Raw genomic sequence first — 144,179 nt, 5'->3', positions numbered from 1 at the left:
AAATATTATATATATATTTCAACTTTCAATGGTAAATTTTTATATTAATTTTCCTTTAAGTGAGGATACTCCAAAATTTTAAAATGGCAAAAAAATTTTTATGAGATAGTAATTTAGCACATATTTGCAAGACCATAGCATAGGACTTATAGGATAGTGGGGAACACAATATTTCAAAAAATAAATATCACTCAAACTAAATTGCAAATTAAGACAAACTTATTAAAGAGGGGCACTTTATATTATTAAATGAATGAACCAGTCCTGTTAAGATGTCAGGAAAGAATTCCCAAGAAAATAAATGGTGAGCTGACAATTGATAATTAAGAAGCATTGGCTGGGTGAAGGGTTGAACATGCACACAGGCTGAGTGGTTAAGGAACATTCCGGAAACAACATCAGTGACTAGTATAGCTGAAGCTACAGAATGAGCTACAAGAAGCTACAACATAGGCTATATCCTACTGTCTTGACCACATCCATCTTGGGCCAATAAGGAGGACTTTAAAACAGAGGAAATTCTTCAGTGCTTCAAGTGGGAAGCTGGAGTGGGTCATAACCCATTGTTATGCGATCTTGTTGAAGCCTGATTTCTCAGCCTGGTAAGGCTGTTCCCTTCAGTTCATGCTGTATCCCCAGAGCCTTCCTGATCAAACTTGGCTAAATTAGGATCTCACCTTGTATGCTACTCTTCATTCAAATGTGAAATATCCACCATTTTTTTTGTCTGCACTTAGAGACTCCCCTGTCCCTTCAATTTGTCTTTAAAATGTATTTATGTGTATGTGTACAGAGTAAAATTATGTATAGATATTAACATTTAAAAAATCTTTTATTAACTGGGCACAGTGTCACATACCTGTAAACCCAGCAGCTTGGGAGGCTGAGGCAGAAGGATCACAAATTCAAAGCCAGCCTCATCAAAAGCGAGGTGCTAAGCAACTCAGTGAGACCCTGTCTCTAAATAAAATACAAAATAGGGCTGGGGATGTGGCTCAGTGGTTGAGTGCCCCTTAGTTCAATCCCTGGTATCCTCACACACACACAAATTATTCTTTATTAGTACTTTATAGGTATACATAATAGTGGGATTTATTTTTATATCATCTTACATGTATGGAATGTAATTTGTAAAATTTCAGTCTCCACTTCTTCCTGTGTTCCTTTTCCCACCTATGTCCCCTTCCTTGTTCTACTGGTCTTCCTGGTATTGTATGTATGTATGTATTTATTTATTTTTAATTTGCGGCTTCACAGACATACATAAAGGTAGAAATCACTATTGTATTTCATATATGGACATAGTATAATTTGGTCATTCTCTTTGTCCACCCTTTTACCATTTCCCTTCCTCCCAGTCAATCCTCTTACTCTATGCTATTGACTTTCTATTTTTCATGGGATCTGTTTACCACCTCCATTATTCTGATCTAGCTTCTGCATATGTGAGAACACATTTGACCCTTGAATTTCTGAGTCTGGAATATTTCACTTAGCCTGATGTTCTCCAGTTCCATCCCTTTACCAGCAAATGCCATCATTTCATTCTTCTGAATGGCTGAGTAAAACTCCATTGTGTATTTATATCACTTTGTTTTTTTTTTTTTTATCCATTCATCTGTTGATGGGCCCCTGGCTGGTTCCTGAATTTAGCTAATCTAGATTATTTCATTAAAAACATTGATGTGCCTGTATGAATAGTGTCCTGATTTCAGTGCATTTGGATAAATACCAAGGAGTGGGATAACTGGTTCATGTGGTGATTTAATTCTGAGTCTTAAGAGGAATTTCTATTCTATTTTCCAAAGTGGATGTCATAAATTACAGTGTCACCAACAATGTATCAGTCTACTTGTTCCCCACATACTCACCAGCATTTATTTTATTAGTATTCTTGATGATTGCCATTCTAACTGGAGTGTAATGAAATCTCAATGTAGTTTTGATTTGTATCTCCCTTATTTTCTACGGATATTGAACGTTTTTTTTTTATATATTTGTTGGTCATTTATGTTTATTCTTTTGAGAGATAACTTTTGCCCATTTATTGATTGGTTTATTTGTGTTTTGGGTGTTAAGTTTTGTGAGTTCTTTATTTTTTCTAAATATTAATCCCCTGTCAGAGGAGTAGCTAGCAAATAACTCACCCCTCTTCATGTTCTTAATTGTTTTCTTTGCTATGCAGAAATTTAATTTGATGTCATACCACTTATTGATTCTTGGTTTTATTTCATGAGCTTTAGGGGTTTTGTTAAGGAAGTTGGTGCCTATGCCAATACGTGGCAGTGGTGATCCTATGTTCACTTCTAGTGGTTGCAAATTTTCTGGTTTAATTCCTATGTTCCTATGTTTTTGATACACTTTGAGTTGATTTTTGTGCAGTGTGAGAAACAGGGATCTAGTTTGCCCAGCACTATTTGTTAAAAATACCATCTTTTCTCAAAAATGTGGTTTTGTCACTTTTGTCAAGATGACTGTAACTATATGAGTTTGTCTCTTTGTCTTCTTTTCTATTCCATTGACCTTCATGTCTGTTTTGATGTCAATACCATCCTATATTAGATGTGAACTTTTTAAAGAAATATATTCTTCTTTTTTTTCTTAGTCCTTGTGACAAACCTCAAATTCAGGTCTGAGAAAACACAGTAAGTACTAACAATACAATGTTTCTGTTTTTTAAAGAGTGTGCTAAAATATCCTCATACTGTTTGAATCACATAAAATCAATCGTTATCTGTAATATTTCTTAGGTAGAGTATACTAATTGCTAAGATAAATGGAAAAAATAACAATTGGATGATGAACCTTTAATAACTCTTCAATTTATTTAAAAAATACACTTTGCCAAACTGCAATTCACTGCTTTTATGTTGCAAGTTTCTTTCTATCAGGATTTTTCTTCTTATCTTTATTTAGTGAAATATAGACGTATTTAGTGAAACGTGATTTTTCAAATGCATGATTGGTTGAATGATTTCCCTTTTATCGCTTTTGAAAGTAGCATTTGCTTCTGGATATTACATGCTTTGTGTATATTCCCAAGATAGAAATGTTTGATTTATATTTAAAGTTTTAGTATACTCCTGAAGAAATGTGGAGCAAACCTATACAGACCACCAAACTGAAAAATCATGTCAATTTGTGTTCCAGATTTCTGATTCTTATTTTATACACACTAAGCATATCCATGTCAATGCAGTTTAAATTTTCAGGAAAAATTTCTTGCAAATCTTTATTTCTATTTTATTCAGAGACCTTAAACAGTCCCAGAGTGTTTATATTTTCATCAATAATGATCTATTGCTGTAACATATTATTGAATTTTCTGAGATACGAAAGATTTGCTCTATTAATATCATCTTACTTTTTAATGAAACAGTTACATTAGTTATCTTTGTTATATAATAAAATATCACAAATTTGGTGACTTAAAACAATATCTAGATGCATTGCAGCAGAAGCTTAGGTATCTATTGACTGGATCCTCTGCTAAGGATCTTTTTTTCTTTTTTTTTTTTTTAAAGAGAGAGTGAGAGAGGAGAGAGAGAGAGAGAGAGAATGAGAGAATTTTTAATATTTATTTTTTAGTTCTCGGCGGACACAACATCTTTGTTGGTATGTGGTGCTGAGGATCCAACCCGGGCCGCACGCACACCAGGCGAGTGCGCCACCGCTCGAGCCACATCCCCAGCCCTGCTAAGGATCTTTAAGAGCTTTATTCAATTTGTTACCCAAGGCTGTGATCCCAACTGAAGCTCAGGGCCATCTTCGAAGTTCACTGATTATTGGAAATTCCCTGAGGTGGTTTATGAACCCTCCTAGTGCTCCTGCAGGCCACCTGTCACTCCCTGCCTGAAGACTATAGTCTTCTCCACCACATGGTAGTTTTCTGTTATAAGGCCAAGAGGAAGTCTGTTTCTACTTCCTATCTTCTAACTTTGTCCTTCTTGTACAGGACTCACTTGCTTAGGTGAGACCCATCAAAGATGATCTAATTGATTAATTCTAAGCCAACTTCTGCAATACCTTAATTGCATCTTCAAAATCTATTTATCTTTACCACGTAAAATAGGCTAGTCAAATAGAGATATGCCAATATATCCATAGGTCCTGTTTATTCTCAATGTGGGTGTGTGTGGGGGGGATACATAAGGCATTCATGCCAAGAGACAGAAATCTTGTGGAAACTTCAGAATCCTGCCTGCCCTGTGACTTTAAAGGACATATCTTAAACAATAACAATTATGATAACTGTTTCAAGAAGTTAAGTATACAAACAAGTATTTACTTCATGAAGGACTACACTATACTCTTCTACAATGTAGTTGTTGGTTAGAAATTGAATATTTTTCATGTGAACATATTATGTATACTTTCCAATAGCTCAAGTACATTTCAGGTTCAGGGAGGCAAAACAATATTAAATCAAATGTTGCTTTGTCACATGTTTTGACCCAGGGACAATTTTGAGAGGATTTTTAATATTCTATGAAAGGAAGAAGGCAATCATCAAATGAAACTAGAATTAAATGCAATTAGAAGAGATCTGATTTATAATGTTTGTAAATTCTCTTACATTATGGAAATATCTTATATTTGGAAGAAGAATACTGAATTATGTTTTTTGATGCATGAAGCACACTTGTTAGTCTCACGTTGTTTAAACATTATGTAGGGAGCAATATCCATTCTGCTTTTCATTACTTGTTTCTAAACTAAATAACCAGTAAATAATATGGTTCAGAGTTTTGTGATTTATCTTTGCCATTACCTAATTAAATTTTCATTGCATGATTGTACTTGGGTCTGTTTGATACCACTTTAGAATATGGTTATATCAGTTATAGCATTTATGTCTTAGAAAGTCTTGCATTACTTAAAATATTTACAAGATAACTATGGTGAAATTCAAAAATAAGGAAATTATTCTTAAAATCAAATTTTCAGCATTGTTTCCTTAAAATAAAGATTTTTTAGGAAGAAGATAAAGGAAAATAATGATATAAAACTTCTAATACTATTCACTTCTTTATCAGAGTTTATCTTGCTAAATAGCTTCTCACTAAATAAATAAAGTTTTTTGGGATATCTCTATAATTATAAGTTTCTTAATGTTAAATTTATTCAATATTTTTTGCAATTAGCTAGATGGAATTTTGTCTTCCAATATTTAAATGCATATTGTGCATACTGCTGTGTGAAACTTAAATCCTTCAGTTTTGCTTTACATGATTAAACATTTCACCCAGCTTAATTTGTATTTTTGATTTTAAACTTCTGGGATGGTCTGTGATGCATTTTTTTTTTAAATAAGCAAAATGGAAAAAAAAAGAAGAAGAAAAGAAACAACCAAACAAAAATAAAAACTCAGCCTCTGAGAAGATAGTTTGTTATGGTCTTACAACCAGAACTGATCCATCTGCTCTCAATTTCTTGCACTTTACAATTCACTAGTATATATGGATGCATTTGATTCATTCACATTTTGGCTTCTGGAACAAGCTTTGGTTATCTATCAAGCACAGTAAGAAATGCTATCAATTTATTCATCTGTTTCTTCATGTGGATGGTTGAGGAAACTGATGAATGTGACTATAAATTTATTAAAATTTCCTATACCTATGTTTAGAATAAAAAAGATCAAATAAGCATAAGATCAACCTAAAGTTGCCTTATTTTAGCAGTTAATGACTGTATTTAGCAGTTAATGACTGTATAATCCAAAATATGCATTTGCATTATTAGGTTAAAATTTCAATATACCTCAAAACTCTGTTTATCCTCTCATTAATTTTTTACCTCTTGATTTTTCAAATACAACACACTTTGAATTGCCAAATGTGCTATGCAAATTTTAAGCAAAAATAATCCTAATCTCACCCCCCCATTGTTGAGTCAGACTTATCTGTAAATTTTTTTGTTAACTTTTTATTAAGTTACCAAGTTACAGATCAATGTAATAGATCCAAACTTTTCATTCAGTTTTATCAGCAAGAATTATGCTATAAATATAATCACATAATAAATAGAATGACGTTCTCTAGCACCATCTAGCTTACTTTTTCAGCAATTCACTGCAACAAAATTTATCTCTTTATAACAATTGGATAATAATAATTTTAGATAGGATAACTATGAAGATAGGTCAAATTGACATAAAGTATTAATGTCACTTTAAAAATTTATTATATGCACACTGTTGCTTTCTCATATCATTAAAGAGTTGTCTTTTAGTGCTGTCACCATGTCTTAAGAAATTATTTTCTTTGTGCTAATTGCCAGAAATACTTCATTTAAAACAGGAAGAATATACCATTCATTTCCCTTCATGTGCTGATAATCTTTATCAATAAATATTAAGAGCACTCTATAAAAAATTCATTAACACTCACCATCTTTATATAATGAAATACAAGTCATTGACACTGTCCTGAATGAAAGAAGTCATACAGAAAATAAGGAATCCAAATCTATTATGTTAACCTGAATTTTGCTAAGTATAACTATCATACTGGGCTGGGGATGTGGCTCAAGCGGTAGCGTGCTCGCCTGGCATGCGTGCAGCCCGGGTTCGATCCTCAGCACCACATACCAACAAAGATGTTGTGTCTGCTGAGAACTAAGTATAACTATCATAGAAAAATAATATAAAATGTTTTTGCAATGAAATTCATGGAATCAATTTCTGTTTGTGACATACTAGGTCATTCTGATATTTTCTAGTAGTTTACATTTTTTAACTGCCATTAAATTTTGTTCTGTTTGTGGTTGCCATTTTCATTTTACTGCATAATATCTCTATGGTACTAATTAATCCATGTTTGTTTGTGGCACAGCAAATCTATTTAGGATCAATCATAGCACTCCAATAGATGCAAGATATGCAATGTGTCAGATAAGAACACATGATAAAAAATAACTTAAGAAATAAAAGCAATAAGGATTTTTAAAGTGAACTAAAGTTTTAAGAGCTAATAATATAGATCTATAAACAAATATTACAATATCTTTATAGATAGTTGACCCTCCATATCCTACATTCTGAAGCCTTGAGATTCAACCAAAGGTCTAAAATACTAAAAAAAAATTATGTCTATAACAAATATATTCAGATTTTTTCTTTTAACTTTTTATTAGATAATATAGTATACCAATAATTTATGTAGCTCTTAAAATGTATTAAGTATATAATTTAGGAATAATTTAAAGTACACAGGAGCTTGTATATAAGCTATATGTAATAACAATGCCATTTTAAATAAGGGACTGTATCATCCTAAGATTTTGGTTACTGTTAGGATTCTGTGACCAGTCCTCCATGAACATGATGGGAAAACTGTACTATATTTATATACATATAATTTTTACAACTTATTTAAGGTAAATTCAATAAAACATGCCTGAGATTAATTCACTATTATTAGCAGTTGTATAATATATGTTAATATTAATAAATTTCCCCAATGTTATTTTTGGAAAAAATAATCTATTTCCGATATGTTTGACTCAAATTCAAGTAGACATTTAATAAGATTGATTGGGTTACTTAAATTATAAAAAAAGTTTTTAAGTGTTAAAAAATCCTATTACTTTCATGTACTTATCAAATAAAAATTTATTGAGGGAAAATGATCCATTGATTAGTGTCCTACCAGAATTCCTGAGTACTTAATGCAATCAAAGTTCTCCATACAATGGGGAGTTTATAAATTCATAAGGAGTTAGAAATTGTGTGTGTGTATGTGTGTGTTGTATTCTATATGAGATGATACTAAGTGCTGTGTTGGATATTAAATAAGGTGATATGATAGTGATTTTTTCTCTTATTTCTTTGATTGGATAGGCAAAATGAGAAGACTTTAGGTGAAATTTGAAATTTAATAAATTTAATAGAGAAGAAGGGAACATGTATTGCAGGAAATAAAGAACATGTATTCCATAGAGATTTAAGGGGCTAAGGTGGGGTCATATTTAAATGTAAGTTCAGCACAGCAGGTAAGATGAGAGATGCATGTTTGAGGATTGAGCACTTAAGGCTTTCATAAGCAAAATAAGAATTTTCAGGGCTGGGGTTGTGGCCCAATGGTAGATCACCTGCCTAGCATTTGTGAGGCTCTGGGTTTGATTCTCAACACCACATATAAATAAATGAATAAAATAAAGGCCCATCAATGTCTAAAAATATATTTTAAAAAATAGGAAATTTCAATCTTCCTTCTTCCCTTCCTTTCCTCTTATTCCTACTTTCCTTTATTCTTTTCTTCTTACCCTCTTTGCTTCTTTCTTCTTTTTCTTTATCTGTCTTTTTTTTTTTTTTTTTTAATTTCCAAAATCCCAGTGAAAGATAGCAATGGCTGTTATTAGCTTGGTAATAATACATATGTGAAAATTTGAGTGACTATTTGGAGTCATGCCAATGTATTTTCTGATGAAATAAATTTTAGTGTGTGTGGCTGGAAAAAATGAAGTATCAAGGATAACAAAATAATTTTAGGTTTGAAATTTGGATACTAGTGTTTTCTTGAATAATTGGGTGTGAGTGTTACCTTTTGCAAAATTGAGAGACTGATGGAGTTGCAATAAAGTGACAACAGTAAAGATTTCTGTTTCAGCTTTTCCAGTTTTGTGATGTTTGTCTAATTAATGTATTTACTAAGTAATTATTGATATGACTCTAGTATTTGGATTATAGTCAGGATAGGAAATATAGCTGTTGCAAACATAAATAATAATTGAATCTATATCCTAAAAATGTATCTATAACCTTTCTAAAAATATTTTCAAATGTTGGTTTTACTTCAGATTAGAAAGGGAAAAATCTTAATTTTTGTTTGGTTTCCATTTGAAAACAGCATATGGATTATAGGAAACAAAGCAAAGTGGAAAAAAAATAATATTACTAACATGAATGGTCCCAATAATTAATAGTTTAGTAAATACAAATAGATTTTTTGTGCAGAAAAATTTAGAAAGATGTGAATATTCACTATATAACATCACAGTAAAAAAAAATAATCAATATTTTCTGTTGTGATTATTTAATTAGGAAGTTATTTTTCCTTAACACTTGTTCTATGAAAAAACACATCCTTACCCCAGTCATTATATCAAAAAAATATTTTTCCCATGTCACTTTCTTTACAATAATTCAGAATCAACAGCCCAATAGTTAATATAATCAGAAGTCAAATGTGGCTATAATGGATAAAATTTAGCTAGGTGTAGCATATAGGAAAAGAAGCATACAGTGCAAAATATCCAATTTCCTGCCCCCACCTAAATGTTTGGCATTTTGTCTCCCAGCCTGTTTTGCAAGATGCAGCTATTCTTCTGTACTTAATTTAATTTACAACATTTTGCTGATAACCAGGTTTCCATGTCTCCACACACTGTCATCTTAACGTCTGCCTTTTTCATTCCTCGATCATTGCCTATAAGATTAAAAAGTCTTTATTCTGGAGCAAAGCCTTGTTTTTTACCCCATGTTCTGCCAACATAGAAATAGCTCCAGAGCCTTAGCTCATATTTATGCAGAATGCCAAATCCTGTTCCCTTAATTGTCTCAGCTGGGGAGCCAAGAGTGCATAAAACAGCTGGTGGTGAGAGAGTGTACAGCAAATACATAGGGCAAACTTTCCTACAAAATGCAATGCTGTACTAAGAATCTTTTCAGTTAGGGGTTCTTCCCTCTGGAGGAAACCAACACAATTGGTTCTGTTAAAATTCATTTACTATACAAAACCACCTTCCAGATGGTAGCCTCTGACACCAGAAAGTGCCTGAGGCAGAGTTGTGGCTGTAAAGATGTACATGTGAAAGCGATAGGGTAAGGAATATCTTTTTTTAAAAATAAGCAACTGAAAAAGCATTTAGGAAACAGAGACTTTGTAATATAATAATACACTTCAGATTCGGTAGCAATGATGCTGTGCTTTGCACTTAACATAAAAACTGAGATGCTATTTTGTTCATTTGTACATATGCTAAGGATGTACTTTAAATCTTCATTGTTTTTCTATGAATGAGCAACATGCTTTTTAAGGCAAAATGCTATAAAATTTTGCATGTTTCATTCATAATGCAATCTTTCATTTTGAGGAAGATTCTATTTCTAATGCTATTTAGATAACTTTAAACATTAATGCTAGGAGAAGGTTATTTTTTGGTTTGTCTATTATTAGTTTTGTCCTGATACTGTACACTTGAAGAATAAAAAAAATATGAGCACATGCAGCCAACTAATTTTCAATAAGAACCACAAAAAGACAAAAAAAAACTGAATGGATAATCTCTTCAATACTTAGTGTTCAGAACACTAGATATTCTTATGCAAAAGAATGAATGAAAACAGACCCTTATTTTATACTATATGTAAAAATCACTTTAAGTTTAGGATTAAGGACCTGGGTTTAAGACCTGGAACTTCAAACCCTTAAGGAAACATCTTCTTAATATTCCCTTTGGTAATGATATTTTGAATATCTTATCAAACATTCAGACAAAAGAAAATTAAAAGTAGAATTACATTACACTGAAAATATACTGCACAAGAAAGGAAACAATCTACAGAATCAAAAGTAGTTTACATATTAAGAGAAAGTATTTTAAAATTGCATATCTTATAATCTAATATATTATCTGATAATTTGTATCCAAAATATAAAAGGGGAATAATTCAATATAAAAATGAGGAAAGGACCTGAATAGAAATTTTTTCAACACAGAAATGGTCAACAGGTATGAAAGGGACAAAAGACAACAAATATTGATGAGGATGAAAAAATAAAGAAAAGGAATGTAAATTGGTAGTTATAGAAAACAATGAAAAGTTTCCTCAAAAGATCAAAAACAGAGTTAACATACAAACCATCAATCCCTCTGCTGGGAATATACACATAGGAAAAGAAATCAACACTCTGTATTGATATCTGAGCTCTTGTATTCATTACGGCCTTATTTACGAGAGTCAAAATGTGGATACAATTAAGCACCCATTCACAGATGAATGAAAAAAGAAATTGTGTTTTGTGTGTGTGTGTGTCTGTGTGTGTATGTCTCTGTGTGTGTGTGCACACGGGCGCACAAGGGTGCACACATATATATTTGAATATTCCCTAGCCATTTACAAGGAGATGCTACTATTTACAACAACATAGAAGAACCAGGAGAACATTATGCTATGTGCACAACTCAGATATAAAATAGAAAAATCCTACATTATCTCACATACATACAAGGTCTTCAAAATAAATTGAATATATAGGGTAGAAAATGGTTTGCAAGGTCAGGAGAAGGGAGAAGTAGGTCAAAGGATATATTCTTGCATTTCCATAAGATGAATAAAGCTAGATGTCTGATGTATAGCATGTTTACTATAGTAAATAATATTGTATATTGAAAATTTGCTAAAAGAATAGGTTTTAGGTTCTCTAATCACACACAAAAAAAATTCAAATATTACTAAGGCAGGCAATTGGATATGTTAAATTTTGGACTTCAACAATGATTTCAATATATACTTATATGAAAACATCATGCTATACATCTTTAAAATATACAATAAAATAGCATAAAATCATGTTTACTATGCATTTATTTCTGCCCCTAAATTTTAACCACATTGTCTTATTGATATAAAAATTAGATTCAAACTTGGATGAGTCATATATGATATAAAAGGGGGGGTGAGTTAAAATGAATATTTTAATGTTGCATTCCACATTGCTACAAACTAAGTAGACCCAATACTTCAAATAACTGAAATCTTCTGATATTGTAGACTTTATTTGTTGTTTCTACAGGTTATTACATTTACTTTTATTTTTGTTTTTATTTATTTTGAAGTTTCTCTTTAATATACATGGATAAATTGGCATATTCAGTATGTGTGATATATTAATACTCTACATTGCTAAAGGGTAGACCAATAATAATCACATTTATTTAATTGAAACTTTTTTAATTGGATGATATTTCACTATTGTCTTTGTAAATTTAAGAGGAGTCCAAGGAAAGTAAGCTTCAAATTAAAAATTCATATGTAAAAAATGGTATAGCTATTTTGATTTTCTCTTAAGTATCTCCCTAATCCAGAAGAGAATAGGTTAAAACTTTTGAAGAATTTAAAATTATGACATTGGGGAAACTAAGTTGTGAGAAATGGTCTTATGGTGGATAATAACATTTTAAAAATACTTTGACTTTTGCTTCTGCTATATTAGATTGTTGATATCAAAACATCAAAATTTTTGACAGACAATAAAATACAGAAAATAAATTGTTATTTAACAATTAGCTATTTTTAGGATAACACCATTAATTCATTCATGTAAGTGTATTGATGGTTTACTACATATCAGACACAGTTAAAATTGCAGGTAAGGGGACTGGGGATGTGGCTCAAGCGATAGCACGCTCGCCTGGCATGTGCAGGACACTGGGTTCGATCCTTAGCACCACATACAAATAAAATAAAGATATTGTGTCCACTGAAAACTAAAAAAAATAAAAATTAAAAAAAATTCTCTCTTTCTCTCTCTCTCTTTAAAAAAAAAATGCATGTAAGATTTTTAGGCCATCAAGCAAATAGATAAAAATAAATAAGGCATGAATTTTCATCCCACATTATGTAAACAAAAAGGTGATTAAATGGCTAAAAATTAAAAATTAAAAAAGGTTACGTAACTTAACTTACACATAATGTATATAACAGGAAAACAAAACAACCAATTCTACAAAGAATTCTCTAAGAGATTCACTTTTAGGAAAGAGCAAAAACTTATCAATATGGTACAATACAAACAGAAATAAGTACGACCAAGTTCCTCCAATTCTCGGTGGCAAAGTCATTTGATTTTGAATTGGATGAACAGTATACATCCATCAATTTGCTTTTATTCAGAGACTTTTCTGAGTAGGATTTTGCTAGGTTGTTGTTCTGGAAATTAGTTTTCAGATTGCATGTGCCAGAATGGCATTCTCAGAATTTATTTTAAAGAGAATGCCTTTGAGATGTTAAAAAATGCACAATATATACAAACAGAAAGTTATTTTCAAATCAAATAATCAAAGGTGTTCTCATGTATATTTTATATTCCTACTTAATAGTAAAATAATTTATATTTTCCCCACATGTCTTTATTATATCAGTCAATACTTTTGTATTTCTCAAGTGACATCAGCCCATTTCATATACTACACCTTGGGGAAATAATACAGGAATGTGAAAAAGGAGAATTATAAGTTTGTGACAGTGGCTAGATAAAAGGATTGTAACTAGACTGTTACTCACATGTATTTTTAGAGGAAACAAGAGGATTTTAAAATTTTTTAATCATTTCTAGCCTGCAAAATATGTTCACTAATAGATAATTAAGGATGGAATAAAATTTTGTCACAGATTATAAACAGCATATGTGACAAAATATATGAATATAAATATATAGTAACATCATTATATTTACAAAAAAAAATAATGTGTCAAAGTTGTACATTTTATACATATATAAATTAATATTCAGATAAATGTATGCATATATATTTTATATGTATGTAAATTCATATTTGTGTAATATTTGTGCTTTTTAAAATATAAACACAGTCAACTCACTCATCCCTTAAAATAATTAAGTAATTCAAAGATTGAGTTTAGGGCAACCTAAGTAGAGCCAGTACTTAAAATAACTAAAATCTTCTGATATTGTATAGACTTTATTTGTTGGTCCTACACATTATTACATTGGCTTTTATTTTTTATGTATTTTAAAAGCTTCTCTTTAATATACATGGATAAATTGGCATATTCAATATGTGTAGTATATTAATAAAGTATAAGGCTGAAAGCAAAAATAAAATCACAAGTACAAGCAGCATTGTAATAAGCCTGAAAGTAATTTCCCTAGGCAAGCAAAATTTTTTTTCTAATATTAATTAGCATATTACCGGATAAAACTCAGAGATGCATTTGTCATACTTTGGACTTTTAAAAAAAGGACAAAATAAGATTGCAACTTTAAAATATTTATTTTTATATATTGAGGTACTACTGACTAATAGCCCTTTATTAATTGTTGGAAACACAAAATTGGACAAAACCTATGTCTCATGAAGCTCATTTGGTCTATTTGAAGATAACACAAGTTGGTTTTATGATTTTGTAAGGGAAAAGATTAAAACCAACTAAAAACAGTACCTTGTGCAAACTCATAGCACAGAAGCTTGTAGATAAGTGATAGAAAATCACCTTAACTAAAAGCACAAGGGACAAGACAGTGGGAGGATAGGAAGCATGAAGGAATAACGGTTGCCATTATTAGGTTGTGGTTCAGGAAAAGTAGAAAGAAAAAGATGGAAGGTCATCTGACAGTATCTATGGCCTTTACCTATGGCCTTTACTCTTCCAGCACAGAGTGAACCCAAAAGAAAGAAACTGATGAAAATGAATATCACAGCCTCACATTTCTCCTTTCCTCTGAGTTCCTGCTCGATTTCAGGTGTTACATACTGGCTTAAACCATTTGGATGCAAGTTTGCATTGGAATATCTTGAGGCACTGAGCAATACGTGGCATGAATGTATAATTATTGTAGACAGGCAAGCAAATAGCAAACAACCTTTGTCCATTTAAACCTCAGCATCTATGTCTTCTCTTTGTGCAGATGAAAATAGTGTTTTCTACATGGTAACTCATAATTATATAATTGTAGGTAATGTTAGTTTTATCATATGTCTCCATGAAACCTAAAATATTAACACCTTGTATTCTTCATATAAGGTAGTCTGACAAGATTGGTAAGGTTAAATAATTTATTAACATAAAGCATACTACATAGCCTATTTTTAAAATTTTCTTCATAAGGCCAAATTTTGCAATGATATTCACATTCTTGTTCAATGGTTCCTTTAAGTTCTGCCAGCATCTCATCTAGACAGGATTCTTTAGTGGAGGAACTCCAATCCCCACTCCCATATATTCTGAGTCCTGGGGGTTATCTTCACTGAATTGCTTGAGTGCTCCCACTGAGATTACTAGAGAGGAAGAATTAAAAAGCATCCCAGTGAGTCACTTTGGTAGAGAGGAATCTACATTTTTCCTATTTTCATGCAGCAAATCAATTCTTGGTGTAGTTAATACAGCAGCCTTCACCTGTACTGTGGTTTCAGTGGATAAGGACCCCCAAATATCCCAATGGCAATCTCTGCTGGTAATTAATCAGTCATGTGACTGTGCAGATGAAAATAGTGTTTTCTACATGGTAACTCATAATTACATAATTGTAGGTAATGTTAGTTTTATCATATGTCTCCATGAAACCTAAAATATTAACACCTCTCCAAGAACTATTTATCTCATGTGTACTAGAACCTCAAGTTGTAGGACGAAAAGCAAAATTTATTAGTGGTATGATCCACTTTAATCTCCATTTCTTGGTTTTCATTCATACTGTCTATGGCACATATACCAGCACAAAGACACTTTTGGTTTAAGGACTATACCCTGAGAAAGGAGATAGCTACACAGTTGTATAGGTTCCTCAAATGCACTTTTATCTGAATATTTCCCAATATTTGTTGCTTTTGAATAATGGAAAATAGAAAATTAGTGAATTCTGTGGGAATGACTCTCTTTTCTCTGGCAGAGCCCTTAAATTTGGTAAAGTTATATTTTTAAAACACAGATCTGATTAATTAAAACCTTCCTGATTTTAAACAGCCAGTAATTCTCATTCCCTCTAAAATAAAGCCTAAACTATTTAATAAGAAATATGGATTTAAGATCAAACTTTAATCTTTTTTTTATTTTTTTGTCTGTAAGCAACTTTCAGATTCTCAAATTATAGCTAGACCACTTGCTATTTACCTTTATTTTTTCAGATATTTGTAGCTCTAAATTTCTGAAAATGCCTTAACTCACATTTCTGTATAACCATCAATCTTTCAAATTCCATTCAAAGATGGACTCTTCTAAATGTGCTAGGCTCTGAGGACAATTTTAAAAGTTTTTCTTCTATTGTGCCTTGTTTTAATCTGCTGATATCTTGCTCAAAGCAGTCGTTATATATGCACAGTACCTCTATATAACTATGTGGCTCAATTATGGGTCTAAATGAGAGATCATATTTATCATTTTTTGAACCATTATAATGAGCCTAGTAGGTTGTCAATAGTTATATGTTGAATTCAAATGTGTGTAAATTCAAACAAGAGCATTATAAATACTAATGATAATAAACCACACTTTATTATTAAATGTCATAATTTGTTTTTCATATTTTTCAGGGACCTATGCCATAACCAGAGCACTTGAGTGGTCCTATTTGCATTCCTCATGTGTAATAATGCATATTTGATCATTCTCTGCTATCAACTTTTACAGAAGTGGCTGCTCCAAATAGAGAGGCAAAACATCTTCAAAGTCTCCTGCTGACTCAGTGAATGCTGTAAATACTTTTGAATAGGTTAGTGGGTAATTAGAACTTATTTGTTATCAATTATGATTAAATCAGCAAACATTTATTAAAATGTGGATAAACCTACACTTTAATAGGATAATAACATCTTACTGTAAGTGTGTGGGAATATTAGAACTTTCAGTGTTTTAAAGTATGTGTAACCAGTTGGTTGAATGATAAATTTTCCTATCAGTAAAGCATAACATGATCATAAATTTTTTTCATTTTTCCAATTAATCATTTCAATACATTCACTTGTTCAAAAAGTTCATTGTACCTATTTTCTCTAATTTTGTTACATTGCAAAACATTTACCAAATAGTTAACATTGCCATGAAAGTTGAAAGTTATGTTTTCTAAATACCTAGTGTAAATTCCCAATTGTTTCTGGTAGATAATAATTTGTTAGAAAATAATGCAAAATTGACTGGCTATTAATGTTTTTATTAGCAATAAATGAGACTGTAAAGTCCACAAATTAAGGATAAACTAAAAGATTCTTAGTTTGAATAATATTTTTTGAGTGAAAATTTTATTACATTTTGAACTCAACGTTCTTTATAATCATAACATGACAGTTTAGTATGGAGATATGTTGGGTCAAAGACTTGCTGTGAATTTTCAAAGAGTAAATAAGCAAAATTACTAGTATTTGTAAATGTGATAGAAATTAGGAAATTTGGTTCTCTCTTCATAAATGTGTGTATTTTGTTCATCATTTGCTTATTATCAATTCTTCATTTTTCCATTCACTCAAGAAACAACATATTCTGACTACTCAGCAGTATTTGAACAATACCTGAACACAATAATAAATAAAACAAACAGAAATATTGCCCATCACAATGCTTTATAGTAATGGAGAATCTAAATAAATGACTACAGATATATAATAGTCACCTAGATGGAAAAATGTAAAAACAGATTCCTTAACATGAAGGAAAACTAAGGACAAAATTGAGTATAACAGAAATACCTAATTCAGATTTGAGTGTCAGATTAGGTTAACAGGCAAATTTAAAGGCCAATGGAGATGGTCCAATGTAGAATACCAGAAGGGCATTCAAGTAAAGGGAAGTATGTTGGTTTTGGAGTGATGAATATTTCACTGTGTACAAGGAATTTAAAAAACATCCACAATAAGTAGAATTGGGATATGAAGGAAAAAAACTGGAAGCAAAATAAATTATTAATGTTACTGTGATGTCAACCTTATTGACTAAATATGGTAAGAAAAGAATTTCAATATTAACATTATTGATTCCTTTGTTTATATTCCAGGTAATGACATATATTATCTGGGGCTAGGGTTATGGCTCAGTGGTAGAGTGCTTACCTAGGACTGTTGAGGCCCTGGGTTCGATCCTCAGCACCACATAAAAACAAATAAATAGGCCGGGGGAGGGGCAAGCAGAAAAAAACAAAATGATAGAGTGCCGGGGATCTCAATAGGCAATTGTGCGACCCTGGAGATCCGGGCTGACTGATTCCCGCGGCCTGCCCCGCAGCTACAGAAGGCGGGACGCCACAGAGAAGCCATTAATTAGCAAGCAGGGAGGAAAGTGGCTGCCATTTGGCGGAACCCCGCCGGCCAAGCCCGCACTGACCCCCAGGCTGAGTACGGGATTTCAGACGGGGAAGGAAGCGATACAGTCCCGTCCCCCACAACGGAAACTCCACCAAGGCAATCAACGGCCACCATCTTGGAGAGCTGAAGTATCCACTGCCACTCTCCGACAGACTGCAACAATAAAACAGGTCTGTGTCACTCAGCCCATCCCCCATACATTGGGGAATCCGCATAAAACCTCTCCTAGGCTTTCCGGGGGAGGGAGTATCAGAGTGAGCCCGCATAAAGACTAGGGGAAAACTAGAGACACCTGACCTTCAACTTCCCCTCCCATCAACAGCCAAAACAAAACCTGTCTAGCCAGCGCTGGGGGAGGGGCAAGCAGAAAAAATCAAAATGATAGCGTGCCAGGGATCCCAATAGCCAATTGTGCGACCCCGGGGATCCGGGCTGACTGATTCGCCCGGACTTCCCTGCGGCTACAGAAGGCGGGGCGCCGCAGAGAAGTGATTAATTAGAAAGCAGGGAGAAAAGTGGCTGCAATTCTGTGGAATCCTGCTGGATGAGCCCGCACTGACCCCCGGGCTGAGTGCGGGATTTCAGAGGGGGAAGGAAGCGGTACAGTTCTATCCACCACAACGGAAACAAAACAATAGAGTGCCGGGATCCCCAATAGACACCCTCCACACCCAACAAACGGCAGGTCCAGAGTACAGTTTGAACTGCTGAGAGCCATCACTCAGGGGATATCTGATCTAGCAGGAGAAACTAGGGGACTAGAGGCCAGGCCCTCGCGACTGGGCGGCTGAAAACCGCAGGCCCGCCGGCGACAGTTCGCCCACTGCCCGCGTAACTGGGCGATAGGAGAACGCCTGCCCACCGACTACCGACCATTGGACTGGGTGCCTAGAGATCGCCCGCCCACCGGCGACAGCCGGCCCGCTGCCCGCGCGACTAGGCTGCCGGAGTCCACTCCCCCACCGCGACCGATCACCCGCCCGCTGCCTGAGATACTGGGCGGCTGGAGACTGCCCGCCTGCCTCGACGGGGAGCTGAAACCAAACAGAGACAGTCCAGTCACACAGCCCCATTAGGACACCCCAGCAAGGAGCCTGGGGCCCGTCATAGCAGAGTAGTGACATCACTGGAGCTCGGCCGTCAGAATTCCTTCCCAGCAGAATCCACGTTAGCAGGCACAGTTTAACAACACAAAGAAGAAACAACAGAGTAATACAGAACCAAAACAAATCTATAAAAGAGAGCAGAAAAAATGCAATCAAATAGAGCTAGAAAGTAACGTGGACAACAGGAGAAAACAAGGGAAAAAAAGAGTACAAACAACACAGGACAACTTAATTCTAAAGGAGGACATAGAAACATCAGAAGCAGGGATAGGGAAAGAACTCAAGGCATACCTAACTCAAATGGAAAGGAATATTAGGGAAGACATGAGACAGCAAGTCCAAGCAATAAAAGTATATTTTGAAAATGAATTAAACAAACAAATTCAAATGGCAAAAAACGAGCTCTACCAGGAGATAGAGATCTTAAAAAAAATCAAACAATAATCCTATAATTGCAGGGAAATATAAACCAAATTAAAAACTCAAACAAGAATATTACAAACAGACTTGATCAACTAGAAGTCAGAACATCAGATAATGAAGACAAGGTTTATCAACTTGAAAAGAATATAGTCAACACAGAAAAGATGCTTAAATCCCATGAGCAATCTATTCAAGAGATATGGGATGTCATAAAAAAACCAAATTTGAGGGTCATCGGGATAGAAGAAGGCACAGAGACTCAAACCAAAGGAATGGACAGCATATTAAATGAAATAATTCTAGAAAACTTCCCAGAGATGAAAGATGAAATGGATTGGCAAATCCTGGAAGCCTACAGGACCCCAAACATTCAAAACCATAATAGACCAACTCCAAGACATATAATTATGAAGATAGCCAACGTACAGAACAAGGAGAGAATATTAAAAGCTACAAGAGAAAGGAGGCAGATTACATTCAGTGGTAAACCAATTAGGTTAACGACTGATTTCTCATCACAGACTTTGAAAGCAAGAAGATCCTGGAACAATGTATTTCAAACGCTGAAAAATAATGGATTCCAACCAAGAATACTGTATCCAGCAAAATTAAGCTTCAGATTTGACAATGAAATTAAAATCTTTCATGATAGACAAAAGCTAAAAGAATTCACAGCAAGAAAACCAGCACTGCAAAGCATTTTGAGCAAAATTCTACAAGAAGAGGAATGGAAAAATAGTGCCCAAAACTAACAGCAGGAGGTATCTCAGTAAAGGGAGAGGAAAATAACCAAAAAGTAAAATCAGCCAAACTAAAATAAATAAATAAAGAAGCATAACTGGAATTACAAATCATATCTCAATTGTAACCTTAAATGTTAATGGCCTAAACTCACCAATCAAGAGACATAGGCTAGTAACCTGGATCAAAAAAATAAATCCAACAATATGCTGCCTTCAAGAGACTCATATGATAGGAAAAGACATACACAGGCTGAAGGTGAAAGGTTGGGAAAAATCATACCACTCACATGGCCCTCAGAAGCAAGCAGGAGTGGCCATACTCATATCGAATAAAATCAACTCTAAACCTAAGTTAATCAAGAAGGATAAAGAAGGACACTATATACTGTTAAAAGGAACCATCCACCAACAAGACATAACAATTATCAATTTGTATGCACCAAACAATGGAGCTGCAACATTCATAAAACAAACTCTTGGGCTGGGGATGTGGCTCAAGCGGTAGCGCGCTCGCCTCGCATGTGTGTGGCCTGGGTTCGATCCTCAGCACCACATACCAACAAAGATGTTGTCTCCGCCGAGAAGTAAAAATAAACAAATAAATATTAAAAATTCTCTCTCTCTCCCCTCTCTCTCCTCTCTCACTCTCTCTAAAAAAAAAAAAAAAAAAAAAAACTCTCCTCAAGTTCAAGAGTCAAATAGACCACAACACAATAATTATGGGTGACTTCAACACACCGCTCTCACCATTAGACAGATCCTCTAGACAAAAACTGAGTAAAGAAACTATAGAACTCAACAGCACAATCAATAACCTAGACTTAACTGACATATATAGAATATATCAACCATCATCAAGTGGATACACATTCTTCTCAGCAGCAGATGGATCCTACTCAAAGATAGACCATATATTATGCCACAAGGCAACTCTTAGTAAGTATAAAGGTGTGGAGATGATACCATGCACCATATCTGATCATAATGGAATGAAATTGGAAATCAATGATAAAAGAAGGAAGGAAAAAATCCTACATCACATGGAAAATGAACATATGTTACTGAATGATCAATGGGTTACAGAAGACATAAAGGAGGAGATGAAAAAATTCTGAGAGACAAATGATAATACAGACAAAACATACCGGAATCTATGGGACAAAATAAAAGCAGTTTTAAGAGGGAAATTCATTTCTTGGAGTTCTTTCCTCAAAAAAAGAAAAAAACAACAAATAAATGAACTCACACAACACCTCAAAAACCTAGAAAAGGAAGAGCAAAACAACAGCAAATGTAGTAGAAAACAAGAAATAATTAAAATTAGAGCAGAAATCAATGAAATTGAAACGAAAAAAAAACATTGAAAAATTGATAAAACTAAAAGTTGGTTCTTTGAAAAAATAAATAAGATAGACAGGCCCTTAGCCATGCTAACAAAGAGAAGAAGAGAGGGAACACAAATTACCAACATACAGGATAAAAAAGGCAATATCACAACAGATACTACAGAAATACAGAAGATAATTAGAAAGTATTTTGAAACCCTATATTCCAATAAAATAGAAGATAGTGAAGATATCAATAAATTTCTTAAGGCATATGATCTGTCCAGATTGAGATAGGAAGACACACACAATTTAAACAGACCAATAACAAAGGAAGAAATAGAAGAAGCTATCAAAAGACTACCAACCAAGAAAAGCCCTGGACCGGATGGGTATACAGCGGAGTTCTACAAAACCTTCAAAGAAGAATTAATACCAATACTTTTCAAGCTATTTCAAGAAATAGAAAAAGAGGGAGCTCTTCCAAATTCATTCTATGAGGCCAACATCACTCTGATCCCAAAACCAGAGAAAGACACTTCAAAGAAAGAAAACTACAGACCAATATCTCTAATGAACTTGGATGCAAAAATTCTCAATAAAATTCTGGCGAATTGAATACAAAAACATATGAAAAAACTTGTGCACCATGATCAAGTAGGATTCATCCCTGGGATGCAAGGATGGTTCAATATACGGAAATCAATAAATGCTATTCACCACATCAATAGACTTAAAGACAAGAACCATATGATCATCTCGATAGATGCAGAAAAAGCATTTGACAAAGTACAGCATCCCTTTATGTTCAAAACATTAGAAAAACTAGGGATAACAGGAACTTACCTCAACATTGTAAAAGCTATATATGCTAAACCTCAGGCTAGCATCATCCTAAATCGAGAAAAACTGAAGGCATTCCCGCTAAAATCTGGAACAAGACAGGGATGCCCTCTATCACCACTCCTATTCAATTTAGTTCTCGAAGTACTAGCCAGAGCAATTAGACAGACAAAAGAAATTAAAGGCATAAAAATACGAAAAGAAGAAATTAAATTATCGCTATTTCAGATGACATGATAATATACTTATCAGACCCAAAAGGGTCTACAAAGAAGCTTCTAGAGTTAATAAATGAATTAAGCAAAGTGGCAGGTTATAAAATCAACATGCATAAATCAAAGGCATTCCTGTTTATCAGCAACAAAACCTCTGAAATGGAAATAAGGAAAACCACTCCATTCACAGTATCCTCAAATAAAATAAGATACTTGGGAATCAACCTAACAAAAGAGGTGAAAGATTTATACAATGAAAACTACAGAACTCTAAAGAGAGAGATAGAAGATCTCAGAAGATGGAAAAATATACCCTGTTCATGGATAGGCAGAACTAACATCATCAAAATGGCGATATTACCCAAAGTTCTCTACAGGTTTAATGCGATGCCAATCAAAATCCCAATGGCATTTCTTGTAGAAATAGATAAATCAATCATGAAATTAATATGGAAAAACAAAAGACCCAGAATAACAAAAGCAATTCTAAGAAGGAAATGTGAATCTGGAGGTATAGCGATACCAGAGTTCAAACTGTACTACAAAGCAATAGTAACAAAAACAGCATGGTACTGGTACCAAAACAGGCAGGTGGACCAATGGTACAGAATAGAAGACACAGAGACTAATCCACAAAGTTACAACTATCTTATATTTGATAAAGGGGCTAAAAGCATGCAATGGAGGAAGGATAACATCTTCAACAAATGGTGCTGGGAAAATTGGAAATCCATATGCAACAAAATGAAATTGAATCCCTTTCTCTCGCCATCCACAAAAGTTAACTCAAAATGGATCAAGGAGCTAGATATCAAATCAGAGATGCTACGTCTGATAGAAGAAAAAGTTGGCTCCGATCTAAATATAGTGGGGTCGGGCTCCAAATTCCTTAAGAGGACGCCCATAGCCCAAGAGTTAATAACAAGAATAAACAAATGGGACTTACTTAAACTAAAAAGTTTTTTCTCAGCAAGGGAAACAATAAAAGAGGTAAATAGAGAGCCTACATCCTGGGAACAAATTTTTACCCCTCACACCTCAGATAGAGCCCTAATATCCAGAATGTACAAAGAACTCAAAAAATTAAACAATAAGATAGCAAATAACCCAATCAACAAATGGGCCAAGGACCTGAACAGACACTTCTCAGAGGAGGACATACAATCAATCAACAAGTACATGAAAAAATGCTCACCATCTCTAGCAATCAGAGAAATGCAAATCAAAACCACCCTAAGATACCATCTCACTCCAGTAAGATTGGCAGCCATTATGAAGTCAAACAACAATAAGTGTTGGTGGGGATGTGGGGAAAAGGGTACACTTGTACATTGCTGGTGGGACTGCAAAATGGTGAGGCCAATTTGGAAAGCAGTATGGAGATTCCTGGGAAATCTGGGAATGGATCCACCATTTGACCCAGCTATCGCCCTTCTTGGACTATTCCCTGAGGACCTTAAAAGAGTGCACTATAGAAATACGGCTGCATCAATGATTATAGCGACACAATTCACAATAGCTAGACTGTGGAACCAACCTAGATGCCCTTCAATAGATGAATGGATAAAAAAAAATGTGGCATCTATACACAATGGAGTATTATGCAGCACTAAGAAATGACAAAATCATAGAATTTGCAGGGAAATGGATGGAATTAGAGCATATTATGCTAAATGAAGCTAGCCAAGCCCAAAAAAACAATTGCCAAATGTCTTCTTTGATATAAAGAGAGCAAATAAGAACAGAACAGGAAGGAAGAGCATGAGGAAAAGACTAACAGTAAACAAAGATGAATGGGGGGAGAGAAAGGGAGAGAGAAGGGAAAGCATATGGAAATGGTAGGAGACCTTCAATGATACACAAAATTATAAGAGGTTATGAGGGGCAAGGGGGAGGGGGGAAAAGGGGAGAGAATTGAACAATAGCAGAGGAGATAGAGAGGGAAGATGGGAGGGGAGGGGAGGGGAGGGGGGATAGTAGGGGATAGGAAAGGTAGCAGAATACAACAGTCACTAATATGCCATTATGTAATAATGTGAGTATGTAACAGTTGTGATTCTGCAATCTGTATTTGGGGTAAAAATGGGAGTTCAAAACCCAATTGAGTCTAATGTATGAAAGATGATATATCATGAGCTCTGTAATTTTTTGAACAATCAATAAAAAAACAACAAATAAATAAAGGTTAAATTCTTTAAAAATAAAAAAGACATAAAATCTGCCTGCATGTATCATGGCTATTATTAAATTTTAGGAGTATTGGAAATATTAATGAGTTACATGGTATCCATAGATTTCAAAATAAAACTCTTAGAGACAAATAAAATTACATGTGATTTCTTATGAAATGAAATTGATCTATAGCATTAATTAAACTTAGAAATTGTTTATATTTAATCAGTTTTCACAGAGTGCACAATATTGTACAAAATTATTAAAGGGAAATTATATGAGTTGTTTCTAGTTATATAAGTATGGTGTAAAAATCTATTGACTTTTGAGGAACATATTTATTAAGAAATTAATACTAGTATTAAAGGCTTTTAGCAGGAAAACTTCTGAAATATAATGTAGAGTTATAAGATAAAATTCTTGGGAGCTAGAGGTATAGCACAGTGGTAGACTACATGCCTATTATGTGCAAGGCCCTTGGTTCAATTTCTAGAATTCTTAGCTATGTGTGTGCATACATACACACACATACACACACACACACACACACACACACAGATAAAATCTTGAATGATATTAGGAACAAAATAAAGAAAATAAATATTCATTTATCTACAACGATTCAAAGTTTTGGTTCAAATGCATTACTATTTACTACTAATTACTTGAATCAAAGCAAAATTAATCCCTGTTTCATCTGTAGTTAAAAACACCTGTGTAGCTTTTACAAATTCAAAGATAGAGATATATAGGATTCTGTTTCCTACCTACTCCATTTTTGCAAGATTCCCTAGAAAAGCTCCAGACTTACAAAAGCAGCTGCTTGTATTTAACGATAATCCTCTGTACTATTAGTTTTGTCTTTTGGGATAGGAAATTGATTACCTGACCTTAACATAGGGAAGACTTTGTGTGTGCCTTACTTTCTGCCTCAGAGAGTAAATCAGTTATGTAAACACTGAAAAATAATTAAGAGTACAGTGATGTTTTAGTTTGATCAGGAAAACTGACAGAAAATGAAAAAAATATTTTCTTTATTTTTATCTCCCCTAGAAAGTAATAATTTAAATTTCTGCTGTTTTAAGTTATGCATTCTATGGTGAGCTATGTTTTTTTTTTAATAAACACATTTATAAGCTTTTTAGCAGAGAGAGCTGGTGGGGGAAAGGGTAACACTGAGTAGAATTGCATAGCATGATGCTCATATTTCTATTCAATAGAAAAAAAAACACTTCTCAGCTTGGAAACTTGCAGGTTGTGACACTTTCCATTCATAACCTGAATAAAGCAGAGCAATTACAAACAAAGAGCTGAGGATTTTCTCTTCATCATACTTGATTAAAGTTTTTCACCAATCTGAAGAATTAAAAATTAGTGTCTATGTTCCTCTAAGTAGCAAATACTTCATAATGCCTGTAATTTTGCTTTAATTATTTGCAAAACAAAGTTAATATTGTTCTCAAATGTAGTCAATATTCAATCATAATCCATAACTCTTTTGTTTCTTGTCCTTACAATAATTTATTGGTGTCTCATAAAGTGTTATGGCATAATATATCAGACTCTTCTGAGAAAAATTGCATCATTCCAGAAAAGATAGGTATCTTTTTCCTCTAAGTGACCAGAGTCAGCCTGAACAATGACTTCATTTCCTGAATAATAAAAAAAAAAAAAAAAAATGAAAGTGCAGAGGTGAAGGCTTCAGGGAGGTAAGATTATGATTGTAAATTCTCAGGAGTGCATGTTGAAACGAGACCTGGGGACTAGTTCCTGAAACTGGTAACAACACTTACCACAACAACGCACATGTACAATATCAATTGTTTCAAAGTTATGTTAGTCAGCTTCGAATTGCTGTGACAGAAATTTTTGACAAGACCAATTTCAAGAATTAAAAGCTTATTTTGTGTTCATGGTTTCCGAGGTCTCAGTCCATTGTTGGCCAATGCTATTGTTGTAGGCCTCAGATGAGGCAGAACTTCAGGGGCTTACTAAGGCATTATAATCCTTCTGTACATTTCTTGGCCTTGAAGGTCTCCCTTTGAAATCTCAGTGGGAGTTTCTATGACCCTTAACACCAGCATCTTGCATTCCTACACAATAAGCACCACTTGTAGGGTGCCAATGTCTTTCACCAGCTCAAGTGGTATCTGAGTCTCCTTGAACCATGACTGCAGTAGCCTTTGAGTACCTGGACAGCTACGAACAGTGAACCAAATTCTGAGGAAACAACTTCCTACCAGCCCTGTGCAAGTGCTCTGCCCCCACGGTCTCTTCTCAAAGGAGTTTTCATTTTTGCACCTGTGAGACCACAATATGTATGGTATTCCTGATTCCTGAGATGTCCTCAAAGCCTCTATTGTCTCTTTACAAAGTACATCCATTTTTTTTAAAGTGGCAGCAATTTTCAACAGCCACAACTTCCCTGAACCCAATTTTACATTCTTCTCTTGCCAAACTGAAAAATTTTCAAATCTGTCCGCTCTGATTTCTGCTCCTGATTTTCTTCATAAATGTGGCTAAAAGCAGACAGCTATATTCATGGCAGTGCCTGAGTGTTCTGTAGTCTGCTATCACCAACTACCTGATAGAACAACTTAAAGAAGGAAATTTTATTTTGAGCTTGATTTTTACCTTTTCATATTTTATATTTGTTCAGTGAATTCAGTAAATTTCATTAATATGCATTCAGAGCTGTTAGACCATGGCTGTCTGACTCCATTGCTCTGGGCCCAAGGTGAGAAAGAACATCCTGGTAGGAGGGCTTTTGCTAGATTTTCTTTACTATGTATTATGTTTTGAATATGAGGTGTTCCCCCCACATACCAAATCTCTTTCTAATACAGAAATATTCAGAGGTGAAATGACTAAGTGAGTTGTAACCTAATTAATCTATCCCAGTTTTAAGGGAATATCTTGCTGGTTACTGTAGGCAGGTAGGATATGACTGGAGGAGGTGGATCACTGGGGTATGCCCTGGAAGGGTGAATCTTCCATGTGGCCCCTTTCCCTATCTCTCTATCTGCATCCTCACCAAGAGCTGAGCAGCTTCATTCTGCTGGGCCCTTTCCCCATAATGTGCTGCCTCACCCTGGGCATAAAGCAATATGGTCAGTCATCTATGTACCAACTGAGCCCTCTGAAACAATGAGGGCAAATAATTTTTTTCTTCTCAGAGTTGTTCTTCACAGGGTTTGGTCACATGATACAAACAGTAAAAAAATAAAAGTTAGAGAAGTTCCTTTTTGTTATCTGGAATGAATCCCTAAAACTCATGTTAAAGACTTGTTTTGGGGGGGGGGACATTGTGACTGGATCACGAGGTCTCTACTCTTATCAGTGCATTAATAATTTTAACACACTTCTGGGAGGAGGTAAAAACATTAGGGGGGTGGGGTATTTATTACAGGTTGTAAGTCATGGGGGTATCCCCTTGGGGACTATATATTGTCCCTGGTTCCTTCCCTTCTCTCTTTCTGTTTCCCGGCTGCCCTGGGTTAAGCAGCTTTATTACACCATGCCTTCTTTCAAGATGTTTACCTTACCTCGGGTTTAAGGCAATGATTCTTACAGACCTTAAATTAATAACTCTGAAGCCATGAGACACAATAATATTATCCTCTTTATGTGGGTCACAGCAATGAAAAGCTGACTAACAACATCTGTTTGTAGTTTTCTTAGGTTTATCTAAAAATTAAGTGTATATTTGAACTTTAGTTAATGTTTTATCACCTTGATTTTTACCTTTTCATCTTTTATATTTATTCAGTGAATTCAGTAAATTTTATCAATATACATTCGATTTTTTAACCATTCTTGACTTCTTGTGTAAAACACTACTGAATTTGATGTTGGTGAATTCTTCTTTTTTTTTTTAAGTCAAATTTCTTTTTTCTTTTTTCTTTTTTTTTATTAGTTGCTCAAGACAATACAATGATCTTGACATATCATACATTTGATTCAAATGGGGTATGAATTCTTATTTTTCCAAGTGTACAGATTGCAGGATCACATTGGTTAAACAGGCACGTTTATACATACGGCCATAATCGTGTCTGTTGTATTCTGCTGCCATTCCTATCCTCCCCTCCCCTCCCCTCCCATCACCTCTCTCTACCCAATCTACTGTGATGATGGTGAATTCTTAAAAGGCTAATAAATAATACCTCTTTTCTTTCATCTAAATAATTGAAAAAAAAAAGAAATTTTTATTGCCAGTCTAAAGATGCAGATCCAAAGAAATTATCATTTACTTCACTAATGAAAGCTGTGCACAATACAGTAGCTTACTTTTCTTATCATGTGTACTCGATTATTCTCCCGATAAAATTAGAGAAAATTTCTCTTGGGGTCATATATTCTATGGGAAAATTTCAATTGTTCCCATTAACATTCTGTTCTGTAATCTTAAAAATATGAAGGAACTACTACTTGAATTCCACTGTTCACTTTCTAGATTTTTTATTTACTTTCCTAGTTCTAATGTTGTATGGTTTACTTATATATTTACCTATCCTAAAATGAAAATAATAGTTTTTAATTTGTTCTTAATATAAATTAACTTTAACAGGTTTTGATATGTGATATTTAATTGAAATTCAGTACTAAGAGTTTAAAATCATTTTTGTACTTAATCTATGAATTTGCTTTGGGCGTTTTTATTTCTATTTTAACATATGGGTTTTTTTAAATCATAATTTTCTGTTCTGAATCTATATGCATGTAGGTCAGATTATTATGCCCTAATAGTTAACTACTTCTTAAAGTAAATACTCTAACTTATCTTGAGAAGAATAATTATTATTATTTGTCAGATACAAAATTTATCCATTCATTCAAATCCTTCTTTATATATTACCTGTTATGTGCCAGGTACTTTCCTAAGAAAAAAGAACCCAGATAAATCTCTAAATTGATGGATTTTAGGAGAGAAAATACACAAGGTAAAGAAATATGTATAAAATTATAATAAGTTTTCAGAAAATAAAATGTAGTAAGATGGAGGAAAGGAATAACAGTGTCAAGAACTATAAAGGATCTAAATGTTTACCCTACTTGAAAACCGATATTTTAGTTTGCTATAATACTTATATGTTCATTGAAAACATGAACCTCTTGGGTCAGAGGTAAACAATAGAATTACTGCAGTCACAGCAAGCAGAATGATCATTAACACATTTTTTCTCTGTTATGCTTGATCCCATGTTTTAGACGGATAATGCTATTAAGTTCAAAGAGATAACTATATACAGATTGCTACACTACATAAGAGGAACCCTGAGCCTTAAATTTTTAAAATTGATATTAAAGTTTTTTCCATTTGTTCTGAAGGAAATATGTGTATTTTCTTAGATGCTTCCTTATGTAAACATATTAGAAAACATAGTCCAAAACAAAAGACCATCGTTGTCTTTATTCACAAGAAATACAAGAGATAAATGTCTCCTAATAATATTCCCTCCTTATTCCTACATAATAATATTTTCTCACATATAAACTATACTGGGTTATTCTGAAAAATGTGATCAACAGAACCTGGGACCAATTTTCTTTCATTTGTCTTATAGAGTACTTAGTTACAGCTATCATCTGTTGAACTTTAAGCAGCCGGATAACTTCCTGAGTTTAGCTTTATTTTATAGAAATCATCCTGTTTATCTTAAGGCTACCTCATCTACTGGGAGATCTCCTCAAACATTTTCAAGTCTTTTATGACCACACCTAAGATTTGTGTCACCCTGATTTTAGGATGATAATTAGTTCTTAGATAAGAACCATGGTTATATGGACACATGGAAACCATAAAAAGAAAATAGTATATACAATTATTGGAGCACTAGAAGTTTTACACATGTATGCCAAGAAGCATAAAGTGATGGTGCCAGCCAACATGGCCTACCAAATGGATAGTAAATCCTGAAGTTTCCTTTTAATTGAATAATCGAGTCTAATTCTTATTTTTAGGGGAAATATTTGAGGGCAGTAATTCTAACCTGCAGAACAATGCCCATTTCACCAGCAAAATTGTATTCATTCAGACCATGGAAAGGCTGAGAAAGAATTTTGGGAATGGAAGTGTCAAGAAGACAGGCACTTGATTTCTGAAGATTCAGAAACTGGGCTCATATCTTTAAAATTAAAGGAAAATGGTGATTGAGATATAGCAGGTCATTTAGTAGGGGATGGCAGAAATAGAAGTAAATTCATTTTAAATGTTTGTAACTGTTTTTATGATTAAGTAAAACTTCATGAACAACCCTGAAGGTCAGAAGCACTAACGTTTCACCCTCTTTTGTACCTCCCAAAGTCTATGTAAGATGTGTGTGCCCAGATCCCAGGGCAATTTTTTTTTCAACTCTGACAAAATGTTTGTCTCATTCAAGTGCTATGTTATTACTTGCTTTTCCTAATATTTTCTTACTTACATACAAAAAAAAAATTGTTTAGTTAAGTCTAATCAAAGAGTTAAGTCTAATTAAAGCAAAGGAATTCTTTTAAAAAAATTGTACAGACAATATCCCTCACTATGTCCACAAATATAGGAACTCATTGACCAGATTACCAATAAAAGGTTATTATCTTTAACATCCTAGATCATGTTAGTTTAAAAAAGGTAACCCAATGGATTAAATTAAATTCAACTTGTAAATTCAATTTGTAGACCAGGCCAGCATGGGATTTCTATTGATGGGGGGCAATGAAAGTACCAAAAACTTAGATAGAAAAACATAATTTTCACAAAAGTGCTATATTACCCCTTTTGTCTTAAGGAGACTAACCAAAAAGTAGTAAATAGTAGATTAATTCTTAAAATATCTGCTTGCATTGGTCAAATTATGTTACTAAGATGTGTGTTCCTGGAGGAAATAAGGGTGGCAGTCAGAAATCTTTTTGAGTCAGTTTTTTTTTTTTCTTGGTAAGTCTTTATTTATTTATTTATTTATTTTTTAATTTTTTTATTGGTTGTTCACAACATTACAAAGCTCTTGACATATGATATTTCATACATTAGATTGAAGTGGGTTATGAACTCCCAATTTTACCCCAAATGCAGATTGCAGAATCACGTCGGTTACACATCCACAATTTTACATAATGCCCTATTAGTAATTGTTGTATTCTGCTACGTTTCCTATCCCCTACTATCCCCCCTCCCCTTCCCTCACATCTTCTCTCTCTACCCCATCTACTGTAATTCATTTCTCTCCTTCTTCATTTTCCCATTCCCTTCACAACCTCTTATATGTAATTTTGTATAGCAATGAGGGTCTCCCCTCATTTCCATGCAATTTCCCTTTTCTCTCCCTTTCCCTCCCATCTCATGTCTCTGTTTAAAGTTAATCTTTTCTTCCTGCTCTTCCTCCCTACTCTGTTCATAGTTGCTCTCATTATATCAAAGAAGACATTTGGTATTTGTTTTTTAGGGATTGGCTAGCTTCACTAAGCATAATCTGCTCTAGTGCCATACATTTCCCTGCAAATTCCATGATTTTGTCATTTTTTAGTGCTGCATAATATTCCATGGTGTATAAATGCCACATTTTTTTTATCCATTCATCTATTGAAGGGCATCTGGGTTGGTTCCACAGTCTAGCTATTGTGAATTGTGATGCTATGAACATCGATGTGGCAGTATCCCTGTAGCATGCTCTTTTAAGGTCTTCAGGGAATAGTCCGAGAAGGGCAATAGCAGGGTCAAATGGTGGTTCCATTCCCAGCTTTCCCAGGAATCTCCATACTGCTTTCCAAATTGGCCTCACCATTTTGCAGTCCCACCAGCAATGTAGAAGTGTACCCTTTTCTCCACATCCTCACCAGCACTTGTTGTTGTTTGACTTCATAGTGGCTGCCAATCTTACTGGAGAGAGATGGTATCTTAGGGTGGTTTTGATTTGCATTTCTCTGACTGCTAGAGATGGTGAGCATTTTTTCATGTACTTATTGATTGATTGTATGTCCTCCTCTGAGAAGTGTCTGTTCAGGTCCTTGGCCCATTTGTTGATTGGGTTATTTGTTATCTTATTGTCTAATTTTTTGAGTTCTTTGTATACTCTGGACATTAGGGCTCTATCTGAAGTGTGAGGAGTAAAAATTTGTTCCCAGGATGTAGGCTCCCTATTTACCTCTCTTATTGTTTCTCTTGCTGAGAAAAAAACTTTTTAGTTTAAGTAAGTCCCATTTGTTGATTCTTGTTATTAATTCTTGTGCTATGGGTGTCATATTAAGGAATTTGGAGCCTGACCCCACAATATGTAGATCGGAGCCAACATTTTCTTCTATTAGACGCAGAGTCTCTGATTTGATATCAAGCTCCTTGATCCATTTTGAGTTAACTTTTGTGCATGGCGAGAGAAAGGGATTCAGTTTCATTTTGTTGCATATGGATTTCCAGTTTTCCCAACACCATTTGTTGAAGATGCTATCCTTCCTCCATTGCATGCTTTTAGCCCCTTTATCAAATATAAGATAGTTGTAACTTTGTGGATTAGTCTCTGTGTCCTCTATTCTATACCATTGGTCCACCCGCCTGTTTTGGTACCAGTACCATGCTGTTTTTGTCACTATTGCTCTATAATATAGTTTGAAATCTGGTATCGCTATACCGCCTGATTCACACTTCCTGCTTAGAATTGCTTTTGCTATTCTGGGTCTTTTATTTTTCCATATGAATTTCATGATTGAGTCAGTTTTTAAGGAGATTCTTCTGATGCTCAACCATTCCAAGTAATTCTGAATGATAAATCTGAATGAAAGATCAAGGTAATCTCTTGACAATTCGGGTGGCTTATTAGTTAAATAGCAGTTAAAAAACAGTGTGGAGAGGCAAAAAAATCTAACAGAATTTAATGCCAACTCTGTGGGTGGAGTTGGGTTATAAAAATGGGGGAAAGAATATAGAACTTTGAAGTTTCCAGTCCTGGTGAGTTAGCCATTGATAGCCCTAAGAGGGAGTCAAATGTCTGAAGTAGTTAGTCTTCCATGAGGGAGCACAGGTTGTTTCCAAAGTGAAATGGATTCATAGTAGGAGATAGTAAAATTATATTTGGAAGAAACTACAAATTTACCTTGTATTGGTATCCTCTGCATCATACTTTCTTCTTAGAAACACAGATATTATGTAAAGAAATATACTCATGTATCACAAAATGAAATTTCAATCTATGATGCATATATGCCAGTGATCCATAAATTAATAATGGAGCTGAAAAATTCTCTATCATCTAGTGATGTTATAGGCATTGCAACATTAGGACACAATATGTTTCTCATGTGTTTGTAATGATGCTGATATACATAAATCTGCCAGGCTGCCAGCTGTACAAAATAATAAACAGGTATATAACATACATATTGCATAAAAATAAATGACTATGTTATGTATTTACTATACTAGATTTTTTCTTATTTTAGAGTGTACTCCTTCTACTTACATATATATAAAAAAAATGTCTGCTATAAAACTATAGTCCATGTAATGTCAGCAGCAGCCTCATACACCTTTTGTTTACCACATCATTGATTGCATCAGGAGGCCAAATTTTTTGACCTTAACTGTCAAAGTTTGTGTAAGTACAGTCTATAATGTTCACACAAGGCCAGAATTACCTAATAACACATAGCTCTGACTGTGTCATTAAGTGATGTATGACTGTAATTTAGAAACAACATCACAAGTTACTAGTAGAGCAAAGTAAGTTGAGAGGACTTTTTAGAAAAATAGAAGGGTACATACTAGAAAAACTACATGAACTATGAAAAAAATATTCACATTTTTCAGGGCAGAAAAAAATGTTAGGCTCAAGTGTGTGTGTGTGTGTGGGGGAGACATAAAGCCAGAATAGTATTATTGATCAGATCTGTCTCAAGATAAAGAGCATTACTGGAATTGTAAAAAGTAGATGGCAACATATATCATTCTTCAAATTATACCTCTTTAGAATGAGTTTCAATAATTATATTTACATTTATAAATAAGATGTTAAGACAATTTTCCTATAAAAGGAAATGAAACATAAAAATCCTACACTGTTTTAAGCATATCTATCTTAAGCCACCCAATCATGACCAAACTTTTGACACCAGATATTTTTGTACACTTAACTGAATAGTCCATTTCTTCTTCCACATTTTCTTGTGCTGAATATTGTTTTTTAAAATTACTTTTATTAGGAAATGCATACTTCATTTAATATTTAGGAATAAATGGATTTGACAACAACTATCTACTTGTATCATTTTTATAGCAAACTCACTGAGATCAAATCTAATTCCTGTTAATTTATATGCATTTGCTAGATTGCCAAACTGATATGAATATTATCAAGTTCTATTTTGGTTTAGAAGGAATGTAAAGCCTGAGTAAAGCAGAGTCAGCTAAAGTTGGTGATAGATAATTTAAATGTCTATAAATGCAAAACAAAAAAAAAAAAAGAGAGGCTAATAATAACAATAAAATCTTGCATATTTTACATGGCACTTTTTCCATGACTTTTTTGATGCTATGGATGAAACATAGGAGATTGCACATGCTAAGCATGCACTCTGCCACTGAGTGGCTCCCTGGGGATCTCATCACTTTTTATTTGGTTTTGATCTTCAGACTTTGTCTGAAATTGGTTTATATTTTTCAAATCCATTCACCTCAATCTCATCAAAATAATCTAAAGTAAAATGTACAAAGTCTGAAATAATGTATCTCATATGTACAAATTAATCAATTTTAAATATAATTATATGTATTGGGTTATCATATCTCCTATTCAAATTTTAGTTTTAAATAGACTTTTATGAAAACTTTACAAAATGAATTTCAAAAATATCAATTACCTATACTAAGAAAATAAATTATGGCGGTATTATTTTGTGTGGGGAAAATATAGTTTTATTTAAAAATAAAGATGAATCATTAGTATAATTAAAAGCCTTTAAAAAAGATTTTATGTCAGACTTAAGCTATACAAGAATAGAAAATGTATCAAGAGAGGAAATAATCTCACTCTATTATTTGATGGAAATAATTTATCTGAAAATGATTCAGATAAGTCCATTGTGTGCCCATTTTACTTCTTAATGCAGAGAACTTATTAACAATGTCAACTTCAAATGTAAGGAGATGAGAATGTTTTCATTGTGATATTAAAACCTTCACTATAGATCAGATGATTATAAATATCAACAGTTATGACCAGAATGAAGACGTGCTAAAAGTTTAAAACACTCTTCAAATAAATTAATGAGGATTTGCACTTTAAAACAAGCAAAATGAGGCTTATAGTTGTCTACCCGATATTTCAAAATGATTCCTGACCAATATGATTTTTTTTCTATTTTCTAAAACAACAATTCATGGAGCTATCTCTAATGATAGTTTGTACTTAAATGAAGGTAGATTGACCATGCCACTTGTTCATATTTCTTTTAAGCAACAGGTTCAGTAGAAGATATAAGGGGTCTGCAGGAGACAGTTACTTCTTTCAATAAAGTTACATCAATTCACCTTTGTTGAAATTATTTCAGTGCCTTTTTTGGTAAGTTAACCAGATAATCTTTATTATCTTTTCTAAACACAGTTTTTCTCAGCATGTGCGCACACACACACACACACAAACACACATACCCTATTTGTAACTAATAGGTTTTTGTGATACCTACTATATATTTCATTTAGAAAGTATACATAATTTTAGTTGTTGAGTGTTTTTTTCATCTGCAAGCATTTTCATTTTCCTTACTTTTACCTTGTCCTTTTAAGAGTATGTCAAATTTCATTTATATAGACTTTAGTCCATGTTTAAACTCCACAGGCATGGCTTAGACATTCTAAATTTCTTTATCACTTTACAAATTCTGTGGTGTGTTTGTTTTTCTATTTGTAGTTGATCTGGAGAGATATAGATAACATTTATGATCTTTACTTGCTCATATGAGAATTGCTGCTGTTAAAACACCCTGAAAACAGCATTTCAAATTAAGCCAAAAATGATTTGCCCCATGCTGTTGTCATCTTGTGTGAGACTTAAACAAGAAACAACTGTGAAATAAAAGCCACTGGTAATGCCCAGGAAACTGAAGTGAAACATAAAGAAACTCAACCATGACTGGATAGTACATTTTCTTTCCCCATGCTTCTCCTAAATGAAAAGAAGATGATAATGTGCGACATAAAACTCCTAAAGACGACAAAACAGATTTTAATTCTAAATATAATAAGAATTAATAAAATGGCTCATTTCTCTAGTATTTTGGTTTTTATATAATTGAGCAATGATGCATTATGGTGTATTAAAGGGTGATTCATTGAATGTGATTTTTTTTGAATGAAAAGAATTACTATAAAAATTGAAGTTCTTATGATCTATCAGTGTCAATGTTAGAAGAATTATTTCATATTTCTCGTTTCTTTCAAAATTACTGGACAATTATTTCTAGATCATGTACACTCATTTTTTTAAAGAGTGAGTGAGAGAGGGAGAGAGAGAGAATTTTAATATTTATTTTTTAGTTATCGACGGACACAACATCTTTGTTTTGTATGTGGTGCTGGGGATCGAACCCGGGCCGCATGCATGCCAGGGGAGCGCGCTACCACTTGAGCCACATCCCCAGCCCCTATGTACACTCATTTTTAAACAATATTTTTTCCAAATCTTTGCTGCAGTAGCATTCTCTTAACAAATTCTGCTCCATCATCCATGTTTTCAAATTCTGGCCCCTGGCGTAATGTTAATGAAGCACCTCATGGAGTAGCAAAAACTGAACATATCTCAAATTAACCTCTTCAATTCAGAGTTCTCTTAAGTTACATAAAGCATTATGAAAATCACTAATTGATATAAAATAATTGGTTTCATTTCCACCATAATCCTAATCAGAAGAATCAAACTATATTTACAACTAAAATGGTGCCATTAATAATAGGGTCATTTGTAGGGCTGCTTATTAACTACTAAAATGTTAAAAGATCTACTCTATTTGCTCTCACATCTAATCTCCTATGTGGGCATTTTGGGAAATGTAATTGTATTTGAAGCCATGTTCCAACTAAAAATTATTATCGTAATAATCGTGCTATAAAAGTATTTCCATGTAGTTCTATAAAAATCGATTCATAGTTAAATTCATATTTAATATTCACCATGTGATAGTTTTTAGTGGAGTCCTTGGGAAAACTGATAAATCTTGTGGTCTGCCTTAGGAAAACACAACTCTCTTTGCACTATTGACTTATTTTTTTTATATGAATCATGGATTTTTTTAAACATTAAGTATAATGCTTAATATCTTAATGTATAATAAACTGAAAATAAACATATTTTTGCTTGTTTAATTTTAGATATTTTTAGCATGTGATTTTGAACTACATTTAGGATTTTTTAACAATGTGATATGGCATAAAAACTATAATTTTCAAACTTATCATATGTTATTAAAACATATTTTATCAATATAATACCATATACATATATTTATTGAATTTGCTTCTCATAATGGCTTCATGAAATAAAGCTACATGTTTAGAGAGAAAGTGCACCAACGAACTTGCCTGAGACCTGACTGTTAGTAAGTGAAAAGATCAGAATTGTAAATAGGCTCATCTGGCTCCAAATGATATATTGTTTGCATTACTAGGGAATGTTTATCAAATGTTCTATTACTTTTTACAGTATTTAATCAACTAAATGTAAATTAGGTGGGCAATATACAAAACACTTACTAGGGGCAGTTAGACCAGTTGAAGAGGAAGACTGTGAAAGTTTTGAAAAATTTCATACATTTATAAACAACAGAAAAATTTCTCCTAATCTTTAAATAAATCTTAAAATTTCTTTTTTATTCCTGTTTGTGGTTTCACATTTAATCCAATACTACAACAGGTAGAGATTACCATAACTTTATTTCTGAATAGTGGCTACAAATAGACTGAAATAATTAGTAATTTTAATATATTTACATGCTCAAGTCTATGTGAATCCATATAATTCCTTCTAGAGAAATAAAAATGTTACTGCAATTTCAAGGTTAGAAGAATTCAAAGAAAAGTTTTCCATCTGTAGTTTTCACGTGATATCCATTGATCCACATCTGATACCTATAACAGACAGGTACTGTGGAGAACAAGTGCAATAAAGAAAGGGTTAGAACAAGGAAACAAATGGAAGACATTGACAATCAATCATGATGCTCTCTCTCATAAGCCTGGACAAGACCTCAAAATCCTTCTCAACAAGTGCTGCAGGCAGCCATTACCAATTGATCAGAGTTGGCATATAAGTTGAAAACCTATTTACTATATCCATGCCCTCAATTTCATTCTCGGTACTGTTGCCCGTCTTGTCTTTCTCACATTCCATTTCCCTATTAAAATCCTTCAGTGACTTGACAATGCCTTCAGGATGAAGAATAAACTCCTGAGTATATCATACAGTGCCTCTATCATTTCTGCCCATCTCTGTATCCTCAGTACAATCCTGCTCCCCAAAACACATGTCAATACAGTGACACGTACACAAACCCATCCCCACAATTGGGAAAACACACAAACATACCTGCCAAGACACACACAAAGGAAAACACAGACATATGCACTTATCTTAAAAAATAATAACAATAATAATTAGCAAGACTCTTCTGTAAATTTAACCATTGGCACATATTATTGCCACTTTATTTTCAAGATCCTGTGACCCTCCCTACTTTTCAAATTGTATAATTCTTACTTATCCTTTTTGACAGTTCTATTTCCTAATCACTTGAACTGTAGGCGACCAAGTGTCTTTTTTATATTGCTCTTTTATATTATTTTTTTTTTGAGAGAGAGAGGAGGAGCTTTGGAGGTTGAACTCAGGGCCATGCTACCACATCCCTATCCCTGTTTTGTATTTTATTTAGAGACAAGGTCTCACTGAGTTGCTTAGTGCCTCTCTTTTTTATAATACTTTTTAAAAACTGCTAGTCTTCTGTGGTATCATGCTATCTAGATTTATTTTCAGCATTGGCTTAATTATCTGTCTTTCCACATAGACTGAATATACTTTATTCTGTTCTATTCATAGTAGAACAACTTAAACATTAATCTTATCCAAAGATACCTTCACAGAAAGAGCCAGATTAATCTTTGACCAAAAATGTGTACACCATAGCCCAGTCATGCTGACACAAAAAATTTATCATCACATCCTCTTTTCTAACTACCTTAAGAAATGTGTTGACATATGAGACTGAATTTTCTCTACTTCTTATGTTTTCTTTGTCATCTTATTGTCATTAATAACACCAACATTATTAGTTTAAGTCAAGCATTAAATGAGATACAATACATTAAAACACCTAGGAAAGTCAACCTTAGTAGATACTATATAAATAGTAGTATTTATGAAAACAAGGCTGTTCCATGTCTCTTTCTCAAAATTCATTAAGTCTGAATATTCAAAATTTCAAAAGTGAAGCACTACTCATTAACTTGTTTGAATGATTATAAGCATTCAGAGTATACAGTTGATCCTTTCCTTATGCCTATAAAAGGAATAATGTTAGAAATAGTATTATAAATAAAAACTTTAATTTTAATAACATTTTCTAACTGAAATACCTCATTAATAAAAATTTAAGTTTCATGAACATATTAACTATCACAAAACATCTAAGAAGTGTTTAATGCAATGTTGCTTTCAATGTTCTAAATTGTGTTTTATTTGCTTAGTTTGTGGTGACTGATGCTGTTAGAAAAGAAACTATATATCAGAATCAATTCATTGTCTGCTATTTTACTCAGAATGTCCATTGCAAAAATGTTTGATAATTATCAACCAAAGAAATGTTAATTGATTTGTATTTACAGATTTATTCATTTTTAAGTCCTACTAGTAACATGAAATTGTCATAATATCAGATTATTTCCAATCTGGCAAGAATAACATTATAAATATTATAAATGTAATACAACTTCCAAGAAAATCTGTAACTGAGTATAAAACACTAAATTTATCTGTTTGATAGCATGGTTTATATAGAATTTATGTGGGTAAATTAAAAAACCAAGGCCATTAAAAATGTGACATAGGCATACAAAATTACTTTCATTTTATAAGAACGGATTGAGAATCATGATTTTATTAATTTTATTTATTTACTTATTTATTTATTGCTTCTTCATTTATGAGATTGGGTATATTGCCCATAGGAATGGAGACTAATAAAATTTGCTTATTTACAAATTATAATTAGTGCATAAATAGGGTTTATTGGCTCTCTACTTTTTCATGTTCTATTAATTAATCTACCTCAAAGTTATATCTCCTATGGCTCACTGTTGTGGAGCAGGTCAGTCAGATAACACACCAAGTCCCAGTTTTGTCCAAATTGAAGAGTCTTTATTTAGCTGGCTGGCCGAGGACTGCTCCCCACAGGGCCCATGACTCTCTCTCCAAGGAACAGCCCCAAGCCTGAGCATTTTAGGATATTTAAAGGCAAAAACCACATCTGGGTTGATGCAGCTGCAAGCAAGCAGGTACAGAAGGTGAATTGACAATGCAATGGGTATATTGGGATTTCCCACAGGACTTTCCAGGTTGGCATAGTAGCAAGCAAACAGAAGGGAAGTGGGTCAAAATACCCTAGTTCAGTACAAGTTTGAGAATGGTTACTAACATCTAGACAATCAATTTCTGACAAGGTACATTGCCCAAGAAAAACAGAAACCCCAAGGGAATAATTTATATTGTATAAGAATTGCTATTTTGTGTTGTCAAGTATGTTATCCTAGGTAACTATTAATGGGTACAGAGGCAGGCCTTTCCCATTATAGAAGCATTTCTTACATAATATGGAGTCTCATGGTAAAATGGAGTCTGTTTGGTCAGTGTCCATATAGCCTGGCCCATAACGCCATGAATACCTGCTGGTTGTTGGAATTATTGGATTTTTTAAGGAGATTATAGATACAGAATAGAATAGATAGTATATAATATATATAGAATATTTTATATTTACAACATAAACTTTATTTTGTCATGAATCAAGAGAGGGTTTTACTGCATTTACCTGCCTTTTCTTCCTGACCTCTGAAACAGGGATTTAGATGTGTTCCCATGTAAAGAATGAGAGAGCTGGCAAATCACATACCTGAAAGATGTTCAAAAATGAACTTCACTTAGACTTCCTAAGTCTACTCCTCCACAGAACTGATCCCCCAAAATGGATGAATAGGATGTCTTGTTTACTTGTAATAAAAATGTAAGCTTTAGAAGTATACAATTTCTGTATATCATTATTAGTGAGCCCAGATTCATATTAACTACTTATTCCTAATTCCTCACAAACTATTTCTTCTACAGATTTTCATGTCTCCTTTTTGTATTTTCTATCTCCATTTAGAGTCAGTTTCCATTATAAAATATCCCTCCTGTGCCTCAAATCTTCTCCAAACAGTTCTATTTTTTTTATCAAAGAGAAACTGACCATCCCTTGAGATCTCTGATTATTTCCCTTCAGTTTTCTCAGTAGTTTCTGTTTCCTCCACCTCTGGAAAAAAGGTACTGTAGGTAATCTATTGGCTTTCCTTATTTATTACTTCAAGATCATTCTTCTTTCTTCCATCTTGGAACTTCATAGCTAAGAATCTTGAATTTAATACTGATAAGCACAAGCTGTGCACAACCTGAATGTCATGCTTAATTCTCAATCTATCATCTCCCTTAGTTCTCTACTTGCTCTTTCCTAATAGCCTATGAAAGACATTAAATTCCACCTAACTAGCACTCCTCTCTGTAGGATATCCCCTTCCACTCTAACCTAGCTCAAACTTCATGGTGAGTCATTTTACTTACTCCATTCCCACAACTTGATACACTTGGACCCCTACTCCAATTTCTTAATCTCTTTCCTCAAGCAAAACTTTGAGTAATATACCTGACCCACTGAACATCATAGCTTAGCAATCAAGTACATTATCCCATACGGTTTTTCAGCTCTCATAACCAGATGGCTGAATGGGTTCACTGCTGCTGACCAACACAGAGAAAGTGTTATATTGTACATCACTAGCTCATGAAAAGATCAAAATTCAAATTTGAAAACAGTTCCAACTAAATGCATATGGCTGTTGCACCATCATAAATTTGAAAAATTGTACAATGAACCCATGGCTAAGTCAGGAACGTTTGTGTGTGTGTGTGTGTGTGTGTGTGTGTGTTAGATAATGTACCATTTTTTTTAAGAGAGAGTGAGAGAGGGAGAGAGAGAAAGAGAGAGAGAGAATTTTTCAACATTTATTTTTTTTAGTTATTGGCGGACACAACATCTTTGTTTGTATGTGGTGCTGAGAATCAAACCCGGGCCGCACTCATGCCAGGCGAGCGCGCTACCGCTTGAGCCACATCCTCAGCCCCGATAATGTAGCATTACTAAGCAATTTATTCATGCTGGAACCTTTTCCATTTCTATAATCTCTCAGAGACAATTGAACAACATTGTTGACACTGAGCAGATTCTTGAGTAGGAAGTTGAAATTTGTAGTACTTAGGAATTAAAACATTGCTTTTGTGTGTATGTGATATAATGAATATGCTGCATTCTGTCATAGTGAAAACAGTGTATTAGAGTTAAGAGTAATGTGTTTCTGGGCACCATTTACTCTTATTCTTTGTTATATTCAAAAGGATTTTACAAAAGCCCAAACTGAGATTTAACATGACATTTCATAACCCATTGTGTTTATTCTGTATTGCTGTGTAACAAATCACTCCAAAATTCATGATCTAAAAGCAAAGGCTCTCTATTACCTCAGAGTTTCTGTAAGGCAGGATATGAGAACAATTTAGTTGTTTAAATTTAACCAAGTATTCTTAATAGTACTGGAGTTGAGGTGTTTCATGGCACCACAGTCATTTCAAGGCTCATGTGGAGGGTGATCTGTTTGCAAGCATATGAATTTGGCTATGGTCAGATTTCATGTGTTCACTGGCTGTTGGCTGAAGAAAACAATTTCTTACTATGTTGCCCTCTGCATAGGGATGTCACACTATAACACCTTATTTATCCTGGGGAAAGTGTCTGAGAGAAATAAAGAGAGAGACAAGAGAGAGTCCCCAGCAGAGAAGATGTACATCCCATCATTTCTGCCATACTGTGTTCACTAGCAACTGGCAATATATTAAAGCCCAAATTCAAGTGTAGAGAATTACAAAATAAGAGCAGGAATACTAAGAAGTCAGGTCCACTGAGGGTTTTCCTGGAGCCTGCATAGTACAGTCTTCCTTTGGTTTCCAATGAATCATGTCTCTGCTATGCAAAATACACTCTAATGTACCTAGAAAATCTCATCCCATTATAGTATCAGTTCAAAGTTCACAATCTCACTGTATCAATTGTGTCCATAGCATCCCAAATAGAACTCCTAATGTATAGCACCTCAGGTGTAACTTTTACATATAAGTGCATCCATGAAAGTAGACAACATGTCTCCACATAATACCTCCAATAGATACTTAGCAGATAATATTGGCCTAGGCAGAGAAGAGACAGGTTTAGCATCAAGGACAGGCAAAATCACACTATAGCCATTCTTGTTCAAATAATAAAATTGTGGAGACAAAATTCATAAAAATTCTGTCATACAGCCAAGGAAATGTTGGTAGTTCTTTTATTATGACTCAAGCCTTAGAAGAAAAAAATTCTCCATGGTTTTATTCTCTAGGTTCTTCTTTTTCTTTTCTTCTTTTTCCCCCATGAAATAAGGCATGCATCTGAAACAGTCTGCCTGTTGCCTCCCAATAGAATAGAATTCTGAGGGCCCAAAGCTTTCTCATCATTTTGTACTGTCTCTAATTCTTCTAATACAAGCTGGTTTCTATAGCTCAAATTAATCTCTTAATTTTTTACTTTAAGAAAATGAAAGAAGAAGAAGAATATCAAAATAAACCTAAAGAAAGGAGGTTGGAAAGTATAATGAGATTAAAGTGGAAATTAATAAATGAGATGATAAAAAATAAAGAAAATCAAGAAAATGAAAAATTGGTTCTTTGAAAAGATAAACAAAATCAGCAAGACTTTAGATTGGCTAAGCAACAAAAAGAAAAGATAAAAACTACTAAAAAATCAGAAGCAAAAGTGGGGCTATTACTTAGGGAATTTTACACTGTATACTAATGAATTAAATAACTTTGATAAAATGGACAAATTTTAGAAAGATATAATCTATTCAAATTGACAAATATAGATTGCATATGTCTCCTCAGATTCACACCATGAAGCTAAATCCTCATGTTCTGTTATCAGGTCTTTGGGAGGTAATTAGATCATAAGGTAGAATCCCCATAAACGGGACATCTAATAAGAGACAGGAAAGAACCATTCTCTCTCTCTCTCATTCATTCTCTCTCTCTCTAATTCATTCATATTCTCTCTCTCTCTCTCTCTCTCTCTCTCTCTCTCTCTCTCTCTCTCTCATATGAGGGTACGGTAAGAAAATTACCTTCTGAAAACTAGGAATAGTGTCCTCACCAAACTCTGAATCTTCAAAGTCTTGATCTTAGACTTTCCAGGCTCCAGAATTGTGAGAAATAAATGTGCACTTCTTACAGATATACAGTCTATGATATTCTGTTATTAGCTATCAAAACTGACCAAGATGGTCAAGAAGAAGTGGAAAATCTGTATAGACTCATAACAAAAAAATGATACTAAAATAGTAATCTTCAAAGTCCCCATTCAGAAAAGCCAGCCCCAGTGGGTTTTACTGGTGGATTGTATCACTTGCTTAGAAAAGAAATCAGTACCATTTTTTGCACATACTTCCAAAAAATAAAATACACAGAACCATTTCCCAATCCATCTTATCAAATCAATATCACCTTGCTAAAAAATAAAAATGCATCACTTGCAAACAAATGAAGAAACAAAACAACTAGAAAAACTGAAATTTGATTTATATCTGTAAAGGTAATATTGATCATCATCATTTATTTGAAGATGCTTACCATTTTTTTTCTAATTACTCTGTAATATATTTAGAATGGTGAATCTCTATCAATAGGCATTAGGTGGTAAGCTTATTTGAATAAAAAGCATGACTTACACTTTCTGCCAATTTTGTTGATTAGTTTATTTATTGTGATATTCTACCCATAATTTAAAAGCTTAGAGAAAGTATTGCTTATATTGCGTTATAGTTTTTAGCAAGGGGACAAACCTTGCAGTCTGCCCATTAACATTAGCTCTCCTCTGTAAGTTTAGAGTTTTTAATAAAATGTCATGCCTTTTGAAATATGTGTTGTTTTATTGTACTATTTTGTTTCAGATAACCTATTATTCAAAACATACCCTATTAAGCATAATTCTTTGTATTTTCAGTTGGCTTTCATATGAAAGAATTCATTCATCCTACAAGAAATGATGTAGTACTTATTGCACGTTAGGCATTGTGTTAGATTCAACCAGCTGCTGGAAAAGACAAAGGCACTGCCCTGGGGTGAATGACCTTACCATGTAACAGGCTTCCTCTTTAAACTCTCTGTTCCTTTGAAAGAACTCAAAGTGTTTTATTCTAATTTTGACTGACAGTTTAGAAAAGGCCCTAAAAACATTATTAATAATAAAACAGTTTTGTCTTTATTCAGTTCTTATCAGGTGCTAGACATTAGACTAAATATTTCTCACTTATTGTGACAAAAAAAACATAATGCTAATAAGAATAATATGTGTTGGGTGCTAGCTTTTAACCACCATTTAAAGATAATTTACTAATGTTAATTTACAGTGTTGTGATATGTTCAGATTAAAGTTGGTTAGTGACTCCAAGCTTAAAAGCAACACCAGCATGGTCAGAAATCCAGACTCCTGAGCTATTATCCTGTCTTCTTGTGTTTGCCTGGAAGGTGCACCAGTTTATTGATTGTGTTTTAATACTAATGACCATTTATAATTATTTTTCACATTTATATACTACTTTAATATATTTTTCAAAATGAAGGATGCATGAATACAATAAAGTACATTTAATAATTTTTCAGAATTAGGAGCCAAATGAAACATTTCTCTCCTCTCCTCTCCTCTCCTCTCCTCTCCTCTCCTCTCCTCTCCTCTCCTCTCCTCTCCTCCTCCTCCTCCTCCTCCTCCTCCTCCTCTTCTTCTTCTTCTTCTCCTTCTTCTTCTTCTTTTCTCTCTCTCTGTCTCTCTCTCTCTCTCTCTCTTGTGTTTATTGATCTTTTATACTTTTGGCCCTGACTATCCTGGCATATATTTACCTGCAAAATATATAATTAAAACTTGTTAACTGTTATATTATTATTTACTTTAAACTACTGAAATAATTGTGGATCAATCCACTTTTTAAGTTCTCCATATATTGAATTAGCTTTTGCTAGACACTATATGTGATTTACAAAGATGCCCTCTCTCCATTTGTCCAGAATTTCTGTCTGAAAATCCCTCTTTATCATTGTGCTGTCAGCAAAACCCACTTATTTCTTTCAAAGAGGTGTGTGTTTTTTTATTGGTTTTCCAGGAATGTTCTTGTGGAATTTGAAGCCTGACTTTTAAACAAAAGGAAGTAGGTTACAAAAGAAACAAATATGGCTAAGAGGTAAAATATAAAAATATTTGCTCAGAAACGTAGTTAGTTTCAGCAACAAGTTTCCAATTACAGTGATAAAGGATGGATATCTTCTTTTAAAAATAATGATCTGTAATGTCCTTTGAAATGCAGGAAGGTAACATCACTGTACATGTTATTTTGTTTTATTTCTACTGGATTATGTTATATACTTGGGGAAATAATGTATTTTCTTTTAAGATTCCATTTCACTTTTTAATTATATGATACATTTTTCACTAGCTATTTAATGTATCTGAATAGCTACACTGGGGGTCTTAAAAAAAAACTAAATGAAAACCAAAAATCATCTTACTGAGGCTGCATAAGTAAGTAACTCATTGTTGGGACTCAAAAAGGCAGAAAAAGTTGCTGGTAAGTGTTTTATACTAATTATCAGAAGAACTGATGATTGGAAAGGGCTTTCTAAAATGTAGGGCATGGCAACCTCAATCTTTTCATGACAATAGTAGCTGACATAGCAAATAAATAAATTTAAAGAAAAGGATGCAGAGAAAAATAGGAAAGAATGGGAAGGTTAACATGTAAATTAGAACTGAAAAGGATGCATGATGTTAGCTTAAAGAGAAGTGAGGAATAATGACAGAGCAAGAGAAAATTGTGAGGTATTTATATTGTCATGGTTAAACAACCTTAGGAGGCATGGGAAGAATTGAGAAATGCTAGCAGATATGAGAAATTTATGGTGGTAATTGAGTAAAAATACAGGGTTTAAAAATCAATGTGAATATGGTTATTAGTGATGTTGATACTCTAGCAGAGAACATATAGAAAATAATATTTATAAAATAATGATCATATAAACTCATACAAATGTTTACCAATACCTTTCAGAATAAATAACAAATGTGGCAGAACTAAATGTCACATATAAAATCATTAAAATTATTGAAACTTGTAAATTCTAATTCAATATCAAAATTGTCTGATAAATTTTTGGTTGTTATGTACTATTATCATTTTATGGTTGGTTTTCTAAGTGATTGCAACTAAATTGAGATTGAAACGTTTTCTAAGAATTCACATGATTTAAAACACGTTTGTTCCTGTCATTTGTTTTGAAGTCATTCCTGGAAATCATTTGACTTGACAAGGAAAATATGCTTGACCCTTCAAGAAATAAGAACCTAATAATATACGTGTCAGATCAGGCTGGGCAGGCTACGACCAAAGGAGGCAGATTTAAAAGTGCTGCTGAACAGGCTTTATTGAGATATCACTCCCTGGCAGAACTCGATCAGACCCACAGAGGGGACAGGGGAAGGATCTGAGGAGAAACCCTGTGGAAGTTCGACCAGACTGGACTTTTATGGGGCTTACAGCAGGAAGGGAAGGGCTTGGGACAGGAAAAGGTGTTTCTAGGGTCCCTTACCCCCTTGAAGTTGGTCAGGGGAGTTGGCTGAACTCCAGGATTGGCCAGGGGTCCTGTTGATTGATTGACAGGCGTTAGTCAGGAGATCTGGCTGATTGACAGGCGATTCCGCCAGCATCTGATTGATGTTCTTTTCCGGTGCAGGCTGCTTTGTTCTAAGTTGCCACTAAGTCGCCACCAAGTCGCCGACATCGACCTAACAAGACTTTTTAAAACATCCAGCCACAGCACACCTCTAACAACACGTGGAAGAAGCAGAAGATAATTGCTGTTCTTTAATCCTTGTTTGCTCAAATTAATGATCTTTCCAATTGTTTTAATGTCCAAAATATATCTCAAAGCAGAAGACTGTTATTTTCTGAGTTGAAAATTGTGAAAGAGTTGGCTTGATCCTACTTAATGAAACACTGATACCACTCTTGTGAAGATATGGAACTGGGTTCTGTTCCCACCATTCTCTGCTCTTTGTTCCCTAACAACAATACAAATACCTCATGACAGATACCAGAAGTAATGACCAAATTAACAGGCGAAGAAAAAAAAAAGGAGGGAGATTTATGATTCTGCTGTGAAACCTCAGTTGTTCAGTGAGATTACATACTTACTATATCAGTAAATCATCCCACTTCTAACAATGCCATGAGAAAATTCATAGAGGAAGTACTATTATAGTATTTAAGGGTAACTTGTGCAGAATTATTTTAATTTCCTTTGACCACTCTCACAGTAAATGCAGGAGTCTGTGAAACCAAGCCATGATGAACTGAAATATAAACTTGGGTAGTGGAATTTCTTGGTACTCCCTAGCTCTGAGGCTGACACTTGATAGATCTTATGTACATTTCTGTCTGTACTTGGTTTACCATGAAAGTGAGAAGATAGAATTGAGTAGCAGTTTAGGAGTATACTTGTAAAAGTAAAGGAAACATGTTTTGAAAATGTTTTATCATGTTAAATTCTATAAAATAAAATGCTTGACAGTTTTATTCTTGTTTACACTCATTTCTCTATCACATGCATCAAAACCTCTTGTTTTTCATATCTCACTTAAAAATGATATCTTTTCTTATTTCATTTAATTAAAAATGGCAAAAAGAAAGTGGTAGTAGATTAAATCTTAAAGTGCAAATATTTGTTCTTTGAAATAACATTTTCTCCTATAAAGAGCATTCGCTGTTTTGATATATGAGTGTGATATTGCAAAGGAAGGCAATTCAGGGCCAAATTGACTTGCTAGAAAGACTGTTTTTGAGAATACTTAGCCACACTTGCTAAAATACATAGAACTTATATCTCATAATTTTCTATGCAGACAATAAGCATTTATTTAAAACCAAAACTTTCTCAATGATTATATACATTAAGTACTTAATGTGTCACTGAAATCATAATTATGATTATCCTCAATTCAGAATTAAGAATCAAGTATTTTTATGTTGTATTATCCCAAAGATTTCTTAAGAAAAATCTGTAAAAATCTGGACTGTTTACTTTAGCTCCTGCTATTTAATATATTGATTTCTATAAAACATATTCTAAAGTCAAATGGATATTTTGAAATTACCTCAGTGGAGAAGTGATGAGAACTATACTTGAGATCAATACATTTTGGACATCAGTTTCTTATTAAAACCCTATGATTCTCATTGATAGCTGCTGGTGTGTTCTCTCTATATATAGCTTATGGGTAGTGAACTTAATGTTATAGAGAAAAAGATTCCCAGGTTGAAAGTTAGCATTTACTGCTTCACTCAAGCATTTTTTTCCTTTTTCTCTCTTAACAAGCCATCTGTGTACTCTCATAATTATACCAATAGCAGTGACATCCCTTAAATTTTGATTACTCATGTTTTTGAAATATACTTAAACTAAAAGTGAAGAATGTAAAGTGCAGCTAGATAGAAAATATACTGTAAAAACAACTAATTGAAACATAAAACTAAAATTTAGGCATGAAATAGTAACAGTGACTAAAAGTAAATTGACAGCTGCAATTGAAAGTGTTTCACCATGAATTTAGATTACTCAACTCAAAATAATTTCATATAAACCTGGAATCCCCCTTGCTTTCCAACTACCACTGTAACTTTTTAACAAGACTCTGAGACTTCCACAGTATGATACTTTGTGACTAGTTCCATGAAATGGCACACTTATTAAGCCTCATTGTTACTTTCTCCATCTTAATATGAAGACATTAGACCTCCATGTCAGATTGGCAACATAGGCTGGTAGATATACATTTCATAGTAGATTCTCTGGGTTCACAGACTCATCCAGTATTTGGTATATGAGTCCTTGGTTCACTCCTAAACATACACATGTGACAAGCACACTTGGGAATTGTCAAAAAGTTCATACTGATTACTTGGTATTTGGAGTAAGAATTCTTGCAGAAGGAAAAGAAACACCCAAGTTTGTGATACTTATCTCACACAGGTAGGATACTAAAACCAAAATAAAATTCTAATCAGGATGAATGGCAGCAATTATTGCTATCATAGGACCCTCTAGGAAGCAGGGTTCAATTTCTGTTTCATGACCTCAGATATTTCTGCCTCCATCCCCAGTAAAGAAGATGGAAACTGGAAGGGATAGTGGACTTCAGAAATATCAAGTAATAGTACTAACTGCAGTTGCAGTGAAATGCTTTTTCTAGAAGAACATAACATGACCTTGTGTGAATGATAAAAGGACACATCAAACAAATGTGCCCTATAATATTTCATCAGGAAAAAAAGGCCAGAAGCAGTTTAAATTAAGAAAAGACAGATGACAGTATTTATTTTGGTTTTGCCCCAGGTTGGTGTTAACTGCTTCATCCTTAAAAAATAAAGTCTAAAGAGATGTGAACCATCTGGATATTCTCATGACTCCATGTTAATTGGCAGTGAGTAAAAGTAAAAAGTACATTGGTAGGCTTGTTTAAAAACTATGTTCTGGGCTGGGGATGTGGCTCAAGCGGTAGCGCGCTCGCCTGGCATGCGTTCGGCCCGGGTTCGATCCTCAGCACCACATACCAACAAAGATGTTGTGTCCGCCAAGAACTAAAAAATAAATATTAAAAATCTCTCTCTCACTCTCTCTCTCTCCTCTCTCACTCTCTCTTAAAAAAAAAAAAAAAAAAAAAAAAACTATGTTCTTGGGGCTGGGGTTGTGGCTCAGAGGTGGCCTAGCATGTGAGACATCCTGGGTTCAATACTAAGCACAACATATATATAAAATAAAGATATTGTGTCCACCTATAACTAAAAAATAAATATTAAAAAATATATGTTCTTAGACTGGATGTGTAGCTCAGTGGTAGAATGCTTGTTTTGCATATGCAAGGCCAGGTCAAATCACCAGTTAAATCACTGCTAAAAAAAATTTTTCTTATATGAATAATAGAGAAAAAATAATTCAGGATACTTCCATATCAATGCATATCCATGACAATTTAATGGTTAATGGTTAATGATTTAAGTCATGTCAAGCATTCACTTTCAGTGAAGAACAAGCAGGAGCACTGATTTCTGATGAAGATGTAAAAAAACTAGGAATATCTTACATTCCTGTGGGAATGCAATTGTTAAAGTGCTTTTAGAAATTAAGTGTTTTGTGTTTACTCATAAGACTCAGCAATCCTATTCCTGAGTATTTAAAGAAATAAAATAATACAATCACACAGAAACCTACAGCAAATGTATACTGCAGCTTTATTCATGACTATGAAAATACTCTGAAAACTTCCCAAATATTCTTCCATTGGTAAATAAACTATGGTATAGTCACACAATGGGAGTTTTCTTGACTATAAAATGGATGAACTATTGATGCATGCACCAACTTGTATTAATATTAAATGTGTATTCCTGAGTAAAATTAACCAGTTTCAAAAACTGTATACTCTATGATTCATTTCATATCAGATTCTCAAACAGATGAAACTGAATTGAGAGAGAGAGAGAGAGAATAGATAAGTGGTTGCTAGGGAGGGTGAAAGAGGAGAAAACTGTTGAATAGCAGTTTCTGTGACTGACAGAACTATTCTGTACCCTGGTTTTCATATTTGTTACACAAATACTACAATCATAGAAATATGCACCCAAATTTCAAAGTGATTATGTAAAATATCATATTTAAATAAAAAGTAACAAATTGTTGTACCTGGTGCTAATAATATAGAGCACCACTTAGAAGTCCTATTTTAGTTCTGAAGACAATGCATCCCACACATAGGAAAATAGTTCTGACTTATTTACAAAGTGACAAGCAAAGCTGCTAACCTGAAATGATATTTATTAGAAGAAGGAACACTAGAGTAAGTACATGTTGTGATACAAGCAAACATTCCACTTAGGGTTTAACTTGACACCTTTTAAGGTATTAATAGAAGATAATTTCTAGAATTCATGGTATGATACCTGTAGAATGTACCACAAGCCACAATTAAAAATATCACAGTTCAGATTCCTAGACTTGAAGAACAAGGTCATGTGACCATACTCTCTAAAGTAAGGGGTTAAAACAAAATAAAATTAAATACATCACCATCAGGATACTGGGTTCCTCCTGAACGTGAGGAACCTCACCAAAGAATGTCAAAAGTGAATGCATCCAGAATTGCCTGTGATGAACTGGACCCCTTAAGCTCCAAAGTCATAAATTTTGGATAGCTTAGCAGTACTCTGTAGGAAAATTAAGTTCTATATCCAGAAGCAGGGATGAGCTATAATTCTCCTGTGTAAGCTATGTAAGTAAGCACCCCAAACATTTAAAGTCATTCACCACTACTTCAAATGGAAGGATCAGCATGAGAAAGAGAGAGAAAAAAAAGAAAGAGAGAGACCATGCATATGTGTGTGTGTGGGGGGGGGGGGGGAGAGAGTTTTTTACTACTACCAAGAATAGAAGAGGTGATGGGGAAGTAAGAGGAAAAAAATCAAACAATTTTCTATAGTTCTTTTATTCCCATCTTCCTAAACACCCCAAATTAGGACAAATGTGTGAGAGGTAGGGGTAGACAGAGAGAGAGAGAGAAAAGACAAGAGAGAAGAGAAAGAGATGTGTTATGTGGCTTGGCTATTAGAATAATGCTGGCCTGATAACATAAACTAGAAAAGGTTACTTCTGTTTTCCAGTGTTTCTGGAGAAGTGGTAGTTTTTCTTCTTAAAAGTATTTTGTAGATTTGTAAACCAATTTTGGCTGAAAATATTCTTGTTTAGAAAAGCTGTTAACCACAAATTTCTGTAATAAATAAAGAGCAACTTAGATTATTTAACTACATTTGATTAAATTTTGTTAATTTGTGACACAGAAGAAAGGTATTCATTCATTCTATGTTGTAGAAGTCATCATTAAAGAGTTCACAATATTTCTCTAAATTACTTTTGGTATCTCTGGGACTGATGACAATAATGGTAATTTTGGTCTTCTATCTTTTCTTCTTGGTAGCTTGGCATTAGATTTATCATAATCATTTATGCTGTTATGTAACAACCTTTTTAGCTAGCCGTGGTGTTGCAAGCCTGTAATCCCAGCGGCTTGGGAAGCTGAGAGAGGAGGATTTTGAGTTCAAAGTCAGCCTCAGCAAAAGTGAGGCACTAAGTAACTCAGTGAGACCCTGTCTCTAAATAAAATACAAAATAGGGCTGGGAATGTGGCTCAGAGATCTAGTGCTCCTGAGTTCAATCACCAGCACCAAAGGGGGGGAAATGAAGTTTTTATGAAGTTTTTCAGGTAATTATGTTAAATTTGAACTATAATAGAGTCATCAATGATTTTCATTTTTTGATAATGGTAAAAACGTTTCACTGATATTATAGAGATTTTTTTCATCCTTTATGTGTATATAAACATAAATGTATGGAATACTTTTGTAAAGGTTGGGCGAATGTCAGAGGAAAAGACCACCAAGAGACTGTCTCATGCAACAGCAAAGGGTTTATTGGGGGTCCAGCATGCTGGGGCTCAGAGCTCACTTTAGAGGAGCAGAGAACAAAGAGCCCCGGGAACAACTTGAGCAGAGCTTATATACATTCTTTGGAGGGGGAAGGGACTTTACATACATCATAGCATCCTTTAGCAAATCATCACATACCGCGGGAAAATAAAATAACAACTCTAAAACACGATTAGCACATTCACTGGCAGGAACAGGTAGGGTGGGGGTGATAGGTCAGTACTAAGAAGGGTATACATTCAAACTGATTGGTTTAAGCCCTGAGATGTGTACGTGCTGGACTGCACGGTTTCTGGGAGGGGGTTGTTTTTGCAGAACAACTAGATTGTCAGGGGAGATTTCAACATACATTCCAGTGGCTTTTCCGGGAGTTGTTTTACAGCCACATGAATTTCAGGTTCCGAATGCAACTTAAAAATTTTTCAGGACAAACCTTATCCTTTACATTTCAATTTTTTTTTATCCTTTCACTTTTATGACTAGAGTTATCTGCTCCCTTGACTGTTTTCAGATTTTTATATATGGTTGTAATGTATACTGGGATGTTTCAATTTACTATACTATATGAATGACATGCCATTCTTATCCTATAAGCAAAACAGGTGCCTATTTTTCCATACATTCTGTGGTTAATGTAAAGAGTAAGTGATTCCATGACAAATCTCAACTCAGTTACTGATTATTTACACTAACGGGACTTCTGTAGCTTTGTATATGAAGTATGATGTCATTTGTCTAATATTTGCAGATTAGATTTCCACATGATTTTTATTTCTTCCTGTAAAATACTGTTTCTACAACAATATCATGAATTTTTGTCCTTCATCGAAATTACTGAATACTTGGATTCTGAGATTTGTGTCTCCTTTTTAACATCTGTCTATTTCATATCCCTGTGGCCATGCCCTTATTCAAACCTCTTCTTTCTAAATTGTATGCTAATGTAAACTGTATCAATCACCCTCTATTGTTCCCTTGGTGGCTGTGATTACATTTTCAGGTCATACCTGTACAACCACACTTTAATTATCAATTTAGTTGCTACTGGTCTGTCTTGTAAGACCTGTTTCTTCTGTGTTTAGTGCAAGGATTGACTGACAGCAAGATCAATGGGAAAGAGTAAATCAATTCTGTAGTCTTTGTAAGATGCCCTTAGTTAGTATTGAGAACATATTTTTTAGTGACACTCACAAACTGAAAGTATTACATTTTAAGAAAAGAGCACTAACCATGACTTTTCTAGTAGTTTGATTTTTGAACTTCATGAATGTAATTACAATAAGTTGCCATCTCCTCTATTCTGTCCTATCTCTTCCCCTTATCCCTCATAAAATGAGATGTATACATTTTTTTCTTTAAATAAAATGTAAAATGTATGATTGCAGTTATTAGCCCAGCAGTTCTATTCTACTTCAAATCAAAACTATTAATTCTTTCAATAATCTGAGAGAAAATACAATTTTCATGATAATTTTAAAAACACAAGCAATAAAAAGTAACTATGTTGTACTTAGACTAATTTTATATGGGCATTTTTCTAAAATGATAGTTTATAGAAATATTTAGCTGGCTAATGCTTGTACTAAAATCTAATTTAATAAAAATGAATGAACCACTTCTTAATATCCTATGAAATTCTAGGTTTAAAATTTCACAAAACTTTTGACTCAACTATTCACCACCAATGCTTTGGTGGAAAGAGAGGAAAGAATATTTTCCTCTCATAGAGAAATTAATAACCTATTTTTTGAACAAAGAAGATATGTGACATATTTAAGTCTTACAAATAAATTATGTTTATTTCATGTGTATAAAATAAACATGATTTGACTGGTTCATAACTTTTTTCCCCCTTCTTATTCTTCTGGTACTACAGAATTGAGCCTGAGGGTACTCTACCATTGAGCTACATTCCCACTACCCTTTTTTAAATTTTCATTTTGAGATAAGGTTTTACTAAATTGTCTAAACTGGCCTTGAATTTAGGATCTTCCTGCCTCAACCTCCCTAATTGCTGTGATTAAAATGTGCTCTGTCTTCTCCAGGAAACTTGTATTTCCATTAGCTTTCCTTTACCCTGCTGATAAAGCAGAGATTCTGCCCTAGTCTTTGGGAAGGTGGAAAATACACATGTCATTAGAGCTATATGGAAATTAAACTCTGGAACAGGAACAAGTGGAAGCTATATAGTATCTAGAAGTGATGTGATCCACAGTTCCCTCAGAAGGGTATCATTGACTTCTTTCAATAACTCAGCTAACATGGAGCTGGAACATGTATACAGCAATGAACAAGCCCAGTGTCTATGCCCATGATCAGTAGGGTTGTCTGCAAGAAATCCTCATCTGAAAGTGTGGAGGATGGGAGCTTGTACTTGGGTCATTCAAGGCTTTGGAGGTCTCATATGTGAAGGCAAAAGATAATACTGAATCATAATTTTTGGTATTGCATCATCACAACTAGCCATATAGATAATTAGACAAATAAATAGTCAAGAAAATATTTACTTTTTTACTGAAAATGTCACTTTTATTTGTATTTTAAAAATTATATCAATTGTCTCCTTAATTGGAAATTTAGGTAATAGTAAGGTTATATTTCTTGATTATTGCCAATAATATTTTTGTGTGCCTTTAGTTATGTCCATGTTGGTCTATCTATCCATCCATGTATTGTGTCTCATCACACCATTTAAAAATGATTATCATATTGTTTTCACTTATCTGAATCTTGTTTAATAATACCTTGGACAAATATCTGTTTTTTAACTGGCCTGACTCTAATCCATTTATTCAAAAAATAATGTATATCATTCCTTAGAATAAAATAAGTATATATATACACACACACATATATATGTATGTGTGTGTGTATATATATATATATATATATAATTTCCCTATTGATGCAAATTTATTCTCCTTTCAATTTTTGTAAACATCAATCATATTTATGCTTTTATTTACTTGTATGAGATCTACCCAAAGATCAATGTGTATAATGTCTTTGTGCTATAAATAGATGTTGTGTATGTTCCTTTCAAAATGCATGAAGTATAACATATGCACCAGTACGAAAACTTTCTCAGAGTATCTCCAAGGAAAGTTGTCTTTTTTTTTCCTGTCTCCTTCTAAGTAATTTTATTTCAGAGTAATTGGATACCCAGTAGTTGTCATACAGTGTTACTAAATAAGAAGTGTCTTTACAGGATAGAATATAGGAATTCTTCCTTTGTGGTTATAATATTTATCTATTATATAAATCACAACACACATTTTTTTTCACCACATCACTTGATTTGTCATTTATTTTGCCCATAGTTTGGGGCTGGGGTTCAAATTTGCCTGATGAACTTATGCAAAATAGGCCTTACTAATATTGTTGCACATGTGTCATTCCAGACTGCTACCAGGGAACAAGAAGTGATGGGAAAGCAAGAGAAAAAAATTCAAATGATTTTCCACAATTGTCTTTATTCACATCTTTCTTAGCATCCCAAATCAGAATAAAAATACTTCCTAAAATAATAAAACTCATTTAAAAATTTTTGGTGGTTAAGAGAAAAAGGTCAGCTTGTTTTTTAATGCAAATTCTATAGTAGCTGGAATTAAAGAAATGCTGTTTTATGACCTAGACATATGGCATAGATTAGAAAATGGATAGATATGAGTTCTCATTGGCTGGCTAATATTCTAATGAGATAGATTAATCAATGTAAACCACATAGCTCAGTTGAAACTGCCTTTCTAAATTGCCAATTTCATTTTCTTCCAGCAGAGAAAATGCCAATCTTTTCCTATGTAGTAAAATCTTCTTGTTATAACAACTAAGCAACTCCAGAGTTACTGTTATTGTGGAACATCTGGTAACTACAAGATGTGGCTCCTCAAAGATAACCACATCGATGCAAAATAAGAATGTCCTTAACCTAGCTGTATTTCATGTTTTGTTATACTCTGGAGCATGGCTGCCTCATAATACAGTAATCACTTTTCTTCGGCACCATAAATGAAACCACAGATGCTACAATTTGCTATAATTGGAGCAGCTTACCATAAATAAATAATCAAAATAACAATGTATGCATAAACTACGCATCTTATAAAAGTTGGGTTGAAAACATTACAGAACAATTACCTAAATCAGAGAGTCCATGCCCTTCACATTTACTCTTTAAGAAATAAGGAGATAATTGACTGGGTTTTCTTACTAATCTCATTTTTCCAAATTATATTATTTATTTCAAAAGTCAACCCAACAATGAAATTTCAAAGATTTAGAAACAACTAACTACTTTTTTTTTGGGGGGGGGGGAGTGGGACAGTACTGGGGATTGAATCCAGGGGCACTTAACCACTGAACTCCATTCACAAGTCCTTTTTATGTTTTATTTAGGACAGCATCTTGCTAAGTTGCTTCAAGCTATGCTAAATTGCTGTGGCTGAGATCCGCATGCATCAGCCGCCCTAGCCACTAGGATTACAGGTGTGTGCCACCAATCCTAGCTAACTAACTACTTTTATATAATGGTCAGAAATGATTTATAAATTACTTCAAATCACTCCAATTATTTTCTATGTTGCTACAGCTGATTATTATAGTCTGTTTCTGAAAGCATTTTATTTCATATTTTATATCATGCTTCTAATAGTTAATTAAATTTTATTTCATCAATTTCAAACTTCAGAGGAAAAATAAAGTTCATCTGTAATTTGCTAAATTATTATACAATTCAAAATAAATATTTTTGTGTGACCTTTAATTTATAAACTTGTCTATTTTTTAATAAACCTATGGACATTGAAAGTAAAGCAATAAGCATTTTGGATATTATATAAAAATATTGAGGTAATTCACTATGGTCTTAAGTAAACTCTGTGCAATAGTATTTAAATATATATTGCTTATATAGTAAATATTGCATATATGTTGTGTAGATAATATTTGACATGTTTATATTCAATAAAAACTTTTAATTAATAAATTTCAAGAATTGAAAAAGCTAAATAATGCATGAGAACATTTAAAAAATGTATTTATGTGGTAATATTGTACTTCTCACTATGTTCAGATTAACTTTACCCCTGAAATGAATGCATGAATAGCTTAAATACTATTCAATGAAGAAAAGTCCAAATAAAAGTTATATAGTAATTAAATGACAATAGAAATAATTTTTTTTTCTGAATTTCTACTTGGAACTGTTTTTTTATTTTTTTTAAGTGAGTGCTTGGTCTAGAAAATAATAAGTGTGAGGATGGTCTATGCATATAAGTGATGAAGATTTGGCACCAGTACTTTATTGACAATATGTTCCTTTGCATTGGAACTTCTAACCATATGTTGTTCTTATATACTTGACTAGTTTATCCTTTTCTTTTTTCTTTTTAAAGTAAATGGTTTTGAGAACTTAAGTCTTAGAGAGTTGTAAGGCTCATCTTCAATGAGCTTCCAAAGCCCTGAAAATGATCAGAACCACTGTGAATACAAAATAGTTTATCCAATTTGTCCCATGTCCTCTACTTATTTGTAATCTTGGCAGCATGCTCGGATGTTTATATAAAATTATATCTGAGAAATAAATCTTAACAGCTTTGAATTTTGGAAAAAAAGATTGTGCATTAACAATTTTATACTTTTCACCAGTCTAACTCTTACGCAGTTTCCAGATGTAGCACATCCCTAGTACTTCCTAATTTATTCCTTACTGAAATTTTTCTCTACTCTTAAGGGACAAATGACTATTTGCACATTGCAAATATTCCCAACTATATAGTTGTGTTAATATCTGTCTAGGTGATAGATAGCAAGTAGAAATTACATTTGATATGCTTTCCTGCATTTTTAGTGTACAGTAGCTAAATCGCATGGAAGAAGCAATATTCAAAATATATTGAACAGAAAAATGATGTAGTCCTTGATTATCTACACTTAAATCAGGAACACATTAATGTATTTAACTCAGTTTGGTTTTCCAATGATTTTGCCTTTTTTGTTTTGTATTCTTTTTTTTTTTTTAAGGCTAAGCTGTCTACTTAGACTCTTTCCACCAACTAAATTAATCCTTTCACTTCTTCAATAGAGATATATTTTTCAGAATATATAATAGAGTTTCAAGCTATTTTCCACTTAAACTTTGATGTCATTTGATAGTCATTTCAATTGAATATTTCTTAGCACATAGATTAGAAATCCACTTAGGTTTTGAGTCAAACGGAATAAAATAATGATTGACCATCGAGAGAGAGGAGGAAGGAAAGGAAAATATTCCTTCAAACATAACCCAAGTACAAACTGGACTAAATAGGCTGTGCTTAGACTAGAAAGACTGTAAGGTTTTTGAATTGACTGTAGGTCTTTGGAACCCTTGGGGTCAGTCCCACTCATGATTGCAATGGATCAGCTGGCCAATCACTGCAGTGCCTGCTTTCCCATCTGTAAATAGGGGTGATTCCATCATCTTCCCTCCCTAACACCTCCAGTCTTTTGGGAGTCATGAACAAGTGCTGCAGGAATTAACTTACCAAGTACCATTACTGAGCCCACTAACCTTTAGCAAGAAGCCCAGCAGAAGAATCAAGAACAATCATAGCAAAGAGAAGAGTGTAAGGGAAAAACATAAACTTTTTTAAAACTAGAACTTCAAATCCTTTTCACTAATCACAAGAGAAGGTTGTAATTCCACCTCTTATCTCTCCATCTTCTCTTTTCTACTCATGTTTTCCCCTCCTTCTTTCTTCTCCCATAACCTATTCCATACATGGCCATAGCCTCCTTTCTTTCTTTCTTTCTGGCCCTTTCCACGTTCCTTTGCTCATCTTCCATTGAAAAACTGAATTAGAACAAGAGTGGCAATGGTGGTCAGGATGAACTGGGGTGTGGAATGGTACGGAGGCCATTCAGAGTCTTCAGAAGTTACTTGTTTTGTATTCTTAGAATTATGTCTGATTTTCCTTAATCTAAATTAAATTCAAAAATTGAGGATCTATAAAATCTACCATGCCCTCTAATTCAGTTCCAATTAAAATAGTGTTTCTCTTTATGCATGGAAGGGAACAATGTGTTCATCTTAGTTAGTTATCTATTAAGATTTGGTTTGTATCATTAAGACTCCTTCAAAGTAAGAGTTGTAATTCTTCCAACTGATGAAGCAGATGCTGCATTAAAAGAATGTGAAATGTGTCTCATCATTTTATTGACTCAGAGCTCATGAAGATTCAGAGAGTTATTATCCTATTCACAAATGTCTTCTTCTTCAGTTATGACAGACATAAATTAGCAAGGCCAGGACAAAGTAGTGCAATTCATGATCATTTTAAATTAAAACATCCTAAATATTTCTGAACTGAAAAATTCCAAGTACAATCCAACAGAATGGTTTTGCAGTCCAATAGGTGACATCAGATTGTGCTGAGAATACAGATTATGTATTATGTGCTCTCTAGACTCAATCTGCCTTTTCTATCATCTGATTAGTATAGACAGGTATTCAAGGAGGTGAAAAATGTACAGTGAGCTTTATTTTAGTTTTAATAAAATCATTTTCTCCTTCTAGCAGTTTTCTATCATATTAGTAATGTTTCTTCATAATGCATGAATATTAAGTTTGTCTGATATAATACTAAATTATCTTATTAAGAACTCACATGTTATATAGTGGAAAGAGAAGTAATGGGATATAACACTAATTCAATTGATGAAAGTTACTGATACAGAAAAGCAGCTCATTTTCCTACAAGGATGTCAAAAATATTTATCATGCCTCATTTCAAAGAATTTCTCTCTTAAAACCAATATTATTTCTAGCTAATTATATGCAACATATTTAAAGATAGTAAAGAGAGACAAGCTGGTGTAGATATGAGTCTAATTGAGAGGGTAGCTGCTGAATGATTTAAGGAATATGCACAAGGAAGACACAACTGAAGAATAAAAAGTAACATTGAATACTATATGTAGGCTTCACAAAGGAAATGGGAAATATTTGAAAGTGGAAAATGTGCTACCTCAAAAAAAGAAAAAGGAAGAATGACACATAAGAATGGCAAAATTGTTTTTGTAATAACACTGGAGATTATTTTTTTAAAAAAAGTGAAAATCATGGCAATGTCTCTATTTCTATTACTAAAAGGATGCATATTTCTCATCTAGTCCCAATATTTTCTCTCTGTGATTACTTGGATTGCTTTATATAAAGAACTTGATACATGTCTTTTGTCCTGGAATGCTCATCATAACCTACACCATCATCTCTGTTAAATGAAAAGGTCTTATTTATCTCTTCACTAAACTAAATGTCTCACATTTTCAGTTCTGATGAAAATTGTATCCCTTAATCAAAATCAGATAGCTTTTCTAGTTTTCAAACAAGGGATCCAGGCAGTTTCTGTGTATATGGGGCTCTCAGTAAAGCAAAGGGAAGAGATTTATAGAACCTTATAATGAAAATATTGTCTACAATGATATGAAAGAAAATAATTTTAGAATTAAATATGTAATTATGTAATTTATTTCATGTGTCTCAACTACCACAATTCCAGGTATAATAAATCTGTTTTTTTAAGTTCCCTCTATTATACATATAAAAAATTTACTACTATATATTTCCCCAACTTCATCTCATATTGTTAAGTTCCTTTCATTCTTTTTGACTTGTACCTACAGGCTCAATATTGTCTTCTTAAAATATTTCAAAAACCTGAAATTGAATTATGTTCTTTATAAATCACTTTAAGAATTATGACTTTATATTATAGTTATTTGTTTATGATTGTTTCTCCTTCACTAGATTATAGTTCTGTGAGACAAGAAACATGTTTCCCATTCTCTGATCAAAAATATCTAGAAATAATATATATTTACTAATTGCTTTAATTTGAATTGTCCACAGGGTCTCAATGAGGATTATTTCACCAGAAAACTGTCATCTCTGACATATCCTTCACTATTTTACAGATTGACATATTATGCTAAAATAAAACTAAATATTCTTTTAAAGTGTCTTTCTCTGTCTTTTTGATGCTTCTGCATATCACATATAATCCCCTTTTAAAATTCATAATTGCTTTATACAAAACTTGCCTCTAAAGTAAATGGACCTAAAACCACTATTCCTATTTAATCTTACATTTCTGTGTGTCTTGCAAAAGACTTCGTGAAATGGCATGCATATGAGAGTGCTAATAAACACCTGCTTATTGAATAAAGGATCTTTCTATATTTGCTTATGGAAATTTGCATTTAATAAGCAATTTAAAGTAAAAAATATGCAAGAGCAACTGACATTTCAATTGTGTAGTTTAATATTTTATGTAAGGAAATACCATTACCATTTTGGTATCAAAGCAAAATTGATACGCACGTGTTAAATCACAACAAAAGAGATAACTTTTTTTTTCAAAACTGGATTTATGTTTGACTACTGGTCATCTGGTTCCTTGTTTTATTTTACAAGTTTAATATACTCTTCTTAATAGTGATGGAGAACTCAGTATTATACTGAGAAAAAGTGGATAAAGTAAACATTTCATAAATTAATTTATTCACAAAAAAATCCAGTGAGAAGCAGAAAAATTATGAAACATTTTCATAAATGTTGACATAAAGAGTTAGAAATGTGTATTTATTAGTAGTTTCCTAGTTTAAAAAAATGACTTAGATTCATTCTTAGTAGGAATTTTTTTTTTGAATTGCATTTTTCTTTTTTTATTTGAACATCTCTATCCAAATATTCTAAGAAGAAGAAATGAGTAAAATATTAAGGATCCTTAAGCTTTGAGGTAATGAAAAATGATTGGTTTTACCCAGATGATTTAAAAAAAATTAAATATGCTGGTTTTTACTAAGACATTCGAAAATCTAGGTAGGAAAAATCTCATTCAGTCTCTCAATGCTTCACCAGTTGAAGAACTTTCTATTATATTCAGTAATGCTCATCCTGGTCCCCAGACATTTTTCTTTGTATAGATAAAAGACAAGTTTTTAAAACTTAAGACTAAAGTACTATTTGTTTAAAATTCTAAGTTGATTATGATTTGGTCTTAACACCTAGACTTTCTCCTTTTTTATTTAGATTTCAAAAATATTTCTTAGTAAATCATGACTAAGCCATACTCTATAAAATAGAACATACATATATGCCTGTTTGTACCCTCAAACACTGATAATCTATTTAGTTAAAGGTCATACAAATATAGCATTTATATGAAATAAAATAAACACATAAAATATATAGAACTGCACAATTAAGAAAATTTAAAACACTTGTTATCTTTCATAGTTACATTGATACAGTTACAACTCTAAAGTGATAATATTCTATCTTAAATTACTTTTAAGGGTATGTTTCCTACAAACTCCTGTCTTCATTTATTCTAATCCCACCCATCATATCTTTTAGATTGAGAGCTTCATCTTAATTTTTTTTTGATTTGGCCCAGTTAATGAAATATTTTGAACAAGTTTATTGTTGATTATAATATGTATCATTTCCTTATATGTTTATTAGGGCCATTCATTACTTGTCTCCCAGAGCACAAGTGTACATTTTTTCTCTATTAGCTTCTGAGACATGATATTTTATTAGACTACATTAGCTTGTTTTCTATAAGAGTACTTAATTTGTATTCCCACCTAGAGTGTTAAGAGTACTTGTTACTTTTACTTAGTATTTTTCAACTTGAGTCAACCAGGTAGATGTTTTTATGTATATTGAGGATGACTGATAATATATAAATCATTTTTCTTCATTTAGTTAATTCTATGTTGTTTCATAAAGTTTTATGTTATTTTTCCACAAAGATCTTGTATTCCTGTGACCTTTAATCTAGTTTGGATTCAATCAAGAAAATTGTCCTCTATAATTAAAAAATGAATAGATATAACATAAGGAATTTAGATAATTAAAAAATGAATAGGTATAACATAAGGAATTAGATGCTTATAAAATTGTCCAATGGGCTAAAGGAGTAATAATCAAGAACAGATATCATTACAACTGTGGTTAGTATCAGGAGATAGCTGCTGACACTGTGTTTTAGTCAGCTTTTTTTCATTCCTGCAGCCAAAAGACCTGACAAGAACACTTGTAGAGAAGAGGTGAAGCAGAACATGCATCATGGCAGCGGAGTGTTGCAGGGGAAAGGAGCTCAGGACATTGTACCAGGAATAGAGAGAAGGACTACTCCATTCACAGGGACAAAACATATACCCCAACCGTACACCCTCAATGCCCAACACCTCCAGCCACACCCTACCTGCCTGCAGTTATCCCCAGAGGAATAATGCACTAATCAGGTCAAGGCTTTCTTTCCTAATCCAATCATTTCATCTATAAACTTTCTTGAATTGTGTCACAGGTTAGTTTTTGAAGGACACTTAATATATGAATCAAAACACACTGGTTTAAAAAAAAATCTATGCTGGAAGTTAAAGAAAGGCCTTATTCAAGAATTTTGCAAATACCAGAGAGACACTGAATTCAAATCCTTTGAAAGAAAAGGCAAGAAATTATTTAAATTTTAAGATGAGCTTTTACAGTTTGGATATAAAGTGTCCCCTAATATGATTAGATTTTGAGAGCTGTAACTTAATTGGTGGGTTACTCCATATATAATTTGAAGAGACTACTATCCTGGGTGATAACCACAGGTAGGCTTGGTATGGCAGGAGGAAGTTAGTCACTGAGAGGTGTGCCTTTGGGGTTTAATTTTTGCTCCAGGCTCTTCTTGAACTCAATTTCTGTTATCTGGCTACTACGAAATAAACAGCTTGTCTCATTCAGGCCCTTCTAAAAAGATACCCTTTTGTCTGACCTTGGGCCCAGAGGCATGGAATTGGTGAACTATGGACTGAATCCATGAAACCAAAATAAATTTTTCCTTTTCTAAGTTGTTTTTGTCAGGTATTTAGTAATAGCAACAAAAGCTGACTAACACCTAAACTTATGGCAAAAGACAGAGGGAGGCTGGTCAGTATAATTATGCCATTTGTGTTTGCTAATTTTTCCTTTTCCAAGTCAGTGTCCTACCTTCCCACAGAAGGTGACAGACAGTGGCTTATCATACTATTGATGACTGTACTTCAAAGGGATGGCTGTCAGGTCCTCAGAAATAAATTACTGGAATGTAGAAAATTTACATTTCAAAAGAGCAGAGTAAGTATTTGCAACTATATTTTTTTGTAAAGTATATGCTCTAAGAAAAGGGAATTGAGGATCCTAGGTTCTGGAATATACCACATTTGTAAAATCAAGTCCAGGGGATACAAAGTGGTCTTGACCTGGGTCTAGGTCAGGAAGCTTCAGAAAACGTTGTAGTTCAAAAGGGCTGATCTTCATAAAGGGTTGTAGCTCAAAAACAATGCTAAAGTAGATAATTTACAAAGGAGCAACTGAAGACTTCAGAAAACCACCAGTTTTGAGCAAACCAAAGGAACTTCTCATCACTACAGACAAAATAACATCCTCTAAGTACTTGTCTGTATTCCCTATAGTTTTGATTTATAAAAACTTTTTAAGTTCAAATAATTTGTATTTATATTATAGTTTCTTCTTTGATCCTGTGAGTTATCAAAATGAATCTTCTAGTTAAGGCTCTATAATTAATTTCTGGAAAACCTTTATTCTTAACAAAAACATATCAATTTTCACTTAAATATATTAACTTTCTTTGGTTAAAACATAAGTGTAAATCTATACTTGCATAATTGATAAATTTTGGTAAATTCTTAATGCACACATGAAAATAGAGTTTATTATGCTGTTTGGGAATACAGAGTTGTCTACATAGTCAAATAAAACAAATATTTTATTCCTTAATATCGATTATACAAATCATTTTTATTTTACTGACATTTTGTGTCTTTTTCTATCAATTACTAGGAAAGAATTGTATTAATATCTCTCATGCTGAAGACAGATATTTTTATTTCTTCCAGTAATTCTGTCAAGACTTGCTGTACATATCTTGAAATAATGCTATACACTTTAAATTGATTTCCATTTTATTTGAATATTTTATTATGTTATTATCTTTTTATAGCAATGCTTTATACTAGAAGCCTATTTTTAGAGTAACAGAGATATAGAACACTTTTGCTTAAAATTTTCTTGATATAATTTGATCTATTGCTTTGAATTCAAATTTTGTGTACCTCTGTTTTATTCTTACCTATTGCAAGTACATGGATTTGTAACAGTCTATTAGTTCTGTTCTCAATCTCAGGATTTTTGTAGCTCAGTTATAATTACCATAATTACTAATATATTAATTTATTTAATCTGCATTTTATTTTATATTATCTGTTGGTCGTACATATGTAAGATATATAAACATACATATATATAACTTTTTCTTCCACAATTATTATTTTTTTTTTTAGTTTTTCACTTTTTTTTTCAATTTTTTTTTTTATTTTATTGTTGGTTGTTCAAAACATTACATAGTTCTTAATAATCCATATTTCACAGATTGATTCAAGTGGGTTATGAACTCCCATTTTTACCCCGTATACAGATTGCTGTGTCACATCAGTTACATTTCCATTGATTTACAAATTGCCTTTCTAGTGACTGATGTATTCTGCTGTCTATCCCATTCTCCACTGTCCCCTCACCCCTCCCCTCCCCTCCCCTCCGCTTCTCTCTCTCCATCCCCTCTACTATAAATCGTTTCTTCCACATATATAATTTTTCTCCTACTCCTCCTTTCCTCTTATATGTAATTGTGTATAACCCTGAGGCTCACCTTCCAATTCCATGCAATTTCCCTTAACTCTCACTTTCCCTCCCGCCTATCATCCCTGTTTAATGTTAATCTTCTTCTCCAGCTCTTCGTCTCTACCCTGTCCTTGGTTACTCCCCTTATATCAAAGAAGACATTTGACATTTGTTTTTTTTTTTTTTTTTAAAGGAGAGAGAGAGAGAGAGAGAAAGAGAGAGAGAGAGAGAGAGAGAATTTTTAATATTTTTTTTTTTTTTTAGTTCTTGGCGGACACAACATCTTTGTTGGTATGTGGTGCTGAGGATCGAACCCGGGCCGCACGCATGCCAGGCGAGCGCGCTACCACTTGAGCCACATCCCCAGCCCTTGACATTTGTTTTTTAAGGATTGGCTAGCTTCACTTAGCATTATCTGCTCTAATGCCATCCATTTCCCTCCAAATTCTATGATTTTGTCATTTCTTATTGCAGAGTAATACTCCATTGTGTATAAATGCCACATTTTTTAATCCATTCATCTATTGAAGGGCTTCTAGGTTGGTTCCACAATCTTGCTATCGTGAATTGTGCTGCTATGAACATCGATATAGCAGTGTCCCTGTAGCATGCTCTTGTTAGGTCTTTAGGGAATAGACCGAGAAGGGGAATAGCTGGGTCAAATGGTGGTTCCATTCCCAGCTTTCCAAGAAATCTCCATACTGCTTTCCAAATTGGCTGCACCATTTTGCAGTCCCACCAACAATGAACAAGTGTACCCATTTCCCCGCATCCTCGCCAGCACTTGTTGTTGTTGGACTTCTTAATGGCTGCCAATCTTACTGGAGTGAGATGGTATCTTAGGGTGGTTTTGATTTGCATTTCTCTGACTGCTAGCGATGTTAAGCATTTTTTCATGTACTTGTTGATTGATTGTATGTCCTCCTCTGAGAAGTGTCTGTTCAGGTCCTTGGCCCATTTGTTGACTGGGTTATTTGTTATCTTATTATCTAATTTTTTGAGTTCTTTGTATACTCTGGATATTAGGGCTCTATCTGAAGTGTGTGGGGTAAAGATTTGTTCCCAGGATGTAGGCTCCCTGTTTATCTCTCTTATTGTTTCTTTTGTTGAGAGAAAACTTTTTAGTTTGAGTAAGTCCCATTTGTTGATTCTGGTTGTTAACTCTTGCGCTATGGGTGTCCTATTGAGGAATTTGGGGCCTGACCCCACAGTATGTAGATCATAGCCGACTTTTTCTTCTATCAGACGCCGTGTCTCTGATTTAATATCGAGCTCCTTGATCCATTTTGAGTTAACTTTTGTGCATGGCGAGAGAAAGGGATTCAGTTTCATTTTGATGCAAATGGATTTCCAGTTTTCCCAGCACCATTTGTTGAAGATGCTATCCTTCCTCCATTGCATGCTTTTAGCCCCTTTATCAAATATAAGATAGTTGTAGTTTTGCAGATTGGTTACTGTGTCTTCTATTCTGTACCATTGGTCCACTCGCCTGTTTTGGTACCAGTACCATGCTGTTTTTGTTACTATTGCTCTGTAGTATAGTTTGAAGTCTAGTATCGCTATACCGCCTGATTCACACTTCCTGCTTAGCATTGTTTTTGCTATTCTGGGTCTTTTATTATTCCATATGAATTTCCTGATTGTTTTATCTATTTCTATAAGAAATGCTGTTGGGATTTTGATTGGGATAGCATTGAACTTATAGAGAACTTTTGGTAATATCGCCATTTTGATGATGTTACTTCTGCCTATCCATGAGCAGGGTATATTTTTCCATCTTCTGAGGTCTTCTTCTATGTCTCTTTTTAGGGTTCTGTAGTTTTCATTGTATAGGTCTTTCACCTCTTTTGTTAGGTTGATTCCCAGGTATTTTATTTTTTGGGGGGATATTGTGAATGGAGTAGTTGTCCTCATTTCCGTTTCAGAGGATTTGTCGCTGATATACAGGAATGCATTTGATTTATGCGTGTTGATTTTATATCCCGCCACTTTGCTGAATTCATTTATTAACTCTAATAGTTTCTTTGTAGACCCTTTTGGGTCTGTTAGGTATAGAATCATATCGTCTGCAAATAGTGATAATTTAAGTTCTTCTTTTCCTATTTTTATGCCTTTAATTTCTTTCGTCTGTCTAATTGCTCTGGCCAGTGTTTCGAGGACTATGTTGAACAGAAGTGGTGAGAGAGGGCATGCCTGTCTTGTACCAGATTTTAAAGGGAATGCCTTCAATTTTTCTCCATTCAGAATGATGCTGGCCTGTGGCTTATCATAGATTGCTTTAACAATGTTGAGGTATGACCTGTTATCCCTAATTTTTCTAGAGTTTTGAACATAAAGGGATGCTGTACTTTGTCGAATGCCTTTTCTGCATCTATCGAGATGATCATATGGTTCTTATTTTAAGTCTATTGATGTGGTGAATAACATTTATTGATTTCCGTATATTGAACCAGCCTTGCATCCCAGGGATGAATCCTACTTGATCATGGTGTATAATTTTTTTGATATGTTTTTGAATCCGATTCGCCAGAATTTTATTGAGGATTTTTGCATCTAGGTTCATTAGAGATATTGGTCTGTAGTTTTCTTTCTTTGAAGTGTCTTTGTCTGGTTTAGGAATCAGGGTGATGTTGGCCTCGTACAATGTATTTGGAAGTTCTCCCTCTTTTTCTATTTCCTGAAATAACTTGAAAAGTATTGGTGTTAGTTCCTCTTTAAAGGTTTTGTAAAATTCTGCTGTATACCCATCCGGTCCTGGGCTTTTCTTAGTTGATAGTCTTTTGATGGTTTCTTCTATTTCCTCTACTGTTATTGGTCTGTTTAGGTTGTCTATATCTTCCTGACTCAATCTGGGCAGATCATATGACTTAAGAAATTTATCGCTGCCTTCACTATCTTCTATTTTATTGGAGTATAAGGATTCAAAGTAATTTCTGATTATCTTCTGTATTTCTGAAGTGTCTGTTGTGATATTGCCTTTTTCATCCCGTATGCTAGTAATTTGGGTTCTCTCTCTTCTTCTCTTCGTTAGCATGGCTAAGGGTCTGTCAATTTTATTTATTTTTTCAAAGAACCAACTTTTGGTTTTGTCAATTTTTTCAATTGTTTCTTTTGTTTCAATTTCATTAATTTCAGCTCTGATATTAATTATTTCTTGCCTTCTACTTCTTTTGCTGTTATTTTGCTCTTCTTTTTCTAGGATTTTGAGATGATATATGAGATCGTTTATTTGTTGTTTTTTTCTTTTTTTAAGGAATGCGCTCCAAGCAATGAATTTTCCTCTTAAAACTGCTTTCAATGTGTCCCATAGATTCCGATATGTTGTGTCAGTGTTTTCATTTATCTCTAAGAATTTTTTAATTTCCTCCTTGATGTGTTCTATGACCCATTGATCATTCAGTAACCTATTGTTCATTCTCCACATGATGCATGATTTTTCCTTCCTTAATGTTATCCCATATCTCTTGGATGTTCTGCTCATGGTTTCTTAGCAGTCTTGCTGAACTGTCTATGTTCTTCTCAAGTTGAAATACTTTGTCTTCATTGTCTGATGTTCTATCTTCTAAGTGATCTATTCTGCTGGTAGTATTGTCAATTGAGGTTTTAAGTTGGTTTATTGCTTCCTGCATTTCTAGGATTTCTATTTGTTTGTTCTTTATTACTTCTAGCTCCCTGTGAAATTGATCTTTTACTTCCTGGATTTGTTTCTGTAGTTCCTTGTCAATGTGATCTTTCATTGTCTGATTTTGCTGTCTCATGTCTTCCTTGAGAGTCCAGATCATCTGAAGCATGTATATCCTGAACTCTTTATCTGACATTCCATCTGTTGCAGCTATTACCTCTTCTAGGGTTGAGTTGACCTGCATTGCTTGTGGTCCTTTCTTTCCTTGTCTTTTCATGTTGCTTGCGTTTCTTTCTGCTTCGTGAAACTGTTGTGTTTTTGAAATTTTTCCCCCTGTTTATTTATGTTGCTCTTGTATATTTGGGATATCTCTCTTGTAGGGCAGGTAGTGGCTGTGATCCTCCTCTAATCAGGGTGATCTATCCACTACGCTGGTTGGTCGTAGGTCTGCCCGCCCTGCGAGCACGGGTGGCTGCTCTACTCTGCCCCCACTCCAATTGCGGTGACGTTCCTACCACATCCTCGGATCGTTGGTCCTGATCCGGACGTGGGCAGCAGCTCTTCTCCACCCCTACTCCAATTGATGTGACGTGTCTACCACGCTGGTCGGCCTCCAAGCCTGTTCCGCCGGTGGGTCTCAGATCTGCCCACCCTGCGGGCCTGGGCGGCAGTTCTGCTCAACCCCCACTCCCAGTGGGGGTACCTAACTGCCTCTCCAACGGGTCTCTGGGCTCCTTCCAGACGCTGGCGGCAGCTCTGTTCAACCCCCACTCCAACCAGTGTGACGTGACTGCCTCGATGCTACTCGTCCACCACACTGGCCGGCTGCCGAGCCTGTCCTGCCAGTGGGACGCAGGACTGCCTACCTTGCAGGGTCAGACGGCAGCTCTTCACGTCCTCCACTCCAAGTGGGTTGACTTGGCTACCCTGCCGTTGGGTCGCTGGTCCTGTTCAAGGCGTGGGCGGCTACTCTCCTCGGCCCCATCTGCAGTTGGGGTGTCGCGATACCACACCGGCAGGACCCTTAGCCTGCTCTGGGCACAGGAGGCAGCTCCACTCTGCCCTCCAGGCCCCCGCAGCACCCAGCAGGACCCAGACCAAGAAGCAGTCCCTGTAGGATCCCCAACCCTGAGCCAGAGCCGCTTCGGGAGCCAGGAGCCGGTCTCTCCGATCCCCGCCACTTTCTGCTAGGAGCAGGCTCCTCAGGGCTACCACCGCGGGTTCCCCAATCCCAGGCCAAAGCCGCCCCGGGAGCCCAAGCCTGGCCGCACCAGACTCTCCCTGCTCGGTGCCCAAGCCTGGCCGCACCAAACTCTCCCTGCTCGGTGCACGCTCCCCTGGGAGCAGACTCTAAGACGCACTTCTCGCGGGCTCCCCAGCTCCGGGTCAAAACTGTTCCAGGAGACAGAGTCCCGCTGCCCCTCGTCGCAAGTTTCACTTGTGGCTGGCCTCAGCTCGCGGTCCCCACAGGCTCCGCGGCCCTGTGCTCAAGCAGCCACGAGAGCCAGAACCCAGCCTCTCCGATCCCTGCCACACTCTGCTCGGAGCAGGCTCCACAGAGGTACCCCAGCCTCAGGCCCAGGCAGCCCCGGGAGCCCAAACCTGGCAGCTCCAACCTCTCCCAGCTCAGTGTACGCTCAGACAGGGGCAGGGTCAAAGACACAGTCGCCGCGGGTTCCCTAGCCCCAGGCCAAGAAGGATCTCCCGCCCTGGGCCAAAGCAACCCGGGGAACTAGAATCTGGCCGCTCAAAGCCCGGCGCCCGCCTTGCCAGGGGTGAGGCCTGAGAGTATTCTCCTCAGAGTTTCCAATCCCGAGCCTGAGCGATCTGTCTGCGCGACGCAGGCAAATACCAGCCTGGAATCACCTGTTCTGTAGTTGAATGAGCTGAGATCAGTAGAAAACAGGGATGATTGCATCAGCTCTCCATGATGGCGGCTGCAGTCCTACTCTGTGTTCCGACCGGTGTCAGGAATCGAACTGGACCGATTCTCTCCTCTATTTCAAAGCTGGAATTCAGCACTCAGCGCGGCCAGTGTGCCACTGGCAGGAGCCTGCAGAATCCGCTTCGCTGTAATCCCTCTCTGGTACCTCGCGGCTAATTAACTCGGGCGCGTCCCAGACTCCATCCACGGGGCGGTCCGCCGACCAAGTACTGCTTCCCTCCGTGCAGAGAAATCGCCCACGACCAAGCCCCTGCAGCCGAATCCCACGCGCTGGAATTCTGACCTCTAGATTCTGGAGCACCTCAATTTCACTGGGGATTCCCACCAAGGTAGCCTTCAGCCATTTCACCTTGTGTTTCTCCCACACAGTGGCGCAGCGTACTGGTGTGCTGCACTCCCTTGGCCGCCATCTTCAGGATCCCCCCCACAATTATTTTTAATAATTCAGTTATTTTTACCAATCTTGAAAGTTATGTTCTCTAATTCAATTTATGGAGTAGCTAGGTAAGTAATCATAGTCAATGTAATTAACTGCAGTATAATGTAAATTATTAACCTCCTAAAGAACAATTCAAGGACAGTGTTAGGATTCATCATTTTTCTGATGTATTCTGTTGTGATGTGCATTAATTTTATGTTAACTTTTATGTTAAGAACAAAAAGCTTACTAAAATACCTTTCTAACTCGATTTTATCCCATCTTTCATATTTCCATCTGTTTTTCCTCCAGTTGGATTATACTTAATTTCTCCAGATATAGTTTATTTTATTTCCCAGTTATTTGGCAATAAGTTGTACATAATGAATCTTATTTTAGTCAGCTTTTCATCTCTGTGACAAGACCTGACAAGAATAACTTAGAGGAGTAAAAGTCATTTTGGCTTAGGGTTTCAGAGCTTCAGTACATAGTTGGCCAACTCCACAGCTTCTGGGCCCCTGGTGAGGTAGAACAACATGAGGGATGTGCAAGAAGGAGGAAAGCAGCTCAGAGACATGACAATCAAGAAGCACAGAAAGATTTTTCCTCACTAGGGACAAAATATAAATCCCCAAAACACACCCCCAGTGACTTACTTCCTTGAGGAACATACTATCTACCTACAGTTACTACCCATTAAATTCATTCGAGTGAATTAATCCACCAGTTAGTTTTAAAGTTATCATAATCTAATCATTTCACCTCTGAACATTCTCATGCATTGTCTACACATGAGACTTTGGGAGAACTTATCTAAACTCTCACGGATCTATTCACAGAATTTTATATGAATCTATAATCTATTTCTTCTTGTATTTTCCTCCAGTTTTTATTTCAAATTGTGTTTCTCATCATTTCTAGTGTTTTGTTTCCTGTGAAATTGTGAAAACTGCTTCTTATTTTCTTAAATGCTTTAAATTTAATTGATTTTGTACTCTGTGTCTGCTAATTTAATTACTTGGAGTTAGCTGAGGTTTCTTTTCTCTGTTTTTTTTTTTTTCTGCTGGTTCTAAGTCACAATACCTTGTTTTTCTTTTGCATTCACTTGCTGTTTCCATGCACTGATAATTTCCCTGTGAATTTTATCCACCAAATCTTTAATACATGATAAATGTGGCATCTTGAGAGAAGTTTATTTCCACTCTGTCTTATACATTTTCCTGGGGTAATTTGCTATTCAGAGATCAATTCAAATTTCTACCAAAGTTTTGCCAAATGACTAAAAACTATACAATCAGGATATAGACTTAAAGTGAGCATCCCCATGTGTTCACTGCTAAATGCATATACATAGATTACTTCATAGTCCACTGATAATCTCAGTAGTGTTTATATTTACACTTTTATTGAGGGTATAACACTTTATATTCCAGTCTTTTGGGGACAAGACTATCTTATTGATTTGTATTTTAAATGAGATCTCAAACTTATATTCTTATACAATGATCCATGACGTCTTAATTTTAATGTCTATTTTTAGTAAGTTCAGCAGATATTTTCCTTGTGAAAACCTCCGGTATATTCCTATTACAAATGTACATTTAAGCTTTTTCTTAACCTGCAGACTGATCATTCATAACTTTCTTATAAGGTCATTGATTTTAATTTGATAAAATGCACTATATACAGTCTTTACTTTTTAAGCGGAAGAATAAATCCTATTTCCTAATGCACTACTTCACTGGAGAAAATGACATAGTTATTTTAAAATATAAATAACTAAAAATGGCCATTTTAAAGGGAGAGAATTAAATTACAGCAGATGGGATAGAGAGAGAAGATTGGAGGGGAGGGGAGGGGGGATAGTAGAGGATAGGAAAGGTAGCAGAATACAAGAGTTACTAATATGGCATTATGTAAAACTGTGGATGTGTAACCGATGTGATTCTGCAATCTGTATATGGGGTAAAAATGGGAGTTCATAACCCACTTGAATCTAAAGTATGAAATATGATATGTCAAGAGCTTTGTAATGTTGTGAACAACCAATAATAATAAAAAAAAGAGAAATAGAAGGTAAAATATTTCTTTCCATCTTGATGTCTTTGAGTCTTTCACACATGGTATTATTTAATTTTTATTTGTTTGAAAGACTAATATATGTCAGCTTCTTATTGGGAATCTAGGGATGAACAAATAGACTCATTTATTATCATTCCCATAAATTCAAGTACTGGAGAAAAGTCTAAAATAAAACAAGTAATTCTCAGTCTATGGTTGCATCAATAATTATAAACTGCTACATGTGCTTATGGGAAAAATAAATTTGTTGAAGAATATGAAGAAAAAATTACATACTTGTGAGGAATTACACAGTTTTTGCTGGAAACTAAAATATAAGTGTGTCTCAACCCTAAAATAAATGTGTCTAATGCCCAAAGAGGGGTATAATTCAAGTTGAGGGAAGAATAAACTACAATTTTCACAAAGGGAAGCACATTATACAAACATAGTTACCAAATGCTCTTTAAAGAATTTTTATAAAAATAAAAGTAGATCTTAAATTGTTTCCTAGACTATTTAAAAGGTAATAACACATAAACATTGTTTAATAGCATGTGCTTTTGTTAATCTTACAAGAAAAGAAACTATCCTAAACTGGTGATTTGCTGATCAAGCTCCTATGTAATACATTATATATGCTATAGAAAAGAAAGAGATATTTCCCAACAATTCAGGAATGCTAAAAATAAGATAAAATTTTAAGGGGAAATGAATCAAATCAAGATAGATTAGGTAAACTAGTATTTCTAGATCAAAGATAAAACAATTGGCCTCAAAAAATCTGAAGCTTCAATGAATATACAATGACATTCTACATTTACATAAATAAAAATTTATTTCAAATATAAATATTAAATATTTAATACACTGATTAAAATGAATGTTTTAGTCCAGGAAAACTTTAAAAAATTAATTAAGAACTAATAATTAGGTTTCTTGTACATAATGAGTTTCTTCCCAGAGCAAACATGTCTCATAAAAATTAAAAATGTCTCTACTGCCCTCAAAGTACCTGCCCTGATTCAAGGACTATAACCTTCTTGTTTACTGAAGGAAAAGTCAAGTATCCCTTTACTTCTTTACTTCTTTCCTGTTAACCTCCAAAGTCTATAGACATACTTAAAAATGCTTGTTCTCTATCTTCTTCCTGCTTCTCAGATTCAGTTCACTGCTTTCAGAGATGAAGCATAAATGTTATGACTAAAGTCAGAAAAAGCGTGTCCATAGGTGGAATAAAATCTGTTACCTGCATTACAACAACCACTAAAGTAGGAAAAGGCCACCAAGATGAGGATGTATCTCAATATATTACTTTGAAATTTGACAACATCAACTTATTCCTCATATTGTTAGAATTGCAACCACAATCTATTAAGCAAGGATTTTAATGGGAAATTTTCATTTCATTTATAATCTAGTTCAAGATTTAGTTCCTTAATTTTTTTTTAAATAGCCTTAGATTGCAAGTTTAGTTATTGAATAAAACAAGCACAATTTTTTTCTAAATCAAATAAAAAGTGAAAATTCCCCTAGAGTCAAAGATATTCTCATATAAAAACATTAAATTTATTTGTATTCACCCATATGTACTGTTTTTATCCATTAAATATTGTTATTATTCTCCTTATTTTTTGTCCAGAAAAAAATTAAAATGTATTTAAAATTTTCTGTAATTTCCTTTTTCCATTAACAATAAAATTATATGAAAATTTTTTTATATTGATATCTATATATATATATATATTGATTTCACTATTTCTAAAGCAATTTGGTACCTCATTTCTTAGATTTATTATGCATTGTGTTAACTAGTTCATTTTGAGGGACATTGTTGTCAAATACTATATTATTTTTGACAATGCTACAAATATCAGCCTTTTTCATGTACTTGTACTGTAAGAGTAAAAGAAATTGAAGTTAAAGTGTAAATGACCGGGCATTGTAAAGTTTCCAATCTGCAAGGCCTGAGTTAAAAAGTGAAGGACCAGGTATTGTTAAATTCCTCCGCTACCCCCAAAACCTGGAATTCCTGTAGCTGTTAGGACAATACCCAAACTGCCCAGTAAATATTCCTCCTGATCCTCTGGTTGTTTAATAACTTAGGACCCTGTGTAACCCGGCACGTAGGCATTCAAGGCCCAAAACCAATCAGTTTGAATGTGTACCCCACTTAGGAGTGACCAATCACCCCCGCCCAGCCTGTTCCCGCCAATGAATGTACTAATCAAGTCTAAGAATTATTGTTTGATTTTCCCAGTGGTGTATGGTGATTTGTTAAAGGAGACTATGATGTGTATAAAGTCCCCGCCCTCCCCAAAAAGTGTACTTAAGCACTGCTCAACCCTTGCCTGGGGCTCTGGGACTCTCTTCCTGAGTGGGCACGGAGCCCCAGCATGCTGGATCAATAAATCCCCTTCTGCCAATTGCATGAGTGGTCTCTTGGTGGTCTCTTTCTCCGACACTTTGCTGGTCCCTTACAGTACACCCTTTACAAATTCATTGTAATAAAGCCTTTTCCTAAATGAGAAATTATTCAGTCAAGTAGCAGAACAAAACATTCCATGTATATTCTGAGATGGTCCCAAATATAAACTTTTAAAAAGATAATTTAGAATTTGAAATACTGTCATTCAATTAATTTTTTAAAGAATCTTTTTAGCATTCCATGTAGCTATATTATTAATTTTTTTACTCATAATATTATTCTTTTTATGAATGTTGCATCTTTAAAATTCTTCTGAAAAGATAAATTAGATTTATTCAAAGTTTCTTAAGTTTTTCCATTTTTTGTAGTGTTTCTATTTTCTTCAGTAGTATCTTACTCTTTGTTTACTTTGATTCTTCTATTTTTATGCTAATGTTGTTTTTTTTTAAATACCTGTGAATCTTTAATAATCTATTGGCATTTGTCACTGGAAACTTAGGTTGATATAGAGAGCAGGATTTGACCTGCTCTGAGTTACTTCTGGATGGACAGAACAGTTGTTTTCAAGCTGTGTGCAATGTTGAGTCACTTCATTTTATAAAGGAGTACTTTGATGTTAGTTATTTCATTTTGAGTACAAGCACTGGCACTGGCGTTGATTGACACCATACTTGGTTTTTAAATAACAATCATCTGCTTAGCACAATCATAAGACACAAAATGATAAGTTAATTGTGCTAATAAAAATCCCCATATCAGAAAAAATAGGCCCATGAATTTGTGAAACACATCAGAACACCCAACCATGCAATTCCCTCACCTGAAACCTATCAAAGGAGGAGAAACTCTTAAGACTAAACAAGGAGACACACAGGCCCCATCACCTCCTCACACCTCCTGAGCCTTGATCAGGAAAATTGCAGCAGTGACAGACTCAGTTTCTGTCCCTGGGCTTTAGTCCAGCCCAATTTCTCTTGACTGTGAAGACCACACCCTCTCCTCTCTAAACTGATGTGCCAAGCTGACCCTGACAAACTACCAACCATCTAAACCTAGAAAAAATTCTTCACTTAAAGAGCTCTGTGCAAGAATCTCTTCTGATAGCTATAGTGACTGTTTTGTCCTAGTATCTTCTCTCTGCTTTTGCTCTCAGTCAGCCTCCTGAACCTTTGTGGCTGCCTCAACCCTCTGTTTTCCTTTCTGTTCTGATGTGTGTCTTGAATGTTACAGATATTAGTAGTTAAGATTAGAATAAAAGAAACTATGATTGTCTAAACTAGGTCTATTGGGTGATCCCTGAGTATTTGGAGAATTTTAGCTGGTGAAAGCAGAAAAGTTTATGAATTTATCATTATTTTATGAATTCGGACATTGTGGAAACATACAACATATGTTTGGTCTGCGTTAATAGTATAAATCACAGCAATTGATTTATTAAGATGACTTTTAAGAGGATCCACATGCAAGGTTATATTATAAAATTGCACTATGAAGGAAGTCAGGCAAGAGGTAGATTTTCACATTAGCAAGATTAGGGGAAACTTTTCACATCACTAAATTAGAATCCTTCTGTGTGCTTAATGTCTGATATGTATCTTTTGTCATTTCTTCTGGTTTCACTGTGAAGATCCAAAATTGCTTTCTACTTTACTCTTTTTTTGTTTTAATCCCTGGCCAAATATTCAAGCACCACTGTGGCATATTTAAATAATTTGTTAGAAATCTTTTCTTTCTTTCTCTCTCTCTCTCTCTCTCTCTCTCTCTCTCTCTCTCTCTTTCTTTCTTTCTTTCTTTCTTTTTTCTTTCTTTGTTTCTTTTTCTAACTTAAGAAATGATTTAACACCTTCACCACTTGCCACTCTTAAATGTAGAGAGAACTTCAATGTTCTATGGACACAAATTTTTCATAGGTTATTGATCAATTACTCATTCTTTTTCATATTGGATATTTAGTACTTAAGCTTTTCTGCATCTGTCTCCTCCAGTATTATTTCAGATTATAGCTTTTTCTAAAACATTTGTTCTTCAAGTTAAGTCTACTACTTTGTCTATTATATCACCACTTTAATAATGACTTGTTAACTAATATCCTCTGAAAAAATATGATGAAGCAACACGTATGTTTTTTGAAAAGCGATTATGGATTAGCATGGATTCTCCACTTTTCCAAATTTTAGTCAAACTTCTGAAAATCAGTGTACTTGTTTATAAAATTCAGTTTTAACAAAGAACACTGCTGCTAAGTCACCTTTAGTAAGCACTCTCATCCTTGACATCTGATCACTCTGGATATTGGATCAAGTTCTCCATCAGATGCTGAGAAACTGATGTGACTCCATTTTTGAGAAACCAGCCTCTACCTCAGAGCAAAGCCTGTCCAAGGTGGGGTTGACCCTTGTCATTGGAAAAACCCACAGAGTGTTCCTAGGCACATAGCCACCCAGTTCAGGTGTTTGTCTGTAAATAACAAGAGAGATCTGCAGCGCCAGGAGTCCCTGACTCAGTTACTCTAGGTGAGGTCCCATAGCAACCCCTTAGCAACCACCAATCAGCTTGAGACAGGGAAATACCTGGAATGCCAGGTGAATCTCCAGTAGTTTCAGTGATTGATAACATGTTAGGAAACCTTGTAGTTCAGCACTTAGCAAACCTTGTAGTTCAGCATGTACACCCTCATACACCCCTCTCATCTTAAACCAATCAGGGCAAATGTATCCACCTCTTGAACTCACCAATCACCCTTACCCAACTTGTTCCCTCCAGTGAGTGTGCTATTCAATGTTAAGAGTTGTTGTTTGATTTTCCCACGGTATGGAATGATTTGCTTTGTAATGCGTAGAGTATCCCCCAAAACCTATAAAATCTCACTGAGCAAAGGACCAGGACTCATTCTCAGGACTGCTGTGTTGGAAACAGTTGTGAGTCCCTTGCAATAAAGACTCTTGTGTGATTGTATTGGATTAGGCTCCTGGAGGTCTATTAGGGTCCCACAAATCTGGCATAATAATGCCATCCCTGCAGGCCTCCATTATCTGATCATCATTCACCTTCTTCTACTATGTGACAACCCTAGACTGTCACCACAGCAAGAGTTTCCTGAGGTCTGTTTAGTCAGATTCCCCCTTATCCATGATGTCTTCTTTTGCTAATTTGCCTTTCACTGACTTTCCCCAATCCTGCTCTTGGGCTATAAATCCATATTGTTCCATACTATTGAAGCCAGAATACACTGGCAGTCAGGGTAGATAGGTAAATCCAGTTAGGTCGGATCAAAGAGGCCAATTTTGAGTGAGTTTGGAAAGTTGAAGACTGTCCCCTGAGTGATTGAAATGTTAATTCCTTCAGAGCTCTTCCTCCACCCTTATCAAGAACCTGCCCCTGCTCTAACCTGTTGCCAAGGTAACTTGTCCCAGGAATTGCTCCCCCCTACAGGGAGCTATAAAGTTGTTAATTAATTTGTCCTGGGTGTCTCTAGCCTGCCCTTCCCCCTTCAGTTCACCTGTTTCCCACCGTTGGGCCATCCCATGAAGCATTTCTGGGCAGTCTTGTGGGCAGGAAGGTGTAAGATAAGGGGAAGAGAGCAAGAGAACAAAGGAAGCCTAGGACATATAAAAAAGGCAGAACACCTCGATTTTTGGGATACCTGGATACCAGCTATGGCCCCCTTCTCCCTCCCAGGAGAAGTCTATGTTACCTCTTTTTAAATAAGCCCTGCTTTATATGCTTGCCTCAGCTTGCTTCTCTAATGTTCAAACTTTACATGTGGGAAAGCAGGACTCATCACTGATAACTGGAGGTATCACTGTATTTTTTAAGGTGTGACAAAATTCTTCCCCCATTGCAAAATTCCATACTTCTGAAGCCAGATTTAAAGATAGGTAGTTAGTGTAGTTAGGTAAATAGGGTCTGATATCCAGTAAAATCGAAAATAAAGGCCTTGTTGAGAATAGAGCCCAGGAAGGCAAAGCAGCACTTGGGAAATTGAAATGTTAATGTTACCAAGGCCCAGAGTCCATCCCAAAGAAATGTTAATGAAACAGCTCCCAGCAAACAAGGAGATGCTAATCAACAGCAGCCCCAGGCCCTTCCTGTCCAGATTACTCCTCAGGCCCATCTGCCCCTCACCTTTTGGGTCTCGCACCTACATTTTATCACTGCAAGATAACAGAACAAAGGACAGGAATGCTGACAGAAATGCAGGAAAGCTGAATGCAGACTTAGCTATAAAAAGGGGAACACATTCGCCCTTCCATGGGTTCCACCTCTTGGGTCCCCTTATTCCTCCGGAGAAGTCTTTTCTGCTGTCCTTAATAAAGCTTTTACTTTCTACTTTAAACTTGCCTTGGCGTGCTTTTCTGGTGTTATACTTCAGCATTGGGGAAGCAAGGACTCGTCACCGGTAAACAGCAGTAACACTTCCGTCCCCATACATAGCACAATAGTCCTGAATAAAGTCCTCTTGTGTATTATAACTTATTTTTTTAACAGAATACGTGATTGATAATGGATAGATGAAGACAAAGATAATTTTTAAAATAGAGAATGACCCAAACCAACTGCATTACAGATATACAGATAGCTTTTAGAGAATATCTGTTTCTACATCTTACCTAATTTTTCTTCTTTCCTTTTTCTTTAGGTTTTTTCCCTTTTTAATTCCATTTTCTGGCCATCTTTTTCACAATCTCCTTATCTCCAAACCAAATGTGCTCAACATAGGAAGGTTTTTGTGATATTTCCTCCATGATTACAACTTTTTGATTCCAGATTTTATTTTAATGTTTACTAACTCTCCAAATTTAAGTGCTAATGAAGCCAGAATGAGACAGGCAGTCAATACAGATAGGTAAAACAAGTCAGATAAGATCCATTCTGGCCAATTTTGGATGAATCCTGGGAAGCTGGAGACTGTCCCCTGAGGGATTAAGATGTTAATTCCTTCCGAGCTCTTCCTCTACCCTCCAGGTTCTTACCTGCCCCTGCTCCAACTTGTAGCTAAGGTAACCTGTCCCAGGAATTGCCTCAGCCTTCAGGGAGCTATAAAGTTGTTAATTAATTTGTCCTGGGCAGCACCATCCTGCCCTCCCCCCTTCAGCCCACCTGTTTCCCTTCTTTGGACCATCCCACTGAGCATCTGTGGGCCTAGTCTCCCAGCCAGGAGGGTGAAAGATAAGGGGAAGAGAGCAAGAGAACAAAGGAAGCCCAGGACATATAAAAAAGACAGAATACATTTCTTCTTGGGATACCAGGATACCAGCTATGGCCCCCTTCTCCCTCCCAGAAGAAGTCTATGTTACCTCTTTTTAAATAAACCTTGCTTTATATGCTTGCCTCAGCTTGCTTCTCTAATGTTCAAACTTCAACATGTGAGGAAGCAAGACTGGTCACCCATAACTGGCAGTTCTTTATTTGAGAACATTAGGTTAAATAACACAAACATTGGACTACAAATTTATCATCATTAAAAAATATTTCAAAATATGTGACTTACTTATTAATGAATTATATATGTATTATATATGAATTACAATGAGCTAAATAGAGAACATATGTGTATGATTTTTGAATTGAGATGTAGAAGTTAGAATTTGAGAGCAAATCAATGACCACTATTTTCAGTGTTAAATTCAAAAGGACAATTATGTGAAAAACAAACCCTATTAAATTATTAAGTGTTTTTCTAGCATGCACAAGGCCCTGGGTTCAATTCCCAGCACCACACACACACACACACACACACACACACACACACCAAAAAAAAAAAAAAAAGCTGTAATCACTAAATTTTATTGACCTTAAAGAAAAAAACACATGCTTGCATTTATTTTATTGGCATATGTTTTGTGATTTGTGCATTATAAGTATGGATTATGAAAGGATATCTGGATAGTTTCTTTTAATTAGGTTTTAACAGATGTGCATATCAATATAGTAATTTTATTAAGAACACATCCTAACCATATACTGATATAAAAAAATCCTGATTAACTGAAATTTGTAGAATAGAGTAACACCTTCTCAAAAAAATTTCTTTTTTTTCCATTCTACTAAGCAAATGCTCACCTATAGATGATAAATTTTCAGTGGAGTTCAAGTCTGTTAACTTTAACAGGGGCTTATTGGAACAGTCATAGTGAATGATGTAAGAATTGTGCCACTGAGATTCAATTATGAGGTAGAATACTGCTCAATCTTGATGGTTACAGTGCTGCTGGGATTATGTTTCTCATCTTTCTTATTTGGTTCTATGTCTCAGGTTGGTATTTTCATCTAGGCACATAGATAAATTCAGTTATCTTTAACACATTTGAATTTAATCCATATTTCTATTTTATTTTATCCTTCTTTCCAAAATATAACATGAGCCTACTGTTTTCCTACTCAAACTTTTCTAGTACTTCATTATTATATGTTTGTGTGTATACATACATTCATAGTAGTAGGACAATTTCAAAGATGACTGAAAATCTATTGACATTTCAGTTACAATATGAAGTTATATTTGTCAGAGTATCTTTTTAGTAACTCTTGTTTAGTGGTGTTGTATTTCAGTCAGTAATGTGCTAAACCTTGTGTTTTAATAGTATTGTAACAATTCAGTATAAAAACAGATATAGGGGCTGGGGTTGTAGCTCAATAGTAGAGCACTTGTCTAACATGTGTGAGACACTGGGTTTGATTCTCAGTACCACATTAAAAAAATAAATAAATAAAAATGAAGGTATTGTGTCTATCTACAACGTAAAAAAAAAATTTAAAAAAATATAACCATGATAATAGAAGTATGTATTTTTTTCTATAGTATGCTCAAAAATAATCTTTCAGGAAAAGTGGATCATTATGAAACAGAAAACTAGGTAAAAAATTTTGAAAAACAAGGTTAGAAAATGAAGACAATGATTAGGTGTATAAATTGACATCAAATTTTTTGTTACTGAATTGCAAATAAAAATAACTGATCAAATGTGTCATAATGAAATATGATTGGAAATATTGGTGGTGGACATTGATTTTTGAGTAATGAAGAGTAAAACAGCAATTCAAGTTGGTGCAGTGGTAAAATTATGTAGATATTACATAGTCAGAAATATATTATTGCACATATTGAAGAGAGAAAGGGAGAAGATTGCCTTAGAAGATGTGACAGATAAGTTGGTTGAAAAACCCTCTATCATGCCTTAAAGTCCAAGGAAGACAGTGCGTTAGGGAAGAAATAATTAGTCATATTTTCTACAGAAGTCAAACAAAACTTTTTCTTTGTGTCTCAGTGGCATTGAATGGGAAAATAAGATTTCAAGAAGTTAATTCGTAAACTTGAGCCCAAGAAGAGTGACAAGGAATATGGGTTTTTCATATAAGAATGCTAATCATATGTATCTCAGGAATCTCTGGATATACCTGTTACCTGGGTTAATTTTAAGATATTTTTTTACTTTCAAGGTTGTTACAATAAAGTTTTGGTTCCAGATAAAATAGTAAGATAGTTATTATGCACTGTCCTGTGTCTGAGCATAGCTCTAAAATCTTCTAAGATTAAGCAGAACAACTACATGAGTACTCTGAAAAGTTATTAAAAAAAAAAAGTATTAACAGAGAAAGTGTTTAAATCTCCCATATTTTTCTTCATTTAACAAAATATTTCCATTCAAAAACCCCAATCCCCAATCATATGGCCAGCAGGAGCCTAAAAGTTCCAAGGAAAGAAAACTTTTGTCTACATTCCATGACATGCAATCTCCAGGAAGACAGGAAAGCAGAAAAAGAGATCTCTAGAAACCAGAAAGAAAGGAGAATGCAGACAGAGAGGACATTTTTTTAAAAAAGTATCCTATTCATTAATAAATTGTAATTTTTTGGTTGTTATCAACTATGGTAAGGAGTCTGGATTGAAGTAATCGTTTATTACCAGGGAATATTTAAAATAAAACCCTTTGTGAAGGCACAGTGGTACAAACCTATAGTTCCAATGACTTGGGAGGCTGACACAGAAAAACCTCTTAAACCCAGGAGTTTAAGATCAGCCTGGGCAACATAGAGAGGCTCTGTATCTAAAAAATAAAAACAATGTAAAAAGTGGGGGGAAAAAGGATTAAAAATAGAACTCTGTTTCAGTATCTTTGCAAAACTAAATCTCTACTATTTCTATGACTAAATAGTTCAGAAAAATCTCTCTTCTATCAGTTATGTGAAGCACACTAAATATTTTATTTCATAAAATTCAGTAATGACAATTTTGCATTCCCCAAAATATGAAAATTCTTCAAAAATTAAAATATAATATTTAAAGATATTGAGACATGACAAAATGTCTCACTGACCTTCAATTTAGCACTTTGTAATATATAATGCTATGTGTAATTACAGTAAAACTGATATTTATATAAAGCAAGTGTTAATCCATATAACAATCATATGATATATATATATAATTCTCTGAGGAAAACATCAATATAAATACATTTATTTTCCCAAAGTTCATGCCATGTGTCTGATGTCCAAGTTACAAGGACACTGTATTGAAAAAAGAACATGTATGAATTTATATTTAAGGCTTAAAGCAATGTGAAAAATATAAAATAAATCTAACATACAAAAGAAAAATATTAATTCAAATAATTAAACATTCTTTGTTATTAAGAGGAAATGATTCTGTATCTATTGGAATAGGGGAGAATGAAAAGAACCCACTAATGACATGACAGCACATTAAATAGCTACCAATTAGCAATAAAAAAAATGTTTAAACATTTAATTAAAATGGAGTTGAATAGAAACTATCAGAATATAGTCTGACAATTATTACAGAATTTATCATAGTGTTTTGAATTATCATTTTGAAACAAATAGTTTTAGTTGAATGAATTGTCCTTACATTTGGTAGAAAAGATGTAAATTATTATAATTTTCACAGGATTCCATGTAGCATCTTCAAAATAATATTATTTCAGAACACCTTAATCCACAAGATGAAGGATATTTATTATCTATAAAAGTAAATTAAGTAATACTATTTATGTAAATACAGGTATAATAAGCAGAAATAACCAAATTGATATATACCATGTCAACTAGTATGCTAATATGAGAATAAAATATGCTCGGTATGATGATAGCAAAATAATATTTCTATTGTTGTGATTATATCCATTCCTTAGAGTCCCTAGTTGCCTGAAAAAGGCATGGCCACATATTTTTAGGCATCATCAAGAAATGTTTGACTCTAGTGATACCAAAGATAAAAATGGCTGGTGCTCAAGATAAAAGCACAATTGTCCAAAGTGGAAGGCTAAATAATTTTTCACTTATGTACTATCACAACATAAAAGAAAGAAAAATCATGAATGATACTTGAATCTTCCATGATGACAATGACAAAATTAAATTTTAGTATTATTTACTTTGTTATACATTTACATTCTTACTGCAAACTAGACTTAGAATCAAGAATGAGCTTTGTGTGTTAAATAACAACATGGCAAAAAATTATGTTGAATGGAAATTTTCTCTATTTGAAAAACATGTTCTAAAATATGTATTAAAATTAATTCAGAATGCAGGTAAAGGGTAAGGGAACATCTCCATCTCTGGTTTGTGGAAAAGAAAAATTAAAATACAAGCAGTAGAAGGTGGCAGACAATAACATGAAGGCACAGAGGAACTGAGGCATGAGTAAGAATGTAAATCTGATATTCTGACAAAGATTCTGGCCACATGAAAATCTCACCTGGGTGTTATGGTTCAGTTTTTATACTTTTGATCAAAGGGTTATGACCGATGATAGGTATATAGAAGGATAGGACACACCAGACAAACAAATGGCGAGAACATCAAACATAATTCACACTTCATTCTCTTATGAATGTATTTGTTTTGAGTAACATCAAAAGCCATAAAGAAAAGAGCCAGGACCAAGGACATAAGAGAATAGCCAAAATTCGGCTATATTGATGGCCTCAGAAGTGATCGGGCCTCAGAAGTGATGGTTGCTTACTGGTTATGGGGCCCAGCAAGCAACCACAAAAGCTTGGCTAACAAAAGCTGAATGTGTAAAAGTCAATGCCATTGACCTCAGCAAAGTGCTTCAACAATAATGGGCTTTGAGCAGACATGGCCAGTCTACAGATTCAGGCTGCTAATCTTGAACCACGTAGATACAGTTTGGCTTAACATGGCAGATGAGGGTAAGGCTTACTGGAATCCTGTTAGGTATTGCTTGGAATACACAGTTGTTGCTTTCAGATGTCAATATTGCTGAATTTTCTAGGCTAAGGAAAAATAGGAAGTTTACTCTTGATTTTTTTTAATTGTGATTCTAGATAAGCATGATTGATCGTTCAAATTCCATTTTGTTTGAACATAGATGAACCTTACAAGGTTTATGGGCTCCATAGTCCTATCCTATACTCCCCACTTGGCTGTATTGCTTAGCAACATATTCAGCACAAAGCCTTCTTAACTTTAAACAAAAGCCAGAGAGAAGAGAGAGTAGCCATTATAAAAAGGAATAGCCTATATGTTTACATGTAAATATAGATGCTATAACATTATCTGAAATTTACGATTAAGAATTAGAAGTGAAAAATATGGAGTATAAAGAGGAAATCAAAATTCAGAAGATTTGAATATATCAGGGGAAAAAAAATCACTTAGACTGGATATGCTGGCAGAAGTTATCAGTGTTTTTTTGTTTTGTTTTGTTTTTTCATGATACTGGGAATTGAACCCAAGTGCCTTTTTTATTTTTTTCTTTTAAAGCGTAGTCTCACTAAGTTACTAAATTCTTGCTAAACTGCTGAAGCTGGCCTTGAACTTGCAATCATCCTGCCTCAGCCTCCAGAGTTTGGGATTACAGGCATGGGCCCAGAAGTGTTCACTTCTAATACCTGATAGAAAGTAGTGATGTTTACAGTAACAGTCTAAGGGGAAAGAAACCACTCAGAAGAGATAACTAACATCAAAATATATATATAATAAAATATATATAAAATGTCAAAACTATTTGCTCACTTCATTTCTCTCAATTGAGTTTGAATTCACATGGGAATACACTGACTTGTTTTTTAGAGTTATTTTCTTTGTATGCTTTTCTTTCAGATTCTGAGTCTCTGTTATGGTACTTATATCTCACTGGGTTGATACTCGGTTGGAATACCAGGTTAATGCTTTTTGGACTGGAAGGAATACTGTGTCTCTCATAACTGCACTACAGGTTGGGGAGGGCTTCTATATTTGGCAGGTGAGGTGCCAGAGTTGGAATAATTGAGGGCATTCGGTTAAGCCTTTGATTCTTTAACACATGAGACTTAACAGACACTTTGAACTGAACTAATTAAACTTCTGACAGTCTAAAGGAACCATATTCATTTCTAGGAAAGATGACCCTAGAGGTAGCTTCTGAAAGCATTGGATTTGTCCTTAACTGAAAAGAGGCTCTCAGAGTAAGATTGAGCAGACTATGAAATTATAACTTGAGTTTCTTTGACTTTTTAACTCAAATAGGATTAAATATTGATTTTGGATTTTAATTTCTTCATATTTGATATTAATATATTTTCATTTCTAAAATAATTGAATTTTTAGGCTCCCTTTCCCCAGGAATTTGATTAGGGTTTTTATATTAAGATGTGAGAATAGACAATGATTGACATTTTATCATTGGACCATCTTAACATTGTATTTGCTGTTTAGTAGATTTGTTAATAGAATACACAGGACAATGTGGTTTGACAAAGTTTGGATTGGAAATAAAGGCACAATCTTGACTTTGGACACATAATCACTTTGAAGAAAACCATGAGTTAACACATTATTCTGATCAAATTTAGAGACTTTGTACTAGCCATAGTCCTGGGAGGAAACGTGAAAGACTAGTGGAAAATACCAAGAACCCTTTTATGAACATATATAAAAGATTTTCTAATATAGCTGGCTCTCTGAGAAAGACAACCATGTTGTTTGCTGATTATACTCTACTATATCAAGTTCAGTTCATTTGTTTTCTTGGTCCTTCACCCAATCAATTATTTACTGGATTTCTTAAATACAAGATAATCTCATTGACCTCAAAAGTATAATTATGAGTAAAAACCATATACCACTTTGACCAAATAATTACAGAGAGTATACATGCATAATTAAAATATAATAAGTAAAATGAAGACCATTTAGTATACAATGGGAGAACTCAGCAGGGAGAGTTAATTATGTACAGGGAATTTCAAGGAGCACTCCCTTAAAAAATGTGCTTGAATGAGATAGATATTCAGGTCAAGTAGGAAATAAAAATTGTGTGGGTATCTTAAAGAAATATGTAGGAAAACAGGTTGATAAGGAGTGAGAATCTGAAGAAAAGCTAATTCTACCTTAGAGCAAAGCCTGTCCAAGGAAGGGACATCACCTTTGCCCTTGGAAAGACCCACAGAGTACTCCTAGGCACATTCCCACCCTGCTAAGTTGTTTATCTACAAATAACAGGAGAGATCTGCTGCACCAGGTGTCCCTGACTCAGTCAGGCTAGGTGGGGATCCATAGCAGCCCCCTAGCAGCCACCAATCAGCATGAGACAGGGAAATACCTGGGATGCCAGATGACCCTCCCAGTAGTTTATGGTGGTTGATAACGTGTTGGGAAACCATGTAGTTTAGCACAAACACCCCTTTTGGCTTAAATCAATCAGTTCAAACAAATCCCCCTCTTGTAGTAACCAATCACCCCTACCCAACTTGTTCCCACCAGTGAATGTGCTAATCATGTTTCAGAGTTTTTATTTGATTTTCCCGCAGTGTGTGATGATTTGCTAAGAGATGCTATGATGTATGTGGGAGTCCCTGCCTTCTCCAAAGAATGTATAAAACTGCTGCAAACCCTGGGCTTGGGGCCTCTCAGCATTACCAGTTGCTGTGTGTGCATGCGGAGGACCGGGCTAGCTCACAATAAACACCTCTTTGCTGCTTACATGGATCTTGGTCTCTGGTGGTCTTTTGGGGGCTCCCAACAGTGTAGCCTAAACACAGAAAGAAACTGGAGGTATAATGTGTGTGGTGAGGCAGTATTCAGAACTTCCAGGACTCACAAACCATTAGAGATTTTAATTGTATTTTGGAAAAAAAAATGGAGATGATATCACACATCATTAATGGCCTGCAAAATATACATTCTCACAATAACAGACTGAAATTTTACTTACTTTTGCTTATAAGAGAAAGCGATCATTTGATTAAGCTCTAACTAGCTAATAGCAGTAAGGAAAACAGTTGCATATAAGGCAGAAAGATTAATGAAAAGGAGCTGACAACTGACATCATATTTTCTTCTACCAACTGTCTAAAATATGGATGCTTTTTAGTAGTATTATTCAGCTGTTCTGTATTATAAAGTGGGTTTTTTTTATTGTTTGTTTTGGTACTGGGGATTGAACACAGGGGTAATTTACCAGGAGACATTGAGCTACACACCAGTCTTTTTTTTTTTTTTTTTTTTTGAGACATGGTCTCACTAAATTACTATCTTCGAATGTATGATCTTCCTGTCTCAGCTTCTAGGTTTCAGGGATTATACATGTGTGTTATGGTGTCAGGCATGAAGTTGTTTTGGCAAAGGCAGTCAGTAGTGAACATGGTAGAGTAGAAAATAAGAACCTGGAGTCTCTACAACACCACAGAGTCACCAAATCAGTCTAGGTATTTTCATTTCAAAATTTATTTTGTGGAGTAAAATATCATATCTGATTTTATTCCTGTGGCTTGTGGCTTATTCCTTATTCCTGTGGCTATATTTGTCCAAACCTAATTTCGATTGAGATACAAATCACAGTAAAATGGTAAAAGTTAGAGCACTGAGAATGATAAAGCTACAGTTTGTAAATATCCCTATGCCTTGAAGAGAAAGACTGGAATGGAGTAAGGATTGTACTTAGAATCTGTTTAGCAATCATCTATCATGGATTAAAAGTTAAATCAGGGTAAATAGGAAGATGCAGGTGGAGTGGGAAAGAGTATGGTTTATTAAATAATGAGTTGAAGAGATATTTGATATGTTTTTCTGACTACAGGTCAGTTTTTTATTTTTATTTATTTATTTATTTATTTATTTTGGTGAGCAGATTCTCACACCCAAACTTATATTGATTTCCTTGAAGAAAATAATCATTATCAGATTTTATGTCACAAATTTTATGGGGCTGGGGATGTGGCTCAAGCGGTAGCACGCTCTCCTCGCATGCGTGCGGCCGGGGTTCAATCCTCAGCACCACATACCGGCAGGGATGTTGTGTCCGCCGAGAACTAAAAAATAAAAATATTAAAAATTCTCTCTCTCTCTCTCTCTCCCCTCTCTCACTCTCTCTTAAAAAAAAAAAACAAATTTTATGAATGTTATAATGTTCACTTTGGTATCATTTGAATCCTATATTTAGAGTTCCAAGGTATTTTAATTTTTATAGTGAAATCATAAAGTAAAAGCTAGCAGCATAATTCTTGCAACATATAGGAAATAATAAGTACATTTAGTTAGGTATCCATTAGTAAAAGATTTATTCTTCTCAGGATCTTTGATGGGCATACTTAAAAAGCACATAATGTCTTATTCATTTCCTAATATACTGGGATGAAAGTTAAAAGACGGATTCAACCAAACACATTATACATAGAATATATTTCAGCTTTTATATTTCTATTTCCTGTCATCCTGTTTTTTGTTCTAATATGCATTATCCACACAGTGGCAAAACTGAGTGTTCCTAAAAAGAAAATGGAAAGTGAATTTCAATGTTTGCATGATAGAAGACTCATCAATTCACTAAAAATAGCTCTCCGGCACTTTCATCTTGCCATCTCACCAAAAATGATTAAAAAAAAAAAACTGTCCAACAACATATATCCACTATCAATGCCAAGGATTTCTTAGTCTGATATTTAAAACATTGTCAAGGGTAAAATACATAAAAATTAAGTTGTTTTTTAGTAATTGAAGTTTTTCCCCCTAAGAATTAGTAGGATCCAGAAACATAATGTATTTCTCTGAGAACTTGTTGTCTTTTTAAAAACAGTGAATGGGCAGAGCTTCACTAAAAGCTGAGATCAACCCAATGAGAATATTGAATTCTAGAACAATTTCATTAAACTAAACTAAGTATTATTAAAAAAACCTACATTGTGAAAAAATTGAATAGCTTTCAGATACATTTTTAAATACATTTAAAATTTTTCAAAACATAAGTCTGTTGCTAGGTATTAGTAGCACACACCTGTAATTCCAATACCTCAGAAGGCTAAAGCAGGATTGCAAGTGCAAAGCTATCCTGAACAATTTAGAGACACCCTGATTCAAAAAAAAAAAAAAAAAAAAAAAAAAAAGAACTGGGTATGTACTCAATGGTAAAGCAATCTGGGTTTAATCTATAGAATCTTTAGCCCCCTCTCCTGCCCCTGGGAACGAGGGAGAAGAAAAAAAATCTTTAAAAATATTAAAATAAAGCAAGACAAAAGCCAGCCAACCAACCAAACAAACAATAACAACAAAGAAAGCACACTTTGTGTTCTGTTTCTGTTAAATGTAGCTTAAGTTTCAGGATGCACTTGTCTTTTAGCCACTATAAACTGGCTTGGTTTGCAGACCAACTGAAACATAGTTTAGGAATAAACTTTTATTACAAGTGACTGAGTCCTAGTCAATCACAGCAGTGGAGCTGGTCAATTACAGCATCCATCTGCAAATAGAGCAAAATTCTAATCCTTAGTCAATTAGGTTGTATTTATAATCTTTTTCAGTTTAGATCCTTAAATGTTGTATGACCACATTGTAACCACAGAGAAAGTTCTTTGAACTTGTTCTGCTTCTGAGGGATGCTCAATTCTGGAAAATAAATAAATACATAAAAGCCAGTGAAGACCTTCAAATTTCTTACTATTTGGTCTGTGCACTGTTCCCATGAGAAATAGGCAATTTAAACACAGTAATTTTTTGAACAGTAATGCGTTCACAAGTATAAACAAACACAGCTATAAGAGCATGGTGAAAATACTAAGAATACACTGACTTAGACTCTGAAAATGAATAAATTTGTACCTTAAGTCTACTATTTAGAAAATTATGGAAAAATTAAAAATATACACTTGCATATTCCATTGCCATTAAGAGAAATTGAATCATTTTATGTCTTAAGAACTTGGAAAAACTCTGCTCTACAGTTTTGAAGAATTGAGACACAAAAGGGAAAATATTTTAGTAAGATGATGAAAGTAATTTTGATCCAGTGGAACTGGGGATCCCCAAAATCCCTGGTGCATACTTTGAGAACTTATTTTATTGAAACAGCTAAAAGAGAAAGAAGTTTGAATTAGGAGTGTGTTGAAACAAAAGAAAAATGAAAACTTAGAGTCTTTTTGTCTTGAAACCAGGTTAATAACAGATTCTGGTAAAGTACTAAGGAATTTATTTTTCAGAACATGAAAACTGGTGAGAAAATTGTTATAGAAAACTGGATAAGCTGTAATACATATGATATAACTTTAATAGTTATATTATAAAAGGAATGACAAAGCTCTCCTTGGAGAAAAAAACATTATCCAATGAAATTTAGGATTTGAGCAAAGAAGTTTCCAAGTAGAATGTCAATGTAGTATGTAACTCTTAAAGGTACAACAATAAGATAATAGAAGAGAAAAACTAAAGAAAATTGGGAGAAATAGAAATAAAGACTTAGATGAAATGAAAGAACTCAAGTCTCCTTAACCTGGAAAAATAAAACTCACCATTTATTTATTTATTTATTTTGGTACCAGGGATTGTGCTAGGAGCCACAAGCAAATATACGATGTATGGCACCTTTGGTTGTAAAGTGACACCAGCTAGCCACTGAGATGATTATGTTAAGATTTACATTCATATGGAAATTGGACTCCCGCTGTTCACCTTGGCCTGCTACTGGACTCATGTTACGGGACTCATGGAGAGTTCCCATTGGTTGGGGAAGGATAGTAGGAGGGAATTCTGGGGGAGGTCCGGGGGACCCCCGGTTCCGGGGAACGCGCGGTTCCGGTGGAGGCCCACGTGGGAGGACCGGGTTTGGCTTGCCAGCGCCTACAGAGTATTGGCGGCTTTTTCAAAATAAAGTTTTGTTCCTGCTTGAGTGGCTCGTGATTCTGTGCCCAGCCAAGACTGCGGCATTTGGCGGCCCGTGCAGGGAACGCCTGAAGCTTAGAGGTGAGTAAAATTGCTCGCCCCTGAGGGAAGGCGACAGGATGGGTGACCATCTCAAAAAACAGTGTGTTCTTGTTTTGATTTATTTTGTTTTTATTTCAAGCTCCCTAGCCCTAGAATTTTCTCAGGCGAACTAGGAAAAATGGTTGGCTCAAGGTTTGAAGTTATTCGGCCCTGAGAAAGAGAAAATCGATACAACCATTCTCTGCTCCGTTTTTGTTTCATTCTGTTTCAGCTTTGTTTTATTCTATCTTATTGGGTTACATTACCTTTATAGTAGATTAGAATCCAGTAAAAAACAAACCGAAAAACTGTTAAGTAAATTGTTAGAGGTCCAGACTATGGTAGAAAAAACGCTAGGTCAAGCAAAAGAGAAGGTCTCTCAAGCTAGTCAGACAGAGGAAAATTTAAAGAAAGCAAGCTTAGAGGAAAAGCAGCCATCAGGTGGAGAATTACAACAGGAGGCTGCTACCAACTCCGTTCTATCACCAGAGAGCGTAACTCAACCAACAGCTCCATCTACCGCTGAGCGGCCCTCAACTCCCGTAGTTGATGGACGGAATTCTGAGACAGAACCCCAAAGATTAGCATGCCCTGTACTTGAGCAGGCAGGAGGGCAACAAATTCACCGTACTTTAGATTTCAAAACAATAAAGCAATTAAAGGAGGCTGTAACAACCTATGGGCCGCAAGCTCCCTTCACAATAAGCATGGTCGAATCTGTTACCAACTTGGACATGACACCAGCAGATTGGGCTAACATGTGTCGATCTGTGCTAAACGGAGGACAATATTTGTTATGGAAGGTTGCCAATGAGGAATTTTGCATGGAGACAGCTAGGCGAAATGCAGAAGATGGTTACCCTCAAAGAAATATAGATATGCTATTGGGAAAGGGACCTTATGAGGGTCAAAGACAGCAGATTGAATATGACCCTGGCGTATACGCACAAATTGCTGTAGATGCAGTTAGGGCATGGAAAACTTTACAGGGGCATGGAGACTTACAAGGTCAATTATCTAAGGTAATACAAGGAACTAATGAACCTTACGCTGAATTTGTAGATAGACTTATTCAGTCAGCCTCTAGGATATTTGGTAATACAGAACAGGTAATGCCATTTATAAAACAACTGGCTTATGACCAAGCAAATCGTTGCTGCAGAGAGGTCATTAGACCATGGAGACATGAAGATTTAAACACATATATTAAATTATGTAGAGACATTTAATGAACAAGGGCAAGTCTTAGCAGCAGTACAACAGGCTTTAGATGCCAGGCCAAAAACATGCTATAATTGTAATCAAACAGGGCATTTTAAAAGGAGTTGCCCCATAAGAGGAGGGTTTAACAAAGCTGGGTATCAAAGGAATAGAATACCGGGTATTTGCCCACGATGCCATAGAGGGAAACATTGGGCTAATGAATGCCGTTCTCAAACCACCATAGAGGGTATTCCATTATCAAAAAATGGACAAGGACCAAGTGTTTACCCACGATATCGTGGAGAAAGGTATCAGGCTCCATTGCCAAAAAACGGACTAGAGGGCCCAATGCCCCGGGGCCCAAAACCACAAATATATGGGGCAATGGAGGAACCCAACAGCACCATCAAGGTAGTGCCCAGGACGCATTATCCATTAAATCCCTCATCAGACAAACTAGAGGGAGCGCAGGGCTGGACATCTGCGCCTCTGCCAGAGCAGTACTAACTCCAGAGATGGGAGTTCAAATCATTCCCACAGGAGTAAAAGGACCTCTTCGCCAGGGAACAGTAGGCTTATTATTGGGACGCAGTTCTTCTACACTAAAAGGACTTATGATAAGTCCTGGGGTAATTGATCCCGATTATGAGGGTGAAATAAAAATTATAGCTAGTTCTCCAAGAGGTATATCAGTAATTTCACCAGGAGATAGAATAGCACAGTTATTAATAATACCCAGCCTGCATGATAAATTTTCCAGTTGTAATGTAGAAAGAGGTTCCAAGGGATTAGGCTCCACAGGTGTAGATTGGGCTATGCTGTCTTTAAATTTAGATTCTCGCCCAATGCTAAAATTAAATATTCAAGGACATGACTTTAATGGGCTGCTGGACACAGGTGCTGACCTCAGCATCATATCTCGTCAAGAATGGCCAAAACATTGGCCATTACAACAAGCCACTCAAACGCTTCGAGGCCTAGGAGTGGCGACTAATCCCGATAGAAGCGCAATGGTATTAGATTGGAGGGATCCTGAAGGATGTGAAGGAACTATACAGCCCTATGTATTAGATCATCTTCCTGTAAATTTATGGGGACGAGATGTCCTAGATCAATTAGGATTGACATTAACAAATAACATCAATCCTAACGCGCCCACTACTAGGGCTAAACAAGGCTTTAGGAAAGAAAAAAGATTAAGAGAACAAGAACAAGGTATGACAGCACCTATTCAAATAGATCAAGAAATAAATAGACATGAATTGGGTTTTCAGAAAGGGCCACTGAGACAATCAAAATTACTTGGAAATCAGAAAGACCAGTGTGGGTTCCTCAGTGGCCCCTGACTAAAGAAAAGATACAAGTAGCCCATGACTTGGTCAGACAACAATTAGCGGAAGGACATATACAACCTTCCGTATCCCCCCATAATACTCCCATTTTTGTCATTAAAAAGAAATCTGGTAAATGGAGATTATTACAAGATTTAAGAGCCATTAATAATGAGATGGTTATTATGGGACCTGCTCAATCAGGGATTCCTCAATTGTCTGCTTTACCAAAAACATGACATGTTTTATTTATAGATATTAAAGATTTCTTTTCAATTCCAATTCATCCCGAGGATAGTCCACATTTTGCATTTACTATCCCTGCACTAAATCATGAAGGTCCTGATCAGAGATATGAATGGAAAGTACTCCCTCAAGGGATGGCTAACAGCCCAACTATGTGTCAAATTTATGTTAATAAAGCAATCCAGCCACTTAGAAATCAAAATCCTGAACTACAAATATTTCACTATATGGATGATGTGTTATTGGCACATAAAGATAAAAACACATTACTAGAATGTTATGCCACACTTACAAACTTATTGAAAAATTATAATCTAGAGATAGCAATAGATAAACTACAATTAAATCTTCCAATTAATTATTTAGGAGTTCTATTATCCTCAACCATGGTCCGTCCACCAAAAATTCAAATACGAGTAGATCAACTCAGATCACTTAATGACTTTCAAAAGTTATTGGGAGACATAAATTGGATAAGGCCTTATCTAGGCATACCAACAGGAGAGTTAGGACCTTTATTTGATATTCTAAAAGGTCCATCAGATCCAAATTCACCCCGCATGTTAACGCTTGAAGCAAGAAAGACATTAAAAATCATTGAAACCTATATGGAAAATATGCATTTGGATAGAATTGATATAAGTTTGCCTTTATTATTTATTATACTACCAACAAAAAATATTCCTACAGGAGTATTTTGGCAGGAAGGTCCATTATTGTGGATACATTTATCTTATTCTCCTAACACTATTCTTACTAGATATCCTGAGGCTGTAGGACAATTGATACTCAAAGGAATAAAAGCAGCTAAGGGAGTATTTGGGATTTCTCCCAATAAAATTATCACTCCATATACTATGGATCAAATTGATGAGTTAGCTAATGAGTTAAATACTTGGGCAATAATCATGTGTAAAACTAGTGTTTCATTTGATAATCACTTACCATCTAATCCTTTGTTGTCTTTTTGGTCTAAGCATCCTGTAGTTTTTCCAAAAATGACAAGAAAAACCCCTATCATAAATGCTCCAAATATATTCACTGATGGGTCAAACAATGGTACAGCAGCAGTAGTTACTCCTGATCAAATTTTTACATTTTTAGTACCCAAGCAATCAGTTCAAAAGGTAGAGCTTAATGCAGTATTACAAGCTTTTATGATGTTTAAAGACTCTGTATTTAATTTATTTTCTGATAGTCAATATGTAGTTAATGCTATAGTATCCCTTGAAGATGCTGGTAGGATTTCACCTTCTTCTACTGTTTTCTCTTTGTTTTCCGCTATACAAAGTCTAATCTGGGACCGAAAAGATCCATTCTTTATAGGTCATATCAGGGCACATACAGGATTGCCTGGAGCCCTTAGTATGGGCAATGAACTAGCAGATAAATCTACACATGACATACATATTTTCTCCACAATAGAAGAAGCTATAAATTTTCATAAAAGGTTCCATGTCAATGCTAATACTTTACAAAAACGTTTTAAAATAACTAAAGAAAAAGCCAGACATATAATAAAACAATGTCAAAATTGTGTGACATTTTACCACAAGTTAATCTTGGAGTCAATCCTAGAGGACTGATACCTAACCATATTTGGCAGATGGACGTCACACACTTGCCAGAATTTGGAAAATTAAAATATTTACATGTTACAGTTGATACCTCTTCCGGATTTTTGATGGGCTCCCTTCATGCCGGAGAAAAAACTAAAGATGTTATAGCTCATTGCTTACAAAATTTTGCCACTGTGGGCGTTCCAAAACAGTTAAAAACGGACAATGGTCCTGGTTATACTTCCACCTCTTTTAAACAATTTTGCTCATCATTTGGCATTACTCACATAACAGGAATTCCATACAATCCACAAGGACAAGGCATAGTTGAAAGAGCTTATCAAACTATTAAAATGTACTTATTAAAACAAAAGGAGGGAATTGGAAAGGGGTATATATCCCCCAAAGATAAACTTAAAATAACCCTTTTTACTCTAAACTTTTTAAATTTGGATTGATCGGGACTTAGTGCTGCGGAAAGACATTTGTACCCAAAAAATGTACATAAGCCTAAGGTACTTTGGAAAGATATTCTAACAGGACAATGGAAAGGCCCGGATCCAGTGATAGTCTGGAATCGGGGCACTGTCTGTGTTTTCCCACAGGATGAACAGCAACCGATTTGGATTCCAGAGAGATTAACTAAAACAATTTCTACAGAAAAAGAAGATGATTTGACTCAAATCCATAACAGCTGACATCCAGAGCTCCAGCTTGGCTATTCTTACATCTGCGACAGTGATTAACCAAGGTGTTTTTTTTTCAATATCTATTTTATTATTGCATTTTTCCCACATCATAAAGTTCTATTTTAATTTTGAGCTCATCCAAACCTAGGTTAATGTTTTTCTGATCAGTTTTAGTTTTTGACTGTGTTTTATTTTTTTGACTGTGGAGTTTTTAAACATTGCAATGGAGATTTCACCTAGGTATAGTTACAAGGCCTTTATTTACTATTGTCTTATGTGTTGTATGTTGTGTGCACACTTCTGTTTTGTGTTGTATGTCTGTATGTGTGTATGTCCATATTTCTTATATGAGGAGCGCTCATGAAAAAATGGATCCGAATTTTTTCTTTATTCACGTGATTTATATGGTTTAATTCAAATTAGGTAAACAGCTGTTAAGGATTGTTTTTAAAGGAGTTTAACAGATCTGTTTGTTTACTTTCACCTTTCCTTTTCATTATATTTAATAATTCTGTTCAGGATAATGTCTCTTTAGCATCATTGCCAGAATTTCCATCTCCATCCCAATTCCGGTGAAGACTGAGATAAAACCAAACTACAGCTTCTATGATAGCTATCACAGTAAACTGTATAAACTGATGCATCAATGAATATAACTCAACAAGTAATGCTCATCAAGGACTTGATTTACTTTGGGAGGAAATGGACATATTGATAGACTCCTCCATTTTGAACTGCTTGCAGAACTTGCCTGGACTATATATCAGTTGCATACATTGTGAAATATCATCTGGTGCACCGAATTGTGGTACTGCTGGCATATCTTTGCTGATGGTGTCACCAGTGATGCAATTTCCTTGCCAGCTCACCCCATGTTTATTGTGGTAATACTGGCATATCTTTGCTGATGGTGTCACCAGTGACGCAATTTTTCCAAAGGAGCCATCAATTGGCTTGGTGTCGTGGCATTTCTGTATCCTCCTCCCTTCTACTAGTGATGGTCTAAAATTTGGGGGCCAACAGAGGTGAGGCAAAGAACCTCACCCCCCCCACTGGCACCAAGGCTAAATTTGGGGGCCAACAGAGGTGAGGCAAGAACCTCACCCCCCCACTGGTGCATAGGCCTATCCACAAGCATGGCTGAATGCTGGACCGGTAGTCAGTGAAGGGTTGATCTGATTACAGTGGATTCAACCTAAGACAGGAAGCTGACGCCTAAATGTCAGTTCTCCCATGACGGGTAAGAACCATATGTTAAATTGGACAACCTACCAGGCATGGTCCCTAGCCACATTGCTTGTTGCTTAATTAAACAGAAGGGGGCAGATGCTAGGAGCCACAAGCAAATATACGATGTATGGCACCTTTGGTTGTAAAGTGATGCCAGCTAGCCACTGAGATGATTATGTTAAGATTTACATTCATATGGAAATTGGACTCCCGCTGTTCACCTTGGCCTGCTACCGGAGTCATGTTACGGGACTCATGGAGAGTTCCCATTGGTTGGGGAAGGATAGTAGGAGGGAATTCCGGGGGAGGTTCGGGGGACCCCCGGTTCCGGGGAACGCGTGGTTCCGGTGGAGGCCCGCATGGGAGGACCGGGTTTGGCTTGCCAGCGCCTACAGAGTATTGGCGGCTTTTTCAAAATAAAGTTTTGTTCCTGCTTGAGTGGCTCGTGATTCTGTGCCCAGCCAAGACTGCGGCAGGATTGAACACAGGGGCACTTGACTACTGAGCCATATCCCCAGCACAGTTTTTGTATTTTTTAGAGACAGGGTCTCACTGAGTTGCTTAGCACCTCTCTTTTGTGGAGACTGACTTTGAATTCTCAATCCTGTGTCAGCCTGAGTCACTGGATTATAGGCATGTGCCATGATGCCTGGCTAAAATTCATTCATTCTTATCCCCAGTTCTTTGCAACAAAGATTCTCAAAGTAAAACAAAATTGGGCTCAAAGACCACACACAAAGCATGGAAGTTTCTTTATTAATATCATTGAAAAGTTAGAATAGCATGCAACTCTCAGGCAAAAGGGCTTCTAGGAAACATAAGGGCATTGTCTGAGCAGTATTACAAGCATAGGCTGTATATAGAGGGATGGGCATGAAATTAAAAGTGTGTGGGTGTGGTTTTGAGCATGTAGAATGGAATAAATTTTAATTGAAAAGAAACTTACATTTCAGGGAGATTGTCTTAGCTAAAGGGACTGTCAGCTTGGAGAGAAAGGGACTGAATTGTTCAAAATGGAATCCTTCTTAGGCAGTCAAATTTTACCAGTCTGGAAACAGGGTGAAAGTACTATTCAAAAACTATACAATTTGGGCTGGGGATGTGGCTCAAGTGGTAGCGCGCTTGCCTGGCATGTGTGCGGCCCGGGTTCGATCCTCAGCACCACATACCAACAAAGATGTTGTGTCCGCGGAGAACTAAAAAAAATAAATATTAAAAAAAATTCTCTCTCTCTCTCTCTCTCTCTCTCTCTCTCTCTCTCTCTCTCTCTCTCCCCTCTGTCACTCTCTCTTAAAAAACAAACAAAAAAAAAACAAAAAAAAACTATACAATTTAATGCCATATTCAAAACTGGCTCAAAAATGGTAAAAAAAGAAGGACATCTGAAAGACAAGCAAGATTTGTAGTGACATGTGGAAGATGGAGTGGTTCCAAGGGGGCAGAACAGAAGTAAGAAGCATTTCCTAGCTCCCTAGTTTGGCTGTTTATCAATATGTGCCTCCTGGATTTCACAATGGCTCTGGGCCAGTAACATTATGTCTTTCTCTCTCCCTCTCCCCACCCCCCCCACCCCAAACCCCTCTTTCTCTTTCATTGAAGTGCTTCTCTCCCATGGAATTTTGAGTGTGAGCAAATTTAGAGCAAATAATTGTCTTTTATATTTATAAGTATTTAGATTAAGCAAAACAATTGGCATGATGCTACAACTAGACCTAGACTAAAGATAAATCAGAATCTTGGACTTCAAGCCTAAACTTATGATTTTATGTAAACTTTGGTGTTCTTAGATGAATGTGAACACATATGAGGTATGGTGGGGGCGATGTAAGTCTGTAGCCCAAAGGTGAATTATATTAAATTTATTGCATGGAATCCTTGATTTTTGCAGTGTCTGGCTTAGAAAATGAGTAGGTTATTCTACAGTATTACTTTGCTCAGTGGGAAATCATCAACAGTGATATAACTGGAGGCCTGAAAAGTACTTTCTTATTGGTGCATTTCTAATTTCACAGCTTCCCATTACTATATTGAGGAGAAAATTATATGATTGCAGCTGTGGTTGTTTGGATATAAAGTGTCTCCCAAAAGCGTAAATTTGAGAAAATGCAAGAATTTTTAGAAGTAAAATGATTAGATTATGAGAGGTATAACCTAATCAAAGGATTAATCCACTGATATGGAATAACTGGGTGATAGCTATAGGCAAGTGAAATGTAACTGGAGGAGGTGAGTAACTGGAGGTATACCTTTGGGGTTTATACTTTGTCCTTTGTGAATGGAGCTCTGTCTCTACCTTCAGATTGCCATGTCCTGATCTGCTTTCCTCCTCCATACCCTTCTGCCATGATGTTCTGCCTTGCTTCAGGCCCAGAGCACTAGAGTAAGCTGTCCATGGACTAAGACTTCTGAAACCATGAGCCAAATTAAACTTTTCCATCTCTACATTAATCTTGTTAGGTTTATTGGTTATAATGTTGAAAGCATGCATGCGGAATAGACATGCGGAAGACAACTAAAACTATTTCAAGAAGATTATACATTTTATTTTAAACAACAAAAAACAAGATTGAGAAAACTAAAATGAAAAGCATGTAATTATAAATAGCATTAGGATATGTCAAGTTGAGATTAAATAAAACTCAATTGTACATGATACTACTTAAAATTTATAAACTATTTATAAGGAAATTAAAAGATATATAAATAATGGAGAAAACTATCATGTCCAAGGTTTAAAATGCTTAGTATTGTAAACCTTTTATTTTTCCCAGACAGATTTATATAAATTGAGAAGTACAATGATATTCATAAAAGTCCTTGAATGCATTTGTGTGTTTTAAAGTGGGTAATTGATTCTAGAAATTATATGTTTATGTAAAGGATAAAGAATTTAAGACAATTCTATTCATGTGGGTTTGTCTTTTGTCTTTTATTTCATTGGTGTTCATACATGTTTTGATGCTAATACCCTGCTGGTTTTGTTACTATAGCTTTGTAGTGTAATTTGAGGTCTGGTATTGTGTTGTCTCCAGCTTCGCTATTCACATTAAGGATTACTTTGGCTATTCTGGGTGTCTTAACTTTCCAAATGAATTTCAGAATTTTTTTTCTAGTTCTGTGAAGAATGTCAATGAAATTTGACAGGGATTGCATTTAATCTGTATAAGCTTTTGGTAGTATGGCCATTTAGACAATATTAATTCCGCCTATCAAAGATGGTTGGAGGTTTTTTCATCTTCTAAGATCTTCAACTTTATTCTTTAGTGTTCTGTAGTTTTCATTGTTGAGGTACTTTATCTTTTATTTTTTTAGATTGATTCCCAATTATTTTATTTTTTAAAGGCTATTATGAATGGGTCAGCTTTTTTTTTTTTAATTTCTTTTTCAGCTGGTTCATTTTGGAGTATAGAAATTTGATTGATTTATAGGTGTTGATCTTGTATGCCACTATATTAATGAATTCACTTATGAGCTGTAGAACTCTTCTGGAGGAGTTTTTTGGGTCTTCAGCAAACCCACGCAAATGTAGTTATCTGATATTAGATAAAGGTGCCAAAAAATATGTTGTAGAAAAAGAGAGCCTGTGTAAAATATGGTATTAGAAAAACTAGAAATCCTGTGTAGAAGAATAAAATTAGACCCCTTTTACTCTGCACAAAAGTCAAATAAATGTGGATCAAAGACTTAGGAATGAGATCAGAAACCCTGCAACTAATAGGAAAAAATATAGACCCAACACTCTTGCATAACAGCACAGGAAATAACTTCCTTAACAAAACTCCTAAAGATCAAGAAACAAAAAATCAGTAAGTGGGATGACATCAAATTGAAAGTCTTGTGTACAGCAAAGGAGACAAGAGCATGAAGAGAGAACCTACAGAATAGGAGAAGATCTTTGCCACCTGCTCCTCAGATAGGACATTAATGTCCACAATATACAAAGGATCCTAAAAATTAATACAAAGAATCAATAAATAGGCAAAAGAACTAATCAGACACTTCTCAAAATAAATAAAATGATCAACAAATGCATGAAAAAATTTCAACATCTTTAGCAGTTAAGGAAATATAAATCAGAACTACATTGGGATTTCATCTCACTCCAATAAAAATGGCAATTATCAAGAATACAAATAACAATAAATGTTGGTAAAGATGCAGGGAAAAGTTCACTCATACATTGTTGGTGGGACTGCAAATTAATGCAATCACTCTGGAGCAGAATATAAAGATTCCTCAAAAAACTAAGAATGAAACTACCAGATGACCCAGCTACCCCACTCCTTGATATTAAAAAAGATTTAAAATCAGCATGTTACCATTGTACATTAATGTTTATAACAACACAATACATAAGAGCCAAGCTATGAAACCAACCCGGGTGCCCTTCAACAATGAATGGATAAAGAAAATGTGGTACATACACACATTGAAATTTAGTCAGCTATAAAGAATTATGTCATTTGCTGATTAATGGATGAAAATGGAGACTATCGTGCAAGACAAAATTAGCAAGTTCCAAAAGTCAATGATTTAGTGTTTTCTCTGATATGTGTAAGCTAATCCAAGTTAGAGTGGGTGCAGGAGAAGAGAGAGAGAGAGAGAGAGAGAGAAGAAAGGAAAAAAGAAAAAAGAAATTTTATCAAAATACAGGAAATATCTGTAAAGTGGATGAATGAAATTGTGGAGGAGAAAGAAAGTAAGGGAAAAGGGAAGAATAGTGGAATGGGTCTGACTGAACTTTTGTATGTACACACATGACTATATCACCATGAATCCCAACATCAAGTATACCCACAAGACAGTAATTAAAAAACAAACTGTAATTAAATTACAGAAAAATCAGTACAGGGATGGCAGCAGGAGGAAAGAGAAAGGGAGGTGGAAATATTGCGGACTTAATTAGACCAAATTATATTCCATATTTTTGTGATTATGTCAAAATTTATCCTAATGTTATATAAAACAAAAAAAGGATTTTAAAAATAAAAAAAGAAGTCATGACAAATTTACAGAACAAAATGGGACTATGACTCCTCTGACCACTATGAAATCTCCTTATCAAACCTCAACAATTAAAGCAACATAGTTTTGGTACAAGAATAGGAAAAAACATCATGAGGACAAAGTACATCTAAAAATAATTGGTTGTTTATTAACTTTATGAAAAATAATAAGCACCAGTATTTCTGAAGCTAAATGATCAAAGACATTTTCACAGAAAGTAGTGTGGATCAATTGGGCACTTGTGAAAAATAAAGAAATTTATTCTCCACCTCTGATCCTATACAAAATCAAATAATATTAGATCATGTCTTATTATAATTGACAAAAAAATAAAGCATAGAGTATATAACATAGTTGAATATATATTATGAACTATCTTAGAGAGCCTGAGATTCTTAAAATAAAAGTAATAATTATAAATGAAAATCTTGACAAGTCAGACTACACTAAACTGAGCACCTTTTATGCCAACATACTTTGCCATTTTAGTGAGCATTGAAGAACAGAACAGTAAGAAAGGTATTTGAAACAACAATGTACACCGATGTCATGAAGATATTTGTTAAAATTATTAAAATTTATTAACATAATGAATTGAAATCAAATAAAGACCTGGAAAGTAACTGGAATAGCACTCACAAAAGAAAACAAAGGACCAGTAAGCATATAGCAATCTTCTCCACCTTAGTGGTCCACAAGGAAACCCAAATCAAAGGCACATTCTCTAAAGCCTTCCCTCCAAATTGTAGTTTTGAAACTGGAATTTTGAGATGAGACTAGATTCCCTGTTTTGCCAATTTTCTTCTGATTTCTTGTCTTGCAAAACTGAAAAATAAAATCCATGGACAATAATGGAAGGGAAGAGTAAGAGGAGTAGGGTTTATTTAAGTAAAAAGAGATAGAACTCTCATGATGCTAAAGCAGGCCTGATAGAAGGAAAAACCCACTTTAATGTGCTAGCTTAAGGGCTTATATGGTTTGGGGTATGATCAAAATCTTTGCTAAGCAGGCATTGAAAAAGTACCAAGGCTACATTAGCCTAAAAAGTTATATATCTTCCTGTAACTCCCACCTGAGTTCACCTCCACCTTCCATTTTCCTGGCCTCTCTGGAACAAAGGGTGTTTACACAGGTGACCCTCATGGTCTTTTACATTTGAAAAAAGGCCATGAAGGTGCCCATTAATATTTCTACTGGGTTGCCTCAGGATGTGGTCTTTGCCTTTGAATAAAACCTTAATGGGGCCCATTGCCTGAAAATTATCTATTCTTATTTTGTGGGAAAACTGGACAAAAGAGGAGAGCAAAATTATACTTTTATTGAGGAAAACCAATTAGCATTTTATACTTAAATGAAGTTAAGCCTTCAATATGTAGGAGGAAATCTGCTCCTGGAAGTACGTGCAATATGCATGTGCATGGGCAAAGAAATACAAAATCAAATACAGCATTATTATTTATATTGATCTTAAAATTTTTAAAAATCCAAACATCCCTCAAGAATAAAATTTTTCTACAAACTAAATAAGAAAAAATGAATATACCACATGAAAACACAAAATTATAAGTGGGATTCAACTAATATTGAGCAAAATAATTCATGTTTTACAATTTTATTTATACAAATTAAAAAGCATATGACTAAACTGTAGTGTGTTGGAATGCATGCTTATGAAAGCATGAAATAATAATGATGAAAAGGGGCAAAATTTTTACTCTCTGGAAAAATGATAAGATAATGAGAGCAAAGATTATTTTTGTGGTTCCAGTTACTACATTATATTACTTCTACATCTTGGTGTTGCTACATTGATATTTTATCATAACCACTTAACAGAGACATCAAAATATCAAATACATTGAAAAAAATTGACATACATACAGAAAAGTAATTAAAGATGTTTGAGATACAACAACAGAGGGAATGATTACCCATGATTGAGTTCTACTGTGTTTATGAATTAAAAATACGTACAGATATCAGCTTGTATTAGCTTTCAAAGCAATATATTTTTAAAATTTCTTAGAAACTGAAAAAGTGGTTACAATATTTATGTGGAAATGATAATGTCTAGGAAGAGCCAAGACACAATTACAGATGTATAAGGTGGTCTACAATTGTAAGGGTCCGGCGAAGTGTCAGAGAAAGAGACCACACGAAACTAGCTCCATGCAATGGCAAGGGGGATTTATTGGGGATCCGTTCCAGCGCGCTAGGGCTCTGTGCTCACTCAAGAAGGGAGAGCAGCCCAGAGCCCAGAGCAGAGGTCAAGCAGAGCTTAAGTACACTTTTTGGAGAGGGTGGGGGGCTTTGCATACATCAGAACAAATCATCATGAGGCGCGGGGAAATTGAACAACAATTCTGATACATGATTAGTCCATTCATTGCTGGGAACAGTTTGGGTAGGGGTGATTGGTCACTTCTAAGTGGGGTATACATTCAAACTGATTGGTTCTGGGGCCTGGATGCCTACGTGCCATGTTACCTGGATGCCTACCTGCCATGTTACCAGGAGCCCTTAGCTATTAAACAACCAGGGAATCAATAGAGATATTTACTGAGCAGGTCCCACATTGTCCTAACAAGTTTACAGAGATTGCAGGTTCCGGGGATAGCAGGGGAATTGTAACAATAAACTTTTACCTTTTAGCCCAGGCCTTGTAATCTAGAAGCTTTACAATGCCCTAGTCTTTTACACTTTAACTCAGACTTTTGCAGCTTAGAATCAACTTAGAAATTCTACCTTTACACAATAATTATCTTGGAGCTCAGTTAGTTAAGATTGCATGCTATTGGTAGAATGTTTACAATGGAATAGAGAGCCCAGAAAAAGATTCATATACACACAGGCACTTTGAGCCATTGAGAAACTGATGTGACTCCATTTTTGAGAAAAAATGAGCTTCTACCTCAAGGCCTGTCCTAAGGAAGGGGGCGCGACCCTTGTCCTGGGAAAAACCCACAGAACACCTGCTGAGTTATTTGTCTGCAAATAACAGGAGAGTGGTGCCAGGTGTCCCTGACTCAGTTAGGCTAGGTGAAGACCCATAGCAACCCCCTAGCAACCACCAATAAGCATGAGACAGGGAAAATACTGGGGATGCCAAATGACCCCCCAGTAGTTTATGGTGATTGATAACATGTTGGGAAACCAGGTAGTTTAGCACATACACCCCTCGTGGCTTAAACCAATCAGTTCAAACGAATCCCCCTCACGTACTAACCAATCATCCCTACCCACTAATCAATGTTAAGAGTTGTTGTTTGATTTTCCCGAGGTATGGAATGATTTGCTGTATGATGTTGGGACGCATAGAGTATCCCCTCAAAACCTATAAAATCTCACTGAACAAAGGACCAGGACTCACTTCCTGGGACCGCTGCTTCGGAAACAGTTGTGAGTCCAGGCTCGGGCTTGCAATAAAGACTCTTGTGTGATTGCATCGGATTTGCCTCCTGGAGGTCTATTGGGGTCCCATGAATCTGGCATAACACCACAAGAGGAGGTGCCTTCAATAATGGTCCTGTAAAGATTAGAAGGCATGTGGGAAAATTCATGCCTACATCACACTATTGACAAAAGAACTTTCAAGAAGATATTACATAATACTTGACTACAAAAAACAGCAACTAGAATAAAATATAGGATTATTTTCTTCTGTCAAGTTTGTCCAATTATTTTAATGCCATTGTATTCTTAATTAATTTTGGCAAAATTTGTTCCAAAGGATATGAAAAAAATTTGTTACTTAGATTTTACCTTAGCAAGTAAATAATATTTTGTTGGAAGGCAAACTGTAGTGATCTGAAAATTCAACAAGAAAAATATATTCACACTAGGACACACAAAGCCACCTAGGAATCACAAAAATAATAAATTAGCAACTTTCTCTGACAAGGATGATTACGACTATTTTTTATGATGAGTTTAGTCCCACTTTCATCCTCTATTATTATAGATAAAATCTATTAAGATATCTGATCACTAAGTCTTACCCATTTCTCGATAGCATTGAATTGATAACCATATATCCATATTCTAATTCCTTCTTGAAAGCCTCCATTTCAAGCCTAAATATTAACTCTCATTCCAGTTTTCAACAGACATGCTCATTTCTTCCAGTGCCTGTTTTCTTTTTCTAGCAAGCTCAATATACCTGACTTTTTAAAAACACAAACCTGTTTTTGGTGGGCTTTTCCTGGTTTTCACAACCCAAGAGGAACACATCAGAGAGCATTTGAGCATCTTCTTGTCAATACTGTGGACAGCTTATGAGATAGTGTGAATGGTTTTTCCACTTCCAAATTGATATGATTCCATATCACCATAATATAGAAAACGGCTTTCTATCTCTTTTTTAAAAATAATAATTCCAAGTAGATTATTTTAGTAATTTCTTAGTGATTTGTTCAGTGATTAAAATGTTAAAATGTATTTTCCCCAAATAAGTTAAGCGTTTAAAAGGCATATTTTGTGTGAATTTTCAAGAAAACTCATGCCTTCCAAATTACAGATACATATTTAGAATATAGTTTGTTGTGATTATATGTCTCCTTAGGGAGGACATGTGTACGCTACGAGAGTGTGGCAGCAATCATTTTCAGTGTTCTGATTATACCCTTTATGATCTGCTGTCCTCATTCAGAGGGCAGGCACATTTTTTCTTACTATGTTAATTAGTTTCTCTTCAACAATCCAGATGTTATGTTTATGTAATTTATTCCTTCCTGTTGACTTTTTAGTAATGAGATTAATCTGTCTGATTTCCCTTTTTCTAGCTCAATATTATGTATCTATAAACATTCCTTTTAAAATGAAAGTAAAAACATCAACTCTACTAGTTATTCTCTTCTTTAAACATTGAATAATTTTCTTTAAAGAAAGGTCCCTGCCTACTATTAAACATTTAGACATAACTCTCACCTTGCAATTATACAACAAAAATCCAAAACAAAGACAAATAACAGAAATGATGCATAATACTGCTATTGTAAAATGCAGAACAAAATATTCTGTAGGATACGATTAAGTAATGATGTAAAGTACATCAAAGAAATGTGTTTCTTCCATTACAACTCTAGAGAAAGTGTCTACTTGTTATTTTTTTGCCACAGTATGATTCACTTTAGATTCCCATCTTTTATTTTAAAAAAAATCCATGTTTCAAAGGCATCTCTGTATGTATTTTTTATTTTTAATTAAACACATGTTCATCAGCCATAGTGACTCTCTTCAGATGTGATTTTCAAAGCATATATAAGGGTAGCATAGTTGTAGTTAATTCATATTTTATTTAATAGTCTGTGATTATTAATAATAATATATATAAAGAGAATATAAATACACATATATTCCAAGCAAAAGTTATTTGAACTGGAATATGTTCTTTAAAAGTTTCCAAAATGTATGTCTCTCTTCCTTTATATAACAGGCCACCCTCAATCAATATTCCAGTGTCAATCAATCTTCTATATTTAACCTATCTTAAAAATTATTTTGTTTTTCTAGGGCTGGGGATATAGCTCAGTTAGTAGAATGCTTGCCTCTCATGCATAAGGACGTGGGTTGGATCCCCAGCATCACACACACACACAAAATTATTTTGTTTTTCTCAATTTGCAATTAATACAAAGGAAAATTTTAGGAAAAAAAGAAATATTAGGAGCTACTTAGAGATATGGCATTCCTGAGCCTTGCATGTATAATTACTTTCATATACGTAATTACATACATATTGGTCTTTTATTTTCTCTTCAAAATAGTTTTCTTCCATTATATCAACACTTCATTCTTTTACTAATTGCTATTTGTGCTAGTTAACTATTTGCTGCTATAAGAAAACAACTTATAGGAGAGAAATTTTATTTTGGCTCAGTTGGAGAGGTTCAGTCTGATTGGCTACCTTCATTGCTCTGGACCTAAAGTGAGGTCTGATGGAAGAAAGAAGTGTCAGAGGAAGGCTACTCAGCTCATAGCAATCAGGAAGTAGAATGAAAGTGCTAGGACCCAGGGCAAAGTATAATCCCTAAATGCACGTCATCAAGTGACTTACTTCCTCCAGCTAGCCCCACCTGCCAGCAGTTACCATGTAGCAATTCATTCAAATTATTAATCCATCAAATAGATTAATCAATTGATTGGGAAATAGCTCTCATAGTCCAATCATTTCACCTCTAAATTTTCTGAATAATGCCTGACATAAGCTTTCAGGGGACTTATAGCCAAACCATGACAGTGTTCTAGATGTATAAATATGAATAGTGATTAATTATTGATTTCCCTTAATAGAGATATAATTATTGATTACTTATTATCCTTAGTTTTACATTTGATATATTTTTACATGAAAATATTTGATAATTTCTATGTAGCTCTCAAAAATATTTCTTTGTGATTTTGATAATACCACATAACATAAAATAACTTTTAGGGGAAATAAAACAACGTATAGTTATAGTATGTGCTACACATATTACATGTTAACATTATAATATTGCATGTTTCATTACATATTTTGTTACATATTATGTATCATGTCATCTACTTTATATAATACATATATTTCTCTTTGTATTAGTAAGTGTTCTTCAGAGAAATAGTAATAATAGGAGACAGATAGATGATAGAAACATAATAGATTTATTATGAGTAATGGGTTTACTCAATTTCAGAGGCAGATAATTTCCAAGATCTATAATCAGCAAGTTGGAACTCAGGAAAATTAATGGTGCTCTTCCAGTCCAAAGGCCAGAAACAAAACAAAACAAAACAAAACAAAACAAAACAAAAACGAATAATCTATCTTAAAAGCAATCAGATACAGGGATTCCCTCTTCACTGGAAGAAGTTCATCCTTTTGATCTAATAAGGTCTTCAATGGACTGGATGAGACCCAATCACATTTTGGAAGCAATCTAATTTACTCAATCTACTCATTTAAAGTTTAAACTCATCCAAAAACATCCTACAGCAACATCAAAATAGTTGACCATATAATCAGCGCATTCTATACCCTGATGAACTAGACACACAAAATTAATCTTTATATTTACAATTTTGGAGCATTTTTTAAACAAGTTCTCCCTCTCTTTCTCTCTCTTCTCTCTCTCTTACTAAAACACTTCAATAACAATTTCATTTCGGTTTCATAACAGGAGAAGAGACAAAATGGTAATAACTTGTAATTCTGCTTGCATGTGCATGAGTGAGTTAAGGGAAAATATTGAAAGAAATTAAAAATATCATGATGCTTAATTGTACCAGTAGGCAATGGTGCCTAGTTGGTCAAATACTGTATTTTATGTTGATGTGAATGTTATTGAACATGATTAACATTTATAATAATTTAACTTTTAGTAAAGTAGATTATCCTACATAGGGTGAGTGGACTTCAAACAATCAATCGTTCAGAGCAAAAATTGAGGTTTACCAAAGCAGAAGAAGTTGTATCTCAAGGCTACAACACAGAAATTCTGAATGTGTTTCCCGTCTACAGAGATTGCTCTCAAGAATGCAATGTGAACTGTTATCTGAATTTCTGGACTGTAGGCTCGACTTACAAATGTCAAATTTGACAATACTGACAATTAAATAAGCCAATTCTTTAAAATAAATCTACCACTTTCCCCATTAGTACTCTGCTGTTCTGTACAGAGAGAAAAACTTCAGGGTTTTATTTTTCTTAGTTTATTATAGTGCTAGATGAGGCTGAGGCAGGAGGATCACAAGTTCAAAGCCAGCCTCAGCAACAGCAAGGTGCTAAGCAACTTTGTGAGACAAAATAGGGCTGGAAATGTGGCTCAATGGTTGAGTGCTCTTGAGTTCAATTCCTAGTATTCTCTCCCCACCAAAAAATATTTTAAAGGCATAGACCAGATGCTTTATTTTTAAAACATCAAGAAATTTGTATAGATAATGAAAATGAAGATGAATCAATAGTTAGATATTTCAGTAAATTTGAAAAATTATTTTGGTGGTATTTCTAGGCACTATTGGTTGATCCAAGATTTTAAAAAAATATATTCATTTAGTTGTAGGTGAACACACAGTATCTTTTATTTATTTTTATGTGGCGCTAAGGATTGAACCCAGTGCCTCACACATGTGAGGCAAGCAATTTACCACTGAGCTATAGCCTCAGCCCCAGAGATTTTTTTTTAATATTTTTTTGAGTTGTTGAGGTATCTTTGTTTTAATCATTTATTTTTATGTGGCGCTAGGATTGAACCCAGTGCCTCACACATGCAAGGCAGGCACTCTACCACTGAGCCATAATTCCAGCCCCAAGATACTTGTTTTTTTTTAATATTGATAGTTTGGTTGTATGGCTTTGAATTGCCAGTGGTAAAGAGAGAAAAATGTTCTTGGACTTTCAGAGACCAAACAATCATGACACCAAGGGCTAGAAAAGACACATGGATATTTTGTATGAGCATATATATGACTTTTGCCTATCATAGCTTTTGTGTTTCTTTTGTTTAATTAGGAAGACCTCTACATGATAAATTTTTAAATTATTATCTTATGTTCTCTAAACTTTATTCTATGTAACTTTTAGACATTGATTAAATCTCAGTTATTTTTATATATTATATGATATAAGAAGTTAGCAAACATTTTTGACCAGATGGATTTTAGACACTTTAAAAATTAAATTTCTTTAAATGTTATTTACTATTTACAAAATTATTTAAATATGCATGCATTTATTCTTTAAAAATAATATATATAGGTTAGCAGAAAAAGCAAATTCATGAGGAAATGATGGTTACTTCTTTATCATAGCTACATATTTCATGAGAAAATTCCATTATATTATGCTCTTAATTTTTTTTTATTTTTTTATTTATTATTTTTTTTTTATTGGTTGTTCACAACATTACAAAGCTCTTGACATATCATACTTCATACATTAGATTGAAGTGGGTTATGAACTCCCAATTTTACCCCAAATGCAGACTGCAGAATCATGTCGGTTACACATCCACAATTTTACATAATGCCCTATTAGTAATTGTTGTATTCTGCTACCTTTCCTATATGCTCTTAATTTTTGTTGAAACATTTTAGCTGGTCACTTATAAATGAGACTAGCTGAATTAATTCCCTGATGATAGACACCCTTTTAGGATTCTGTTTTCCTAAGTTAACAACAAACTCTTATTTGTAAAATAATATTTATAATTAAATTATAATTTGAATTTTGTGAATAACTCCCAAGTACATTATAATTCTGCTTTTGGAAACTATAAGTTCTTTTGCAGCTCATTAATCTTCCTGAAAAGTACTGGTGAAAGAAATTCCTAAAAAGAATTGCCTGAAAAGGCAGGCAGCATTGTGAGAATACAATTCTAAGGAAACAGGAGTTGTGCAGAAATTTGCTATGACATTCTGTAATAGTTATTCCCCTCAGGATATTTTCCAATTGAGAACAGTAAAAGGCAGAGAATCAGCAAAGTGCTTGAGAAATGGCCTTACACTAAGAAACATAGAAAAAGAAATCTTGTAGCTATCTTTCAAACTCTAAAGACAAAAGATACTTGAGGAATCTGAATACCTTGCTATCTAGATGTGAACTGTAAACATAGAATACCCAAGACTTCAATTAGAACCATTAAAAGGCTACAGATGGTGGTACACACCTGTAATCTCAGTAGCTCAGGAGGATGAGACAGGAAGATTATTAAGAGTTCAAAGCTAGCCTCAGCAACTGGCGCTAAGCAACTCATTGAGATTCTGTAAATAAATACAAAACAGGGGCTGGGGATGTGGCTTAGTAGTTGAGTGCCCCTGAGTTCAATCCCCCTTTTTATAATATTTTTGGACTAGAGGTGAACCAGAGACTAAAGTTTGACACAAAACGTTATTTATAATTAAGTCATTATGATTTTAGGTTGGATTAAACTGATTAGTTATACTATCTTTCTAGAAAGAACATAGGTGAACTCTCTATCTAGGATAAACATAAATTACCCAGAAATATAGAATTCTGTTAAAAAGACCATGTATTCAATAAAAATTAATGCTTCCTTGCCATGTGAGAACAACAGCTGTCCCAATAACACCCAACTATTATGAATTTGGAATACACAGAAAATATGTAAACTAGAAATGAAGACAGCTGAAAGTATTAGATAATTAAAAAATGCAAAATAAATACTAGGATACTGTGGGAACAAAATAAAATAACCCAAGGTAAATATTCAATAAATAATTTTTTTAAAGAGAAAGAAAAAGAGAGAGAGAGAGAGAGAGAGAGAGAGAGAGAGAGAGAGAGAGAGAGAGAATTTTTTAATATCTATTTTTTAGTTTTCAGTGGACACAACATCTTTATTTTATGTGGGGCTGAGGATTGAACCCAGCAAAGCACCCTGCGCATGCCAGGCGAGCGCGCTACCGCTTGAGCCACATCCCCAGCCCACAATACATAAAATTTTAAAAATCAGTTATAACAAAATAAAATATAAAGACACCCTGCAAAACAATATCTGAATAGGAAGGCAAGAAAAGGATACAAATAGAAAAAAAAAATGAGTAGGTAATACAGATATATGGGACAATGTGAAAAAATTGTGCATATTATTCATTGAAGCTCCAGGAGAGGTAATAAAAAGACAAAAGGGCAAAATCAGTAGGTGAGAAGACAACTATTGAAATTTTTGCAAAATCTAAAATTCAAGTAGGAGATTCAAGAAGATGTGAAAATTTCAAGCAGGATAAAAACAATCAACATGAGAGGCAAGGAAAAATGACTTCCAAGCAATGAAAGAGAAAAATGTCATGTTGCCTGTAAAGCAACAAAAATAAAATTTAAAATTTACTTTTAGAAATGCTGATATATGAAGTTAATAGGTGCATCCTACTGTAACTAGAAAGAAAAACTGCCCAATGAGAATTGCATATTTAACTAAAATGGCCTTCAAAATATGACATTTCAGCCCAACATGAGCTAAAAGCGAAAAGACTTGCCCTAAAGGAATATTTTAAAGAAATTCTTCAAAAAAAAAAAAATAATTGCGGATATAAACATGAAAAGGTGGAAAGAATAAGGAGCAACATAAAAATTTTTGTAAGTATATGAGTGTCATGTAAATCCAGTGAGTGTTAATGTAAATAAACAATGACCATAAAAAACTGATAAAATAAAAAATATGTTAGATCTAAAGTAAATGCAGAATTAAATAATGTGATAATGTTGGGAAGAGCAAAAATGTTTATATTACACTCTGTAGGGTAAGCAAAGAAATAGTAGTAACAAAGGGGAAATAAGTTGAGTAATAAGGACATCAACAGTATATATCCCTTAACCACTACTAATTTTAAAATAATTGAAGTATATGCATAACTTCTCCATACATAATAATGTTAATATCTATAGCAATATATGTCGGGATCAGATTTGTTTGCAATTCCAATGAAAAAATTTCTATTAATATGTTTTTATTAGATGACTTTGAACATACATGTGTGACAATCACATTTTCTCATAATTAAGGACGTTTTTCCTTCTGTAGTCTATTTTAGTCATCAAAATTATCCTTTGATCCAATAGGTGCACTTTTTACATCTTTTAAGCTACATTGTTATCTTTATTAGAATGAATAGCTAAAATGGATCCTTTTATCACAAGTTTTCAGAAAATCTGACAGTTGATAACTAGAGGAAGATTATATTAATTTACTTGCCATAGGTTTTTGACATAACTATTTCTTTAGTGTTCTACCTCTTATTAAAGTAAGGAAAGGCAAAGCTGGATAATGGAGCTTTCATTAGCTTTTTTTCCTTCAAGGCCAATGGCAGACTTCTGTGGTAATTTCTTCAAGTTTTAAAAACTCATAGACTTAACTCAATTTTCCCCACAGGAATATCTTATCTTTACACAGAGAAACACCAATTTTATGATATAATACTGTATTAATTTGTCAGATTATCTCTCCAGAGAAGTAGAATTCATGCTCTTCAAGAGCTTCTTAATAGTTTTTATGAATATTATCAAATAATTTTACAATACATTGTATCATGATACATCCAGTATGCATTATGTATTGTATATATGCAGTATACAATGACATATATACTGAAGTTCCATGAAAAGAAAGACTATCAGAGAATAGAATTCTATTTACTAACCTAAAGCTAAACATAAATAGTAAGTTTATGCTGCCATGTATATGCACAAAATGGATACTCTATATGTACTTTTGAAATGGAATGGCTAAAATATCCACTTTTATTCTATTAAATTAAAAATTTAGATTTTTGTCTCTCAGGGGCTTTATATTGTTAAGTGAATTTGGACTAAAAATTTCTTGAATTGGGACTAAAAAATTCCACATTTTTTTTACATTTCATCTACATCAGAATATAATCTTATATGTAGAGCTCCTAAATATATTAAAATAATTTAATTTCTATTATATCATGAGACAATGAATAAAAAGATGCTATTTTAAGTAAATTTAATTGTTCTAGCACTATGTCTATTCTTTTGTAGGAACAAGTGATTCTAGCAGAATGAGGGAAAATTGTAGAATTGAGATAAAAAATAATGAAACATCACTACAATTAGGTGAAAATGGTAGCAAGCAAAAAAAAATAGCTAACATCTGCAGAGCTTTCACAAATGACTAGATACTGCTCAAAGAAATTCAATTGTGTCAATATTTGTGAACAAAATTAGGGCAATTCGGCTTATTTTTGTCGTTTTATTTAAAATACTAGCTCAAATTCTGGAATCTTCTTCTTCTAAGAAAGATATATTTGGTTATAGTAAACTAAATATCCTACTTCAATCTAGAAAGAGATAAATAAAGTTACAAATGTGTACACATATACACATTTGAAAACTATAAATTTTGATGTATGCATAGATATATTTACATGCCAATATATTTATATTGTTTATATCAAAATGTGTATACACATTTTGATAACATATATGTCCATACTGTATGCTCATGTGTAATTAAATAGTGATAGTGGAAGGAAGCAGAATAAATTATCAGGTCATTATTTAGAAGAAATGGGGACACTTCTGAAAGCTGAGGAAATGGGGATCCATCTCTTTCAAAAGTCTGTGTGCATTCATGAAATATAGAATTGAGCCAGATGTACAACAAATATCATTATAACACCAAGTAAATGCCAAATTAATTCAATCCAAAATTTAATGAAAAATAGATACATGATGCCAAAAAGAGAAAAATCATACTATATGTCCTTTAACCACAAGTATGACATAGGAAATAGTGTGGAAAATGTGTGGCATTTACAGAGATATCAGAAGAGAGCTGGTATAGCTCTTCTCATGTAGATGAAGAAGACTTAAGAAAGAAGCATTACCTTAAGGCATAGTATACTGTAACGGTTCATCATTTTTCTTTCATTTTTACCTTTGTGTACAAAATAAATATTTCATACTAATATAAACAAAATGAATATTATATATCTGTTTCACAAGATGACTTTTAAAAATAAAAATATTACAAGGTTATTATAGACATTTAAATTACCCTGGATTAGGGAAAGTTACCCCCAAACAGTGTATAAGGACAGAAACCCATAAAGAAAATGATACATAAATTTAAATACATGAGGTATGAAGTGTTTTCTGTTTCTATGTCAGAAAATGAACTTTCTCCTGTATAGTTTAAATCATGTTTAGGATACTGACAACACCTCAAACAAAACAAATAATGTGGAAATACTTGTTATACTGTATTGTTTAAGGAAAAAACAAAAAATTGTTATTTTTCCAATATAGTTAATCTAGAGTTTTTTGAATGCCTGGATATGGACTCTGCCATATTCCCAGTGACAAAGGTTTTTAAATGGAAAATAGAACTAAAGATAAGTTAAAATATCCATATGTTTTCATTGTTATTAAATTTTAATACACTTATCTCATAAACATTAAGCCATCAAAAAATATCATTTAAAATATAGCATATTTGAAAAACATTATTGATGGGTTTTATCTAATAGCTAAATCATATGGCACACAACAATCTTTGCTTGTATCTCAAAATCACTCATGTGGGATAATAAAGTCTCAACAATATTAATCATAACCTGATTTTAATGGGGATTAATCAATAAATTAATAACAAGATAATAAATAGACTCTTCCTCAACATTTTGGAAAATAAAGCAGTCAGTACCCAATTTCATGAGCATAGGGGAAAAAAGAAATCACAACACAATATAGAAAATCATCAAAGATAAATTAAAATTATATTGAAAGCATGATATAAACAAAAACACAGGGAATACAGCTAATGGCCTTCTAGAAAAATATCTCTAAGAGAAAATATTTAAATATCTCAGTAATTTAAATCTATATGAATGAAAAGAAAGTCATTAGTTGAGAAGAGCAGCAATAAGAAATGAGAGAACAAAAATCTAACAAAAAATTTAATAAAATTAAAGTTATTTCTTTGAAAACTTTAATATAATTTATAATCTTCTATTGAGGTTGATAGATGGGAAAAGTGGAGAAAGAACCAGTAACTGAGAAATGAAAAATATTGCCTTAGAACAGGTCATGGAATGTGGGAAATAAAGATGATTCACATTTTAGATCAATACATTTGAAAAACTGAACAAAACAGAATATACATTAAAACTACAACTTTCTAGAGCTCACAGAAGATGTGGAAAGTGAATATATATATATAAAATATTTTATTATGGATAGAATTTTTTAAAATATGCCCATGAAGAAATTTATAAGCTATTAGATACTATTTAAGTAGTAAATTTTCTGAGCATTTAAAAAAGTAATAACAACATTTGTCCTAATTGTTGAGAGTTAAATGAAATTAAGTACATACTTCTTAAACTACTATGCAAATCCTTACAACATATAATTAAAGGGAAAAAGTTCAGACCAGACCAATCTTTATGATAACAGGTGCACAAAATGTGTCTGTGGCAATGTACAAGAAGATATAAAACTACCCACACTTTTTGTAGCACGATTATAACCATAAAAATAGGAAATTTTCAGATTATAAAAATTAGTAGGTTAGATTACCATGGGGACCTGGATCAAATTCACTGTAAAAATATTATCATATATGCTATGATGGATATTAGGTATCACCCCAAAAGTTCTGTGTCAATGCAGGATATGAAATGGTTAGATTACAAGAGCCCATAAAATTATCTGTGGATAAATCCATTTAATGGATTAAGAAGTAGACTAGATTGCTGTAGGATGGTAGAAGTAGGTCACTGGGGATGTCCTTTGAAGATTATATATTTTGTCCTGACTCCTCAAACTCACTCTCTGCTTCTTTTCTGCATTGAACTGAGCAACATTCCTCTACAATGCCCTTCCCCCACATCCTTCTGTCTCATTTCAGGCTCAGAGCAATGGGTCCACCAACAATGGACTGAACCTCTGAATCAATGAGCTCAAAATAAACTTTTCTTACTTCCAAGTTGTTATTGTGGAATATTTTGGTCACATCAAGAGAAAGCTAACTAACAGGACAACCAAAGAACAACATAAGTTATAACGATAACAAACAAAAACATTGAAAGAAAGAATTCAAACAAAAATAAAATAAGCAGATTTCACACAAGATTATATACTTGCATAGACAGTATAATGTCCATTCCTGCTTCAAAAAAGGAAGAATCTATGTAAGATATTGATATACAATTGTGATTTGGATATTTCAAATTATAAGAATTTTTAAAGAAAATATGAAATACTTGCACAAGAATATAGATTGTTTTCATGCAAATAACAGACAAAATTAAGTTCAAGGCAAGAGTTGTTAAATGATACACAATCGGCACAAAATGTACTTATTGGGATGATTTGATTACATGATTATTTAAATGCTAAATAATATGACATGAAAATGTATACCAAAAACAGTAAGTCCGAAAAGAAAAAAAATATATATATACAACAGAGAATATATTTTTAAGTATCTCAAAGAGTTGTTTAGTAGGAAAAAATTGCTATAATATATGTGTAATCTGGATAAAAATAATTTGTATTATCTAATAGGCAAATTTTGAGCTATGATTTCTATCAGAATAATTATTCTTTTAAAGGACAGAGGGAAGGTAAGATTTTTTTTTGTGTGTGTGTGTGTACCAGGGATTGAACTCGGTGACACTTGCCCACTGAGCCACATTCTCATCTCTATGTTGTATTTCATTTAGAGACAGGGTCTCACTGAGTTGCTTAGAGCCTCACTTTAGTTGAGGCTGGCTTAGAACTTGTGATCCTCTTGCCTCCACCTCCCAAACTGCTGGGATTACAGGTATGATAAACATCATCACAGTAGGTACATATGTTACTGCATATTTGGTGCAATTCTACAACTAGAGAAATGAAAAATTGTGCTCCATTTGTGTATAATGAATCAGAATGCATTCTCCCATCATGTATAACTAATTAGAACAAAGTAAAAATAAATAAATAAAGAACACAGGGAAGATTTGAACAATATGGATATATGTTATATCAAAAACAAAACTTCCTGCTAGGCACTATGGCACATGGATGCAATCCCAAGTAACTCAGGAGGCTGAGGCAGGAGGTCTGTGAGTTCAAAGAAAGCCCTGGCAATTTAGTAAGGCCCTGAGCAACTTAGCAAGATGACCCTATGTCTAAATAAAATACAAAAAAGGGACAGGGATGTGGCACTGTGGTTCAAACTCTGGTAATCCTCCTCCCCCCAAAAAATAAATAAAAATTTATTTAAAATTTCTAAATATTAAAAATGTAAAACAATACAGAAAATATTTTCTGAATACAATGAATAAAAATGATAAAACTGTACTAAAACTGGTAATAGGCCAATATTGAAATGATCTGGTAATAAAAAACACAACACTGACAATAATTGTGTTTTAAATAATTGTAGGAGGACAGAAAAAATTAAATTTTGTATTTCAGAATATTTATGAAAGTATAATAAAACTCTGAATAGATGTCAAAACAAAATGAAGTAGAATTATAAAGCAACTTGGGTAACATATATTATTATATAATATAGAGGTAGATATAGAATAACTCAAATGTAGGTGATTCAGAGGCAATCTTCTTTTTGTTATCTCATTAAGATGGATAATAATCTATGGGACACAGTGGTGCACACCTGTAATCACAACAATTCAATAGGCCAAGACAAGTTTGAGGCCAGTTTCTGCAATGAAATGAGACCCTGTCTTAAAATAAAAAAATAAAATAGGGGCTGAGGATGTAGCTCAATGGTAGAGTACCCCTGGTTCAGTCCCAAGTACCATTTTTTTTAATTAAAAAAGAGAAAAAATATACATAGTATTTTTTGTTTAAGTTTGTTTTCTTATTTTCTGTTCCATTTATTTATTCAAAACATATTTTCAGGCTGAGTATCATTACATGTTTTGAGATCATAGAGTAAACAAAAACAGGTATGTAAATGGTGAAGGGGGTGCGTGGTGAACTGGCCAATAAACAGCAAAAAATTGACAAGATAGTTCAGTAATCATACATGCAAAGAAATGGAATGGGGGAAAGAGGATGGAAGAAAGGAAGGAGTAAGGAGAGAAAATCTGCCCATGTTGATGTGATTTAAAAGAGTTGGCAAGAAAGGATTCAGAGTATATTTTCAACTGGATATTCATTACAGACTTCATTTTTTAGTTTGGAAATAAATATCAGTAACCAGCCAGCAATGAGAATACCTGGAGGCAGATAGTAACAGGTAGAGGAAAAGGGCAAAGAAGCATAAATAAAATGAGTTTGACCTGAATGAAAACTAGAAAAGTAATTTGTTTGCTCTGATTACAGTTTGGAGGGAGTCAGAATTTGCACATATTATTTAGGAATCACTTTAGATACAGCAAGGCATGAAAACATAAATTTCTTTTATTTTTTATGGCATTTTTACTTATTCATCTATGTGATAGTTTAAAAGTCAACTCTTATACAAAGAATTTTCCAACATTTATTCATATATGAAAAGTATTTAAGAATTTTAAAAGTGTACAACCACGTATTATATATAATGGTGTTATGGTTTAGACGTGAGTTGCCCCTTAAATGCTCATGTGAGACAATGCAAGAAGATGTAGAAGTGAAATGATTGGGTCATGAGAACTGTAACTCCTAACCCAGTGCATGAATGCCCTGACAGAAACTAACTGGGTGGTAACTATAGGCAGGTAGGGTGTGGTTGGAGGATCTGAGTCCCTGGGGACGTGCCTTTGGGGTTTATATTTTGTCCTTGTTGAGTAGAAGTTTCTACTTCTTGGTGGCCAGGTCATGACCTGCTTTTCTCTCCCACATTATTCTGCCATGATGTTCTGCCTCACCTTTGGCCCTGAGGAATGAAGTTGGCCATCTATGAACTGAGACCTCTGAAACTGTGAGCTCAAGAATAAATTTTTCCTCCTCTATTTGTTCTTGTCAGGTATTTTGGTCATAGCAGTGAAAAAAAAAGGTAAAAATATTATGAGGTAAAATATTATATGATGAATGTGAAATAATTTTTAAGATAGTATACAGCCAGATGTTACAAATAGCTTCAAACTCAAATTAATTTAATAATCATTTTGGTCTACTTAGTTTTTCACATTGTACAATGACATTTAATTTCCTATTGTTGAGTTTCTTTTAAGGGAAATCATGGAGTTACTGAAGGGACCCTACATGAGAAATCATAAAAGTTTTGCTGTGTAATATGACAATTGTTTTAATGGTAACTCTCAGCTTCTTCTAATTAAGAAACTGAAATGACCATACTGAGTCCCTCAGGAGGCTAATGCCTTTCGCACCTGACATTTCATGCCAAAGGATAAAAGAGGAAAGATGTCCAACAATAGCAGATACTACTTTGACTGGGAAATGGCTTTGAGAAAGCTTCATGCCTTTGGGTGTATTTGATGGATTGTCTATTCAATATCTCAAGATTTTGTTCTTTGTAATTGACCAAGAAAGTGATGAGATACAGATGGTTTAATTTTTTTTTTAATGGCACTATGGCAGAATGCAACAGTATGTTTCCTTTTGTACATGTAAGCACTTAAGTTTCACAAGTAATGCCTAAAAATAACTTCTGTGCATATATAACACAGTTCATCTGTTAAAATACAGGGAAGAACTTAACCCAATAAACCTTTTGGTTGACTAAACAAGACATTATAATGAATAGTCCTGCTGCACTGTAACAGATGTAGAACAATGACAGTCTGGCTTATACATGAGCATAAAAATGTCTCCGAGGGGAAGCCACAGGGTATTATTCAATTTCCCATTATTAAAAAGAACTTACAATCTGAAATCAATTTAGTGATACTTGAGGTTTGATTCTCTGCTTGTGTGTTTGTGCATGCATGTTTGTGCTAAAAGCACAGCATGCAGTTTATTATGTAATATATTTTAAGACTACAATTCACTAGTTATGTAGATGTTCATATATTTGTGAAAAAGATATGCAGATTTTTTTTTTTTTTTTTTTTTTTTTTTGGTGTGGAGGTGGTGTACTGGGAACTGAACTCAGAGAAACTGGGCGACTGAACCACATCCCCAGCCCTATTTTGTATTTTATTTAGAGACAGGGTCTCTCTGGGTTGCTTAACACCTTGCCATTGCTGAGGCTGGCTTTGAACTCCTGTCTCAGCCTTCCAAGGCTCTGGGATTACAGCCGTGTGCCACTGCACCTGGCGATATCCAGAAATTTTTGATCTTACATATCAAAAATTCTATGTCGGGCTGGGGTTGTGGCTCAGGGGTAGAGTGTTCGCCTTGCATTTGTGATACCCTGGGTTCGATCCTCAGCACCACATAAACATAAATAAGTGAAATAAAGGTATTGTGTCCAAATACAACTAAAAACAAAAAAAAGAAGAAGAAACCCATTTCTAAAAAAAAAAAAAATAAAAATAAAATTCTATGTCCCTTTAAATACGCCCCTTTTTGTCTTTTCTTCTGTGCCTGGGAATGAGGTGAGATTTTGTTTGCTTCCTTGTTTAATTTTAGATTTAATAAACAGGCTTCCTGAAAAGTAATTTTTCTTTTTGAAAAACAATGAAGTTAGAGTAATCTAATATTTATGTTAAAAGTTATGTAAAAATATTTAGAAGAAAATAGTGTGTGTGTGTGTGTGTGTGTGTGTGTGTGTGTGTGTGTATTTATTTATTTATTTATTTTTTTCCCCAATACTGAGGATTGAACTCAGGGGCACTCAACCACTGAGCCACATCCCCACCCCTTTTTTTGTATTTTATTTAGAGACAGGGTCTCACTCAATTGCTTATTACCTTGTTTTTTGCTGAGGCTGGCTTTTGACTTGCGATCTTCCTGCCTCAGCTTCTGGAGCTGGTGGGATTATAGGCTTGTGCTACCACACATAGCTATATATATGTTTATATGTTTATATTATATATATATTATATTAATATATATATATGTTTATATTACTATGTATCTTATGTCTATTCCTTCAAATATAGACATTTGGCTCTGATAATCTTATGTTCTCTTTGACAAATTGTCAAGAACATATTTTCTGATACAGGGACTGTTTAGTGAAAATAATGTTGGGGATTTGTTCTCCGTTACTTACTTCTATAATTGTGCACTTACATTAGTGGCTAAGGATTAATGAACCCATTTTGTTTAGATGAATACATGGAATATTATGTTGTAACTCAAATAATGTTAACATATTTACATCATCATGAAAACAATATATTTATTATTTTTTCTACTAAACTATGCATAAAGAAAAGTTAAAAAAAACAACTAAAAGTTAAAACTATAAAACTTTTTCCAGTTTCAGAGAATTATAAGTTACCTTTTAAACACTATGTTATTTCTTACATGTCACTTTCCTTGAAAAATATCAATTTATGTGTATGTGTGTATGTGTTTCAATCCATGAATCATGAAAATAGACTTGACTCTGGAAATTGCCAAGTGAAAATATTTTAGAGGTTTAGAGTTCACATTAAAATACAATATAATTTCCTAAACACAACAATTTTATTTTATTTTATATAGTTTATATATCCCATGTGAAAATATATAGACATATTAAATATTGACAAAGTTCAAAGGAGCAAGATCCAGGTGCAGTGGTAAATGCCTCTGATTCCAGTGGCTTGGGAGGCTGAGGTAGGAGTATCTCAAGTTCAAAGCCAGCCTCAGCAAAAGCTAGGTGTTAAGCAACTCACTGAGACCCTGTCTCTAAATAAAATACAAAAATAGGTCTGGGGATGTGGCTCAGAGGTCAAGTGCTCCTGAGTTCAATTCCTGATACCAAAAAAAAAAAAAAAAAGTATTAAGAATAACTGTAAATAACTAACAAAACAGCTATCTTAAATATTTTACTGTTAAATATAATTTTTTCAATTTTCACTTATTTTCTCAAATTTATAAAAAATAGAATTTTGGTTGCTTTTATTTTAAATTACATTATTTTATAATTATATTTATTTTACATTATATAAAAAGTTTTATCTGCAGAAGAGGTTTGGGAATTTTCAGAATTAAGAGCATTTTGTCTTTTTCCAACACTATGTATTTTTACTTGCATTATCTTAGAAAAATATGGTTACTTGTTGAGCCTGATGATTATTTTTGCTTATCTCTCTCACTTTCTGAGAGTATTTTCCTTACTTGCTTGAGTATAGATTTCTAAACATGATGAGTATACTTAAAGGCAGTGATACTTTTGAAGACACACACCCTTGTTTGCCCCTTGGATTCTTTGTTTACTTATTCATTTAATAAACAGACATTTATTAAGGCCCTACTATATATTGTGTATTCTGCAGATGTAAAAAGTGCCCACAGGAAATGAACCTGTAGACTTGGCTTCCTAAGTGCATTGCTTTAATTAGCTGAGCTACTCCAGACAGATTCATGAATAAAATGTACAGACATACTTACATTAAGATCACCCACAGAGGAACCTATCCATTTATAATCCATATATTCAAATATAAAGTCACTACTAACAAATATGCATCATTGACTTAAATATATCCTACGAGTGCAAAGTTTCTCAGCCATTCTCCAGCCCACAGGGCAATCAGCATCTCCAATTTGGGGTCTATTATCAGTTTACTCAATGAGGGGTTTCAGGAGATCCATTGCCAACTCAGACAGTATTCTGACCACAGTACTTAGTATCCACAGTCAAGAATGACTATAGATACTACATTCCTCATGCCCTTCAAACTATTTTCATCAAACCTATTTTCATCAATCAATGCTGAAACATAAACCCCAATACTCCCAACACACACCTGCACTTTACTTCAGCATCAGCAGCATATTGATGTGTGTTTCCTTATCTTTGAAACAAACTTTCTTTCTCTCCTGAACTGAAATCTGTCAGTCTTGTCCTCTGGGATCATTATGCAGTGACTAATCAAGTTTCCCATATCCTCAAACTATTCTTTACAAGTGCCCTTTGCCTTTCTATCTTACTCAAAATCTGTCTCACTTGTATTAATGCAACCTCCTCTGAGGTTCCTCCCGCACACCTTTTATACCTGCTTCTTTAAGAATCCCTCTTACACTGTAGACCAAACAATTTTGACTATACCACCTTAATGCCTCACTGTTTTACTTATTTATTTGTTGTAGCTTGACCTTTTGTTTCCACCATGTTCGTTCACTTAGGAATTCAAATGTCTCAAAACCCTCATCATTAATCTTTGCATCAATTTTTTCAAGTATCTTCCAAATGTATTTTTATTACCCTCCAAATCTATAGTGTCTTAGTTCTTACACCTTCTTTTCTAGAAAAACCTTCCTCCCTGTTGCCTGTTACTTCCTACTCATTCCTTGATATGTAGATTTCTCCAAATCACTAATGTTCTACTGGGTGATTATAACTTCTTTAACTTTTTTTCCTAGAACTAACGCCATTTTTAAAGCCATGAGAATTAATCAGATTTAAATGAAAAATAAAAATGGGCCTACTTGAAAAGTCAGCCATCTTCTCTATCAAATTTCAGAAGTCTAGCACAAAGCTGAAGTGATAAGATGAAGAAAAAGAAGCTGATATGTTATGATATGATATGAGGGAATAGGGAAGTGTGCTGTCACAAAATCACATAGCACATGGATTTTGTATGTGCACGTGTGTGTGTGTGTATGTTTGTATACATATTTATATATACATATATAGGAATTTTATATCTGTGCATATATGTCTATTCATTTTTTAGGTATTACTCTTAAAAGACAAATTAATTTAACAGAGTTTAATTAAACAGAAAATAATTCATAAATCAGGCAGTCCTCAGAACTAGAAGAAATTCATGGAGCTACATTCTATAACATGAGCAGACAGTATTTATGGACAGAAAATAGAAATCAGGTATAAAAAGAGCTAGATTAGTTACAGCTTAGTGATTTCCCATTTTGAGCATGTTCTGTTTAGTTGACCGCATGTGATTAAGATCAGCCAATGTGATTGGATGAGACTGAGCTATTTCTTACAAAAGTATATTCCTAAATTGGGCTTTCAGTTAATTTGCATGCTAAGTTACATATATACTAAGTTATATACTAAGTGTTTACACCTGTGGCAAAGTTTTCTTGGGTTAAAAACATAAGAAAACAGTAAGCCACTGGGTTTGTTTCAAGGATATGTTTTCTGGCTCAATTATTGCATGTTCAAAAGCGTCATGGAAAGAAGTCTTAGTAAAGTTGATTAAGAAAAGATTAGCAAGTGTTTACAAACAGGTAGATCATGCACATTATTGCACATTCTTTTCTTTTTCTTTTTTTTTTTTTTTTGGTACTGGGGATTGAATGCAGGGGTACTTAACCACTGAGCCTAATCCCCAGCCCTATTTTGTATTTTATTTAGAGGCAGGGTCTCAGTGAGTTGCTTAGTTCCTCACTGTTGCTGAGGCTGACTTTTGAACTCGTGATTGTCCTGTCTGTCTCCCATGAGGCTGAATTTTGTTTAAGAAGTAAAATATTGGATGTTTTTAAAATTTTTTTCTTAATATTTTTAATATATATAAAATATATATAATATTTTATATATATACATATATAATTTTTTAGTTGCAGAAGGACACAAGACCTTTATTTTATTTTGTTTATTTTTATGTGGTGCTGAGAATCAAACCTAGTGCTTCACATGTGCTAGGCAAGCACCGCACCTCTGAGCTACAACTCTAGCCCAACATGCATTTTTTAATTATGGTACTACAGCATGGAGGAAAATCTGAAGCACTAAAACCATGATAAGATGAATGTAGAAATAATGTCTCTGAGACTTCATGAAATGATGCTGTGCAGAGCATTTGAAATGATTAGAGCCAGAATTGTTCCATAGTTGCTGCACATGAGAAGGAAGAGGTGGAATTATGTGGGTAGAATACATCTGGGAAGATTAAGAGGCTCATTTTTAACAAAAAGAGGCCATTGAATGAGAGAGGCAAAGATTAGATATTTGAAGAAAGAAGATATTAAATAGCTCTCTCAGAAGATATTATTCAAGAGACGAGCCAAACTGCTGTGATAAAGACCTTAAAACACCATGCCTTGCACAGTATAGAATTGTGGATATTTCCCTTCTATATAACATCTTGGAGCTGGTAGGAAGACCCTCTCACCTGCTGATTTGCAGGGAACTGGGCTAAAAGTGTAGCTCCACCATCCTCAGCACATAAGTTCCACTATTATTTCAATCATTATCATTTTTCAACCTGCTAGAAGGAGTAGAGTGAAAGTCTGCTGTAGATAACTTGTCTTTGGAAATGTGTTCACATTTCACTACCTAAAAATGTGTCCCATCGCTACATCTAGCAACAAAGATGTCTGAGAAATATAGTTTGTGCTGGGCAAATGAGTCCAATTTAAAACATTCAGGAGAGGGATTCCAATATTAAAATGAAGAGGGCAAGAATTTATTTTCATTTCAATAGAGCAGTTGTCTATGCCACAAGAAATGTGTGAAAGAAAACTTATTTAGGCAGACATCATTAAAGCACAGCCATATTGTGGGTCCTTTTGAGCATTTCAGTTACAAATTGAGTCAGCTGATGCTGTTTTTCAGGTGCTTTCATACTAGCTCATTAATGAACAACTGTAATGCAAGCTATGTCATGCATACTAAAGACTGAATAGTAAGCAAATTATACAATATCTTTCATAGTATGGAGTTTTAATTCTAGAAGGCTAAACATGATAAAACAATACACAAACAAGCAAAAAGTATATCAGGCAAAAATATAATGAAGGAAAGTTAAACAGTTGTGATCACAAGGAAGAAAAACGTTTTGGCTGAGATAGCAAAAAGGTGAGATGTAAATAAAATGGTAAAGCATTCATGAAAGTGGACCACTAGGCACAAAGACCCCAGTTGTAAAACAATTTATGATAAAAGGAAAGAGATGCAATGATATGAAAGCACAGTGGGTAGAGGAGCAGGTGACGTGGCTGAGACTGAACTTGTACATGGAGGCAAAATGTACAGTTTCAGAAGGTGGGTTTTGAGTGAAAAATGAAGACATTGTGAAAATTTCATAATTTAAATAATGTGTCCAATTTTACTTTAAAAGCCTGACCAAGGAGAGAGTATATAAAAATACAATGTCTCCAGAAGAGTTCTGCCTTTCCCACTTTGGGGCATTGACTCAAAAATAATGCAAATGCATACTATACATATATTTGTACACAAATATTTATATAAGATTTATTCATAATAATCCTAAACAAGAAACAAATCAAATGCCTACTAGCAAATGAGCTAACAGGCAAATTATATTTTATTCTTAAAATACTACTAAGCAATAAAAATTGTTGAGTTATACATTATTAATACGTACAACACAATGGCTGATACTCAGAAACATACTAAATGAAAAGGAAAAGAATTAAAATAGTACATGCTGTATTATCCAATTTGTAGGAAAATCTCACCACATGAGGTCTAATCTGTAACAACAGAAAGCAGGGCTGATGCAGCCTAGGTCTACAGTGCGGCCAAGACCCAGGGGAGTAAAGGAAGTAACCTGAGATGATGAAAATGCCCTATATCTTGCATTACTAGGCAGGCATAAACCTTTGTCAAAACTCCTAAAATTGCATTTTGATGAAGATAAATTGTACCTTATTAGAGCAGAGGATTTTTTTTTTTTCATTGTTTGTTTGTTTCAAATGAGAAGGATCAAGGGAGTTTATAGTTTGGTAGTTCTTAACAATCCTTTATTAACATCCTATTTCACATAGAAGAAACATAGTAAATTTTTAATATGAAGAACAAGCCTCTGAAAAATGTGATTCATGTTTAACTCTGCAGCCAAATTAACTTACTTGAATTATCTTTTCAACCCTAGGGCTTTTATACATGTTCTCTCTAGGAGGAAGCTTCCTAAATCCCTTCTTACCTACTTAATTCCTATTCTTTCTTTAGATCTCACATCAATATTCACTTCTTCCAGGAAATAATTCCAACTTCCCTCCATATGTATACTTCTCAGAGAATACTTCTCATCATGTATTGATAAAATTCCTCGCTTAATAAGTGTCTCCTTTCATAGATCATAAACTCAAAGAATAGACTTATTTAAAAAAAATATTTTCTTATCACCATATCATCAGGACTAAAAGGATTTAGAAGTTAGAAAGTTTTAGTGACTATCACTATAGCCACTTACACACAGAATCACACACTGAAAATACTATATGATATTTAGGCAAAGTCTTATATCACCTATCTATCTGAACATGTATCAGCAGAGATATCTTTAAAGTTTTTGAATGTCACTAAATAAAAGAAGAAGTGGGTCACTTCATTGATGAACAGAGGCTTAAGCAAAAGGAAGACTAAATGAAAGTGAACAGATGGGTAATTAGTTGAAATGTTAGTAGTTATACGCATTGATAAATTAAGGATGTGAGGGAACTGCATTCAGATGTAGTTTGACAACGTTATATATTCCACAGAGTGAAATATCACCACTTTAGAATGACAGAAGAACGACATTTTGAGTTTGTACTGTTCTCAAAGACTTTCTGTACAATGCGATTCAGAGTCATAAATATCTGAAAATTCAGCAATAACTGAACAGATGGCATTACTGAGAAAGTTTCAAGACCATGTCCAAAATCAAAACTCAGATGGAAAAGGAAACAAATAGCACTAAGACTCTGTATGCTAGTAAACAAAATATAAAACTGAAAGGCAGCAATTGAAATCCTGGTTGCTTTCTGAATTTCCTGCTGGCCCCAGTCTTCTGGTTCTGTAGTGGTAATATTTGGGTGATTCAAAAAAAAAAAAATCCAGAAAAATAATTATCTGTATCCATGGAAACCCTTTTATGAAGATGGTTGAGATAAATATGGCTGTTTATATTTTTGGTAGAGGATGAACCTGGCTACCTGTAAAAGCAACATTAAAAACCCCCTAGGGAGAGGTAAATAGAATGAGTGATTTTATTTTTTGTGGTAAGATTATAGACATAAGTCTTTTAGCTGAAAATAACCCTGTCTTACAGGGAAGTAGAAAGTGCACACTCACATACTCAGTAGATTTGACAACAATTACATAAACATTTGAAGGCCATTTTGGACACCAGATATAACATCCCAGGGGAAGTGTATTTTTCTCATATTACCATGTTTTTACTTTTTTTTTAGGACTTTCATGGTAATTCTCACTCTTTTTTACATCTGTTATAATTTCAAATTGTATTCACTAAATATCCACTTGTGTCACAGTGTTTTATGCAAAGTGTAAGAAGTAACATGAAGACTTTTTTTCAGTAAGTTTGGAATCTGAGATTACTTTTCAACATATATTCATGTTAGGCATTAGGGAAACCTATATTTCAAAAACTAGAGTAACAATAATAAATTATTTAAAATACGTGTATAGTAGACTTTGTTATTTATAGTGGTCAGGTTATAAGAAGTCACTGATTTAGCAAATATCAAATCATTGCTTCTGGGGAGGAAATATTTCACAAAGATTAAAATCTTAAATCCTAAAAACATTTTATATTGGTTGACTCTATTTCTTTTATTTTATAAAAGAGAAAGAAAGTGTGTGTTAAGGGACTTGAGGCTCCCTGACCAAAAGTTGCCAGAGTTAGAATTCAAACACCATCTAGATGGCCCCATAGTCACAGCCTTGTTCTACAGTGGGGTCAGGACCCAGGGGAGTGAAGGAAGTAACCTGAGGTGATGAAAATGTCCCTCCTATATAACATCTTGAAGCTGGTAGGAAGACTCTCTTACCTGCTGATTTGCGGGGACCTGGGCTAAATGTGTAGCTCCGCAACCCTTAGCACATAACTTCCACTGTTATTTCAACCATTATCATTTTTCAACCTGCTAGAAGGAGTAGAGTGAAAGTTTGCTGTAGACAACTTGTCCTTGGAAATGTATTCACATTTCACTACCTAAAAATGTGTCCCATCGCTACATCTAGCAACAAAGATGTCTGAGAAATATAGTTTGTGCTGGGCAAATGAATCCAAATTTAAAACACTCAGGAGAGGGATTCCAATATTAAAATGAAGAGGGCAATAATTTATTTTCATTTCAATAGAGTAGTTGTCTATGCCACATGGAATGTGGCATAGATAACTACTTGTAAAAGCCCACCCCCTTGTATAACCTCTGGCCATTATCTCTGTGATCTCACTGGACCAGAGAGCTATGGACATGCCATTAGAGCAACTCACATTTTTCAGTACTCTGCATCTTTTCTTTCTTTGTGTGTGTGAGGTGGGGGTGGGGGATTACAAATAAATTTTAGCACTTAGGAAGAATTTGCAAATATGGAATCTGGGAATGATGTAGAAGGACATATATCTTCATAATTTGATTCTCTCACTATTATGATTTTTAGTCGATGCATTCTGAGAGATTCCATTTCTATTTTAGATTATTTCATAAATAGTTTCTTAACATGAGATTTTGTTCATTTCTAGATTCCATATGTATTTGATTTACTTTGTATAGGAACATCAAATCTGTATGTACCTTGGACATATTATAAAATAATGGTGTCTTCTGGCAAGAAGATCATCTGAGTACCCCTTTATCTCTTCTCCATTGAGCTTAGTGACATCGATTGTGTCTTTTAATCATCTCTCATTAGCACGAAGTACACTGAGTGAATTACAGAACCCAGATTTGATTTTCAATTATTCCTTTGTGAATAGTTGGTTCACTAATTATGAAAATCACTGATAGTCTATTAGAAAGGGATATGATTCTTTATATACTTATAAAATAAATAAAATGTGCATGCAGCTAATAATGAAATAATACTTTAGTCCTTCACAGATTTAGAGAATAATGTTTAGAAGTGGTAAATTTTCTTTCTAATGCATTGTAGTGATAAAGATTGAAATTTAAGGTATTTCAGCTATCAACCAGATTAGTGTTTCAATATCACTCCATAATACTTTAGACTACAATTAGTTTCTAGAAAATTAGTAAAATCATAATGAGGAGACTTAAAATCTAGTTATTACGTGAATAATTTATTTTTAGATTTTTTTAACTGTGAAATGATTTTCACACAACAAAAGGCAGTTTTTAAGTGTATTGTCATAAGTTTCACAAATGATTGCATTCTATAGCCATAATTACAGTGTTTTGGGGGATTTTCCTAGGTTATGTATTAGAGGTTATTTGTTTATATTTTTAAACTCTTCAGTTTGTATGATTTCTATCCTCTCTTCAAAGTAATTGATCCCTTATTGTATTTTTCAAATCTGCTCTTAAAATTCAAACCAACATAATTTCGTACATATGTAATCAATTTTGTGATTTTCATCTGGTTCTCTTTTTCAATTCATAAAGTTCTTTCATTTTCAATGGTCATAATATCTTTTTATACATTCTCTAAAATATTTACAGTTATTGAAAGAAACTTTCTGCTCAGTCCAACATTTGGGTTTCCTTTTAGTCTATTTGCATTGACTTATTCTTTTGACTGTGGGTCATATTTTCCTGCTTTGTGCATGTCTAATAAACTCCTATTTTTTACGGATACTTTATGAATATGTAATAGAGACCCTTGGGTTTGTTTTTTTTTTTTTTTTCCCCAGGAGAGTGTTAAGTTTGTTCTAGAAGCTGGTTACTGGAAGCTCAGCTTTGCTTTCTGCAGGCATAGTTTCATTCTTCGTTAGTGCATGTGCTGGGACATGGCCCTTACTTTTAAGTGATAATTCTTTCAAAGCTATGAAAAGTTTAAAATAGCCAGTAAACCCTTTTAACTTCATGATTTTTCAGACTTCAAAGTGTCTCTTCCTTATGGTGGGCAGCTAATTATCTTCTTGGCTTTTATAAAGTCTTCCAGCCCTTGTTTCTTCCTAGGATCCTTGCATTTCTAGTGCAGGGAAAAGTAAAAGGGGAGTTTCAGATAGATTTTCATCTTTCCTTCTTTGTGGCTTCATCCTCTTGGGAGTTCCCACTTAATTTCCCTTGCGTCTTGTAGTTTCAATCCCTCTCCTATGATTCTTCACACCAGTTAAACTGTTGCTCTCTGCTTACACTGTACTGACTCTTCCAGGTTGTGGGCTAGGCAGGGCTCTATGGAAACTGCCAGGTAAATGTGGATCTCATACCATGTGTTCCCTTCTGGGAGGGTTCTATTTACTCTAGTGTCTTCTTGGTCTCTTTTCCAATGCCTTCAAAAATTATGTTCTATAGTTTTTCAGCATTACTGTTTTTATCAGGAGGAGTATTAGTCCATTAAAAATAAAACTATCATTAGTAGAAGTCCAATTATTTTAATATTAAACAAATCACTATTGATCTTTCAGATTTTTCCCACCCATAAGAAATTGCTAATGTCTGCCCATTTTTGTTCTTATTAGAAATACTATGTTATATGCTGGGCTTAGTGGTGCACACCTGTAATCCCAGCAGCTGTGGAGGCTGAGGCGGAAGGATCCTGTGTTCAAAGTTAGCCTCAGCTAAAGCAAGGCACTAAGCAACTCAGTGAGACCCTGTCTCTAAATAAAAACACAAAATAGGGCTGGGGATGTGTCTCAGTGGTCGAGTGCTCCTGAGTTCAATCTCTGATACCCCTGCCTCTGCCCAAGAAAGAAATACTATGCTATAAACTAGAATAATTTAGAGATTTAAGCGTCAAGATACTTTGAAAAAAAATTGTATGTAAATCATAGTCTCATTATTATGTGTTCCTTTAAAATGACTAATTTTTCTAAAGTATCAAATTTCTATAAATGTAAAAATTAGAGATAAACAGCTTATAATATCAGTGCCACATAAAATATAGGAAGATGTTGAATTTTGAAGAGTCTATTTTCAGTTGTTGCAGCTATAGGATGAAATTCAAAAATAAAGCCCAGAATATAAACATAAGAACTATATTGCCCAGTTAGAAACTGTGAGATTTTATCCGTTGTATATTTTGAAATGAATACACTAATTCTAACATTTGACTATTATTTCATAGGGGTGACTAATGTACTTTTACAGAATTAACTTATTGTCATTTTAAAAACTTTTACCTACCAAAAATGTAATGTCTTTAATGCAGCATATTTTAATAAAAAATCAGAAGAGATTCTCTTATATGCTCTGTATTAAATGGTGATTAAAAATAAGCACAAAGATAAGGTAAAGTAAGGATGAAATTGTTTTAACAATCTCCCAAATTGTCTAATATATAGTATGGCTTTCCAAGACACAAAATTAAGTACCTTGAGTGGTTATACATGATTCTTAAGTAATATTTTGAAGTAGCAGCATTCTATCATTATTTCTCTAAGCTAGATCTTTATAATGATGTGTTAACACGAAACTTCAAAATTAAGGTGATTTTCTCAATATCAGGTTTGTTTTAAAATTTTATGTATTTATTAGTTACTTTTCTAGGGATTAAATACGGGTCCTTGTGCTCACTAAGCATGCATTGTACCACTGATTTACTTCTTCATCCCCCAAATATTTTAAGTGATAAAAAGTTACCATGAAATTATTTGGAATTATTGGCTAACTGCCGTATAGTGTGGATATCTTTGATAAAATTAGTATTTTCAGTGTTAATTTCTTTTTTTTTTTGTAAAACCTATCACTTGTTTGTAAAATATGAAACTTTGAATTTTTACACAAGATATATTATCAGTAAAAACAGTCATTCCATATATATATATATATATGTATATATATATATATATAAACACCTTCTACCCTATATTACTTTATTCCACTGTATTTTCAGATTCTACTCTCATTTTTTTTCTTCACTCTCTTCACCTATTGTAAAGCCAGAAAATTACATTTTTGTTGGGCTTTTACAATTTCTTTTTGGTGGAAAGAGTAAAGGTCAGGCAGCATTCCGTTTCAGGGAGATAGCTAAATGGCTGGCATTAAAGTGTCTGCCAAAATGATGGAGTAGTATTCATTTTTATTTTCCAGTGAAACCATATGAAATCACAAATAAAAGCACTCTCTACCTTTAATGTCAGAATTTAAATTAAAAAATCTCTTATGTACCTGCCTCCTGAATCAAAACTTATTATAAGTGATCCATATTGACTTGGAAGACCTTTCATTGTTTTTATTATAGCTTCAAAATCTGAATTGTAGCAAAAATAATTTTAAATAAAATTTAAAATAGTTTTATTTATCAGGAACATAAATGGATAAAGCTGTTTGTTCAATGTTTAATTTTTAACCTTATTTGTTATTCAATTGTTTGGATCCAAATTTTTCAAGATATGTGTAGGACAAGTATAGTAAGAGGTGCCTGGGAAATGGAAAGCCTGGGAAGACTTTTCAATGTGTAGTTGGCAGTGTGTCAAAAGAAAGAGAAATAAACCACTCTTGTGTGTTCATGTGTGGGTGGCACTTTTTGTTTGCTTATTTTTTGAAACTTGAAATAGCAATTTTAAATATAAGGAATAGTAATCTCTAAAACTGTAAAGATAAAATAAAATAATAAAATGTGAACACTATCATAAGGATAGTTTGCATTAACAAAGTGGTAATTATAGTCTAGGCACATTGATAGCAATTTATTTACCTGAGCTTTTGCTTTTTAATAATTCCATCAGCCTTGTAATAGCTGTTTTAGAGTATGGGGGAAAATAATGCTTATTAAATAAATTAATTTTAAAGTTATTAAATGTATTGGGTAGAGGCACAGCCTTCTGACCTCACAACTCTGAATGGTTTCATAGTGTAATACAGAAAGTATTTCACTATATTTGGTATCTCAATGCAAATATTTTGTCTTTTAAAGAAGTGGAACATTATATAAAGAGAGGAAATGTCCTAGACACTAATGAAGCAAGCCTGGATTTGAGCCTTGGATCAGTCAAACTCTGTCAAGTTCTTGCCTTGATACTTTATTATGAAATCCATTTCATAAAAATAGTTTAGATGTTGGGGTAACAGCAATAAAGGGACAATAATTATGTAAAAACAAGAGGTATAACATACAAAAGGGTGCATGGCAATTTGCTATTCTGAAGAATCAACAACTCAGTCACATACTGGTGTTGATATTTGTGTACTTGTTGGTGGGCTTTAGTGAAGAATGGTGAGGCTAATGCTAAGGCAGGTAAACTATTTGGGAGTTATATCAAATCAATGCAAAATGTCTCTTCCTGAGACAAAAATAGCTTCAGAGGTGAGTTTTTAAATACTATAAATAATCACATATACATTATTCATATATACTCATCCATATACCTTTTATTCTCTAAACTACATGCATAGCTGACCAATGAATCAATCATGTGAGGTGGCCCTCTCCAGCTCCATCAATACCATAAGCATCATCAGCATCATCAGCACTTTGTTTTCTTAGTTTGGTTTTCTCTGCACTAGTTTTAATTTTCATTCTTTTTTGTCCTTTTAATTGAGCAGTCAATGTAATATTTTTTCCCAGGAATTAGAAGCAAAGGTTATTATATAACATATTTCCTACCTTTAAAATTATAAGAAATTTAGCTATGAATTCGAACTTAGAAAAAATACTAATAAACTATGAAAGTTGTATGTAATTAAATTCTGAAGACTATACAGGATTAAACAATCAAGTTTCCTCAACTTTTTACAAAGTAAGAGGATTAGTCTCTATGAGATATTATCTCTATTGTCATGTTACAAGAAGTATGATTTATGGAGCATGTGTCTAAACAGTATAGCAGCTGATTAATTTATTAATTGATCTTTTATTAAGAACTTGTTTCATGTCAGATATTGTTTTGGGGAGGACTTTGAAGATAAATGAAGTGCTTTTCTCTATTATTGGATGTTGGAAGAAGAGTGGAGAAAGCAGGTGTATTGCCAACTTCATGGGATAACTTGAGTGATTTTATGTTATAAACAGGAGTTCTTATTACCATATCTAATTACAGGAGAGAAGTGGTATAAAAAACATAAAATATAACTTAATCTATTATGACATTTACCAGGCAAAGAAATGGAAAAAGAAGTAAATATAATAACCAAAATTATTTCAGGTAGAGATACCCTACAATGAGTTTGGAATATGAATATGGAACTCATAAGAGGAAAGAACTACACCCTATCTTGCTAGTATTAATTTTCTATTGAGATTATTAATTATTATTTTTTTTCTAACTCAGCTGTTAAATCTGAGACTTTTTGATGGAGGGTTTTGTTTGTTTGTTTTTCATCCCTACACCCACTAACTCCCAACACAATAACCATAAAGGACTGAATTGAATCTATTTTTAGTAAACATGGATGAGGAAGAGATAACAGGGAATTTTCAAATCTAGAACACTAGTAGCAGAAATAAATGTATGCGTACATAAGCCTGTGTTTTTGTTAGAGTAGAAGAATGGAAATGTGAAGCCATTCAGACTCTCTCATTTAGAACACTGACCTAAAGAGCATAAATGCAAGGCATAAGTGTTGATAGGTGATGGCTGGAAAAATTGGAAGGCTCTGCATATTTTATTAGTAGAAAATTTCTTCAGAGCTAACTGCATAATAAATTAAAAAAAACAATATAGCAGAAAAGGTATAGGTGAAGAGGTAGAAGAGTAGGTTTCTCTACTGTTTCAGTTCATATAATGTCTCAGAATTTCCATCAGATTTTGCTTATTTTTAAAGCATTTATACTAAATATTGGTATTGACTTTCACAAAAATTCCCATTTCTTGCCACAGCTTTAGTAATTCTACATTTCTTACAAATAGAGTAATGCTAGGCAGAAAAGGAAATGATAGATAACATATATAGTAATTAATATATTTGAGTATAAATAAACTCATCAAGTTCTCACAAGAGTGCTTTGAGGTGTGTGATATTAGTAGCAACAACAGTGTTTCTACTGATATTTTATAAATAAGTAGTTGACGTTCAGAGAAATTTATTTTTTCAGTAATTGATTTTTATGTGATTCTGCAAGCTGTACAATCAGAAAAATGAGAAATTATACCCCATTTGATTCAAATGTATGAATTGTCAAGATCATTGTACTGTCATGTGTAGCTAATAAAATAAAATAAAATAAATTTTTAAAAAAAACCTAGCAATTGACAGAGTTAGAATTTGCAACAAGCTATTTTGGCTATATTTCCATTGTGTGTTATTCTGTTTCCTATTTAAAAACTATTAAAATATCAAAAGTGCATTAAGTTTTGCAGTACTTAAGTAAAACAAGCTATTATAATGAGCAATACTGAAGTATCAGTTGCTTACCATAATGAATGTCTAATATTCATTTACTGGAAGTCCAACTCAAAGCAGAGAGTTGGGGAGTAGGGTTAATCCACTTTAGTTACTTGGGGAACCTAGGTTGATGAAACTAGGTTAACTATTTCATTAGCAATATTTATTCTTAAAGTCACAGTGAATGCTTATAGCCATTTAGAAAATAGGTAAAGGGAACATGAAAGATAGCATCAAAGATTTTTATGGACCAATCATAAGAACACTGTAAGAACACTGTATGTAACTTCTACCTACAATTCGTTAGCTAAAAATTAGCCATGTTGCTCCTAGAAAAAAAAATTAGAGTGGGAAATATAATCTTGGGCTGGGAATAAGTATTAAAATAAATCTCTGTAGAAGTATAGTACAAATGTGTCCTGGATGATTCTTTCTCCTCTTAGTACAGTATTGTTCACATTATAGATTCCACTCTCATTCTTAAAGGAATGCTTTCATATTTTTTTATTTTTTGTATGTGGTGCTGAGGATCGAACCCGGGCTGCACGCATGCCAGGCGAGCACGCTACCGCTTGAGCCACATCCCCAGCCCTAAAAAATTACTTTTAATATAAAACATAAAGTTAAAATAAATAAGCATTCATATGCAATATTTATCTCACAAAATTGAATATTTAACATAAATTTTGTTGAACTTCATAATGAGAAGTATGTAGAGGTCTGGTACTTCATGATATCCTTTAAATCTGGGATTTTATGAATAAAAAGATAAAATAAGATAAATACATAAAAGGCCATCTTCTTACAACCATCCATTATGTTTTTATCTTTGCTCTGCATGGCATTTCCTATGTTTCTTTCTTAAGCTACATTTTGCATTTCATTCAGAGTAATCTGACTTACTGATTTTATCAATTGTTTTGTTTAGGATGAGGTATGTACAAAGGTCTAAATATGAATATAGATGTGTTTATGGATGCACATATAGAAAATAAGATATATAGAAATGTGATTATATAATGCAATAATAAGTAAAATGCTCTTTGAAACTAATGTAACAAAATAAATTTGAACCTAATATTTTCCCATTTCACTATTATTAT

Source organism: Spermophilus citellus (genome assembly GCF_964194105.1).
Source record: "Spermophilus citellus genome assembly, chromosome: 1".
Lineage (NCBI taxonomy): Eukaryota > Metazoa > Chordata > Mammalia > Rodentia > Sciuridae > Spermophilus > Spermophilus citellus.
The sequence above is the reverse complement of the archived record's forward strand: the minus strand, read 5'-3'. Positions refer to the sequence as shown.